The sequence below is a fragment of the Ptychodera flava genome, chromosome 18 (genome assembly GCF_041260155.1).
Source record: "Ptychodera flava strain L36383 chromosome 18, AS_Pfla_20210202, whole genome shotgun sequence".
In the NCBI taxonomy this organism is placed as follows: Eukaryota; Metazoa; Hemichordata; class Enteropneusta; family Ptychoderidae; genus Ptychodera; species Ptychodera flava.
The window spans coordinates 26,374,571-26,487,284 of NC_091945.1; the positions used below are offsets into that span (position 1 = coordinate 26,374,571).

The window sequence follows — 112,714 nt, forward strand, 5'->3', positions numbered from 1 at the left end:
ACTGAGAAGGACTAAAAACATGGGGTTCATTCAACGACCAAGGCTGATGCCTTCAAAAGTAAATATATAATCCAAACACTGTAGGGTGTTTTCTTTTTTTTACGGAGTCAATATCTGATCTGCGAGATAACGTTCTTTTGGACTGTGGGTGAGCGACAAAAGCGTGAGCCGAACAAAGAAGTTACTTTAAGCTTGGGTGTTATAGATCACGTTAAGGCAAGGTCTTAAAATTTACTGATCTCGCCGAAAGAGATAAACAGTGTAACACTGCTCAGCACCGTGACAGCGAAGGCGTGTTTTTTGTCGTTTCTTTCAAGAGACGTCATAATCTAGAGCAGCACTATCAGTTAATATCTGTTGATGGTCTTCACAGTTCCATGTTCATGATCATGAAGATGTGTTTTGTTTTTTTCGAATCACAGAATCAGTCCGAGGTACACTTGCAAGGAAAACAGAGAGTTATCACTGTTCTGAACATTACATTTAATTTGTCAAAACTGATTATTCTACTTTTTCCTGTTTTCCTTTTTGTTAAACGACTTAGTATTAGACTCTAACCGTAAATTTTTTTCGGTATCTTTTTTATTTCTCTCAAGGATAAATGGACTGTCCTTTTTGTCTAGCTTTGACATTAAATTGAAAACGAAAGGAAGACAGATCCTCACATCCTGTCTATTGGATATTAGGGATAAGAGATATCGTTAGTTTTATTTCACATATTGTGTCTTGTTTAGGAATTTACTGGTGTCACGATTTTGTTAAATCCGCCCTGGGAAGAACAAACAATTACTTGGCGAAGAGGACTGGAATTGATGTAGACTTTGGCTAGAAACAAACCCATTCTTTTGCAATATCTACTGTGAGTTTTTTATCGCTGTCAAATTTAATACAAGAAAGGTATAGAATGGTTATCGAAACCTATTACGTCTGTAATCATGGAGGCGCATGCGCACGCGCAGACTTCATCAAGTAATTGAAATTCCGCCGGCGCGTTATTCAGTTTCCTTGTAGCTCATACCGGGACTCAGAGTAAACTTATCATTATATTTTATATCAGCCAATGCGTTGTTCTGACTGGACGAGAGGTTAAGCCAGTCTTGGATTAGAAATTGTTTTACCAGTGCTAAAATGGGTCCCTCAACTAGCATAGAATTTCATGCAGAGGCAGAGAGCATTTAAATAGCCGGATTTATCGGTATATAGAGAAGTCGTGTAAATGATTAAAATACATGGTGGTTTTTGGATGGGTATTGTAAACGGCCAGAGTCTTCCTTCAAGAGCATTCGGCTTTAATGAGCTGCATCACTCCAATACGTAATAACTAACCCAATGTGTAGCACTAAACCATTATGTAATAACACTTAACCCAATATGTAATACCAACCCAATATGTAATAACACTTAACCCAATATTTAAAAACTCTAAATCTAGGATATAATACTGAGCAAAATAAGACAAAATATGCCTAGCAACCATGAAATCACCCCTTTGAACCCAACAACACCTCAAAACTTTTGATGAAAATGAAAAAGGTGATAATTATTTAGGTCAGTGAACTTGCAAAAATACTATATGCCCAGTCAACATAAAAGCACGCCCTCAGCAGCAAGTAAATTTCAATTTTAATAGTGCCTTGATCCATACATCGGAAAATACTCGATTGAAAACAAACATTTCTTTTCATCATTCGGCTATGATTTCAATACTGTAATTCTGTAACAAGTGTAAACGGTAAGGTTATGATTGAGGGCTAAATGTCTCCGTATATTAAGATGATTTATGTCGTCGGGCAATGGACAGAGAGGGCGCTCTAGAAACTTATCTGAATATTGGGTTGTTGTTTAAGCCAGCAGGTGAAAAGTGTGATTACTTTCTGGATCCAAAATACACTAAATAATATTCACTTACCTGCACCTTGTATTACCCCTATTTGTAACAATCAACCCTATTTGTAACAAAATTTAATTTTCAAAAAAACTTTGCCATATATGTTGAAATATTAATGAAATATGCATATTTGTATGTTTGAGGGCAATTTTCTTTTTTTTTCCTTGTCAAAACTCATTTTTCCGAAACTGCTTTTGTTACAAATTGGGTTGATTGTTACAAATAGGGGTGACATCTGTCAACCCTATTTGTAACAATCAACCCTATTTGTAACAAAACCTAAATTTCAAAGAAACTTGGCCGTATTTGATGAAATCTTGATGAAATATACATATTAGTATGTTCGGGGGCAATTTTCTTTGTTTTCCTTGTTGAAACTCATTTGTCCGAAAATGCTCGTGAGATTAAATTTCGTTGTGCAGGTTCCTAGGGATAAGAGCCCTACTTGTAAGATATAATCAAGTCGTGCAGATACATGCCAAAGGTTTGTTTCGGGGCAATTTTCACCATTTTCAGTCAAAAATGTTAAAAGTCTTGTTTTCTGACCGAAATCATACTAAACCTATATGGGGTTAACTTTTGTTACAAATAGGGTTGATTGTTACAAATAGGGTTGACGTGTCAACCCTATTTGTAACAATCAACCCTATTTGTAACAAAATTTAACCAACTTGAAACAAAACCTAATTTTCTACAAAACTTGGCCGTATTTGATGAAATCTTGATGAAATGTACATATAAGTACGGTTTAGGGCAATTTTTATTTTTTCCTTGTCGAAACTCTTTTTTTCCGAAAATGCTCGTTCGATCAACTTTCGTTGTGCAGGTTGCCTTGTATAAGAGGCCTACTCGTAAGATATAATCGAGTTGAGCAGATAGGTTTGTTTCGGGGCAATTTTCACCAATTTCGGTCAAAACTGTTAAAATCTTGTTTTCTGACCGAAATCATACTAAACCTATATTGGGTTAACTTTTGTTACAAATTGGGTTGATTGTTACAAATAGGGTTGACGTGTCAACCCTATTTGTAACAATCAACCCTATTTGTAACAAAATTAAACCAACTTGAAACAAAACCTAATTTTCTACAAAACTTGGCCGTATTTGATGAAATCTTGATGAAATGTACATATTAGTACGGTTTAGGGCAATTTTTATTTTTTCCTTGTCGAAACTCTTTTTTTCCGAAAATGCTCGTTCGATCAACTTTCGTTGTGCAGGTTGCCTTGTATAAGAGGCCTACTCGTAAGATATAATCGAGTTGAGCAGATAGGTTTGTTTCGGGGCAATTTTCATCAATTTCGGTCAAAAATGTTAAAATCTTGTTTTCTGACCGAAATCATACTAAACCTATATTGGGTTAACTTTTGTTACAAATTGGGTTGATTGTTACAAATAGGGTTGACGTGTCAACCCTATTTGTAACAATTAATCCTATTTGTAACAATCAACCATATTTGTAACAAAATTTAACCAACTTGAAACAAAACCTAATTTTCTAAAAAACTTGGCCGTATTTGATGAAATCTTGATGAAATATACATATAAGTATGGTTTGGGGCAATTTTTATTTTTTCCTTGTCGAAACTCATTTTTTCCGAAAATGCTCGTTAGATTAACTTTCGTTGTGCAGGTTGCCTAGTATAAGAGGCCTACTCGTAACATATAATCGAGGTGTGCAGATACATGCCAAAGGTTTTTTCGGGGCAATTTTCCCCAATTTCGGTCGAAAATGTTAAAAATCTTGTTTTCTGACCGAAATCATACTAAACCTATATTGGGTTAACTTTTGTTACAAATTGGGTTGATTGTTACAAATAGGGTTGACGTGCAACCCTATATGTAACAATCAACCCTATTTGTAAGAAACAACCCTATTTGTAACAAAATTTAATAATTTTGTAACAAAACCTAATTTTCAAAAAACGGCCGTATTTGATGAAATCTTGATGAAATATGCGTATTTAGGTCTATATTTTTGGGAAATATGTCGTTTTTGAAAAATATATGTTTTCTAAAATTGCGAGGTGGTTTGTTTTGAAATTTGGTATACAGGTTTCTGGAGATAATTCTTTCAAGACGTATTGAATTGTGCTGATCTATGCACGACTCTTTTTCGGCAATTTCGCCATTTTTGCTAAAAAAGCAGGTCAAAAATCTTCTTAGAATCTACTCGTCCAATTGCTTTGACATTTTGTATGAAAGTTCCTTGTGGTGACGTTTTACCTAATTTTCAGATAATTCATCACAGATACGGCCTTGGCATTTGTTTGGATTCATTTGAACCCTCAATGCTGCTGCTTTAATTTATACACTTGTTTTTATTGTAGGCTCTTGTTGGTTGTTTCGGCAAAAGGGTTTTTATTGCTTCCCACTTATCAAGTTCTTCAAATATTTTGACGGGCTTTCTTTTTATCCTTTGTTTTGATATGTGTTGAGCCTAAATGTTGTTGTGAAGATCAAGTCATTTTATGTTGTGAATGTTTGATTGTTTGTTTTTCTATTTACTTTTTGAGTATGGTTTCTGTTTGGTTTATGCTGCCGTGCATATTGTGTCTATCAATTTGCTTGTGAAGAATTCTACTTTTTTCTTGAAATCGATTGGGTATTGCATGTAGGCGAGTATCTAAGAATTTCGCCTTTGATGGGTCCCTTAAAGGTTGTTTTTGGGTGATCCTCTGAGCAGGCATTGGAACGTTCCGGTTGGTTTTGCTTTTGTTTTAATATCAAGAATGATTTCTTAGTTTTGCTTTGAGCCCTGAAATATTTCAACGTCGGAATATGTTATTTTTTTAGGTATTTCTCAACTGTAAATTTAAATGTTGAATGCATTTCCAGTGTCAGTAGTGTCATGAAGTCTACCACCATTTTAATATCCAAATTGAATATTCGTCAGTTTGTATAACCTGCTGTAGGGAGATTTTCAGTGACAATTAACTGGGAGACAGAGACACAAGGGTAATTTCCCACTCGATGTTGCTGCCGAGCGCTGATGGATAAGTAACCCTATGACCTTTGATGAAGGGATGAGTCAAGTGCATGGCATATTTCGTATCATAAACCTCAAGAGGTAGACTATCATAAACGATGTTATTATCTGCATCGGCCGCACCACTTTTTAGATTCGGAGATTTTCGTTCTGAATACTCTTCAGAATCACGTTTCATCTCTACTTTTTATGTTCATAATGATCACGATAACATTCAATAAAATTATGATTACTCACTTCCAGAAGTATCTGTCCCTCAAATTCTAAAACAATGCACTTGATTATATTTTTTGTGATATTCTAAACTACTCGGTTATTCAGGTGACCGATACTATAAGGTCAAATACCAGATCGAAGGTATCTGGAACATAAACGACTCCACTATCTAGCTTTGGACACCATATGTGTAGTGTCTCACCTATCTGTGCCTGGCTTGGATTATGAGTAACTACATGATGGGTCCTTTCTGCCTTAATTCCATGTGGTTTTCGGCTGCTGAAGCTTGATAAAATTATCGATTTTACGGCATTGCCATTGCTGTACGGCATTATTATTGAGGTAATATTGAGAAAAATACGACTGAAGGAGGAAAATATCGAACTCAAGGCCGACGTGATTGAAAGTTTTTTTAAAATTTAAAGTTGATGATGATTTAAGTTACTATGAAGCATCCTTTACAGAGGCCGACCAAAGTCTCGGTGGCCTGCAGATGGATAGGATAGGCAAAAGAAAAAAGTTGTCGTGTTCCGATAACCCGACCTACCCTATTTTTTTGCCTGCGACCCAAAACTTTTTAGCGCAACGTAAACACGGAAGTAACAAAAAGACAGAACCCCCCCCCCCGTAAAATCACGTGTTCGTCACCTGATATTTGATTTTTGCTTGGGACGTCGACGTCTTTTATGTATTTACTCCTTTAATATGTATGATACGCTTTTTCCGGAAATGTTGTGGTAAGTATTAGATCGCCCTGGACCCCTGAAAAGTGCATATTTAAAAGTAAATATAGGGGAAAAAAACCAGCCGACCTACCTGCCCTGTTTTGAAACCGTGTTATTGGAAGAGCAAATTTTTTTTTTTGGTTTTACGAATTACAAATAGCGTTAACTTTTGATACAAATAGGGTTAGTATGACTTCTGTCAGTAAAGAAGATTTGTTTTGCATTTTTGACCAAAATTAGTGACTGATGCCGCCCACCAAATTTTGGCATGTATCTGAAAAACATGATTACCTGTTAGATGGAGGCCTTTATCCCTAAAAACCTGCGAGCCGAAAATTTTATCTAATGAGTAGTTAAATGAGTTTCGACATGTAAAAACAAAGAAAATTGCCCCCGAAAATACTAATATGTATATTTCATCAAGATTTTATCAAATACGGCCAAGTTTTTTTGAAAATAAGCTTTTGTCACAAATTGGTTACGTTTTGTTACAAATAGGGTTGATTGTTACAAATAGGGTTGATTGTTACAAATAGGGTTGACACGTCAACCCTATTTGTAACAATCAACCCAATTTGTAACAAACTTTAACCCCATATAGGTTTAGTAAGATTTCGGTCAGAAAACAAGATTTTAAACATTTTTGACCGAAATTGTTGAAAATTGGCCCGAAACAAACTTCTGGCATATATCTGCACGACTTGATTATATCTTACGAGTAGGTCTCTTATCCCTAGGAACCTGCACAACAGCATTTAATCTAACGAGCATTTTCGGAAAAAATGAGTTGGAAAAAAATAAAAATTGCCCCAAACATATAAATATGTATATTTCATCAAGATTTCATCAAATACGGCCAAGTTTCTTTGAAAATATGGTTTTGTTACAAATTGGTTAAACTTTGTTACATATAGGGTTGATTGTTACAAATATGGTTGACAAGTCAACCCTATTTGTAACAATCAACCCAATTTGTAACAAAAGTTAACCCAATATAGGTTTAGTATGATTTCTGTCAGAAAACAAGATTTTTAACATTTTTGACCGAAATTGGGGAAAATTGCCCTGAAACAAACCTATCTGCACAACTCGATTATATCTTACGAGTACGCCTCTTATACTAGGCAACCTGCACAACGAAAGTTAATCTTACGAGCATTTTCGGAAAAAATGAGTTTCGACAAGGAAAAAATAAAAATTGCCCCAAACATACTAATATGTATATTTCATCAAGATTTCATCAAATACGGCCAAGTTTTGTAGAAAATTAGGTTTTGTTTCAAGTTGGTTAAATTTTGTTACAAATAGGGTTGATGTTACAAATAGGGTTGACAAGTCAACCCTATTTGTAACAATCAACCCAATTTGTAACAAAAGTTAACCCCATATAGGTTTAGTATGATTTCGGTCAGAAAACAAGATTTTTAACATTTTCGACCGAAATTGGGGAAAATTGCCCCGAAAAAACCTTTGGCATGTATCTGCACAACTCGATTATATTGTCACGTAGCGTGGCTTGTGATGTGGCTATTAACGGTGCGTACACTGGCCGGGAAGAGTATAAGAGACGGCAACGATACACAGGAATACTCTAAGTCGTCGTACTTTATTCAGCTGAGTAACTCTAGTTACACGGTAAACTTCTATGACCTACACTAGTCGTCAGGGTCACGGTTGAACGTCGTCTCGGGGCATCGTCGGTAAAGTGCCCGTAGACACGGTCCATCCACGGAGGGACGGTGTCCCCAAAGTTCTCCCAAAACGGTGTCTGATGTTCTCTCCCTAACACACTGAGATGCATAGTTTATATTGGCTTTCAGAAACTGCAAAGTCATGGGTCTATAATTAACTAAGAACAATCGGGTCTCAGGATCTGCAAAGTCATGCTCTTGGTTAAGTACAATGTCAAACAGGGGTAAAGGTCGTCCAGGCATTGATGATAACTTCAGGAGTTGAAACAATAAAAGGTCACGAAAACGAACACGGGAGATAACGTGCAGGGTTACTGTCGGTCATTACAGTCAAATTCAAAGGTTAAATTCTAAGCATATGTATGGCTACGTCACACCTCCCAACCAAGATCGAAAAGCGTCCTCGCTCGATCTAAAAATCAAAAATTAACAAAACATAAAAGAAACAAAACAAAAATCAAGAAAATACAAAACAAAAATCAACAAAGTCCAAAATCATAAAAATACAACAGAAAGTAATCAATGAATACACGTGTTACAAAACACTGAACTAGAGTTCACTGAAGTTGCAATCATCTCTCAGAGTTCGTAAGAGTTCGATGTATGTTCGCTTTTAAATTCAATGTTGTCAATACTCTCAAATGATGATACAAATTCAATATCACAGAGTCTGTTTGTAAACAATAACTACAGAGTCATTGATGATGTTTTCAGTGTAATTATCTCTCACACATACACGGATTATATTCACTTCTATCAGTCCACTGGCAAGCAGGTACTTACATAATAAGGGCAGTGCGTTAAGTCCGAAAATACTCGTATTGTCACTACAATATTACACTTGTCCGTTTTCTTTTATCTTCGTCAATGTCCGTATAAACGTCGTAATCTACACAAAGCTCATCCAGCTGTCCTGTCTGCTCGGCAGACACATCTGTCGTCTCGCACAGATTCACGCGGCTCCTCGAATTACCTATCGGGCAACACCTCATCCGGGCCGGTTGCCAGTAATTCGCCTGGGTCGCAATTTCATCGGTTCTCGTCAAGGCACGTCTGCCGAGAACCGGCATTCACTGGGTGATCATCATTATTACACACGTCGTCATTTCCAGCACCCAAATTTGATACACATACAATAACATCGTCGTCGTCAGAAAATTCAAAATACATCTCCTCGGCATTACAAATTACCTTCGGGTCAACGCCTCCTGTGGCCAGTTGACAGTAATAAGCCTCTGCCGGAACGTCGGTCTTCGTCCACTACAGACCAGAACGTGGGCTGATGATCGTCTCCGCGCACTGGAATCATCACCCGGTTACTACTGCTACTGTCGTCTACTGCTACACGCGCCATAGTCGTCGTTGTCGTCGTTGACAATGTGAATTACATCAACAGTTCATTTACAGGTTCTCATTCATATGTCTCTTCGTAATAATCACAAATTCTAAGATTGTGCAATGTCCTTATTTCTGCTGCAATGAAACCATATCAGTTGTCAATTCCATCTAGTCAATGTTCTTCATCAAAAGATTCCATCCATTACAAAAGTTCAATCTGATCTCTGTCTTCGGGAATAGCACACAACAAACGGTAGAACAGCGAACAGCATACATACCGATGAAGCAATAACGACGAAGGCTTCTGGCTTGAGTCGATCCCTTCCGCTGCTAACCAAATATGTCACGTCGAGCAGAAGGCGCTTGCTTGAGTCGATCCCACCGCTGCCACCAAATATGTCACGTAGCGTGGCTTGTGATGTGGCTATTATCGGTGCGTACACTGGCCGGGAAGAGTATAAGAGACGGCAACGATACACAGGAATACTCTAAGTCGTAGTACTTTATTCAGCTGAGTAACTCTAGTTACACGGTAAACTTCTATGACCTACACTAGTCGTCAGGGTCACGGTTGAAAGTCGTCTCGGGGCGTCGTCGGTAAAGTGCCCGTAGACACAGTCCATCCACGGAGGGACGGTGTCCCCAAAGTTCTCCCAAAACGGTGTCTGATGTTCTCTCCCTAACACACTGAGATGCATAGTTTATATTGGCTTTCAGAAACTGCAAAGTCATGGGTCTATAATTAACTAAGAACAATCGGGTCTCAGGATCTGCAAAGTCATGCTCTTGGTTAAGTACAATGTCAAACAGGGGTAAAGGTCGTCCAGGCATTGATGATAACTTCAGGAGTTGAAACAATAAAAGGTCACGAAAACGAACACGGGAGATAACGTGCAGGGTTACTGTCGGTCATTACAGTCAAATTCAAAGGTTAAATTCTAAGCATATGTATGGCTACGTCACAATATGTTACGAGTAGGCCTCTTATACTAGGCAACCTGCACAACGAAAGTTAATCTAACGAGCATTTTCGGAAAAAATAAGTTTCGACAAGGAAAAAATAAAAATTGCCCCAAAACATACTAATATGTATATTTCATCAAGATTTCATCAAATACGGCCAAGTTTTTTAGAAAATTAAGTTGGTATAAATTTTGTTACAAATAGGGTTGATTGTTACAAATAGGGTTGACACGTCAACCCTATTTGTAACAATCAACCCAATTTGTAACAAAAGTTAACCCAATATAGGTTTAGTATGATTTCTGTCAGAAAACAAGATTTTTAACATTTTTGACCGAAATTGGGGAAAATTGCCCCGAAAAAACCTATCTGCACAACTTGACTATATCTTACGAATAGGCCTCTTATACTAGGCAACCTGCACAACGAAAGTTAATCTAACGAGCATTTTCGGAAAAAATGAGTTTCGACAAGGAAAAAATAAAAATTGCCCCAAAACATACTAATGTACATTCCATCAAGATTTCATCAAATACGGCCAAGTTTTGTAGAAAATTAGGTTTTGTTTCAAGTTGGTTAAATTTTGTTACAAATAGGGTTGATTGTTACAAATAGGGTTGACACGTCAACCCTATTTGTAACAATCAACCCAATTTGTAACAAAAGTTAACCCAATATAGATTTAGTATGATTTCGGTCAGAAAACAAGATTTTTAACATTTTTGACCGAAATTGATGAAAATTGCCCCGAAACAAACCTTTGGCATGTATCTGCACGACTTGATTATATCTTACGAGTAGGGCTCTTATCCCTAGGAACCTGCACAACGAAATTTAATCTCACGAGCATTTTCGGACAAATGAGTTTCAACAAGGAAAACAAAGAAAATTGCCCCCGAACATACTAATATGTATATTTCATCAAGATTTCATCAAATACGGCCAAATTTCTTTGAAATTTAGGTTTTGTTACAAATAGGGTTGATTGTTACAAATAGGGTTGACAGATGTCACACCTATTTGTAACAATCAACCCAATTTGTAACAAAAGCAGTTTCGGAAAAATGAGTTTTGACAAGGAAAAAAAAAGAAAATTGCCCTCAAACATACAAATATGCATATTTTATTAATATTTCAACATATATGGCAAAGTTTTTTTGAAAATTAAATTTTGTTACAAATAGGGTTGATTGTTACAAATAGGGGTGATACGTGTTACCCCTATTTGTAACAATCAACCCAATTTGTAACAAAAACAGTTTCGGAAAAATGAGTTTTGACAAGGAAAAAAAAGAAAATTGCCCTCAAACATACAAATATGCATATTTTATTAATATTTCAACATATATGGCAAAGTTTTTTTGAAAATTAAATTTTGTTACAAATAGGGTTGATTGTTACAAATAGGGGTAATACACACCTCCGCATTCCAACCTTTGGCGTCGGACTGCACGGAGAGTTGATCAGTCTGAAAATCACAGGTTATATCTTCACTTATCATACTTACGTTGGCATGCACTTTTAAGGTAGAATGCATCCATGGGACAGATATTCGGGCTCTCGAATTTTCCCAAGCCTTTTCTGAGTTGCAGTTTTGAAATTCAAAAATTTAATCTTTTTCTCATTGAATAAATTGAAGGATGGTGATCGTTTGAATTTTTAATACCGGTATATTCAAGGTATTCTGTTTCTCTGGTATCAAAATTTACGGTTCTAGGACAGTTACCACCCTGACAAATACCCTCTGGACAATCACCACCAGACATTTACCCAGCAGGCCAATTACCACCAACTATTTACCAACGACACATTTACCCCAAAAGACATTTTCCTTCTGGATATTTACCCCAATACTATTTATAACGACAATATTGCTTTGTCGAAAATGTTGTCAAATGGGAAATGACAAAAAAGAAGGTTCCCGAACAACGGCGAAGACTGCGTTTGCATCTTTTCTAGCTCTGTCTCCTGCTACGTTTTGCTATGTCTGGCAAATGTTACCATACATTCTAATTTTAACCCTTTCTAACTTTTACCGTATGCCTATCAGGGAAGCGAACCCGGACGCCCGATACTAAAAACCCTCGAACCGCTATGCCACGAGTTGTCTGCGACTGTCAGTTGAAATGTTAATCTTCAACTTGACACTGTATGTCTGACCATGCATTATATAATAAATGAATACTCTAAATGAATAATAATAATAACAATAATAATAATGATTATTATTATTATTATTATTATTATTTATTTTAAAAACACACCACACATAAGTCTCAGTGCGCTTTACATCGATAAAAATCCTAGCAAAGCAAGAAAATAAACGTAAAGTGTAAAAACAATCAAATTCGGTACCAATGTACATGGTTAAAAATGAGGAAAATTTCTGCAGGGTAAAAACAGTAAAAGTAAAATGATTAAAATTCTACCGAGTAAGCATCAGTAAACGTTAAAAATAAATCACGCATCAACGGTTACTGAAAAATAGTGACCCTTCCAATACATTAGGAACTAGTGCTTTAAAAAAGGCGAGTCTTTAAATCGCATTTATGAATGACATTAAAATGATAACTATATGGCGTTAACGGACTAAACTAGTGTCTCTATATTAACCATTTTATTGCCTTACCCTAAACCTAACTTTGACCCTAACATTAGGCAACTAATAATATTGTCTCTTTTGCCATTTTTGACTTTTTTTAGTCAAAACCGGGTTGCATCGAAAGTTACACACATCTTCAGTTTCATGTTTGACAGGTAGAATGTGTGTTAGATGTTTCATAAAATATTTACCAATGCCTTCATCACCAACATGTAAAATAAGCTCCATAAGGCTGTTTGAATCATAGACAGTGTCTATGCTATGTCAAAACAAAGTTGAAACTGTTTGAATATAAAGATAACGAATCAGACGTTCTTTTAAAATTAATTTTTAAGAGAGGGGGTAATTGTCCGGGGGGTAAATGATAGGTGGCAAATGTCCGGGGACTAAATGTCCGGAGGGGGGGGGGTAACTGCCCTGTTACCAAATTTACATGGTGACCCCTGATTTTTATACTTGATTTTGCAGAGAACGCTTGAACGTTTCCTTGAAGAAAGTTTTGGGCAAAAGTTTAAGTCTCTCAGTTTCGAGGCACATACTACCTTGAACCAATTGTTCTCCGTCTCGATGTAGTGCGTCATTCATAATCAACATATCTGACGATAGAAAGACTGAACAACGTGCTGTACAGCGCCACCTGTGGCCATTACGTCTTTCGCCTTTCAGATTACAGGTTCAAATATCAATTTCAAATATTTACACCGCTACAATTTGTATCGGGTCAAGTGAAAGATCAAGATACGAGTTACAGAGAAAAAAATGTTTCATCGGTATGTGTAATTGTCATTTACAGTTATCTTTCGGTAGCAACATGTGAATGCGGTTTTAGTTCAATCGACATAAGGAACCTATCCACAGTAGAAGTGATTGCCTGCCCTCGGATCACTTGTGAACTTTGTTCACATTGTAGCTTCAAAGAGTCGTTCGCGTAAGAGCATACACACACAGAGCGACTGTTATCTTACTTATAACAGAAATAAATGTATTTATAATACGAATAATATGAGTAAGGAAATAATGGGAACCGCTGACCAACATATATATATATATATATATATATATATATATATATATATATATATATATATATATATATATATATATATATATATATATATATATATATATATATTTAAAAACTATCTACTGTTGATTGACCAATCAGAGTGCTCAATTCAGGGTGTTTTATTTACTCATAAAGCCTTGGTCACCAAATTCCAGAAACGAATGACAGCGCCGTAGTAAAGTACTGTCCAATCAAAAGTGAACATGTCATATTCTGTAGACATCTGGTACATTTTAATATTCAAATTTGGTAACACAGCGGAAACCAGCTGCAACACAAAATCTGCTCTGCCCTAGGGCATTTATATAATGTGCCCTAGGGCATTTATAGGATGTTCCATTACATTGGAAGGCTATTTCACAAATAAAAGTTTTAATTCATATCCTAAACATGTTACATTGACAAAGGGGACGGTTGACGTAAACACATTAAAAACGAAAATATATCAGTTAGGGGCGATAGTTTTTAAGTCGGATAAAACCCTCGTACTCGGGCTCTTCTGGTATATGAAGTCCAACCTACGATAAAATGTCTCGGCCTGCGGCCTCGACATTTTATCGTTGGGTTGGATTTATATACTTTATATACCAGAAGACCTTGTACTCGGGCTTTATCCTATACATATATATATATTATATATATAGATATATATATATATATATATATATATATATATATATATATATATATATATATATATATATATATATATATATATATATATATATATATGAAAAGTGTCTCCTTCACACAACAAAACAAGAACAACTTTCCCAGTTGAAAAAGCAGCAATATGTTTAATATATCACGTTTCACCAGCGTCATTCTGTATTGATGAGGAAAGGATAGCCAACGTTGACGTATCTTCCCCGATGTGAGGCGGTATTTTCCGCACGCTACGTTTAAGTAACTCGCTATTGTGGCGTGACCTCCGCACTTGCTCCAAGTCTTTGGGCTTAACCATGTCAGAAAAAAACTGAATTGCCTGAAAATTTGTTACGATTAATCGTAGCGCCAGAGAAGTGTACGCATTCAGATTGTTATGATGCAGAAGCGAGCCCTAACTTTAGCCCGGAGAAAGCAAACATCCGAAACGGAGCAAAACATAATTTTAAAGATATTTTCATTTAACCGAAGTAGAATATCGTTTATGTCGAATTGTAAACCTTTTTTGGATTTAATCCCCCCCAAACAAAGAAACTCAAAGAAACATTTTCACCCGACATTGATCTTTGACGTGGTCCCTAAAGAACCGTCCCCGAATGCAGATGAAGTTCAAAGCGCGAGTTGGGAGCTTCAATCTCAATTCGATTTGTGATCATGGTATGCAAAAGCTGCAAGAGTACTTCAAGACAGCCCAATGGCTTCACATGTCACTACTAAACATGTCTTTCAGATTTTGAACCTTGATTTCGTGGCGAAGTTCGATGAAGAAGAAAAGACGAAAGGTTCATGATAATTTCAATGAGACGTGCTTGCCAAAACCCCTTTCCATGGCCCTGCAGAACCAGCAGTATGCTTACCTGCACTTTACTTTGCAAATTGCCAGGACAATAGTATCCATCATTGACGTCAGAGCGTTGGAGGAGGCGGAGTGAAAAGCAGAAGATAATATGTGACATGTTTTTAACAGACTTAGTTCCTAAAGGCGTGTTGTTGTGAGTCATCCGTGTCATTATACGGTGATGTTCAAACTGTTGCAAAGGCTAAGTTGCAAATCCATTTTCAACAGAGCCTAAATATGTAGAAAACAAACATTATAAATGGCAGAGGGGAGTCGGTCAGGAAGAAAAAATGGGCGGGCGCCACGAAAAACAAAAGCAAGGGTAGTCAGGGGGCCTTGACAGTTCCAGGACAGATTTCTGAAGTTATGAAACGAAACAACTGTGTTCAATGACTGTTGATCATCACAGCTTGGGCTTTTTAACACTTCAATGCTGACTGTTAAAGAGTGGTGATGAGAAATGATAGCAACAGTTGACTGCTATCGGGTTACTAAAAAGGTAGACCATAATCTGGGAGGGGGAAGACGTTCAGGCAAATAAATCAATTTTAACGTACATAGCTAATTTTATATTGATAATATTATAGTTTGCCTACAACATGTTGATGTCTCTTAATGACATTTCAATATAATCTTTGTAGAACACTCATGCCGGAGGATTAGATTGAAGTCAATTGTCAAACATATACACATGAACTTAACTAAGGGAAACACATTGTTAACAGTCTGTGCCATAAACGACTGTGTAAAGTGAAATGACAGACCGTCGCGTCAGCCTTTTTTTTCTGCTGATGAGGAAATAAAATAAAAATAAAAATAAACGCAAAAATACGCGACGATGGTGCATGACACATTGCCGTATAAAACAGAACCGTAAACAAAATAATTGACACTAACATTTCATTCAGAACTGTACACATATGTCACTGTTATATTACGCTGTCAAAACTGTGCATTGCTGCACTAAAAGTCAAACCGCAAAACTGTTGCTATACAAAAATAATAAAGCAATTCTGCTGTGAATTTATGTATGCCTGCGTTGCTATGTTGTTATCATGTTTTTTTCCGTGTTCTAGTTGATTGAAGGAAAAATAAATTGAGAGTAAAAAAACCGCGTCATCACATCATTGTTGAAATATATCTCCGCGTCATCACATCATTTTTGAAATATATCTAGGATGAGAAACAATCTTTTTTTTTGGCCTAATCACTATATTTTTAAAGCACAATGTATACCTGTTGCAATTTAACACCAAACTCAAGGCTATTGCATATCAATTTAACACCAAACTCAAGGCTATTGCATATCAAGAACACACTGAAAAAATGTTGAATTACAAATTGACCATATTGTTATGTTGCCATGGTGTTAAATGAATTTGAGAGCTGAGTCTGTATGGCTTCCGAGATGTCCACTCCCAGCAGCTACAACACCCCTAATTAACGTTATCGAACGTGTAGTTCGCCCTTGTAAAGTAATACATGTTAATTTGACACATACTGCCTAAAACCTCCGCCACGACAATGGTGCACAGAGCATCTTACCGATAAATACAAGTCTACCTTTCTCAAAGTGAATTAAAATGTTCAGAACCTGTGTAAAAAGTTGTCAACAAAACTGAGAATAATGGGTTCCTCTATTAAATTGAACATTTAAAATTGCTTCTTTTGTATAGCAACGAAGAATCTATCTATCTATCTATCTATTTATCTATCTATTTATCTATCTATATATACATCTATCTATTTATCTATCTATAAGCCTATCTATCTAACAAACTATCTATCTATCTATCTATCTATCTATCTATCTATCTATCTATCTATCTATCTATCTATCTATCTATTTATTTTATTCTTTACCGGTTAGTGGGAAGTATGGACATTCTGGGAAATTAAGCATTTTCGTACAAGATAAGCTTTTTTGTAAACATCACTCGTCATGCTTGTAGCATTTAAATGTGAATTATTTGCATATTGAATATCTAATTTACATCCAACTAAAATAATGAGGACGGATACAGGTTACTTTATTACAGTCGTGTACAATTTGGGGGTTTTTTCATGATAGGGACCTATCTATTCCACAAAGAGCATTGTATGTCTGCTCTAAGCCGTATAAAATTTAAATTTTATTTTGATCGTCTTAAGTAGCATTATATATTGCCCTGCACGGAATTATAGTAAGAAACAGCTCATAATTTCTCTGCGTGTAAATTTCACAATTTATTTCCGCAGTGACAGTCATTACTTGTGCATTCAGTTGATGGTGTTCTTTCCTTTGCCCTTCCGCAGATTAAACCTATGGCAATGATCGAAGTCCAAATTGAGTTTACACGCACCCCCTTTCGCAAGAAATCTACTACTGCAATTTCATAAGGTAATTTTGAATGTTGTTCACAACGTTTGATGATATTCTTTATTGAGAACCATCAAGGCCATCCTATGATGAATGATACAGGCCACACAATGCAGTCAACACGGTCTTGTCGCTATATCGATGCGCGAACGTGACTGCTCTACGTTGTCTGACAGCGAATTCTACACAGCGCAACTGCCTTAAGACGCCAAACAGGGAGATCACAGTTATTGCTGAAACCCTGATCAAGATGTCTGGGCATTATATATCGCAGGAGACATTTTATTAATTTACCCGTGTCAGAAAAAGAACTGTCCTAATGGCATCTTGTTCCTATAATGTTCACATACTTGAAGAATGTTTACATACATCCGTTTGTCGAAATCGTTATGCATGGTCAGGTTAATTTTATCATAATGTCACCTGGATATCCTAGTTGATATATTGTCAATGCACAGAGGTTTAGCTAGTAGATGAGACTTGCAATAACAGTTTTGTTACATTCATTGTATATGGAACCTCGCGCACTCTATAGGATTTCATAATAGTGATTCTATGATGACGTCGCGGGCCGCATAGCCTTCACTTGTATGTTAGAGAACCGGAACTATTTTCAGCATGACAACTTTGGGAACGTTAATTTTTTTAGGTTTTACACATGAAACCCGGTTTCTAGAAAATAATGCTTCAAAAATGGATAACACCGCATAACAGTAATTTAAATATATCAATGCGCCAATCGATGATGAAAATCAAGCTATTTTAGCGGATTTTCGTCTAACATGGAAATAAAGCACACGATTGTCATAAGCAAATAAACCCAAACATATATTGATTGAAAACTATGTAAGAGAGGCATATAATAAACATATTATAGCCCAAACAAGGGATTAAGTACCCTCTGGGCAGGAGTCCATTTGCCCTCCTGACGTAGGGCGAATTGTCACCTACCCTCGGGCACATAGTCCCTTGTTTGGGCTATAATATACAGGACTTGCAAGTTGACGCTGAAAGTTTTGATCTTCTTCATCGGGTCGTGCCATCAGATCTCTTGTTACAACCTGTCACAGTTTCTCAAAATTGATGATTTTTTGCCGTTTTATGAGCGATGTTCAGCCTTCCTATTTCATTGTCCTCCATTCCATAAGACAATCACAAAAAAATAAGCATTGGTTTCAAATCTCTCTAAAAGGCTGTTATACTAGCATTCTCGTTTTTCTTCAGGAGGAAACGAAGAATCAGTAGAACCAGACACTCATGAGTTCAAAGGTTAAACTCTTTTTGCGCCCCATATTATCGCTGTTATGGCACGACACATACAGCGTCGCCATCTGTTGAGAACTTCACGAAATGCTATGACGCAAGCGATGGTCTGTATTCTTGATGAACGAGATGGCACCAAAGCGAAAATTTCTATCTTCAGAAGTCTCTGTTTAAAAGCCATTTATCAACTTCATTATTTGATCAGTCTCATAATTTTGTAAACGTCCCAGCATTAAGCATTTAAAATTCCGAAATCGGCCAAATTACGCAAGTATTAAAAATAGCTGAAAAAGTTGAGGAACAGGAGGAGGGGCGTATGGGAAAATATTGAGAAGAACTAGGCCTACCGAAAGGCAAACTTGATGAATCAAATATATATCCTCAAAAAAATTCCCGATGAGTTTATGCATCAAGGGAAATGACCCCCCCCCCCCCCCCACCCGCCAAAAAACCAAAAAAAACTGTGGATGAAAGGTTAAGAATCCTAAATGTAACATACCTATCGATCACTTTATTCTGTCCAGGTTCTACCCATAGTCAACAGTCAATAGCAAATTTCGAAACTAAAAGAAATATATAAATTCAAACCTAGATGGAGTGCAAAAGTTTTAGTCTTTCATGTTTTAACGCCCATTCTACCTTAGGTAGACAGCGCCTCGATAAGAAAAGAGTATATGCTCAAACCTTCTTAAAGGAAACGTTCAACCATTTTTTTCCAGTTCAAGAATAAATATCAGGGAGTCATCGTACATAACTCCTTTCAAATTATTTTCTCAGTATCTTCAGCATACGTAACAACTTCATCAGTTTTAGTTAATTCCTATAATGACACATGCCTGAGTGTGAAAGTTTGTTAGAGTGCATTAAACCATTAAATGACCATGAAACTTTCACTTTACGCACATGTTTTATAAGTCTTATCTCTACGAAGTTTCATACCTAATTTGGTGCTTTCGTCGTTGATATGTAGTTTCGATTCAAAGTATCATTGGATATTCAAATTTTAGTAATAGGTTGACACTGAATCATTATATGTTTATACTATCCATATAGGTATCGCAAATACATAAAATCTAATGCAGCTATCTCTGAGAATATCCGGTTTCTTGATGATTGCTTGTGTTCAAATTAACATCAATTATAATATAGCCTACACCAACTAGAAACTTATAATTGCTCGCTTGCAAACGAATCTATGTACCAGATTTGAATCTGATCACTGGCCTACCATAGCATTTCACTTTAACAAGCAATGTACGTCCAATACAAAGATAGCAAATGTCCGCTTTACTCGGTAGGACTACGTATTTAGCTTTCTAATGGCAGAATGCGCCTCTGGGACAGATATTCGGGCTTTCTGGTACACCCCTAGTGAGGACTCATTTAAAGGTCTAAGTTTAAGACAACGATTACGAAAATCGATTTTCTAAGGTTTCCCTATAGAAGTAACACAGAAATGGGCGTCATTTTGAGTTTAAGATATGTTCGGTAATTTTGTTCCCTTAGTTCCAAATTTTTCACGGTGACCACCTGATCAATATTCTTGATTTGGTAAGATAATGCTCCCTAGTCAATATTCTTGATTTTGTAAGACAATGGTTGAAAGTTTCATTGAGGAAAGTTTGAGTAAAAGTTTAAGTCATTCACTTTGGAGGCGCATACTACCATGAAACAAATCTCCGAAATTCCATTGAGAGGGAGAGAGGGTCAGCCATGCTTTCCCGTGTTCTGAATACGTTGAGTAGCCCGAAAACACGAGGCGCGTGTCCTAAATACATGAACAACGCACTACTCTGTCTGCCGCGTGATTTGTAAAACTCTAATACTGAAAGCACAAAATGAAGTGCAGGCTACGTGCGTTACAGATAAATTTGGAAATCTCCGTTCGATAGTATGGACCTGAGGTAAATGGTTCCGTGTTTCATTTCTAGATTATATTGACTCTTGACCAACGTCGCTAGTTGGATCAATAGGTTCTCTATCTATATCTTAATTGGCATCTGTCATTCAATTTTTCATTGCATAGAATTGATGTTGTAATACATGTACTCTGATACTGTTGGCATGGCGTTGGCTATCTTTGTACACAGCGTGAGATTAAAGATGAGACATTCTTACTATTTGAAACATCTTTCTTTGAAATGTATTTGAGCTTCCTTGCCCGACAGAACTTCATATCTTGAATACTGCATAGATTCTCGCGTCACGACAACAAAGGTAGAGAACCCGTTTCAAATTTAAGTATGTGAGAAATTGGAATGGAAATCTTAACCGAGCAAAATTCATAGCCGTAGGTCTTCTTCGTTTTGACGTTGCAAGTTTCACATATTTAACAAGATCTTTGATAACTTTTATTTGATTTCATATTTGAAAGACGGGTTCATATTGACATTTTTCATTGTCAAGTACCCCAAATTTGTCACTTATAATTCATGAAAATGGGCAAATTCAAACCTGTTTTTATTGGTAATCTAATATTTTATTTTGGATTTGAATATCAGGTCTTCTCAATCTGTCCGCTTCTAAAAATCAGCTCCGAAACCGTACACTTTGATATTATCGTTGACCAACAGAAAACGGGAACATAATCAGACCAGGCAGTGGTTTGGCTGAAGACTTCGGGGGGAAAAGTGGACGGCCAGGTAAAGCGTGTCGTAAATGTATTGTGGATGTAGAATGGGTATTTGAGAGAGGACTCTGTCCAACGTTTGCCGATTGTTGGTTCAAGGATTCTGTGCCCGTTTCAGCCGAATCGAATAGCTCGGATTATGAATAAGAGAAGACCATGGAGTTAATACTTGTTCATAATTAAAATCTTTCATTAGTTAACTGACCCGGCAGGACTTGAATCCCTCGATTACCGTAAAAAATTAGACAGCAAGTCGGTAAAATACAGACAGTACTGACACAAACAACATATCCATACACTTATCTGCTCCATGTGATTCCATATATACAAGAATAATGTGTAAAACGGCGTTTGTTACGAAGGCGAAGTTCCTAAACTCTGTTCGTTGGACACTTCAATCGCAATGCTGCGGGACAAAGCACCCTTACAGATTTATGCAGGGGTTTTTTCCGTACAACGCCCCGGTCCGATTGGCCACTGTCAAATTCAGTCTGATTATAGTGTGCATGTGACGATGTGCGTAGGACTTAAGCTTATAGCTTTAAAATTGAAGAATCCAACAAAAACAGCAACATTTCTTAGGACAATTTTACTCGGGAGAATAAATACACAAGGGGTTGTGGTTTCAACCGTGCGGCGCTCCGTGCATCCAACGACATACTAATATTGAGTCTCGCAATCCACACGTCCACAATTAGCAACCAAATGTAAGGTATATAATAAAACATCTTTTGAAGGCAAAGTAGAATTTATTTACAAATAATGACTTTGATGGTAGCTATGTTTACCATCAACACTGAGCGTCATGTCTACATAACTGTAAATAAGTAAAGCAAACGAAAAATGTACAAAGACAATGAGTTTAAGGAAGCTTCCTTCACCACCAAGTCTCACCGACCCGAAAATATACTGTAAATTTAGTTGCATCATGATGTTGATCTCCTTTAATCGTTACACACCTTTGCTGTGGATTCTTATCTGTTACGTAGGTGTATTAGTTTTTGAACTCAAGGTAGTATGCGCCTCGAAAGTGAAAGACTTAAACTTTTATACAAACTTTCCTCAAGAAATAATTCAATCATTCTCTTTCAAAACCAAGAATAAAAATGGGGGTCACCGTGTAAAATTTGGTACTACAGAAACAAATTACCCAAGATTTATCGATCTTTGAAATTTCAAAATGCCGCCATCCCTGTGTTATCTCTATGGAGACAAAAATAGATTTTCGAAAAAAAAGCCAGTGAAAAGTTTTCTTTCACCAAGAGCTTTAAAATGAACCCAAACAAGAGGTAGATCAGAAAAGAATTGAAAAAGTTTGAGAGTCCGAATAACTGTACCCAAGGCGCGTTCTACCTCAAAGAATCTGTTGCAACTTGTTCGTTCACTGTGTCATCCGCCTTTGTCGAATAACAATCAATTTCAATCCGATTGAAACCACCATATTTTCTCCCCTTGGTTGATAGCTCTGCTGGTGGACAGAAGTGTCTCCGAGGCTACCTTTTGCCCAGTTTAAGCTATGTATTCATTGCTTCGCTTCGATAACTTGTATTCGAAGTGTGATAGTGAGCGTACAAGCGTGAGTGCTTCACCAACTCTGCAGCGGATGTAGGGGTCGCACTCAGAAAAAAATTGTAACAACTTAGCTCGGTTATTAAACCAATCTTTTTTGAGATAAGGGATTTGGCCGAACGGTTTTGTATGTGGCTTCTACGCTAGGTGAATGGGTACCGTACGTTGTGAGTTCGAATCCGTTTGAAACCACGGTATTTTCGGACAGTACTTGATGTGAGTTGAATGTTGGTATTTCTCCGAAGTTTCCGTTTCTCATCATGTCTTTGACAAATCTTCTTTTTGATGTGGTGGTTTGAGTGGCGTCATTTCTGTTTGTGTTCATGTAGTCTGAGATAAAATTTCTTCTGTTGTCTCTGCCAACATTTTATCAGGGTCGACATTATCAAAGGTTATACTAGGATCAATGATTGGGACAACATTATCAGTAGTCTTTGTTGACTCCTCTGCGTTCTTCACATTTTTTCTTTTAGCATTGGGGAGATCATTTGCTGATAAGCCACTTTTTACCTCTTTCTTGTCGTTTCCTTTTATAGACTTCACCTTTCAATCGGAGTTTCCTTTGGCGACTACAGTTTCCTGTTTATTGAAACCGTTGTTTCCCTTGTAATTGCGTGGTTTTGTCGGCTTTTGCAGCGTAATTCATGGTTCTTGCTCGTTGTGGGTGTGTCACCATGATTCTTTGTCGAATTTTGGTAGATGTCTTTTTTACCGCAAGTTAAGCATGTTTTTGCCTTCGGACAGTTTTGTCCACTATGGCCTGGAATATGGCAGATATAACAGATGATTGGCGTGTTCATCTTTGCCGCCGGTTGATCCTGGTAACTAATGCTCACGGTTGAACCTTGAAGCTGATCGAATCTAACATGCTTAGGAATATCTCTCCTTATCTTCATCCTTACTACCAATTTACCACTTACGTCTATTTTATATTGCTTGGTTGCATCTACGTCCACTTCTCCGAAGATGGTGAGAAATTCAATGATTGGTTGAATATCCATTTCTTAATTCAAGTTACCTGGGACGACTTTCTCGGTATCGAAGTTTAATGATTAGAACCACGCCCTTTCTCAGAGTAGTATACAATCCCACGCACGTGTTTTCTGTCGTCCTCTTAAAAAGTTACCCTGTTTTGAGTTTGATTGTTTTGAAAAAGAGCCTTCAAAGTATGGATTTTTTTCTCCATGATCATTTACATTTTGCGATCGATATCTCTGGCAATGCATTCCTGTATGTACACCTCTACTCAACAGGTCTCCCAACTTCACTCACGTTTTCAGGAACTTATAGTCCTTCTACCCGGCAATTATATTTTCGCTTCGAGCAAACTTATGCTATGATGAAAGAAAAAGAACCACATATTGATTAGAACTTCAATTCATCCGGCGGTTCACATTTCAAAAAAACAATATGTTGATTCAAACTTACCCTTAATTGACGCCTTGGCCAATCTTAAAGTGACATTCAAGAGAAAAGGTCGGAAATTAGTTCTTCCTGAGTCCTTGCGTCGGTTCTTTCTCATATTGCTTCTTTTATAACGAATGATGACCCCAAGGATGGTGGAGTTGATCAATAGAGTCTATTTTAATGTTTCTCTCGTCGTATCCATATCCTGACATATCATTTCGACGAAGGTAAGACTAAAAGAAACGGGAGCCTGTGGCTATACGACTCGTTTCGCGATCTTGAACAAAGGTTGCGAACATTAAAAAAAAATACACTTTAGCTACACTTAAAATTTCTTGCCGTTGGTGTGCTGTTAAATTCATTTTGGTAACGTATGTTTGAAGAAAGTCTGTTTTCACCATTTCAAAACACTTACACCTTTTCGCTCACAATTACGACGACAGCGGAAATCCTTAACCACTAACTTCCATTAATTAATATCAAGAAAAAAGTCCAATCTAACAGGACAAATTATTGAACTAGGAAAGGAAATTATACTATATTTACCGATACTCGAATTAATAAATGAGCACTGTATGCGCCTATTAACCCCTGAGAAAGAATTACACTTTTGAATTCACGAAAAAAAGCAATTAAGCGAAAACGTTGCTTTCTTCGTACCGTGTATGTTATTGAAATGATTAAACACAAGCAACAGACCAGAAACTTCACAGAGACTCATTCCATCCCAAGTAAGTACTCCTGTATGAAGAAAGGAAAGTTGACCTATCATATAAACTTATCATTTTAAATATCTCTGGCCAACGAAATTAATTCAAGGATCAGTTAGATGTTTTGATATCTAGATTTTTGATAAGTTACGAGAAGTTGTAGTTTTGACGTGTCCAACCTCTGTTGAAGGCATTTAACTACGACGTCCTGTTTGATCCGTGGAGGTTTAACGATCATGTCATTAAATTGATATCTTTCAAATTAAATTTCAAGATATCACCGTGTACTAAAGTCATGTAGACATTTAACAATTGAATTCTTACATTTTATCTGTTTTCCTTTTATAATGTACAGACCCGCCAGAAAGTACTTACGCACCTCAAAAATAAACATTTGGCAAAAACTATAACTCAAAAAATCGCACCAATGTGACTTATTTCCAAAAATAATTGATCTGCAGAAGGTTTAACCCATTTTAATCAATGCAGACCTGTTGTTGGACGTTAAATGCAAACGTACGGCGAGTGTTTTCAAGATAGCGAAATTTCCTACGGAAATTTCAATGGCGACGTACTCATTTGCATATCATTTGCATATAATTAACTTTGGCGCCAAAGTCCATGCGGTTAAATTTCTTCCATTCAAATATCGACCAATCAGGGTTTTTTAAATATAAGTCTGATTAAATATTGGGGCGGGAAAATCTGCCAGACTTGCTTATGAATATTCTGATAGAGGTCGTCGGAGGTTACTGTATAATTTCTGTTTGTAAACATTGCGTGACTGAAGCATGCCAAAATGTATTTTCCATGGTAATCTTCAAAGCTGTTTACGGCGTGCCTTGTTTGCCTGTGTATCATTGAAGCGATTGCCGGACAAATAAACATACCGAGATTACACCGTAACCACAACTTTGAATTTGATCTTGTCGGCCGAGTTATTCATCTTTGGATTTTTGGGAAGATCTCGGTTGTACTGACGAAAGTGAAGTTGCTTTAGTTTTGCACTGACAGGTAACAAGACTTTTAGAGCATATTCCTATGTGCTATCGCTGCATTGCTTATGTTGTATACCCACCGCAAGTGTTTTGTCGGAATATTGATACGTAACAAAGTTTAATTTAATGTAATCATAATGGCGCACTTGCTATTACCATAGTAGCTTTTACTGAAATTAGAAATCGGACTTATCAAGCAAATAATTTCACAATTTTCAATATTTATAATCTCGATATAATGACGTGTCAATACAGAATCAAGTTTGATCCTTGCTTCTCTTTAAATTCTCTGTAACCGGCACAATCAGCCAATGCTCGCAATTCGGTCGCACTTAGCCAGATGTCAGACGACTTGTCAACACTGAACATGTGACAATAGCGAAAACGCCAACCGTGAATGTGTACACATGGCATGCGGCAATGGAGTCAAATTTTACGTCATGAGAGGGGCAAAAAATTACTTATGGGTTAAAGGTGTGCCTGTTCCAATTTTGCCACAGTTACCATGGAAAGAGAAAATCTTACCAATGACAGATTTTAAGCAGTGGCTGCTCTTTAAAAACAGCGTGCTCACATGGGCATTTTGAATACCAAGGAACGCCCCTTTGAACATGTATGGGCATATTTAGATTACAGGTGACTGTATACCTTTAAGAGTTGAAAGTATAAGGACTTCAAATTAAACGCAGGGACTAGTTAAAGCCGATCCATCGTCTGTCACTGTCCACAGTACTCTGGCATCAAACAGGCAAAACTGTCCACAACCTCTCTCTGGTATGAATATAATCACTTTCTATATCCTTTGCTGTTTAAGCTGCAAAGCAAGGTTTTTACTGTGATGTCGTATTGCACTAACGGATTGTTCGCTCAATTACCTTTTGTTATTGCTCATTCCGAACCACTGTTTTACAAACTTAATATTTTAGATATTTACAAACTGAGTAAATATTGTACTTGTATGTTTGTCTATGACTTAAAATCTAAAAATCTTCCTCATACAGCTGAATACTATTTTGAGATTTCAAAGCACTCATATCTAACACGTTTAACACAAGTTGAAAATTTTCGTATCCCAAGTTCAAATTTGACAATTACACAACATAATATTAGGTATGCAGCTGTGAAACACTGGAATTCTCTGCCTGGCTATCTCAAACGATTGCCAAGTAGACAAGTTTTCAAGTCCGCATTGAAACATCATTTACTGAATCTGCATTAAAACTGTGTGTGTTTCCATCACACTTAGGCCTAAGCTTGTACTGAATAATTATTAGTGTACTCAGAGGCCATGAACTTATTGTTAGGGACATTTAATGTATTTACGTCATTGACACCTAATTATCAAGGATAAAGATAGACACTTTTACCCGGATTCTCCACCAAGTGTTATAGTCGTATCTCGCCGGTCTGGGGAGCGTACTCACTGCTGAGAGGTACTTCGAGATCTTTGACAGAGTAGAGACTCACAGAGTTGTTGGATATCAATAATGGTGGTTTATTACTGAAGTGCAAAGTTTACACATCAGATGCCCAGCTATCTCCGACTGAAAATAGTGGGTGATCATCCCTTTTTAAAAAGAAACCCTAACATCCTAATAAGATTAAATTAGTTAATCCTCCAATCACTAATCAACTAATATTTCCTGATTGGCTACAATAATTAATATATTCTTCCCTTCAAGAAATACATTACTAAACCTTCTCTGATAGGATATTGATCATATAAAATCTTACATGATCTGCATAGGTGAAATCATCGTTATACAACATTTCCCTTATGTAATCGTCCCAGGGTCCTGCCTGGAATTTAAATATTGACTATAAGAATTCACTTTACTGCCTTGACACTAGATGTCACTAATAAAAGTGTTTATCTTTATCCTTGATACCTAGGTGCCAATGACGTAAATACATTAAATATCCCTAACAACGGAGTTTGAACCAAGATGTGTGAAAATTCATAACGATCATTAACCCTTACACAGACTTGAAAAGTTCAGCCCTCTCGTTCACTGACCTTTGTACAGATTCCGAAATTACAAAAACAAAATCAGTAAGCCAAAGAAAATTTAGTCTGTAACACTACCTTAAGCAAACTGGTATTGCAGTTTACGCGAATTTACTTTAAGGCCAGACGAAATACCTGCTCGCAAGAAAATGTGTAGAACATCATTCAACTAAGGTTCTGCAAGTAGTTTGTGAAATGGTAAACTAGCCTGCCTATAGAGATTTAGGATTTGCCAAACTTTACTTTAGCAAATTGACGTATCGAAGAAACATCTATCTATCTATCTATCCATCTATCTATCTATCTATCTATCTATCTATCTATCTATCTATCTATCTATCTATCTATCTATCTATCTCTCTCTCTCTATCTATCTATCTATCTATCTATCTATCTATCTATCTATCTATCTATCTATCTATCTATTATCTGTCTGTCTGTGTGTCTGTCTGTCTGTCTGTCTGTCTGGCTATCTGTCTCTCTATCTTTCTATCTATCTATCTGTCTATTTATCTCTCTATCTTTCTATATATCTATCTGTCTATTTATCTCTCTGTCTCTCTGTCTATCTATCTATCTATCTATCTATCTATCTATCTATCTATCTGTTGTCTGTCTGTCTGTCTGTCTATCTGTCTCTCTATCTTTCTATCTATCTATCTGTCTATATATCTCTCTGTCTCTCTGTCTATCTATCTATCTATCTGTCTGTCTGTCTGTCTGTCTGTCTATCTATCTATCTATCTATCTATCTATCTATCTATCTATCTATCTATCTCTATCTATCTATCGATCGATCTATCTATCTATCTATCTATCTATCGATCTATCTATCGATCTATCTATCGATCTATCTATGTTATTCTTTACCGGATGGTGGGAAGTATGGACATTCTTGGAAATTAAGCATAAGCGTACATGATAGGCATTTTTGTAAACATCACTTGTCATGCTTGAATTATTTGCGTATTGACTATCTAATTTGCATCCAGTCTGAACTCACTTACAGCCCAAATTGTTACAAATTAGGATTGATACCGGTTACTTTATTACAGTCGTGTACAATTTGGGGTAATGTTATTTTCAAGATAGAGAGCTAGCTATTCCACAAAGAGCATTGTATGTCTGCTATGAGCCTTATAAAATTTGAAAATTATTTTGATCGTCTTTTGTAGGATTATATATTACCCTGCACGGATGACAACTCATAATTTCTCTGCGTATGAATTTCACGATTTATTTCCGCAGTGACAGTCATTACTTGTATATTAAGTTGATAATGTTCTTTCCTTTGCCTTTCCGCAGATTAAACGAATGGTAAAAAGATGATCGAAGATCAGATGAGTTTACACGCACACACCCTTCGCAAGAAATGTGCTACTTAACTGTAAATCCATAAGGTAATTTTGAATGTTATTTACAACGTTTGATGATTGTCTACCGTTCTTTATTGAGAACCATCAGGGACATCCTATGATGATTGATACAGGCAACAAAATGCAGTCAACACGGTCGTGTCGCTATATCGATAGGCGAACGTAATTGCTCTACGTTGTCTGACAGCAAATTCTACACATCGGATCGTCGCGGCTGCGTTCAATGATAGGCCGTGACTACTCTAAATGGTCTGACAGCGATGTCTACACAGTGCAGCTGTGTTTAGACGCCGAACAGGGAGATCACAGTTACTGCTGAAACCCTCATCAATATGTACTTAACTTAAGCATGCAATTTTCCGTCGTTTGCCAAGAAACCAGCAATACAGCCTCCAATTTATTCAGGTTGCCATAAACCATATCTGTATCACGTTTCATCAAATTTGGTGTGGCTATCATAAGTACATAACTTCGTTTCAAATTATTATTTTAAAAAATTACAATAACAAGTATACATATAACTGCTACATGTCTTCCACTCTAACTTTTCTGAGTATATTCAACACACGTGACAATTTCATCAGTTTTAGTCAAAGTCTTATAATAACGTACCTGAGTGTGAACGTTTGTTAGAGTTCATACCATTAAATGACCATAAAACTATTATTTTTCTTTGAGTTTACTCAAATGTTTTATGTCTTATCTCTACAAGTGTCACAGAATTTGGTGCTTTCGTCATTGATATGTAATTTCGATTCAAAGTATTTGTGAATATTCAAATTAGTGATAAGTTGACGTTGAATCGTCATAAGTTTGTACGATCAATATAGGAGTAGCACATACATTGAACCTAATGCAGCTATCTCTGAGAACATCCGATTTTTGGATGATTGCTTGCGTTCAAATTGGCATAAATTATAATGCTTATACCAACTAGAAACTTATGAGTAATGCCTCACTTGAAAATTAATCTATGTAATAGATTTGAATCTGGTCAGAGCAGCCGTTCTTCCGCGTCACACACACCAACATACGCACTCATACACACATACATGCACACGCTGGTATGACACTAGTGGCTCCCATGTCTGAACGTCAAAACTAAAATCACTACTTGATGTTTACATTTTCCTGTCGGTAGCATGCAGACATTCTGATCACGTGACGTGAAAAGGGCATTAGCGAGTAACAACTCATCCTAATAAATCAATTTTTGACGAATTACACAACTCGTTCCATCAGCTCTCTTTAAAACAGGATAAGTAACGTGACACATCAGAGTAAGTGTACATAAGCTTCTTTTAAAAATGATAATAATCCCCAGTTGGCACAGGCCCACCATAGCATTTCGTTTTAACAATCAAAGTACATCCGATGCAAAGATAGCGAGTACGTGTTTTACTTGGTATAGCTTTCTGACGATAGATGCGCCTCTGGAAGACACAGTGTTTAAGTACTTTTCTTGTATACTCCTTGTGAAAACTCTTCGTAGTTTTTCGAAAATCTATTTTTTTATTTATACCCATAGATTTAACACAGGAATGACCGCCATTTTGAATTTCAAATATCGGTAAATGTTCGATAATGTATCCCTCGGTCCAAATTTTTCACTGTGACGCCTTGATCATTGTTCATGATTTGTTAGGGAAATGGTTGAAAGTTTCATTGAGGAAAGTTTGAGCAAAAGTTTAAGTCACTCACTTTCGAGGCGCATACTACCTTAAACAATATTTCCGAAATTCCAATGAGCGGGAGAGGGGGCGTAAGCCATGGCTGCCAATGCTCAATTCTTTTCAGCAGCGCCTGTCCTCAATTACAAGAGCAACACATTACTCCGTCAGTGACTTGCAGGGGGCGTTCGGTGTTTGTAAAACTCTAATACTTGAAACACAAATTAAAGTACAGGCTACGTTACAGATAAACTTGGAAATCTCCATTCGGTTGTGTTGGACCGGAGGTGAAGTTGTTTCCGCGTTTCATTTCTAGGTTACATTGATTCTTGACCGACCTGTTGACATGTCGCTAGTTGAGTCAATAGGTTGGCTGGCTGGTTTCTTTATTACTACAAGTAATTTTATCAATTTTGACTGTGATATTTCAAATAAGACTTCGACTCCAAACCGTCTGACTGCTTCCTTTATTACCTATACGTCTTTATCTCCTCTCCAGCCAGTGCGCATACTGCTTTAATTGTTCCACAAATATTGCCAAGGGATCCGTCATTATTTACGGCCTGGGGGTCGAAGGAATTTCGTCGGAATCAGAAATTTCGAGTAACCCCCCCCCCCACCGCCAACCATGATGAATTTGAGTAACCCCCTCTCTAAATCTGAAATTTTCACTGACCCCCTTCCCTTGTGAGTAATTGATGTGTGTAATGATGCTATCTGAGGTGTTTCAATTTATTTTTGCACTCAGTAAAACTGTTTGGAAATTACATTGAGCACAGACATTTTATTACATTTTTGCATGACCAGTGTTTGAGTCACAATATTCAACAACCAAACAATGACCACACATGTTGTGAAAAACAATTTTCAGTTTGCCAGAGATTGAAGACAAATGAATATGCAGGAATGGAAAATCTGTGACCTTCTTGTGTCATTTCTCCAGCTTCCAGCTTCTAATGAAAAGCCTGAATATGGTATGTTTAAATGTCAAATGGTTATTTAACTGAGGTCAATTACAATGTTTTTGTGATAATAAACGATGAATTCACAACAGTTCAGTTTTGTCCTAGACCCCGTGAAATTTTTGAGAAATTGATGTGTGCAATATGGTGCAATCTGAGATGTATTTTCAATTTTCCTTTTACCAGTAAAACTGTCAGAACACCCCAAGCGGGGAGAGCGCGAGACGGGGTGTCCCCACCTCTCGCATCGAAAATTTTGAGAAATTGATGAGTGCAATGGTGCAGTCTGAGAGGTGTTTCAAATCATTCCGCACAAAAAATTGAGTACCCCCGCCCCCGTTCTTCCTCTCCACATTTTGAGCAAGCCCATTGAAGTTTTCAATTTTTTGAGTGACCTCTCACATTCCTCCGACCCCACAGGCCGTAAATAATGATGGCTCCCTTTACTTGCTAATCAGCTGTCAGTATCAGAGGATTAACTGATTAACTAAACAGCACAGCCGTCCTACACGTTGTAAAATAAGACAAGGGATAAAGATCACAGACATGGGGTCATGATGTCGTCCGTAAAACTAGTGGACGCTTAAAGTATTCATGAATTCGTAATAAAAAAAGACGGTACAAAACTTATTATTCATAAATAAACGGGAAATTGGCTCGCTAGTGTGACCGGTCATTGTAAGAAAATACTGAAGAAAAGACGAAAACCCGAAAGCCACGACCTCACGACCGGTCACGTAGGAAAATGTCGGGAAAAATTCAACACTTTACAGCCAAGACCGGTTGTGGAGACAAAATACTGAAAAAAGTGAATACCTGAAAGCCACGGTCGTTGTCGGTGAAAATTCAGCGCTTTACAGCCATGATTTGGCTATCAGTTGCGGAGAGAAAGTACTGAAAAAAGCCTCTAATTAACTAATCGGCTGTCCGTATCAGGGGATTAATTAAGTTAACACCACAGGCGTCCCACACTTATATTAGACTTAATTTACTACATGTTACTTACTAATTAATCCGCTGATAGGGACAGCCGATTAGCAAGTTGGCAACGTTTGTGGAGCAATTAAAGTGGTATGTACACAAGTTGGAGAGGATTTAAAAGACGTATAGGTTATAAAGAAAGCAGACGATTTTGGGTCGAGATCTTTATTTGAAATATCATAATCAAAATTAATAAAATAAAATAAACCAATGCACAAAGAACCCCATCCCTCCCCACAAAGAGGACTTACTGCTTTTCCCTCTGGTAAAACATGTGCTCTGATACTGGTGCCATGGCGTTTGCTACCTTTGTAAACATTGTCTGAATAATGCTTACTATCTGCACAGAGAAACCACAAAGGAACATAGACAGAGTGGCAACGTGTATTGTTTAAGGCGTGAAGCGGTTACGTAACCCATCCATGTTCGCCTCGCCTCAGGTTGCTCTCGCCTCTCTTTTCCGAAGATTGCCGACCATGCATCCTTCGGTCATGTTCGGATTTTCGCCAATTGTTAAGCGAAAGTATGTTCGGCAAAGTTTGTATTGTTGTTGTCGTGTGGTGCTGCGCGGAATTGACGTGCTAGCGAAAACGGGAGTGTTTTGAGCTTCAGGAAAGTGAGTTTTACCGTTTTAAAAATTCCTCTCATATTTTTATATAATGAGTGTGTTTGAACCAAATTTGAAAGTCTTTTATCCATACTGTCTGGTTTTACTCAATGGTTTACGGTCAGTCATACCGTCTTTTACACGTGCGTCAAGGAAGGATGTTTATGAAGCTGCTAGCGTGTTATGTTTTGATTGGCGTGAAGCAGTGTTTCTGGCCTGAGAGCTCACAAAGTAACTATGGTTGCTACGCGACTGGCGGTGCGATGCCATCTCGTCGTATTTTTCGCATAATCTCGTGTAATTATCAACCACAAACAAAGCCTCCAAAAAATTTAACACCTTTGAAGCTCATTTTTAGCTCACGTGTGTAAACACGTAGGCTATTGTCATAGCGATGTCTGTCTGTCTGTCCGTGTGTGTGTGTGTGTGTGTGTTAGTGTGTGTGTGTGTGCACGTGTGTGTCTGTCTGTCTGTTTACACGATAACTCAAAAACGCCTGAACGGATTCAAGTAAGATTTGGTACACAGGTACCATGTGCTACTTGCAAGAACTGATTAGATTTTGGTTAGTGTGGCTTGCATATTAATGAAGTTATGCAATATCGTTTTTTTCCATACAATGGTTTCCCTATGGAGACGGTAATGACAGTGTAGACATATATCAAGAAATACTGCACAAAATTTCATGAAACTTTTCACAGATGACAGTCTCAGAACATTATGATGATACTGTGAGTGTCATGTCAATTATCTACTCATTTGCATATTTAATGAACTTTTGTTATTAGTGAGATAACTCTGAAATTCCTGCACCAAACTTGATGATACTTGCAACAAATATTGATCTGATATATATCTAATTATACTTCGAAGCATTAGGCAGTGTCAAGTTAACAAATAGCTCATTTGCATATTTTATGAAGGTTTGTAATTAGTCATATAACTCCGATATAACTTCACCAAATGTGATGAAATCTGCTGCAGATACTGATCCGACTGATATCTAACTGTAGTGTAAAGCATTTAGTAGTGTTAAATTAATTAAGGGTTCATTTACATATTTAATGAACTTTGTAATTAGGTATATAAATCTGAAATTACGGTCAGTGAAATTGGGTACAGATATTGTTTTGATAAATATCTTATAGTACTGAGAAGCATTTGGCAGTGTCAAGTTAACAAATAGGTCATTTGCATATTTTATGAAGTTTAGTAATTAGTGATATAACTCCAAAATAACTGCACCAAATGTGATGAAATCTGCTGCAGATACTGATCCAACAGATATCTAATTATGGTGTAGAGCATTTAGTTGTGTGAAGTTAATTAAGGGTTAATTTGCATATTTAATGAACTTTGTAATTAATGATATTACTCCAAAATTAAAGCATTAAATTTGATGAAACTTGCTACAGATGTTGATCTGATAAATATCCAATTGTGCTGAGAAGCATTGAGCAGTGTCAAGTTAATAATTAGCTAATTTGCATATTCCATGAAGTCTTATAATTAGTCATATAACTCCGAAATAACTGCATCAAATGTGATGAAACTGCTGCACATACTGATACGACAGATATCTAACTGTGTTGTAAAGCATTTAGTAGTATAAAGTTAATTAAGGGTTCATTTGCATATTTATTAAACTTTGTAATTAGGTTTATATCTCTGAAATTTCGGCACTAAAATTTTGTGAAACGTGCTACAGATGTTGATTTGATAAATATTTAATTGTGCTATGAATCATTGAACAGTGTCAAGTTAATTTAGGGTTTATTTGCATATTTTATGAACTTTGTAATAAGTGACATTACTCTAAAATTACAGCATTTGAATTGAATAAAACGTGCTACAAATGTTGATCTGATGGATATCTAATTGTCCCATAAAGCATTGAGCAGTGTCAAGTTAATTGACAGCTCATTCGCATATTAAATAAAGTTTTGTAATTAGTGATTAAACTCTGAGAGTACTGTGCGAAGTTTTAAAAACACCTGCTACATATAGTGATAACATATATATCATTGTTCTGTGAAGCGCACTACTATTAATGAACCTGTTGTAAAACACGTGAGCATATTCAGTTCATATCTGGTAATATGAAAAGCCAATACTCTACCAAGACGACCGTGGAACAAAAGGCATGCAAGCGTTGCCACTCTGCCTTTGTTTCTCTGTGGAGAAACATAGACAGTCGCAACGCTTGTGTCACGCGGGAAGGTTTTGAGCCTACAGATTGATATCATAACACTTGCATGCCTTTTGTTCCATGGCCGAGCCAAACTCCAGCTAAACTAGAAAGTTTAGAACGCTTTTTGGATCGGGCTAAATATCGTAATTATCGGATATATCGCTGGCATAACGAAATTTAACTCTTCAGGGCCGAGCTAAACTCCAGCTAAATAAGAAAGTTTAGAACGCTTTTTAGATCGGGCTAAATATCGTAATTATCGGATATATCGCTGGAAAAAAATTCGGACTCTTCAGGGCTAATCTAAACTCCAGCTAAATTAGAAAGTTAAGAACGCTTTCTAGATCGGGCTAAATATCGTAATTATCGGATATATTGCTGGAATAAAACTTTGGACTCTTCAGGGCCGAGCTAAACTCCAGCTAAATGAGAAAGTTTAGAGCGCTTTGTAGATCGGGCTAAATATCGTTATTATCGGATATATCGCTGGAAAAAAACTTTGGACTCTTCAGGGCCGAGCTAAACTCCAGCTAAATTAAAAAGTTTAGAACATTTTCTAGATCGGGCTAAATATCGTTATTATCGGATATATCGCAGGAAAAAAAATTGGACTCAAGGCCGAGCCAAACTCCAGCTAAATTAGAAAGTTTAGAACGCTTTTTGGATCGGGCTAAATATCGTAATTATCGGATATATCGCTGGCATAACGAAATTTAACTCTTCAGGGCCGAGCTAAACTCCAGCTAAATTAGAAAGTTTAGAATGCTTTTTAGATCGGGCTAAATATCGTAATAATCGGATATATCGCTGGAAAAAAACTTTGGACTCTTCAGGGCTAATCTAAACTCCAGCTAAATTAGAAAGTTTAGAACGCTTTTTAGATCGGGCTAAATATCGTATATTATCGGATATATCGCTGGAAAAACGAAATTGGACTCTTCAGGGCTAAGCTAAACTCCAGCTAAATTAGAAAGTTTAGAACGCCATTTAGATCGGGCTAAATATCGTAATTATCGGATATATCGCTGGAAAAACGAAATTTGACTCTTCAGGGCCGAGCTAAACTCCAGCTAAATTAGAAAGTTTAGAACGCTTTTTAGATCGGGCTAAATATCGTTATTATCGGATATATCGCTGGCATAACGAAATTTGACTCTTCAGGGCCGAGCTAAACTCCAGCTAAATTAGAAAGTTTAGAACGCTTTTTAGATCGGGCTAAATATCGTTATTATCGGATATATCGCTGGCATAACGAAATTTGACTCTTCAGGGCCGAGCTAAACTCCAGCTAAATTAGAAAGTTTAGAACGCTTTCTAGATCGGGCTAAATATAGTAATTATCGGATATATCGCTGGAAAAAACTTTGGACTCTTCAGGGCCGAGCTAAACTCCAGCTAAATTAGAAAGTTTAGAACGCTTTCTAGATCGGGCTAAATATCGTAATTATCGGATATATCGCTGGAAAAAAACTTTGGACTCTTCAGGGCCGAGCTAAACTGCAGCTAAATTAGAAAATTTAGAACGCATTTTTGATCGGGCTAAATATCGTAATTATCGGATATATCGCTGAAAAAAAAACTTTGGACTCTTCAGGGCTGAGCTAAAGTGCAGCTATGAGTAAATTAGAAAGTTTAGAACGCTTTATCGGGCAAAATATCGGAACTTAGCTTTGTTAGCTGTGTTTTATCGTGTTTAGCTTATTTAGCTCCCATTGACAATAACAGAGTTTAGAACAGGAACACGGCGAGAGACACAATTCCGCACCTAACTCGGTTTCTGGAGGTCCATTTTAATTACCTGGCAACCAATGTCTTTTTGTCCGCTGTTTTTTTCCGGTACCGTAATTTCATCTCTTTCACACCTGCACTGGATGGGTATTTACACCCTTTGAAAGGTTTTCACGGTTTTGATAAGAGATCCTGTCCTACGTTTGCCGATTGTTGGTTCAAGGATTTGGTGCCGGCGTTTCAGCCGAATCGAATAACTGTGATTCATGAATAGGAGAACACCATGGTTATATTTTTCATGATCTCACGGAAGGTCAGGCAATTTCGCCTAGAGATAAAGCAAAAAATAGAACGAACAAATTAAGTTAATTAACTTATTTATATTCGTGGTTAATGTCCTTCGCCCTCGATTACTGTATAAACTTAGACAGCAATATCCATCCTTATATTTTGGTAGTCCAAAGTAGTACCCAGTACAGGTGACAAAATGTTGATTTTCTATGAGTTTGGTTTTGGAGATATGTTTTGATTGTTGGTTTTGGAGATATGTTTGAATTGTTAATTTTCAAAATTGAATATTCTGATCTCACGGTCAGGTGAATATAGTACCACTTAACCTAAGATAGATACACGGATAAAAGTACCTTTTTGATCAGCGCATGCGTTGTTTAACCCTTTGAGCGCCAACGTCAATTTTTGTCACCTTTGTAAAATGAAACTCAAAAATATTCTTTCACAATTCCTCAGAAATTATGATAAAAAAACTGAGGCAAGTATTCAGTCCAAAATCTACTACAAAAATTACAGAAAAATATACAAAAATTTACAAAATGTTGCACTAAAATGTTGGACTCACTAATGATACACCAGACGATCTGTCATTTTCTATTTTTGCATTTCAACAGGATGTAATGTGGATGAAAATACGCACAGGCCAGCAGGAAGTGGTATTCCGTGTCGTTCTCTTTTTAGTCCCCGCGGACGAAGTCCGGCGGAGACTTATAGATTGGGTCCCGTCCGTCCGTCCGTCCGTCCGTCCGTCCGTCCGTCATCAACAGTTTCTCAGACACTGCTAAACTGATTTTGTTCAAACTTGGCACAAAGGCATAGGACTATGACCTACAGATGCACGTCGATTTATTTTGTGATACGATCCAATATGGGCGCGAGGCGGCCATTTTATTGCGATTTGTCATGTCTTTGGACCATAACTCAGACATCCTTGAGCACATTCTGCTCAAACTTGGCACAAAGGCATAACATCATGGCTTTCATATCCATGTCAAATAATTTTGCGATATGTTTCAATATGGGCGCGTGGCGGCCATTTTGTTGCGATTTTTCATGTCTGTGGACCATAACTCAGACATCCTTGAGCACATTCTGCTCAAACTTGGCACAAAAGCATAACACTATGGCTTACATATCCATGTCAAATTATTTTGCAATATGTTCCAATATGGGCGCGTGGCGGCCATTTTGTTGCGATTTTTCATGTCTTTGGATCATAACTCAGACATCCTTGAACCGATTCTGTTCAAACTTGACGCAAAGGCATAACACTATGTCCTACATATGCATGTCAAATTATTTTGCGATACGATCCAATATGGGCGTGAGGCCGCCATTTTGTTGCGATTTTTCATGTCTTTGAACCATAACTCAGACATCCTTGAACCGATTCTGTTCAATTTTGGCACAAAAGCAAAACATTATGCCCTTCATATGAACACCAATTTATTTCGTGATATGATCCAATATGGCTGACAGGCGGCCATTTTTTTGCGATTTTTTCATGTCTTTGAACCATAACTCAAACATCCTTGAACCGATTTGGTTCAAACTTGGCACAAAGGCTAAGCACTATGGCATACATATGCATGTATCAATTAAGCTTGCGATAGGATCCAATATGGCTGCAGAACTGCCATTTTGTTGGAATTTTGCATGTCTTTGAATCGTAATTCAAAGGTCATTACTCCCATTTTGTCCAAACTTGGCACAAAGATCAAGCACTATGGCATCATATACATGTCAATTTACTTTGTGACATGTTCCAATATGGCTGCCAGATTGTCATTTTTTTCCAATATTGCTGTCAGATGGTCATTTTTGGATTTTTTCATGTCTTTGAGGCTTAATCATATGCAAATATTCTTTAACCAATGTTGTTGAGACTTGGTACAAAGATAAAGCACTATGGCATACATACGCATGTCTACTAATTTTGTACTATGATCCATATGGTCAATAGACAGCCATTTGATATAAATTTTGGTGTGATTTTTTTATGTCTTTGAAACATAAACATAGGTCACTATCCCTCGATGGACTGATTTTGTTCAAACGTGATACGAAGATAAAATACTATGGCTGCACTCTTGTGCACATTAATTTGTTTCATTATATGATCCGAAATGGCTGATTACAACAACATACCCGATCCCATACCATTTCGAAAATTCCACCAAACCATGTGTATAGTATGTGCCATCATGACACTGGAGGCAGTAAGGGCATCGTTATGTGTGATGTAATCAAAAGTTCCTTGAGTGGTCATTACCGGCAGAGATGAGTCATTTATTGAACGTTCTTCAGATTACTTTATTATGCAAGTCACAGGCCTGATGCGCCCGTTGCATCAATGTCATTCCACAGCTACCTAGACCACAGCTACCTAGACACCAAAGATTATAACAAAATGGACAAGCGGGGACTGTGTCATCAACGATGACTTGTTAAACAGAGTTTACAGTGCGATAATTGGCCGCAGTGCGTGCTGGTATCACCCGCATTGCCTGGCGCGGACGTTCGCATGACGAGAAGCTCCGACATGCGGACACTGTTGGCTGAAAGACGTCAAACTCGATCCTTTCAGCTACTTGTTGTGCCTCTGCGTAAAAATTTGCTAAAATTACATTAAATAAAGGTGCGAAAATACCTTTAAAATGTCAAAAAATAGGACAGCAGATGTTATATAGTAATTACTTTTATTTAGGCTAGTATTGAATTTACATATGAATAATTGTAGATATTTTATATCTAATTCATGACTTTGGCATTTCTAAACTTACATTACGTTACGTTCAATGAGTGTATCAAATCATGTCACATTTTGGGACAGCAGTTGTAAATGTATAGTAAGGAAAATGCTTCGACAGAACAGGTACTGTATGTCTAAGTATGATTAGTTATTCCGGATTACATGGGCTACAATGATATGTTTTTAAGGTTGCGTTTCACCATTGTATCTTGCAACAAATCTTTGCATTTGACGTCATCAGTAAAAAAAATGCTTGGCAGCAATTCTACTAATATCATGCGCTGAGGTAAAGCAAAACTGCTCGTATGGTCCGTGTGGTCGACGACATAAATATACCGGGAAAACCTTGTGGCCTGCTGATTCAAGTTCGAAAGCCCAAAATTTGCAAAAAAAATTCCGCTTTTGAAAATCTAGGTAACATTGTGCGTGCCTCGAAACTGACAGATTTAAACTTTTCATGCCAAAATATCCCTGCACAAATAGTGTATTTTCAATGTAGCAAGATAATTGATTTGGGCGTTATAAATAATTTCAAGACAGATTACTCCCCATATTCATCAAACAGGTTCAGCAATCGCATGGGAGACCTTTCTTTGCTTATGTAAACCTGCATATCGTCAGCCAATTGCGTAAATTTTATTGTTTTATCTTTTACTTTGAAACCTATTTCACCATCATTCCTAATCGCTTGCGCAAGAATTTCTGCTACTATTAAGAATAGTAATGCTGAAAGAGGACATCCCTGTCTGATGCTCTTTGGAGCTTAAAAGGTGGTGATATCCAGCCATTATTTATGATGGAGCTGTTGCAGTTAAAGTAAATCGTCTTAATAAAATGAATGAAGGATTGTCCCAAGCCGAATTTTTCTAGTGCTAGAAACATAAAATTGTGTTCCACGGTGTCGAATGCTTTGCAGAAGTTTAGAAACAATATAGCTCCTCCCTTTTATTGCTTGTAAGAGAAGTCAATGACGTCTTGAATAAGCCTGAAGTTTTGACCACTAAAACGTCCTTTAGTATAACCAACTTGGTCAGGATTAATCAACTTAGGAAACACCTTTTTTAATCTATTAGCTAAAGCGCATGGTAAAAGTTTGTAACCATGTTTAAGTAAAGAAAAGGGGCCTCCAATTTTTTAGATTAAGCCTAGAGTCTTTTTTTTGTGTATTAATGTTATGATACCATTACCCTGAGAACTAGCTAACACACCTTTATTATAACCTTCATTGAATCCATCTACAACTGTCGTACTTAGAATATTCCAAAAGACCTTATAGAATTCTATTGGAATTCCGTCTGATCCTGGTGTTTTATTGTTTTTCATATTAGATATGGCTGTTAGGCATTCCCCTTCACACAATAATGCTTCACTTTTCTTGATGTTAGACTCTTAGAGGTTATTACCCAATATCGCCTGTTCCTGTGTCGTATCAGCATGAGTGTAATTTGTGCTGCGTCAGACACGAGACGTGACAAATGACACGAATGCTGATACGACACAAGGAACAGGCGATATTGGGTAATAACCGATTTATCATATACCCATGCCCATAATTTTTAGGGAATTTTTACTAATAGAACGAAAAATCTTTAATTTTGAGGCTTTACTTTATTACGCCTTGCGCATAAATATCAGAATGTTTATGTGAACAGGCTTCATTCATAAAGTATACGACGAAGATGTCAACATCACACGCGACATCGCTGCAAAGTCGTCCATATCTCAATGAAACCCAAGAAGAAAGACACCGGGATACAAAAATCGTCATACAGAAGGATTATTTTGAGGTGCAATACGCTATTACAACTGTAACCGATCAAAAACTGCTCAGCTTTAAAGTTGCAATATGGATCAGAATTGACCTTCATATTTCGAAGATTTGACTTTATAGAAAAATCCATAACAATTTCATTTGCAGATTCGACCATTAACAGGAACACGGGGGTGGCTCTAATTCGAGTAAATTGATTTAATTACCGAATAAATTGCTGTTTTAGTACGTACCGTTTGCGAGAGTAAAGCACAAAATTTGAAACGTCATTTTTAGTATTTGAATATGTACGCATGCGTATTTGGTGCATGGTAACGGTTTGCGAAATTGCAACTTCGTGTCAACATGCGTAGCTAGCCTTCCCGCAGACAAGCGGTCAGGTCTCTGCCCGCGCCCTGCCTGGGTCTCTGCTGACTGATTCAGCCCAGTAAAAATGGGAGAAATTAGCCAACAATGTCGGCAAAATAAACAATGTTTGGTCAGATCGAAAGATGGAACTAGAAAAAAGAGTGACACGCGACTACTGCACCACGTCGAGGAGGCAGACTGTGTCTACAGTTTCTCGCGAAAGCACCAACTTCGCTAGCCAGCGGTGTTTCCTCGGGCAATTAACAGCGACCTACCAACACCGTGCGGACCCCACGATTTGTAATGTGAACCGGGCCGTAGTCCCTCCGCAAGGAGTCCCTCTGCAAGGAAATAACTTCGATCTGTTAGCATTCATTGATAATCTATATCCTTCAGGTCAAATATGCATTTTTCGGAAACAAAGAAAAACTGCAGTTTCTATCATGGCATGGTCTCATTTACAACGCGACGCGTCGATCGACGCGCTGACATGGCCATGCAAGACCTGACTGAGGGGCAAGACCGTTGCCAAACTTCTGCATTGGTGGATAAATATTATATAAATATATAAATATAGCGTGCAGATACCTCGCCTTTTAACATGAAAAATGTAACGACATGCAACGTGTAGAGGATTGCGGAAACGCTGTCAGGCACGCGGTGAACACAACCAGATCGGTGTACGTGGTCTGGACGCTGGATCGATCGAACGTACACAGTTGGTGCACACTGCGTGTCACTGACGTACATGTATATGGGTGAGAAAACGATCTTTTGTAGAGCTGTACTTTATCATATCGATATACTTATATTTCTGAAACATTGTGATGCTACCAAAGTTCGGCAAACGCAAATTTACAATGAATTATCATTATATATGTCAAGTTCTGTCATCGTGTCAACATCGCCCCTCCAACGTGCACTCTATTGAGACGTCATCACTCTTGGTGGTACTTGTCACGTGCACAGCAGAAAACGCCAATGTTTTTGTTTTGAAAGTTTGTTTACAAAACAGCTTTTCTAGGCGGCCGAAACGCATCAAAATGAACGTATTTGTATGCCAGGATTGGTAAGAGGCTTAGCTAAGAAGAGTACTTCAACGCAGTATGGTCCATTTGCTTTAGTTTTACGAAAAAAAATCGACAATTTTGATCCATATTGCAACTTTAAATCTATCCTGATTTCGATCGTCGTACGGCACGGAGCTCGCGCGGAGAGGGGACGCCATTTTGTTAGTTTACCTTTCGAGTTGCCAGGTCAACAGTCGTCGCGCGCGCGACATCGCTTTCACGCCACGCGCTCACTACCTGTTCAGTGGAGACCGTGCACAGTGCCGGCGCTGTGCGAACGGCAGAATGTTTGCTAGAACTTGACCAATAAAATACCATGGGAAAACATTTCAAGACACAACGTGATATTTCCGTATTTTGCAACCAGAAATACCCGTGTTCCTCGAAGCCCTTCAAGTTTTTACGTCGACGACATTGCTTCGCAGGCGGGGAGCGGCAGCCATTTTGTTGTTTACGTTGTTTACCAACAAACTGCTAATGTAGTTCGGGAAAACTCTAAAACTGATGACGTTCATCGTGCATATCTCGACGTTTACCGTGAAATATCACGGCTGATATTTTACGTTGAACGTCACTAGGATGTAGCAATATGGGCATGGGTATATGATAATATTTAAATGTCATTGATATCATGTCTTACTGTGATATTGTCAGCACCTTGCGATTTATAAAGTTCCCCATAAAATGACTTTTCTGCCGCCAATATAACTTTGTCATTTGTCATCAACTTACTTATATGTTTTCCTCTAGATCTTTTCTTTTCCGAACTCAAAAGTGCGACTGTTTCTTTCCTCATACCACTTCACTCCAGATCTAATTTGAATCCTTCGCAGTTGACTTACATATATCACAGGCGGCCCAATCACTATTAATAAGCTTATTATTGAGTTTTCCTCAGTTTTCTCTGTCACTGTCAGTCCCTCTCCTTTTCTTCATGCTCTGACTGATCGTAGTAAATAAAATAAATGACTAGGGAGGGGGGGGTTACACGTGTGAGTTAAGTCCGGAGTTGACACCGGAATAAATTTAAACCTGTGTCAGTTGGACGTGTGAACAGACAACACGGAACTAACAAAGAGCTAAATTAATTCGGTGTCGGAGGGCTGGTTCAGGTTCGGTGCTCCGTACTAAACAACGGCCTCTTTACACATGTGACCAGAACACCGAACTGAACGCCGAACTATATCCTGTCTTCAGGCTTGCAGTCATTACCACAATGGACGGTGTTCAAGTAAGAAGCTCTTGCGATCGCGGCAACAATTGGTCACAGGAAGAGATCAGGCTGTATGTCAATCTGGAGAGACGAAAACGTCATCCGTATGATTGACAGCACGTCGAGGGATCGGCAAGTGTATGAAGTCGTCGCTAGCAAGGCCAGGGAGAAGGACAGCGGAACAATGCCACTACAAAATTAAACAGTTGCGAGCTCAGTTCAAGTCCGCATGAAGGCGCGACATAGGCTTTTTTCTTTATTATCGGATAATATCGTCTAAAATGTATAAGTTAGAGAGTTCCAGGAATATGAGACCCAAGTGATCTAATAGGGATAATATTATCGACATTATCCGATAAGACAGTGTTTATAGAATTTTCCACCCATCTACTTCTAATATTAGACTCTAACTTAGATTTTAGACGATATTATCGATTTTATGGGATATTATCCGATAAAACAGTATGTCAGGCATCTACGTCTTCCCCACTCATCTAATATTAGACTCTAACTTAGCTTTTAGACGATATTATCGATTTTATCGGATATTATCCGATAAAACAGCATGTCAGCCATCTGCCCCTTCTCCACTTGTCTAATATTAGACTCTAACTTAGATTTTAGACGATATTATCGATTTTATCGGATATTATCCGATAAAAAAGCATGTCGGGCATCTGCCTCTTCCCACTCGTCTAATATTAGACTCTAACTTAAATTTTAGACGATATTATCGATTTTTATCAGATATTATCCGATAAAACAGCATGTCAGCCATCTGCACCTTCTCTACTTGTCTAATATTAGACTCTAACTTAAATTTTAGACGATATTATCGATTTTATTGGATATTATCCGATAAAACAGCATGTCGGGCATCTGCCCCTTCCCCACTCGTCTAATATTAGACTCTAACTTAGATTTTAGACGATATTATCGATTTTATCGGATATTATCCGATAAAACAGCAAGTCAGGCATCTGCCCCTTCCTCACTCGTCTAATATTAGACTCTAACTTAGAGTTTAGACGATATTATCGATTTTATCTGATATTATCCGATAAAACAGCATGTCAGCCATCTGCCTCTTCTCCACTTGTCTAATATTAGACTCTAACTTAAATTTTAGACGATATTATCGATTTTATCTCATGTTATCCGATAAAAAAGCATGTCGGGCATCTGCCTCTTCCCACTCGTCTAATATTAGACTCTAACTTAGATTTTAGACGATATTGTCGATTTTATCGGATATTATCCGATAAAACAGTATGTCGGGCATCTGCCTCTTCCCCAATCGTCTAATATTAGACTCTAACTTAGATTTTAGACGATATTATCGATTTTATCGGATATTATCCGATAAAACAGCATGTCAGCCATCTGCCCCTTCTCCACTTGTCTAATATTATACTCTAACTTAAATTTTAGATGATATTATCGATTTTATCGGATATTATCCGATAAAAAAGCATGTCGGGCATCTGCCTCTTCCCACTCGTCTAATATTAGACTCTAACTTAGATTTTAGACGATATTGTCGATTTTATCGGATATTATCCGATAAAACAGCAAGTCAGCCATCTGCCCCTTTCCCACTCGTCTAATATTAGACTCTTACTTAGATAACTTAGATAATATTATCCGATAATGCCTTTAGTGCCAATGTCGCGGTATCCTCCAAGTCCGTGTCCGACAACAACCTTGGTTGTGGGAGAGCTAGAAAAACGATGCCATTTTACGATGAGTTGTAGGTAGTATTGAAAGGGAAAGCAACTCCACACATCGTTTATATTTGGGTTGTTTACGTTTTATTCATGATATTATGTATAATATAAGTGTATATCATGTTTGGCTGTTTTATGTAAAATGTTGCTTAGCCATGGCGAGACGTATCCGTAATCTACGTGTCTTGTGTTAATCCGCACTGGAGCAGAGAGACTACTGTGACACTGCGATCCTTTGGCGCTACTTTTCGAAAACAGAGTTTTCTTCATCAGTCACTTAAAATTCATTTTTGATTGGTGAGACGTGTTGAATGGTTGATTGTTTTTATTTGGCAATATGTTGTTCCACTTTCGTTTTGTAGGGAAGATAGAATTAACTGTTTGATCTTGTTGTGTTTGTGTAGGTTCGTGTGAACCTGAGTTTGAGCTATCGTAGTTTTTGTGAGGTCTGGCGGTTAGAAGTGTGTCGCCTATATGTCTGTTCCCTCTATATGCGATTATTGGTTGGTTTTGGAACAGTTTTTTAGTGTTTCGTCTTTCCAAAGTTCAGTCCAGTTTTCTGTCAGGGCTGGCTTGATTTTTGTCGTTTCGATGTACGGGCTATACGTTGTTATGAAGACTACTGCATTGTTGGTTGCGTTATTTCTTTGGCTTGAACCGAACTAAATTTATACCTTGTGTATAACGTGTAAACGTGAGATCGCTTAGATCGCTGATAAGGAATATTTACAGAGCGACTAATCAGATTCCCTCAGGTTTAAAAAAATACACGTGTAAACCCACCTACTGACTAACCCATAAAATCCCTGATAAGTCCACGGATTAGCATAATTAGTCATGTTGACTATTAATTACAAGATGTGTGTATATGAGAGAAAAACGTCTTTGTAATGGGGTGTGAAATAAATAAGGGTCGAGAGGCTAGGTTAGGCTATAAAGTCATTTATTAGCTCACGTGTGTAAACACGTGGGCTATTGTCATAGCGATGTCTGTCTGTCTGTCCGTGTGTGTGTGTCTGTCTGTCTGTCTGTCTGTCTGTTTACACGATAACTCAAAAACGCCTGAACGGATTTAAGTCAGATTTGGTACACAGGTATCATATGCTACTTGCAAGAACTGATTAGATTTTGGTTAGTGTGGCTTGCATATTAATGAAGTAATGCAATAACGTTTTTTTCTGTACAATGGTTTCCCTATGGAGACTGTAATGACAGTGTAGACATATATCAAGAAATACTGCACAAAATTTCATGAAACTTTTCACAGATGACAATCTCAGAACATTATGATGATACTGTGAGTGTCATGTCAATTACCTTCTCATTTGCATATTTAATGAACTTTTGTTACTAGTGAGATAACTCTGAAATTCCTGCACCAAACTTGATGATACTTGCAACAAATATTGATCTGATATATATCTCATTATACTTAGAAGCATTGGACAGTGTCTAGTTAATAAATAGGTCATTTGCATATTTTATGAAGTTTTGTAATTAGTCATACAACTTCGATATAACTTCACCAAATGTGATGAAATCTGCTGCAGATACTGATCCGACTGATATCTAACTGTAGTGTAAAGCATTCAGAAGTGTGAAATTAATTAGGGTTCATTTGCATATTTAATGAATTTTGTAATTAGGTATATAACTCTGAAATTACGGAACCCAAGTCAGTGAAATTGGGTACAGATATTGTTTTCATAAATATCTAATTGTACTGAGAAGCATTTGGCAGTGTCAAGTTAACGAATAGGTCATTTGCATATTTTATGAAGTTTTGTAATTAGTGGTATAACTCCAAAATAACAGCACCAAATGTTATGAAATCTGCTGCAGATACTGATCCGACAGATATCTAATTGTGGTGTAAAGCATTTACTTGTGTGAAGTTAATTAAGGGTTTATTTGCATATTTAATGAACTTTGTAATTAGTGATATTACTCCAAAATTACAGCGTTTAATTTGATGAAACTTGCTACAGATGTTGATCTGATAAATATCTAATTGTACTGAGAAGCATTGAACAGTGTCAAGTTAATAATTAGCTCATTTGCATATTTCATGCAGTTTTATAAGTAGTCATATTACTCCGAAATAACTGCATCAAATGTGATGAAAACTGCTGCATATAATGATCTGACAGATATCTGACTGTGTTGTAAAGCATTTAGTAGTGTAAAGTTAATTGAGGGTTCATTTGCATATTTAATAAACTTTGTAATTAGGTATATAGCTCTGAAATTGCGGCACCAAATTTTGTGAAACGTGCTACAGATATTGATTTGATAAATATTTAATTGTGCTTTGAATCATTGAACAGTGTCAAGGGATTAGTGCATATTTAATGAACTTTGTAATTATTGACATTACTCTAAAATTACTGCACTAAATTAAATAAAACGTGCTACAAATGTTGATCTGATGGATATCTAATTGTCCCATGAAGCATTGAGCAGTGTCAAGTTAATTAACAGCTCATTTGCATATTAAATAAAGTTTTGTAATTAATGAGTAAAATCTGAGAGTACTGTGCGATGTTGTAAAAAACCTGCTTCATTTAGTGATAACATATATATATCTTATTGTTCTGTGAAGCGTACTACTATTAATGAACCTGTTGTAAAACACGTGAGCATATTCAGTTCATATCTGGTTTTTATTTAGTCACGTGTTCACACACGTGAAGCATATGTCGCAGCGATGTCTGTCTGTCTGTGTGTCTGTCTGTCTGTCTGTTGGTCCATTTTCTCAAAAACGGCTGAACGTATTTCAGTCAAATTTGGTAGACATCTTCAGAATTCAAATGGCTAGAACTGAAAAGGTTTTGGTGGGCGTGGCTTGCATATTAATGAAGTTATCACAGTTTTAATTTTTCTGATACATGGTAGTCTATGGGAAGCTTGTATCTGTGGTTTGAGGGCGCTATCCCCACGTTACACTCTGGCTAGACGATGCTGAAATAAGACTCGGTTTCGGATTCGGTTTCGGATTCGGTTTCGGATTCTAGAGACTGAAAGAAATTTTATATTTTCAGCCAATTGTTACACTGTGGAATACTGGATTTTCCTTACTTTCCCTGGACCCTTTTTTCAGCTAAAATAATATCTAATCACACTAAACAAAGTGAAAATAAGTATATAGGGATAACTTAGCAAGACAAATTTTTTGACAAAATGTCATGTGATCTCGATGACCTTTGACCTTAAATATGAGTATATGTCCGTAACTCAGTAACCACAAGTGCTACACCCTTCATATTTGGTATGATGGGAGACCTTATGACATCACATCCTGTACCTTATTAATTATGTGCATATCTAATTCTGAGCCAGCAAATAGAGCTAGAGGTCTGATTTTTGGTATATAGGTATAACTTAGCAATACAATTTTTTTGACAAAATGTCATGTGACCCCAATGACCTTTGACCTCAAATATACATATATGGCCATAACTAAGTAACCCCAAGTGCTACACCCTTCATATTTGGTATGATGGGAGACCTTATGACATCACATCCTGTACCTTATTAATTATGTGCATATCTAATTCTGAGCCAGCAAATAGAGCTAGAGGTCTGATTTTTGGTATATAGGTATAACTTAGCAATACAATTTTTTTGACAAAATGTCATGTGACCCCAATGACCTTTGACCTCAAATATACATATATGGCCATAACTAAGTAACCCCAAGTGCTACACCCTTCATATTTGGTATGATGGGAGACCTTATGACACCACATCCTGTACCTCATTAATTATGCGCATATCTAATTCTGAGCCAGCCAATAGAGCTAGAGGTCTGATATTTGGTATATAGGGATAACTTAGCAATACAATTTTTTTGACAAAATGTCACGTGATCTCGGTGACCTTTGACCTCAAATATACATATTTGTCCATAACTCAGTAACCACAAGTGCTACAGCCTTCATGTATGGTATGATGGGACAGCTTATGACGCCACATATTGTACCTCATTAATTATGCGCATATCTCATTCTGAGCGAGCCAATAGAGCTAGAGGTCTGATTTTTGGTATATAGGGATAACTTAGCAATACAATTTTTTTTGACAAAATGTCACGTGACCTCGGTGACCTTTGACCTCAAATATACATATTTTTCCGTAACTCGGTAACCACAAGTGCTACACCCTTCATGTTTGGTATGATGGGACACGTTATGACGCCACATACTGTACGTCAATAATTATGCGCATATCTCATTCTGAGCGAGCCAATAGAGCTGGATGTCTGATTTTTGGTATATAGGGATAACTATAGGAGAGAAATTTTTTGACCAAATGTCATGTGACCTCGATGACCTTTTACCTAAAATCTATGTTTATGTCAATAAATAAGTAACCACAAGTGCTATGTCCTTTGTATTTAGTAGGATGGGAGACCTTATGACAACACACGCTTTACCTTATTAATTATGTACACATCTAATTCTGGGCAAGCGAATAGAGCTAGAGATCTGATTTTTTGGCATATAGGGATTAATTAGGAATATAATTTTTTTTTTGAAAATGTCATGTGATCTTGATGACCTTTGACCTTGATTATACATATATATGCATATTTCAGTAACCACAAGTTCTATACCCTCAAATTTTGATAGGATATTAGACCTTAAGATGTCACATCTTGTACCTCATTTATAATGCGCATATGTATTTCTTGGCTGGCCAATACTGCTAGAGGTCTGATCTTTTTTTCCCGATTTAGAACCGTAACTTAGACATGCCTCATGTGTTTCAAATTGGGAACAACGACATAGACCTATGTGCCCATAGATCTCAACATATACACTCCAATGATACTTCTTAATGACCACATTTTCCTGCCCCATCAAGACTAGTACTCCTATTACAAGTGGGGACTATGTCATTGTAAATGACTTTTGAGTTAATGGTTGTATCACAGTATTCGATATATCTAATTCTGTATTTTTTCCATTTTATATTCTGAATAATTACATTAAACATATTTCACTGTCTCCAGTACATTTCATTTAAGTATTTTCACTTCATGCACTTTATCCCTTTCACACATGTTCAAATATCTGACCAGAGAACAAACACTAAATAGTCCAGGATGGGAGCTACAGTGTCATTGACGCTATTTTTACTTCAGCCAATTCCTAATTTGCATATTAAATGAATTTTCATACTTAGGGATATTCATCTGAATTGACTTGATCAAAATTGATGTAACTTGCTATGTACATTTCAGACACTGTAATACAATATTATTGAAAGTCATTAATCATTTTCTCTTCAGCAAATTCCTAATTTGCATGTTTAATGAACTTTCCAATTAGAGATATATATCTGAATTGACTTGACCAAAGTTGACAAAACTTGCTACATATATTGCAGATACCATGATACAACATTATTGACAATCATTAAGCATTTTTACTTAAGTCAATTCCTAATTTACATATTTAATGAACTTTGCTTATTAGGGATATATACTGGGATTTACTTGATCAAAGTTGGCAAAACATGACAACATTGATGATTATACCTGGTTAAAACAATATCGAAAGTCATTTCACATTTTCATGTCAGCTAATTTACAATTTGCATATCTAATGAGCTTTCACAGCTCGGCATATATGGCTTGAAGGACTTGGCCAACGGTAATTACACTTGCTATATAAATGACAGCAGTCAAAGAACTTTAATATTTTTATTTCAGCTAATTACATATTTGTATACTTCATGACCTTTGAGAATTAATCAGCGGTGATTATTGTTCATTATGTTGATCATAATACTTTCAATGAAGTTGCAAACATGTGGCAAAGGTTCAAATTTACACATAACTGTATGAAACACGTGAGCATTTTCAGTTCATATCTGGTTTACTACGGTCAGTCAGAGCATCGAGAGGAACTGATAGAGAAAACTGAGAAAAACTCAATAATAAGCTTATTAATAGTGATTGGGTCGCCTGTGCATATATCTGAGTTAACTCCGTCTTTTTGTCTTGATATGTTTTTAGCTCACGTGTGTAAACACGTGGGCTATTGTCATAGCGATGTCTGTCTGTCTGTCCGTGTGTGTGTGTCTGTCTGTTTGTCTGTTTACACGATAACTTAAAAACGCCTGAACGGATTCAAGTCAGATTTGGTACACAGGTACCATATGCTACTTGCAAGAACTGATTAGATTTTGGTTAGTGTGGCTTGCATATTAATGAAGTTACGCAATATCGTTTTTTTTCCGTACGATGGTTTCCCTATGGAGACGGTAATGACCGAGTAGACATATATCAAGAAATACTGCACAAAATTTCATGAAACTTTTCACAGATGACAATCTCAGAACATTTTGATGGTACTGTGAGTGTCATGTCAATTACCCTCTCATTTGCATATTTAATGAACTTTTGTTATTAGTGAGATAACTCTGAAATTCCTGTACCAAACTTGATGATACTTGCAACAAATATTGATCTGATATATACCTAATTATACTTTGAAGCATTGGGCAGTGTCAAGTTAACAAATAGGTCATTTGCATATTTTATGAAGTTTAGTAATTAGTGATATAACTCCAAAATAACTGCACCAAATGTGATGAAATCTGCTGCACATACTGATCCGAGAGATATCTAATTGTGGTGTAGAGCGTTTAGTTGTGTAAAGTTAATTAAGGGTTTATTTGCATATTTAATGAACTTTGTAATTAGTGATATTACTATAAAATTACAGCGTTAAATTTGATGAAACTTGCTACAGATGTTGATCTGATAAATATCCAATTGTACTGAGAAGCATTGAGCAGTGTCAAGTTAATAATTAGCTCATTTGCATATTCCAAAAAGTCTTATAATTAGTCATATAACTCCGAAATAACTGCATCAAATGTGATGAAAACTGCTGCATATACTGATCTGACAGATATCTAACTGTGTTGTAAAGCATTTAGTAGTATAAAGTTAATTAAGGGTTCATTTGCATATTTAATAAACTTTGTAATTAGGTATATAACTCTGAAATTTTGGCACTAAAATTTTGTGAAACGTGCTACAGATATTGATTTGATAAATATTTAATTGTGCTATGAATCATTGAACAGTGTCAAGTTAATTTAGGGTTTATTTGCATATTTAATGAACTTTATAATAAGTGACATTACTCTAAAATTACAGCATTAAATTAAATAAAACATGCTACAAATGTTGATCTGATGGATATCTAATTGTCCCATAAGGCATTGAGCAGTGTCAGGTTAATTGACAGCTCATTCGCATATTAAATAAAGTTTTTGTAATTAGTGATTAAACTCTGAGAGTACTGTGCGAAGTTTTAAAAAAGCCTGCTACATATAGTGAAAACATATATCTCATTGTTCTGTGAAGCGTACTACTATTAATGAACCTGTTGTAAAACACGTGAGCATATTCAGTTCATATCTGGTTTCTATTTGTATCTCTTTCCCTTCCATATCTAATACTTGCTTATCTAACTTTTACCTTCATTAGGTCTAATGGATTTCTCTCGTCACATCATTTATTATCATTTGTGTTATTTTTTGTAATTTCCTTCTTTGTGTAATATACTCGTATTGAGTTTCCAATACCCTGGACCATTAATACTTTTTCGCAAACTAATTTCTTACGAAATGGCATTATGGCCTGTTCTAATGGCCGGACGAATATCCACTGAAATAACATCGGAAATTAATTCTTGGGCAAGTAACCAATAATCAAGTCGACTGGCAAGACCGTATTTCACTTGTCTCCACGTAAACTGAGATTTTTCAGGATTTAACTCTTGCCAGACATCACATAAATTGAATGATTTCAACACTTTACAGTTTCTTTGATTTAACTGAGTGACATTTTGTACCAACTGAATCAGACTGAGGATCTAACACAGTATTAAAGTCGCCTCCAATAAGAACATAATCATCGTTGTTTCCATTTTTTTGGATCCAACTAATGAATGAAGTGAAAAAGCACTCCCTCTCTCTAGATTGGTGTGGTGCGTAAATATTTACTATGGTAAATACCTCACCATGGATTTCAAGAGATACAAGCACTTCTCTACCATATTGGTCTCTTTTTGTACACTTTATCTCACATCTAACTTATCATCCACAATTATAGACACCTCTTTACTGTGCTTTGTACCAAATGAGTGAAACATTTCTCCTTTCAATTCTTTTTCGATTTGATCCTGAATCTGTTTGTCCTAGTAAGTTTCTTGTAAAAGTAACACCCGGGGCTGTTGTTCTCTACATCATCGAAATATTTGTTGCCTTTTCTCTGCTCCCCTTAGACCCCTGCAGTTCAACGACAAGAAGTGTATGCTATTTAAGCCTATAAATATTTTTTTACTACTTATCGCCTACGTTTAGTTTTCTTCCGCTTCTCTGTTTCTCTTCGTGTTCTTTGAGAGCCACCACGACTGTCTTTGGCGCGTATTGTTGATGCTGAACTTTCATTGTCAGAATCTAACACATCTTCATCAAACAGATGGGTAGAAGTCGATAGTTCTGTTAATGTACTGATGTGTTTTGACGGTTGACTGGGTCGGACATTGCGCTCTTATATGCCCACTTTCTCTACATACAATGGAGCTACGACATTCTGATTTTCGATGCCCACTTTTCAAGCAGTTGTAGCAGTAAGGTTCTGCGGTTGTGTACGTTTCACCCAGGGGCTTAGGCTCTTGCCTTTCTCTGTACAACATATTTACCAGAAAGGAACCCATTCAGATTTGCCAGTCTGATGATATAGGCTGTTTGAGCTTCTCGACAAACACAAAGCGATCTCCATTATCAATGCTTGTAAGCCTCCCATCTATTGTCCTTTTAGCTCTTATTACTGCTTTGACTTTCATTCCAAGTTCATCAAATTTCTATTGTATGACGGAATCACCGACTGACAGTGGTGAGTTTCTCACTATGATTGGATCTGATGTTTCCCTCTTCGATGTTAGAAAGGGATTTTCATCGTGCAGCCAGATCGTCTATGTAGCCGACACGAACACGAACCGTCTGATACCGACGATCAAATACTATGAAAAATGGTACAGAATGAGCTACAAAATCACTATCAGTTTTAAGTTGCAGGTAGAGTAAGTTTTTGACTTTGTATAAAATACTATAAATATAGTAGAAAGTGAGCAACCAGCTGAAAGTTAGTCGAGGAGACCTTAAACTTATACACTACGCATATCATTAGCATCTCATTGTCGGCTACCTGGACTATGTGCCCTTTTCTGCCGCGCATATTTATACCACCTGTCAAAAGTATTATTCTGTCCGCATTGACATTAGACTGGCAAGCACCCATAGGACACTGATTTTGATTTTTTGTCAAATGCAAATGTTCACGAGTTGTATGAAGGAGTCTTGAATGACGGACAGCACTACCGAATTCGTAGGGTTCGCTAACATTTCACTAGGGCACATGAAAAAAACTGATCCAGAAGTAAATATATGACGTGTAGGCGAAGCAGAAGTACAAAATTGCCTTTTTTAAGGACCGGGAAAATTGATTTCGTGGAATCAGTGGGTCTTCAGAACTGGAGTGCATCGAATCTTGAATGATTGCGAGCAGTCACTGTCGACTGTGCTCGCCACGATCACAGCATTTAAAAGGGTTGCTGGTAGAACGACAGAGGGGACTGTAAGCGTTGGACAGCAAGTGCACAGAGCAGTGATTCCCATTAAGCGAGTACTGCTGTGGAAGCCTCTTGTAACGATTTCCAATTGTACTGAGGCAAATTTACTTTCAGCATCCTGCAAATGGATAGTATATTAACAAAAATTGATGTTATTTCTAGCCAAAAGTGCTGTAACTCAAACCGAACGCGCAATAGACATTTCCAACGAATTTCGTGTCGCGAAGGCTTTAGCTATTCCAAATAAGCATACCAGGGTTCGACAGACCCAAAGCCGATGGCCTGCAAGCAGTGATCCTGTTTCGGCTCCATTGGTGAAAAATGCAAAGGAGATACATTTGTCATGTTCAATGTAAACGTTTAAATTCAAAAAGAGAGAAAACAATATATCTGTCAGACTCGGGTTCGACGTCATCCCATTATGTGTAGATTATCTCTCCCTTCAAGTGAGTGAAGGTTTGGTTTCGTTTCTGGAGCCGCGTTACACTTTCTCTTGCGGTGTTTACAGGCATTCAAAGATCGGGCGATGAAAATTGTTAGAGCCCACTCGCAGGAAGGTAAAATGTAAATGCATTGTTATTCTTTTAGGGCATTGTTACTGTGCATATGTTTTGTATTGTTTTGTTTTCTTGTGTAGCATTTAGAAATGCTCAAAATTTGTTCTGTCAACACTGCCTGTATACATAATGCCTCCAATATTGTTGACAGTTGGTAAAATTGATACTCCTGGTCATCAGTAACGTTATGTAACTAGTGAGAGATTTGGCTAGTAGTAGTACGTAAAAAATGTATAATATATTCGTCGCCTCCGAACGTTTGCCACAAAATCCAAGAAACGATCATTTTTCCTCAAGACAGAAGTCTGATGATTGCAGGATGCATGAAACTAAAGTAACAGATATTATTACTTTGTACTTGAAGTAATTTGTGTTATTATGTAAATTATATATATATATATATATATATATATATATATATATATATATATATATATATATATATATATATATATATATATATATATATATGCTTTCTGTAGTCACATATTCGAATTCCTATATTAGTTTGACTTCAGTAACATCGAATCACATCAATAAATTTACTGATTGGGACTATGTCATTTACAATGAGTTATTGTATTTATGTTTTGTGTACAACTTGGACGTTCTAGGTGATGCGTGATTACGTATTGTGTTATAAAGAACCATTACAAAAACAAGTAAATTGTATTGCCCTGAAAAATTTAAGTGTACTCAGGCAAACCCCTCCAGCATGAGTTGCCTGGGACTAATTTGCGAGTAATATCTATGCCTGGCGTTTTGAGAGATTTATGACTGGAAATGGGATTACTTAAAAAGTTGAAGAGTCCCTTTAAGGTAGTACGTGTCTCGAAAGTGAAAGACTGAAACTTTTGCTCAAACTTCCTCGGTGGAACTTTCAACCATTCTCTTACTAAATCTAAATTAAAATTCAGGGTCAAATTTTGATACTAGAGAAACAAATTACCTAAAATTTGCCGATATTTCTTTAAACTGGCCGCCATCCCCGTGGGAAAAAATGAAATTTTCATTTTCGAAAAAAACTAGTTTGGTTAAATTATTTCATACTCCAAGACCCCAAACAAGTGGTAGATCAGAAAAAATTTGTAAAATTGAGTCCTAATATCTGTCCCCAAGGTGCATTCTTCCTTGACTGTCTAGACGCTCCTTGTCTAGGTTCAAGTTGGCTTCTCGGGTGTCTGTGATTGGGTAGAGTGAAAGTGTTTCAATCAAAGAAAATTTCTCATTTATGATCAGATGCACCTGAATTTCAAAACTGTTCTTTTCATGACATGTAAAACGGATCCCCTAATCACTGGGCCCCGCAACGCTGCTAATTGTTGAGCAAAGTTTCAGCGAGAAAGGAAATAACGCCACAGGGATCAAGTTAGACTCTCCACAGTCGCTGTGCTTTGTTTTGTGCGCGCCGCGATGGGCCTGCATTCGAAGGCTGTGCAGCTGTGAGCACGCACTGCCAGATACAGCGACTGTCGGTTCTTGCAAGGATATGAATATTCATAAGGGTTGTGACTTCAAAGGAAAAACCTATCTAACTGGGCGGAGAGAATATATACCAGTAGCTGGTACACTTATATACGCAGTATGTTTTTATTTTTCATTTTTAATTTTATTTGGCTATGGTACTTGTCATTTGTTTTTTGATTAACGGATGTGTGGAGTTCTATAAAGTACCCGGATCAGGCAGAAATCCGACCGGTCGCTTGCAAGAACGTCCAGACCCTGGGATTCGCGTCGCGTCTCTGAAGGGCGCGCGCGTGTTCCAACAGGGAAGAACGCGAATCGCAGGGTCTCTGCCAGACTAGGATCAAGTAGGCCACACCCGCCATCTCAAACAAGGACGCACTATGATTGGTCGCTTTTATTTCTTTACGCATTAATTGGCAGACGACACTAGGGATGAAATGCAAGATATCTTACTCATCACCGTCATTCTTCGATGAGCATGCGAGGATTGAAGAGGTCGGACCTCGTTGTCAAACGTAGCCACCAATACAGCCCGTGTGTAAGTAGTAAATATATGTGTTCGGTTTGTGAGAATTTTAATTTAATTTAGTTAAATATTTAAAATGTAAATATGTACTATATAGATGAAATTGCATGAATATCTCTCTCTCTCTCTCTCTCTCTCTCTCTCTCTCTCTCTCTCAAAATTTGCAATTTTATCTCTCAGTTCTCCCTGGCCCGAAGGTCTCTTCAGGCATGACTGCGACTGAAGATGTTCCCGTTGCTGTGTTGGCACTACTGTCCATCATTGCCATCTCAGGCGCCACCAGCAACATTTTGGTTTGTTTGGTGTTAACGTGCACAAAGAAGATGCGAAACGCGACAACGCTGTTCATACTGAACTTGGCCGTCAGCGACATTTTGTACTCGTCAATAAGCATACCGTTGAAGCTTGTCAGTATAGCCAATAAACACTACTGGACGCTGGGTGAGTAACGTCTCTTTCATCTTTAAGCACCGAGCACCCGTACATGTTAGGCCAACATGAATTGTGCGATGACTAAGAGTGGTACTTATCAAACAACCTACAATTTGTTGAAATTCGCTTCACATTCAGTTTTAAACCCCCCCCCCCCAAAAAAAAAAAAACGTTTATCTTACATGTGCCGGGCTTTGCCTGTTTTTATTGTTTATTTGCTTCCTCGAACATTTGGTAATTGCATTTAAAGCGCCATTAGCCACAACTTTTGACATATTCCAAGAATTTTAACTATGTTGTAAAATACCGTACTTTACTCTTCCAGTAATGTTACATTGCTTACTGTTCCAACTAGCAATAAGCTTACAGTATGTAGCGCCTGCTGTTAAGTGCTGTTGACAACTGAATTTTCGTCCGGACTAGAATTCATTCAATTAGTAAAACTAACTTTGCATGTTGTACACGCTGTACGTATTGTGTTGATTAGGATAATACTGTTTACTTAAAATATTTTGAGAGAAGAAGAAGATTTTGATTTTTCAAATAAACGTTTATTACTAAAATTAGTCTCCTGTACAGACAAGTACATATCAAAACAATTCAAATTTTGAGACAAAAAGCAAAATGAAATCTGACAAATGCTTTATAGCAAATGATGGTCAATTACTGAAAATACTAAACAAAATTGGACTGTAAAAAATCAGCAAAAACTGCGAAATGACTATGAAACTGATGCTGGAGCGAGACGGAGAGAACTGGTGAAAGGGCAAACAGGTCACTTGCAACATGGGGAAGGAAACCAATTAAATCTGAAAAAAAGCACAATTTTGTTAATGACAAAAGGCAAGATGCGAGGTGCATGAAAAATCTCCACTGATATATATATATATATATATATATATATATATATATATATATATATATATATATATATATATATATATATATATATATATAAACATCCGAAACAAGAAAAAGTGACAGAAATTTGCGAGGAAATAGGACAGGAACACCTTACATCTTGCAGAAAAAAGCCACCTAACCGCCAATGAGAAGGGGTATATTGAGAAAACTTTTCGTTGGCATGTACATGCTTACGAAGAATCCTCCCAACTGACCACCCCCTTCCATTCCGTGAGGAGTACGGTGCCCAGGACGAGAAAGGATTTGGCAAAAGGGAAAGTGTGCTTAGAGGTGAAAGCATTTTCTTTACAACAAAATTGAATCAATAGTAAAAGTTCCATCAATGTCTACAGAAGCAATGACGTCATTAATACACCAAATGTTTTTGAAAGCACTTATGTTTGAATTGAGCGTGAAGTAATTATATTCTTCTAAAATGCGAGCACAAACTCGCCTTTTAAAAACAGAAACAAGCGTATTACTGATTGAGGGATCATGACCATTAATTGCATTTCGTCTTGTTACATGAATTGCAATTTTAGCTGTCGTAAAAAGGAAATTTAAAAGCGCAAAAGTATTCTTGTCCATGTATGATTTATCAAAGGGTGGGCCTAAAACAAACCACCAGAATAAAATCTTGCATTCCTGACCAAGAAAAAGGTGACAGAGTTTACGAAGGAGAATGAACAAGGGAGAAAGACGAGGGCATTCTAAAAATATGTGTAAAAGGTCATCTCTGGCACTACAGAAAATACAATCAGAGGATGAGCTATACCCAGAATGGAACATAAACGAGCCAGTTGCGTACGCACCGTGGAGAAGACGCCATTGAAGATCTCCTTCTTTTTTGGGAATTGGACTGAGATAACAAGAAGTGAATAAAGGTTTGATATTTTCCGTAAGTGAAAGCAGATCTCTCCAAACTGTATCTTGACGTTTATTGTTCCTATGAAAATTTGACATAATCAAGAATTTATAAATGCTACCCTTTTTAAAATTTATACAAGGGACAATTCAAAATAATATGGTCATCAGTGCCTTTACAAATAAGTTCGAAAGAGTACGAAGGACGATGACAAGAATGAACGTCATCCAAATCAACTTCCTCTTCAAAATAACTTTGGATTTTGTTTTTCCAATCACAGGCATGCCGGAAAATGCCGAGAGAGTTTGACTGGTTAAGAAGGGCTTGACTACGCAGTTTCTGCGTAGTGAAGCTTCATTACGTATTCATGGTGACCCCTGGCCAGCTGTCAATAACTTTGGGGGCTTTTTTCTTTTGGCCTGCTTTGCATATGCGTCGTTGGACACGACCTGCCAATCACCCAGGTAGTCAAGTAAACTATTAATTGACTGTTTACCGACCCAATTAACACTATCCAGCAGTATCAGTCATATTTTAATCGCCTGGCCCGGGTGGGCACAACGTAGGAACGCGTGTATTTCTGTGTGTACGTTTCACTTGTGGTGTTGTTTGTACCATCGTGTGTCCTTGTTTCACCTACAGCATTACCTTCAAGGTGACAGGCTTACTATTAATGTTCAGTATCATTGCACCGAGTTCTGCCCACGGTGAAAACCACCTGTTTTGCCTACTAATTACTGCCCGTCGCTGCCCGTCCTGAATGTAGCCTATCTATAGCTACAGTAATCACATAAATCATTTATCAGTTTTGATATATACTCCTAAATTGTAAGTTTGATCAAAATCGAGACCACATTCAAGGGCTATGCAGACTGTCCATGTTAGCACACATAGTGACAAGAAGGCGGCAAACACCTACTCACCAAGCACATCGAATCGGCGAAAAGAAGCATAAAAAGCTAGGCTTATCGCCAAAACAAACGCGCCAAGTGCTAACAAAAACCCATACCAAGCGGCCCTTTTCAGGGCCACCAAATACTCCAAAAAGCGAACTACCAAAAAATACGATAAGATGACATAGAACACACAAACACTTAAAGAAATAACAAAAATCGTACACATAACAAACAACTGAAACACAACATTAAATACAAAATAAACAATCACAGTAACGTAACAGAAAACATGGCCGTGGAAATAAATCAGCTATTTCCAAAGAAAAGCCGACAACAACATGATATTCAACAACAACCTATCATCGCTCAAACTATGAAACTCCGAAAAATAGTAATAGGCAAAAGCCTTAAAATTCATTCGGACACCAACAAAACCAAACAGAATAAAAGCACCTCAGGATTTCAACAAATAAAGTCGTATAATGTGACTACGCTACATCGTGAGACACAAACAATCGCAACAACACCAATTCAAAGAAAAGTCAAATTGGACTCCACGAACAACAAAAAAACAAAAACTTGAAAGCTATCTGAAGCTGCTAAACTCGCACTTCTAGAGATACCCTTTCAAACAAGGAAACAAAACATGTCGCGTGCCAAAAGAATCGCGATAAACCAGCTTGCAAACATTGGACAAATTTTGGGAAAATAACCCTTCGACAAGGGTCGGTTTTTCGTTATTGTCAACAAAAACGATTACGTACTCGAATGCGAAAGGCAATTACGTAACACTCAGTATTATACACAACGAGCCAGAACAAACAGTAAACGAAGTTAATGAACTATTATTAAAATGTACGAGAACAAGCACATCAACCAGGATACTTGTAAGTATCTTGATCCAATAAACATAAAATCCGTACCCCGCAGTGGTACTTATTGCCTGAAAATTCACAAACCTCCGCAAAAATCTAAAAGACACACCAGTCAAAACAAAATTTACCGAAGTAAAGAAATATAGATAAAACAAACCGAACCGCCAAACGGACTCACAACGTGACCAAAATTAATATACTTGCCTCGCTAATCGGAAAGCAAGACCACTAAAATGCATTAAAATAAATTTTCACAAACACAAACTAAGGAAAGAATCTACACTGCGACTGATGAGAAACCACACTCGGGTTTCGAAACGCAAGCGTCAAAGGGCGACTCTATCAACTTTTGTAACAACATAGGTCCGGCTGCGTCTCGCCATAAGCTTTCCCCACACAAACAAAACATTACCGTACACACTAATCCAAACTTCTCTACAAATATCCAAAGCGAAACAAACATTTCATTAACACAAACAATCGGATAAGAATATAGGAACACATTTTCGAAACGAATCAAACACAAACTCGACACAAAAACATTTAGGATAGTTAGGTGGGGAGCCTGTTTCACATTTTTTTATACTGTCTATGATCTAAAAATAAAGTCATCTGCCACTTTTTCTGTATACGCGGTTTGGCAAAACTCATCTCTTCAATCGAAAGTCGGGCGATTTCATGGTTCTTTGGGGCACTTAAGTGTACGTCGAGCTTAAGGAATGTAGTTACATTCGCGATGTTTTATTCGAAAATTATTTATTCCTTCAAAGGCAAATGCACATAATTTATGCTGTTGGAAATACTGGCCGCTCATAAACAAGACAATAAACTCAATATATGTGCATTTTTACTTATATTGTCAAAGTACCACCGACACCCACAAAAAAACCAAATGGTTCAGTCCATGTATTTGCAACTCTGCCATCCGACTGGTCAAAAGGAAATCAACCATAGGTGTCTTTTGGCACGCGTATACGCCAGTCACCTAGGCGACGGTAATCTGCACCACTTATCACCATCGGGAAGGTACTCCTCCCCATATACCACTGGTGATCCCACCCTCAAGGCACTGCGTCATTCGACCAAGCATTGTTATTGTAATTTCCTGCATAAAATTAACAGCGAGGTCAACCGGTCAAACTCTCTCGGCATTTTCTCTCATGGGGAATAGAGTCGACCAACGTCTTGACAGTATTTGTTAAAATTCTATCCGAATGAATAGAAACAATGTTTTTAAAGTGGCTTGGGGAGCGCCAAGATTTTTGGAAAGGGTCAAAAAGATCTCCAACTTTTGTAATGCCAGCACTGATAAAGTGATTAACAAGAGTACTATCAAGAGGGTCTGTAAAACTAACACAATCGTTGAAAAAAGGGCTTCATGGAAGATATCTTTGATTGAAAGGGGTCCACCTTTTCTCAGGAAAATACATGACTTCCAGACTCTCAAAAGTTCAAGATAAAAATTAGGAAGATAATCTGGAACAGACTGATAATTCACTGTAAAAAATTGAGAGGTGTACTTGAGATTACCAACATTCCGAACATAAAAATCAGCAAACAAAAATGAAGGATGATCAAGACCTGAATACAAGTATCTTTGAAGATAATTTAATCTGAAAGCTTTCACACGTGAAGAGAGATCGATGAGATTTTGCCCTCCTAACTTCAATGGAGCAAAAATTGTACGACTTGGCAACCAATGTTTTCCTTGCCAGAAGAAATCAAGAAATTTGTGCTGAATTTCATCAATGATAAAAGCAGGAGGACAGAGGCAAATTAAACGGTGAAAGAGTTTAGTTGCAGCAAGTTGATTAATAACGATAACACGGCCTTGGAATGACATAGCAGGAGCATATCTATTCCACCAAGATAACTTATTGTCAATCTTTGTAACACACTCACTCCATTTTTTTGAAAAATACTCGTTACTGTTACCCAAATAAGTACCAAGGACTTTGAGCACAATACTATTCCAAAGAATTTCAAGCGGATGATCAGCACGCCCACGCCATGAGCCGACCCAAAGACCTTGGGACTTACGATAGTTAATTTTTGCATTACTGGCATGCTCATAGACAGAAAACCAATATTTAAACCTCAAAAAATCAGTATCACAAGTTACAAGAGTATTAACGTCATCAGCATAAGCTGAAAGTTTACATTTACGATCACTTGAATTTGGAATCATAACACCTTGAATACTGTCATCTTGTCTTATTCTGTGTAAAAGAGGTTCAATAACAATTGCATACAGCTGCCCCGATAATGAGCAACCTTGCCTTATACCACGTGAAAACTGAACTGGAGCAGTAAGGGAACTGTTAACACGAACAAGACTATCAGTTTGAGTATACAGAAGTTTAATAAAATTGATGAAATTTTCACCAAACCCGAACGCATGCAGAGTTTGAAAAAGATAATGATGACTGACACGATCAAAAGCTTTTTCCTGATCTAAAGAAAGAATACCAAGAGGAAGATTCATATCATTATGAAAATGAATGCAATCCCTAATTAAATGAATATTGTCAAAAATCTATCTGCCTGGAAGAGTATAACTTTGATCTACATGAATGATATCTTGCAAAACCTGCTTTAAGCGAAGCGATAAAGCTTTAGTGAAAATTTTATAATCAGAGCAAAGCAAACTGATAGGTCTCCAGTTCTTAAGAAGGGAGTTATCACCTTGTTTCGGAAGGAGTGTGATAACAGCTCTACGACAGGACGTTGGAAGAAGGCCATCGGAAATTGACTTTTGAAAAACCTGGTGAAAATCGTTCCCCAATAGAGACCAGAATTTTTTATAAAATTCACAAGGAATGCCATCAACACCAGGTGTTTTACCATTCGCAATGTTCTTGAGTGCAAAGGTGTACTCATCAAGACTAATGGGTTCATTTTAATATGCCAATGAAGTAGACGACCCTGGACGACACTTTTTACAGAAACCACATCAACATTTTTGTTACGTGGAAACAGCACTGCAACCCCAGCAGAATTACTAGTACCATGAGAGAAATAAATAGGCGCGCGCCAAACTACTTGCCACTGCGCCTGATTAGCTACTGTAGAATGGGTTTCTTGTAAAAAATAAAAATCAGCATAATGATTGGACTTCAACGAAGACAAAATGTTATACCGTTTCAAAGAATCATGGCAACCATTAACGTTCCAAGAAATGAAACTTGCCATCACTAGACAAGCAAAAACAAGAACGATTTTACTTCCCATGTTTAGTAATAGCCAAGCTTTTACATTGTCTAACATGTTGTTGTAACTTTGCCACAAGTTTCTGGATACAAACTTTTTGTTGACTAGTGACAATATCTGACCTGCGTAAGTTAGAAAATGACTTTATGAGAACTTTAAAATCTGAGCAGTAATCTTTACATTTTTCTATCATATTTTTAGAGCCTTTAATGTCTTCTAAAAACTCAAGCAAATTAGACGGCTTGATTTGTAGCTTTTCTTGAAATTCTGATAAGTCAGAAATTTCAGACGCAACAGACTCATTGTCATGATCAGACATTTCGCTGAGAACATCAAAGGAGTTTGATGTTTTCACTCCTGACCAAATAAGCTGATTTTGAGAAGCTTTTCTTGGAGACTGTGACTGAGAAATAAACAAATCCTGAGACTCATTTACATTGATATCTGAAAAAGGAGTCTCAGGAAACTCAAGTGATTGAGACTGAATAAGTGAAGATGATGACGAAGAAGGGGGGTCGAATGATAAAACGGGAGTAGAGGGGAGCGGAGAATACGAAGGCGAAGCAGGGGTTCGTACCCTGTCTTCATCGGCATGGACGTTAACGTTTGCAGCAGAGTTAACACCTTTTTCTAAGTTCTCTTGAGCGTCAGTGGGTTGACTGTTTTTACTGGTGAGAGGTCTTTGATCAACAGAATTTTCATCAACAGATGTGACTTTGTGAGCTGACTCTGATTGTGCCTCATTGTTTTCGACAAAGCGAGTTGACGTTGAGGCGTTACTTGAAGTTGAGGTGTTAATTTCTGTGGTATTGATATGCTGATTAACACCTTCATTTGCATTTGCTTCACTTTCGAGAACATCCATTAAACCTGAGTTTTCATCCACACAATTATTGTCTTTTTGAACATTTTCAGTGTCATTATCGTTGTTTTCTGACGATCTATGATCATGATAGTTAGGACAACGTTTACGGATATGACCTATTAGTCCACAATGAAAACAACGCAGTTCATCTACAGAAACGTAAACGGAATAAAAACGGTCATCATACACCACTGATGTTCTCATTGTGTAACAAAACATGAACTTGTCGTCTAAACGACTTCACATGTTTCAGCGAAACATTTTTACAACCAAGAGGGATTGCTCTTAAATGTCCAACAACTCTACCAAGTTTCCATAAATGTTCCTCCAAAACTTCAACAGGAATGAAAGGCGGAACATTTGACAGAATTAATTTTGAGGCCGGTTTCACCATGTGTTCCACATCGACTAATTCATCAAACAAAGCAAACTTGGATTCAACAATACTTTCAACATTACCGAGTGTTGCTAAGAACACAACAACGGACTTATTCATTCTAGATGCAGCAATAACATTTTCACTTCCGACTTTCTTTGCAATCTCTTCAACATAGCTTTCAACGGGAACACCTTCAATATTAGTACACCTGACAGCATGCTTGCGTGTCAGATTCCAAAATGGCTTGTCCTCCCGGGCGGCCATATTGCCGACCACGGGTTAACAAATGACAAAAAATAAAATCGAAGGAAATCCGCCTAGTCGAAGATGAAACCGGACCGGAAACAAGACCCCAAAGAACTTAACACTACTCACAACATAAACTGATGACAATTGACGAAGGATGGCACTTCTCACAGGTAGAAAATCAAAACAAGTAGGAGCCCTTCTTCTGTACGTCTATCCAATATGGCGGAAGAAGAAGAAGAAAAGATTATTCTCTTAAACAAAAAATGTGAAAATATAAGCAAACGCCATAGTTGTTTTTCCAGTGTCAACAATGAATTGCTTTGTCCGGGATGTCACGCACCGTCTCCCTTCGAGGGAATATAGCTACCGTACCGTAGGGACGTCGGGATACAGAAACAGTGTAGCGGCTCATAGTCTTTAAAGAGAACACCTTTTATTTCTTACACATGGATGTTAAACACTGCCAGGCGTTGTTCCTTCTGCGCTTGTGTTCGTAAAGACACCTCCTACATACAATCTGTACAGAGGCTATTTACATGCAACTGAAATGTAAACTCGTCATATCGTCCTCTGTGCATGTGGATATCAAGTGTGATCAGACCCTCTCACACTGCTACGCCAGTATCATTTATGGCCTTTTTTGGCGAGCTCTTGACTCAACAATACAGCAAAGCTATATCTTCTATCATTAACAAAGAAGGACTTGTATGAGTAATGCCTTCATGACCGCTTTATCAACTGTTCTAGTTTCTGAAATCATATAGATGTGATAGACACTACTGACATATTATTAACCCCTTGAGTGCTGTAATTTTTCCCACCAAAATGTTAGTGCAACGTACATTTTTACGATTTTTATGAATTTTTCTGTAATTTTTTTATTATTTTGGATCAAACGGACACCACATTTCATTGGCTACTGGTTTTCATCAAAATCTTGGCAAAAATCTAAATTAAATTTGACTGGGTACATTTTATAAAGGCGACAAAAGTTTACTCTGGCGCTAAAAGGTTAACACGCTATATTGGCATTCTTGCTTTCACGTATCTTCAGCTAGCAGATTCTGAGTAGCTTTAGAAAAGCTATACAACTACATGTAGGTCAGTGCTGATTTGATCAGGCACTCATGTATGGTGGGATCGTCAAATTTACTTCGATATTGGAGGCAATGGTAATCTGCGAAATGGCGAAATGGCGAAATCACGATTTTTTCCAAATAACAAAATGAGGAAATAAAGAAACTACACACACAGAAATTACCTGCCACCTAGAGTATGCTTTATAATCGTCTTCTTCTCTTACTAGTACAACATTACATGTAAAACGCCATGTTGAACATTGCTGAAATTGGCCTCGCAATCAGATTCAGTTTCGAGTAACTGAACAAACAGCTGGCATATGTTTTTTTCCAAACTGACCTAAGTCTTTATCTGTCACATGAAAAATATTTCGACCACAAGTTTATTACTGGCATGTGTTTTGCAGTATAAAGATAATGGCTGTATTTCAGCATTAAAGTGACTTTTTTAATATAAACATTTTCTGGTAAAAGAGATCTAAGGGACGAACCTTTACATACTGGGAGGGCGTTGTCAGAAACGGAAAAAAAAATAACATTCGCCGTAGACTGAACATGGGTCATGGTGCACAGTACAATAAATTACCCACAATTCTCTTCGATTTGTATCCTTGGAGGTTTCTTTTCTTATAACTTTTTCAGTTTTGTATGCAAGCAATAATGTGCAGCATCAGAATAATTGATAAATAATATCAAGTAAAAGTACGGTTAGAAATTTCAGTGAAAGTTTCCAAATAACCATTAAACAACCATGGAAATCACGTTCTGTAGGTCCTACAAATGCCATACTTTTTAGGTAGCAAGTTACGACGAACTGAAGGGTCATTGTCTGAGAAAACTTTGAATGCAAATTTCTTTTGTCATTTCCATTGGAAATAATCAATATCCTTTTGTTTCAAAAAACAGGTGCGACTAGTCTCCCTAATTTCCATTACATTATTCTGTATGGCTGAAGACACAATCAGTGGAAAATTTTATTAAAAAATGCTATCTCCTCTCTCGATCTTGCGTTATTTTCCAAACCATTTAAAATGAGAATTGAGAAGAATGGTTTCCTTAAAAGTACGGTTTCAGAATTTTTGCAACTAGTCTATGAATTTGTCTACACATGGGAGACCTGGTAGACTTCTCTGGGGAATCTCTGAGGATACAAATCCCAATGAATTATCGGAAATCTACTGTACTGTGTGGTGTCATTTGTATATTTTGGCACAGATTGTGAACTACATAAGCTTAAGGGTTTCTAGAGGGTTGTTTACATAAGCAGATTACAATGTGTAAAATATGATTTTATTAAACATAATCATAATTTATAAGTGATCATAATTATAACAACAATGGGGTTTCCAGAAGGTATTTACACAAAGTAGACGTCATTGTTTGTAAAAAAGCAATATTTTATTATTCTGTAACGTTCATATTAATAATTTATCAATATTCATAATTAATTTTTGATCATAGCTGGAAATATCAACACAAATAATGTCTAATTAGCCTGTGACTAATCCGCTTTCACTGTGCACATTCTAACGCGTCCGAGTCGTTGCACGGACAAATGCTACCTTTTGAGTAATAATTCTCGATTGAGTGTTGTGAAAGCCCTTTGATAGCAATCACGGAGCCTGGTATCAAAACCGAAATTTTTATGTTTTTTTTTCACTATGCATCAGAGCGTTTGGTTACGGTTCGAACTGCCAATACGTGATTTTCACGCACAAAATGTGCAGCTACATAGGTAGGCGTTCCCTAGCACATCACCTCCGTCGAAGCAGACACAAATTGTCCTTGGCTGTGTTTAAGCTGACGCAAAAGGATGATTCTGAGTGGGCTCAAGCATAGAGTGGCTTCTTCAAGAGTCATGTCACATTCATGGAAACCAGATGTCTACTACGAGCACGAATTAACAATTCGCATTTCCAAGGGCAGCGGCGACAGCAAAATTTTCCTTTAGAAGGCTTATAATAATAATAATAATAATAAACTTTATTTCGAGAACCAGCTCATATTACACACTAAAAAGACTAAAAAAAAGAAAGACTAAAACAAACCAACAGAGCAACAATTTAAAAGCAATCTCTGTACAATATTTTCCAAAAAGCACTATTAAGACGCACATACATAGACAACGCAGCAGCAATTAATGGGTTTTCGCTTTTTTCCAATCTTAAATAAAACCTGGAACGCAAGGTGCGTTGCTTGCTTTCAAAGGTCATGATATTATTATATACAAAAGTACCCGTTATACTCAATTTTCGGTCAACCCGTAACAGGATTCTGAAAACGTTGTTGTATGCAACTCGGACATCATTTATGCACTTTTTCGTGAAAAGACGCCATAAATGCGAACAATACATAGTACAATATGCTTGAAACAAAGTTATTTTGACTGAATAGGAACAGTTCGAAAATTGACGAACAAGAGAATTGGCATTAATATAAGACGACCTCATCTGACGCTTCATGTCGTCAATATCGTTACCCATACAATTCAAAATTACTCCAAGGTATGAATGCTTATCAACAAAAGACAAAATGGTATCATTAAGGTAGACACTGGGGATATGGACAATTTTTAGCCGATCTGGAATAACGGCAAGGCATTTCGATTTTTCGGATTAAAGATAATATCGTGAATAACAGCATAACTAGAACACGTTTTCAAAAGGCTATTGAGACCTTTAACAGTTGGACAAATCAAAACAATATTGTCAGCATATAACAGATGGTTAATGCACATACCACCAACGTGGCAACCAACTTTTGTATTGGTGAGCAAATTACTCAGGTTATCAATGTATACAGAAAAGAGACGGGGAGATAGAGTACCACCCTGGCTACCACCATTGCGGTTCTGATAAAACAGACCCCCATTTAACACGAAATTCTTGATGTCTGTACCGAGGAATTTTCCTTCAAATGCTGTGATATCTACAAGGCTCTTAATTATTACGCAGCGCTATACCAAGTTCAAATGTTCATAGAATAGAATCGATCGTAGGCTATTTTGTAATTTTGTAATTTTGATGTTCTTAAAATAAAGAGAGACAGCGTCACACACGGACGTGTATGTAAGTAAACCTTTCCAAGTGCGCCCTCATATCTTTTCTAACGACGATTCTTTGTTCTGTTCGTAAAATAAGGTTTCTAGCTTGACACGCTTACATATATGATTGGGACGAACCATTCTATTTGTAGGTGGTGTTAAAATTTGATAAATAATATTTGTTCTGGTGGCGACATTTTGAAACCAACTCAGAGCATTTGTTTAACAGTGTAGATTTGTCAGCATTGATAATGTGCAGCTTTTCTGATATACAAAGATTAGATCGCTTGCTTATGCTATAGTAGCTCGATGCTTCGTCAATGATTGACCACGAAATGTCAAAGACTTTGTCCTTACTTCTTAAGTTCCATACAAAATTTGACAACTCGGTATTGTTTTTGTATCTGTCGTTACGGAACGATTGCATGTGGTTAGTGTAGCGCGTCTTGAAGGTGTTATCAGTGAGGCCGATGTAAACCCTCTCTGCGTTGTCCTCCATTGATACTTTGGCCTTGTAAACCACGCCTTTGACTTGACAGTTACCCTTCAAGGGGCATGCCGACTTGAGCCGGCAATTACAATCAGCTGGTTGATCCTTACGTTGTTCTCCGGTGATTTCCCTCTTATTATGCGATTTGATTATACTTGTGAAGTTTAGACTCCTTTGGAAAATGTTTGTCAACTAGTTGAAGAAATTTGCTGATATTAGTTTCCACGTTCTTGCTGAAAAGGGGGGGGGGTTTGAACCACGTGATATGACGTTTCCTGTTATTGTTTCTCCTCGCTGATTGGTTGATCTCGACATACTCAATTTGTTCGGTGTATCCGCTTGTCTTAAGCGCCGAACTGTATTGACCTTTATATTTATCAAAGATGCCCTTATCACTGGATATTGATGAGATGCGTTTGCTTATGGCGTCTGGTATGTGTTTAATAATAGAGGGTTTACATCGGCCTCACTGATAACACCTTCAAGACGCGCTACACTAACCACATGCAATCGTTCCGTAACGAGAGATACACAAACTATACCGAGTTGTCAAAGTTTGTATGGAACTTAAGAAGTAAGGACCAAGTCGTTGACATTTCGTGGTCAATCATTGACAAAGCATCGAGCTACTCTAGCATAAGCAAGCGATCTAATCTTTGTATATCAGAAAAGCTGCACATTATCAATGCTGACAAATCTACACTGTTAAACAAACGCGCTGAGTCGGTTTCAAAATGTCGTCACCAGAACAAATATTATTTATCAAACTTTAACACCACCTGCAAATAGAATGGTTCGTCCCAATCATATATGTAAGAGTGTCAAGCTAGTAATCCTTTCACTTCTATCTGAGGATTGCAGGATGCATGAAACTTAAGTAATAGATTTCATTACTTTGTACTTGAAGTAATTTGTTTATATATATATATTATATATATATATATATATATATATATATATATAATATATAATATATATATATATATACAATGTATACAATATGTATATGTATATTAACAGTTATTTGTGAAGGTTTATGACGTGTACGCGATCGGTTATCAACGTGATGGAAACTCTAATGCTCAAAATTAGGCTTGATTTTTTATGGAAATAGACTTTTGGGTAGCGATGGGGAGCGGCACCTCTCACCAGTCTTTCGAATTATTCTTAATACTTATTATACGCAAAGTTGTAGCACGTAATCACATAAGAGAATTTAATTGGTTTATAGACAGCGCAGGAGCACGCACTGTCCCTCTGGAGAAAATGTAATGAGCTTTATTATCTCAGTCTGTAGATCAGGAGCATCATCGAACATGTCATATCCTGGAGACCAAAATTCATGCAATGTAGAAGGCAGTGGACATTAAAGGCTGTTTGCGAAACCACTTCTGTGACCTTGCGTATTACTGGCACCATCATATGATCGTCCGCGGCAATCTCTATGGGTCGTCCACATCTCACTAAAACATGCCTTACAGAATTTTACTTGATCTCGATGGCCCGTCGGCAAGTCCGAGTATTTGTTCAAACTCTTCATAATCATCATTTACAATCGTATAGATATGTTAAATTGTATTTATTCGTAAATAGTACTATACACAAAATCCGCTTAATGTCATTCGCTAATGATCTTGATTCCCGATCAAAATAATAGTTCATTTATTATGGATCGTGAATCTGTTCTGTTTTCACTTTACCACTCTCAAACTCTAGAACCACAGCCTTGTGATGCGTAAGTAGCTGAAATTATGGATCGTGCATCTGTTCTGTTTTTCACTTCACCAATCTCGAACTCTAAACCACAGCCTTGCGATGCGTAAGTAGCTGAAATCATGGGTTGTGCATCTGTTCTGTTTTTCACTTTACCAATCTCGAACTCTAAACCACAGCCTTGCGATGCGTAAGTAGCTGAAATTATGGATCGTGCATCTGCATCGTGTTCTGCTTTTAGCTCACATTTGGTTATACCAATGTGAGTTTATCGTATAAGCTTTAGTTTCAGATTTCCTCTAAAATTTCAATCAAAAAGTTTTATCAATTTGGTGAAAAATTATCAAAATAATTGCAGAAAATTCATAAAAATTGGTAAACCGTTGCACAAAAATTTTGGCGGGCTATAGCACCAAAGAGTTAATTGTAGGGTCACGGCGTGGTTATTCACCTTCCGGCCTTCGAAGTACAGATATCAATAATGCCCAACCTAATAATCCCCTGAGATATCCACACTAAACAACTGCAGAATTGTTTTCTTTCACCAAAGATGTCCCTTTCGATCTTTGACAGTGTCGCACTGAAAACGTTGAAAACGAAAGTAAGTTTATAAAATTAGGAAATCGATATTACGCCGCTCGTAAAACTTTCCTAAAGTAAATTTTAAACTATTCCCTTTCCAAATTAGTAATAAGAATCAGGGGTCATTCTTCCAAAATTTGACACTAAAGAAACTAATTGTCCAATTATTACAAACACTTCAACTTCAAAACGGCCGCCATATTCCTATGTTAACTATGTCCCCGAGCCACACATGGTAAACATAAGGTAGTTTGTGCATCTAAAGAGAACGACTTTAACTTTTGCTCAAACTTTCCGGAATGAAACGTCAAACCATTCACTTTCAAAATCAGGAATAACAATCAGGGGTCACCGAGCGAATTTCGGTAACAAATAAATCAAGATTTACCGATATTTAAAATTCAAAATGACCGCTATCCCTGTGTTACCTCAATGAAGAAAACGTAAAATTTTCAAATTTCGAAAAACTAAGCCGATAAAATGTTTTCTTACACTAAGAGCTTCAAAATGAACCCCCACAAGGGGTATATCAGAAAAGAATTGTAAAAGTTTGAGAGTCTGAATATCTGTCCCCGAGGCGCGTTCTACCTTAACCGAATCTCTGTCTCCAAAGCGCATTCAACATACCCCTACTCGAATGAATTTCTGAGAAGAGATGAAAATCTGTGGTATGTGTAAGATATTTGCATAGTTTCAAAAACTCCAGGATGAACTTAGAAACATTTGGAATCATACAGCAAGACACCGACGAATGGTATCAGTGACTTTGAAATGACAATTTGCTCTTTGCTACAGTGCATTGTAGACCCTTGTAAAAGTACTGTAAAATTACTGTAAAATTACTTTAAAAAATTAATGTTTGAGTCAAATTGGCGACAACGGCTCATCTATCAAGCAAAAGGAAAAGCTGTCATTAATTTAGTTTTGCTGAATAACTGCCACAATATAAAACCTATTCGAATATCATTTTGAAAGACTGGTCGCTCGCGAAGATTTATCGTCGTATTGAATTTCCTCAGAAATCTAACTATCGGTGACTAACTTCATTCAGCCGAGGAGGTGTCATTATCAATTGCCTACAGATTCTAGCTTGGTCCAAATTAAAGGGGGGGCCGTCGAAATCCTACCGCCGGCCATCAGTGTAAGGTTCCGGTAATAAGCCGAACAAGTGTTATCGGGTGTGGATGATTTGATTCAATCAACACATTAAACACGGGCCGCCTCCGCAACAGATCGTCATTATAATCGCCGGAAACCTAGAGATGGGCAAGTACGCTCAACTAGGTTTGTAGGGGATACTGGATCGCCAATACTCCTATGGAGCGTCAGGTGCGCTCACTGTCTTCAAAATATCAGGTGTCACTTTTGAATGCTAAACCTCCAGGTCCCTTGACCTCTTCTCGCCTCAGCGATTTGCATGTTAGATTTGGTGCCACGAAAATTCAGCACAAAATCAACCTGGTTCTCAACCAATCGGGAACAAAACAAAGTCGGCATACAACCGACGAATCCAATATTTCATTAGGTTTAGATCAGCTCCTATTCCCCAATCAACTCGATCAAAATACCAACGCACTAGTCAATAAAAGGAAGCCCCAGCTTTTGGTAGCTTTGATAACGGGCGCGAGCGTTGGGGCACGGGTCAGTAAACGGATATAGTCCGAAGGAGCGAGCGAAGGCGAGTAACTTATTAGAACTGATCATGTCCTCCAGCTACCCCAGATACACTATGGACATAAAACTGAGTAAATGAAAAGTGACCCAGGTTGGACTCGAACCCTCATGGCCGAAAATATCTCGGATGCTCTATCAGCCTAGCTAATGCGCGTATCAGTCAGAATTAATGTCGACAGTCTGTGCGAATGGTGACTACGGTGGCTAAACTCGTCGCCTAACCTTTCTGCCAAAAGATCCTCCAGGAATCGACAGGGCTCATCCAAGTCACCAACTTAAGAATATACTTGAAGCAATTTTTGTTATATACAGATATAAAAATATTATAATATTATAATATATAAATGTATTAATATATATATATTTATATGTATGTTATATATATATATATATATATATATATATTATATATATATATATATATATATATATATATATATATATATATATATATATATATATATATATATATATATATATATATATATATATATATATGCACACCATGGCGGCGCTGCAAAAGAGCGTTTTACATAGCATTGAGTCGCAGAAACTCGATCAGCTACATGCAGCTCTTCTTACGATCCAGAAATTGAAATTCCTCGTTAAGTGTAGATGAGTTGACATCTATAGGAAACATTGACGCATCACAATGCATTCTTTGGTGAGCATTACCGTCAAATTGAGTCGAATTCAAAAGTATCGATGATTGAGTGGTCGACATGTTCCCAAAAAGAACATGACACTCTGCTCATTGAATTAAAAACGCCATTTGGCATCCCCATTCATGTTTCTATGACGATCTGTACCTCATCACAAATATTGGCCGTCACGTGAGGGGGGGAGGGGCTGAGGAAAGAAGGAAATTGAAGATGCTTTTGAATAAAGGCAATGGTGCTTCCTTTTAATCGAAATCGAGAATATCTATGCAGAACCACGTGACAGTCCTGTAATTGCTGTCTCGTATTGCGTAAAGCGTACGTATTGACAAAGGGTATTCTTTTGTGGTCTGGTGTCAAAAACATCGTCCAAATTATGTAATCACCGAATGCTATTCTCATTTTTCAAAGTCTTGTTATTTGTCTTCGGAGGCAATTAAAGTTCTTCTTGTCCCTAACGTATTAGCCTTGACAACAGGCGACTCGTGTAGTGTGCAGTTTTGGATGTGTTGTTGTGAACACACGAATATAAGTCGTCCTATGAGTACAGCTGCAAACAAGAACATTTAGTATTACGCACATCCGGGTATACTTTACAAGCAGCACACGTCTTATTTCCACATGAAGAACAACTTGAAGAAAATGCATTTCACAGAAGAAATGGTGATAAGACAAGAAAAATTGTTACAGGAGCTTTAAGATTAGGTTTAAGAGATGATACGGTAATTTTCCTGTACAGATTAATATCAAACGATAACCGTAAAATTGTACTTTTGCAAAAAAAACATACCCGAGTTGAATTTACGTCAAGTGCAACTAACGGCTAATCTTAAACATAATCATGAAGATTTAATTTTAAAAATTAACTTCAGGTATAGTGGGGTAAAGGTACTCCTGTTTGATTAATTAGTAAAAAGTTGTTATTTAATATCGAGACAAGAATTGCATATTTCTATATGTGAGTATTGTGTTCAGTTACTACAAGTAATTGCAGGAGAAGCCCATACAAAGGTAGGCCTTTGCAGTGCTGCATCCTGTTTACTTAAGATAGACTGACAATTGAGATCGCATTCAACACATATTCTACGAAAGTTTCATTATTTTAGTTTTATTAAGCTCAAACAAATCCATAGAAGCAAAGTGCTGTACCAGGGGAAATCAAAAGGACAAGTTCATATTCTCGCGAGTTAATCTTAATTATCGCAACCACGCCCATCGCGAAGTAATCAAGGTTTATATTCCCACGTGAATAGGTCCCAGTTTCATTTCTGTTGTGAATACACTGTCCCGTTTGGATTTTCAAGAGGTTTGTGCACGCCGATACACGAAGTTCTACGCTATATAAAGCTTCAAGGTAATGAAAGACCTCTCTCTCTCTCTCTCTCTCTCTCTCTCTCTCTCTCTCTCTCTCTCTCTCTCTCTCATAATTTACTTCAGTCTTTGTCAGATGTCGTTTTCCTTTACCGCTGCAATCTGTCAATCTCAGTACACGTATGTCAGCATACGCTTCCTTCGTTTTTTTAACATCTCTCTTTTAACATTTCGCTTCCATTGTATGTCGAAATGTAGAAATTGAACAGGACCATCTGGTACACTTTACACATGCCGATAAGTATTTTCAGTTAGTTAGTCAATATTTGGTGACAAATACACCCACCAAACAGACAAAGACGGTTCACCACTACACAATAATCCACTATAGGCCTGCACAGTAACCTGGCCTTAACCTGAGAAGTTCATTATCACGGCCTATATTTTTATTTGTCCTACAAACTCGTTCGAGCACGCTGCATTATATTTTAAAGGATTGAAAAATAGATAAATCCGCAAGATTCGGTTCACCTATTCGCGATAATGAATTTGGCCGCGCAAACGCAAAAAGGATGAAAAGCGCGTTAAATTGTCACGATTCAATAAAATAGCCTTTATGGGCGTTGTAATTAGCCTGAATCCTCCGTTTGACAAAAGGTTTATACAACGACATGAAAATTCACACAATTCCTCTTTATCAGCTTTGTATTCGGTTTCGGATCAGAAACCAAACGCAACAATAAAAAATACTGCTCACTGCGAATGGTTGAAATGCTGGATGTTGGCATTTATAAAGGATTGGAGTTAATTCTTTTCCTTGTGCAAATATCAATATTCAGAACAACGGAAATTGAAAAATGCCATATGGCATGGAAACATCGCGTATTTTAACTACTAAATTTTATGTTGCCTTTCCATTAAACAGATGTTGACTTACAAATAACTTTGGGAAGATAGACACTGTTTTGAGCACCACATTAATAAATCGACATGTACAAGACGATTGAAGTCCATCTACCTTCTGAGCTCAGAATACAGCGATAAGTGGAGTTAGATGTCTTTGTAGATAGGGATAGATTTGGCTTGTAGTCTTGTCCAAGCATTCCTAGCGACGACAGGGCAGGTTGCATCCGTCACTAATTGGATAGCATTGAAAATACCATCTGGATTCGAAACGCGTTGTGTTTTCTGCCGCTAAACGTTTCCTTAATTTCCATTTGACCTGTTGAGTTTATAGGGAAACAAACGCTGGGCCGAGACACGCCCTCCAGTGAACGCTATCAAGGGAAAGATAGACGAGTTGATTGCACTTCCTCAACAATAGGGAATGGAGCAATCGTGATATCTACATGTTTTCATAGACAGAAAGAAAATAAATGTACTTTTAAAATTCGATCTCCAGCACACATCTCTACGGATCAATGTAATCGTCTCAGACGTAAAAAAGTAGAACTAAAGTAGAACGTAAACCAGCACTCTGAACTTTTGTTCGTCTTTTGCCAAATGAATTAGTAAGCTTTTTTCCGTCTATGATTAGTTGGAAACAGTATATTCAGGACGCAAACTCCGGATTGGAAAGGAAATTAACTCACGTTTATCGATGTGTGAAATTCAAAATGGCTGCCAATCCTCCCACGGTGACAGTTTAATGAGTAATTCGTCCCTGCATTGACTTCATTTCCTTTATGTATGCTTGGTTGTCGTTTGTTTTATTTTCAATGAGCTCCTGCCAAGATCAAAAAACGGAGATGTTAAGATCTGAAGAACTTGCATATCTCTATATTACCTTCTACGTAGCTTACTAAAGTTCGACAACGGGTAGTTCGCGAACATGTGATGTTAATCTCCACGTCAAGGTCAATAAAAAACAGGAGAGCCCGTTGCAGAGATGCCTTCTCTACGCGTCAAAAAATCATTGCAAACACTTCATATAATACCATATTTTCAAAACTTTGAGCTATTTTCTTAGTATTCAAAGTGTTATAAAAGTTATACCGTGAACATGGTATGACGCTTATTTCTCTTGGTAAACTTGAAAATGTTATTATTGAGAACAAAAGTGTTCTTTGCTGCATGTTATCACCTGCTCAGACAGAACAAAGCCATTTCGTATTTTGTTGTATATTCATTTTTGTCAATTCTGTTGGTTTTTTGCCATAAAACCATACCAATCCTCCTAAAATTTGACCACACTGACCACACTAATTGATTGTAAAATTTGACCCCTAAAAGACGGTTTTGTAAAAGCCAACCCCTGATTTCCACCGAAACTCCCCCCCCCCCACTCCCCCCGTTCTCCCCATAAAAAAAGAATGCTCCCTTATTGAGAATAGCAATGTCACCGGGCTGGAATAGTTTGTCTGCTTCACAGCATAAAATCTCTGGGATCGAATGGTCTGTCAGCTTCATAGCACGCAGCGTCACAAGTTTATTCTTTTACAGAAACGGCGTTTTTGTCCTCATGCCGACCTAAATGGTGTTCATCATCACCTATCATGACACACCTCATCTGCAGTCTGCGTTCTAATTTGTCAATTGATAGTCACGTGGGGTATGTTCTGTTTACGCTGATCTGTGTTAATGAAGTCATCAGGCATCATTTGTCGGAACTGTTGCCTGCCAGGCATCAGTTGCGAAAACTGATGCCCGCTGATGTCACAACGACAATTGCGCATAGGTGAACTGGAACGTAAACAAAGATGTCTGCGGCCGAGAAAAACGATAGTTGAGAAATTTCTCGTAGGATATACTTTCTGAAGAAAAACTGCTCTGGTTTCCAACAAGGACTCGAAACGGGCGAAAACGATAATCACACCTCGCCTACGGCTCGGGCATCATCAGTATTTCGATTATGACCACCATCCCTTGGGCAGGCAATAAATCGTGATATCGCCCTCGCTCTCATGTGTTATTATTTAACTGTAACTCTGTCACCCTGGAATGAATAAGGTTGATCTACTAGTGGCTTTCTTGAATTGGTCACACTTTACTTTCTGCAGCTGGCTCTTTTGCTTTAGTTCTTGCAGATTTGAAGAAAGTTGTTATGGTTCTTTGAACTCGATTTTGGTCATTCTTAAAGTTTCCTTTCTTTTCTGTTTTAAGGTTGTACAAGCAATGCAACCAGAATCATGAGCGACAGCTTTACAGACATTTTATACTTTCCTCTTTTTCTGGTCTGTCATGACAATCTGTCGCTGTCTTTTCTCTTGCCAGTGATTCGATAATCATCTTTGTTATGGCATTAATTGGTGGAATACAGGATAATCAAATTGTCATCTCATTTTTCTCTTAGGAAACCTCGGTTGCAAGGTCGTTATGTTCGGTCCCCTATTTTGTATAACCAGTTCGATCTATACAATGGTGGCTATATCTCACGAACGACGAGTGGACGTCATGAATGGATTACATAAAAAAATCACGTTGCGTCAGGCTAAAATAGCAATAGTAATGATTTGGATTTTGGCTGTAGTTTCGTCCGCTCCCCAGATCTATGAATACTCAACTTACAAGAAAGTGGTGCTCAATTCTGGATCCTCCCAAGAATCTGAATCTCATTCGGATGAAATTCCAAACAGTACAGCAGCCGACGGTGTTGAGTCTGCGAATCTGGCCGATCTCTTCGCCGGTGGTGACGAGGAAGCTGATGGCAGGCCTCGTATCGTTGGCGGCGGTCTTCAGAAGAAATAATGCTACCGGAAAATTTCACCGATTTCCATCACGTGATAGCCTGTGGCTCGCACGGCATAGCACACTCCTTTGAAGAAACTTACTCCATCTGCATTTTCATCATCGGATACATCGTACCACTTTTCATCATCTTGATCAACTATCTGCTTCTTCGAAGATTCATACTGAAGCATTCCCAGTCGATCTCTGCACATGGAGCTGGCTCCGCTCTCTCGAAAAGGAAGGTTAAGATCATCAAGATGCTGATCACAGTCGTAATTGTCTTTGCTGTCTGTTGGGCGCCATTCTTTGCGTTGTTCGTAAGAGAGGTGTGTACAGCTTTTTTGTATAATTGACATTTTATTACGTTTCAAAGCATTTGATCGATATATACAATGGTGGGGGAAGGTATTGTAAAAAAAGACTTACTGGTAAAATCATCAATGTAAAAACACAAAGAAGCCTTATAATAACAATTACGAGACAATACAACAACAAAGATGTATCTTTAAATGAACAGCTCGATACTTCTAACAAACTTCAGAGGTCTCCATCACTGATTTTCCGAGTATGAACGCGTAATAAAGTTGCATACCTGAAAAATTCTGTAACGAATTCTTAATATTGATTACTTTTTGCGTACACTTACAAAACCTTGAAAGGGAGAGTCTCTATTGACTTGTTCAAGCATAAGTTTATCAACCATAGACAATCCAGGAGAAGGTGATATTCGTCCTCTACACGTTCATTGAAGTACGCTATGTACTGTTGAATATTACTTTTTCATTTACGAGATATACTTTCAGGTTCGTAGGCATTGATTTGAGCTGTATTTAAGCAGTTTTAATCGAAAGCAGCATACCTTATTTGTTTTTGGATGTCCGGAACTTATTTTGTAAGAAAAAGAGAAACTACGCTGCCCCATAGCATAAAATGTATCCCGAATGTGTGAGACAGCCATGTGACGTCATATCATCGATCACTGATGATGCAACGCTTGATCGATGGTGTCATTTTCCACATCGACTGTGACCATGACACCGACGAGAATTGACTGTTACGGCTTGTAAGGACGAAGAACACAACGACGAATGGCCATCATCAACACTCTGAACCAAGACACATTATTTTACTTAAATAGCAATGATGGATTTGTCTAGTCGGAAAGTTTATCGTGTCAATCATGTATTGACGTATTTCTCCTTCGCCTTACCTTTTGCACAAACAGGAAGTCCTCGGTCTTGACGACAGCGTGGAGTTTGCCTCTGCCTTGCACACTCTCAAGTTGACCCTATCTACTTTGAGTACACTGTCCAACCCGATCATATACATGGTATTCAACGGCCAATTCCGCCAAGATTTCAAATGGTTATGCATTTGCAACCAGTGCATCAACTCTAAAGTCGGGGTGGTGCAGACATCGTCGGCAGAGAGAAAGTCTGTGAATCGTGAGGCCCCTGTCTGTGTGCCTGCAGAAGTGGTCGAATTGTAGCGAGACCTTCTGGGAGGGTCATTTCTATACGCGAGGAAACCGTAATGTTTAATGTTGCATGGAAACATTTGATAGGGATAGGTCACACAAATATATTCTCTGAAAAAACATTGTCTTTGAAGTAGAAGATTGCACATAGCAGTATATTACACAACTCTATGATTCTATCGGCATTGACTTCGGCCGCAAGGTCACATCAAAATTGATTAAGTGTTCAGAAATGTTTTTGCATTGGAAAGTCTGCAATATTTTATTTTAAACTGAAGTTTTATGTAATTGTGTTCTTCTTACAATTTATTTCCCCAGAAAAGTGAATGTGATCCATGTGCAAACTTTGTGTAGTTCAGTTAGTACGTGACCATGATGGCTGCTTCAAATTTAGCTGGTCTTTTTTTCTGGCGAGCATTTTATCTCAGGAATCCGTAGGGCAGATGTGCGCAACATTAACACATTGGAATATGTGATACAACGACTTACAAAAGGAGTAGATTTATGGAGATTATCATTCGAATAAAATTAAAATATTGTTACACAGTGCACGTGCTTTGAAATCCAAGGAGGTCATTTTCCATTCTGCCAGGATCGTTTGGTGTATACCCTATATGTCACAATAAATGCATTGGCATTCTTCCTTCTTTTATGCATGTTTAACTATAGGACAGTTCCTATGTATTTGCAGTTTGAGTGTTATTGTTAACAGTCGCTTTGTGTATAGATATATATTCAATCCTCAACGATAACAACCTTTTCGTACCCAGCGACAAAAAGCAGGTGCTATATACCGGGTATTGAATAAGCTTGAAGGTATAGCGTACGTAATGTAAGCAGGCATTGATACGCAATTTAATTAATGAAAATGTATAAAAAGCAGTATTCCTTTATTAATTTTGATGCTTTGTTGTAGCATTCACTGAATACTTCTGAGCTTCTTTAAACCGTTTCAATTATTCAAAAGTAATGCATTGTAATAATTTCATATTCGAAGTAATTCAAAAGTGTCACTCACCTGGCAAAATACCTAAGATGGATAGCCTCCCTGCCGCGAGTCCATATCATAACAGGTGTTTAAATAATTGCATAAAGATCAAAAGTTCAGCTATATTCCGCCATGTTTATTAGCTGTACTCCATGTTCAATGCAGTGTTTTGTGATTTTGCTCATACCTACTGCACAGTCAAGCTAAGTAAATGTTTGTATTACCCACATGAAATCATTTCTTAGATGCATTTCCATTTTGTTGCTTGCATCTTCTCTCTCTCTCTACAGTTTCATATTTTAATCGATGTTATTCTCCCTTCACCAGACGTCTGTACCTTTTGTCCAGTAAATAGTAATTTCAGTAAATAAAGAGAACTCAGCCAGTCAATCGTTAAACTGTTTCTGAATTATCAATTCTGGAAAATGGCGGCAACAGGGAAGAAAATGATCAAGTGAAAATTATTAACAATACTTAATACATTTTTAATGTCAACAAGACTGAGTTGACATGTTGATGCGTCCTTCGAAAAAGTCATGTGACATAAGGAAATGTTTGTGTAACACGAGGAATTCGCCAAATTACATTCTTTGTTATGACTTTGTTAGGATTTTGTTAGGATGTGAAAGGTGTTTTCTATTTTCTTCATCCGTAAATTGTACAAATACATATTGATATTAAACTATTCTAGTCAGTCAAAATTTCTGTGTTAGTAGAGGGTTACTCAAATTTCGCATGACGGTGCATTACCGACACTGACGTCACGAAGATGAACTTGATAAGCAATGTATGGTGAATCAGTAACACACCGAGAAAACAACCACCCGATGACAAACATCAGTAGCCTCGCCATGTTCACGTTCACTATAGTGTAGACTTCCGAAGCATGAAAGAAAGCCTGATAAGGTTGCTTTCACCCCAAAAAAAACGGTGGGCGAGGGGAGGGGGCGGCAGGAGGAATTCAGGGAGAATTCGAAAACTTTGGGGGTTGTAGAGGGAGGATCTGTAAGTTTTGCTCTGTGTTTAGGGAACCTGAAAATTGGTTTGTTCATGGTTCACTGAAAGATAAATAACATTTTAATGTCATCCAGTTTTTCTAATGTTAGTAATAATTAAACAAAATCTAAAACTATTTTGTCGCATTTCATGACTTTATCTCAAAGAGAAAGTACAAATGTATGATTTTACTTTAAAAAAACAAAATGGGGAGCAGCCGCAACCGTTGATATTTTTTCAATATTTCCACGAAATATATCAAATGTAGTTTCTTGCTGTCTCCCTACGGTATGCTGAAACACACAACATTCAGTTTGTCGACAAAGTCTGTATATATATAAATGTCAGGCTAGGATTGAATTAGAGTCCAGACTGAAAGTTATTTGTCAATGATACAAATGCGAGGTAATACACAGGCTTTGTTGCCAGGCAAGCTGAATACTGGACGGTTCAACATGGTGTAGGGAGTAGAACAAGAACGCAGTTGTATTAACTGAACAATAATATTGTCAAAATTATGAAAGTTCATACAGCTGCTGCCCTGCTACTGCGTACAGGTAGTGTCATTGTCACTGTAAGCCTTATACAAGCAGTGGCAGTGATGTAGCTCTGACTCTGATGTGGTTGAAGAAGAGTTTGGGTCATATGACGCTCATGAATTATCGACAGTGAAACATACTTGTACGCAAGATCAGGCCACAGAGCAACAGTTGAAAGACCAGGAGACTTGACAATTATCAAGGATTCTTGAATTCTGGCATATAATTACATATTTAAAGCAAAAAGTTGGGGTCACCATGCTTGATTTTCTACATTCTCATCGTAAAATGACACAAAAGTAATTCTTTGAACAGAAAAGACTAATTCAAATTAAAAATGTGAGACTAAATACAATTATTTATTTTTAAAAAAATTGCGATAATGACACCCAAAATTTCAGAGATTAAAATGTTTGATGGAATATTTTAACCTTCCAGTATTTTCAATTTTGTAAAACTTTTATAAGTAGCATCTATGTCATATATGTCTTGTACTTTTGAAAAAATGTGTTAGAAGGTCACCATGCTCAGTTTTTCACAATTTGGTAAAAATGTAGCCAGGAATTCAAAATATGTATACTCTTATGATAGTCATTTTGTGTGATCTTCAGCAAGTACCATTGACCTGCCCAGAGTTGGATTAACTCAAGTAGGCTTTGAATGATAAATCCAAAAAGTCAACAGATAATTTAAAAATGAATGAATTTAAAAACTTACCTTAGAAATATGGCTCTATAAGCTGCTAATGAAAAGTAGTGTTGAACATCTGCGAGCAGAACTGCATAAAACAAGTTTATTTTTTCTTTGCTTGCATCCCTAATAAAATGCGGCTGTATGATATTGTGGGAGGGGACTAGACAAATTTTGGTCATTTAGATGGAGGGCACTTGAAATTTTTGAGGTATTAAAGGAGGATCTGAAAAAAAAGATTTCAATCGCGATTCCTTCAGCTCCCCCCCCCCTCCCCTTTACCGTTGTTTCTGAACGCAGCCCAAAAGGCACGTTTCTTTGTCACATTAGGGCGGAAAACAATCTGATTAAATTAAGATGCGTGTGTTTTCGGTATTTGTGTATATATATATATTTCACCAAAGACACAAGCAACGTGACGATTGTTTGTGATTTCACTTTCCTAGCCGGTGGCGAGGACAAATCTAGGCGGAACAACAAGGACACAGGGAAACACGTGCCGATCTCTACATCTGATAAATCGATCACATTTGCGTTCAAAAGAAATTGAAAATATTTGTGTCTAATTGAGTGAAACTCTTATTTTCTGACAAGATAACATACCGGGCAATGCGGACTTTGTACGGAGGGGTGTGCAAAACATAGGAGTGGGTAATTTTCATAACAAGTCACACATACTATTACAATATTTTAACTTAGGCTGCGGATTACACAACGAGCATGATTTTGTTCTACGGACATTGGGGTTTCGTGGCGATCACCAGTGTAAAGTAGTCGATTATTGTAACTTCTTGCGAGAAGTGTGCAGCACCAAACTCATCAGTGGCATAATTCTGATATGAATCTGGTTGTACCACTACACTTTCAGCATATTAAACAATCTAGCTTTTTGCAGTTTGTGGTCCAAAATTATTGAACTCATTCCCAGTTGAATTAAATTGTACAACAGAAATTTGACTTTTCAAATCCAAATTAAACACATTTATTTTTCTAGACAATGTAGTCAACAGCAATGATTAGCTTTTCACATTATAAATTGTTTTCTGAGATTATTGTTTTTATCTTATTTTTAATTGTTTTCCTATTGTATTCTTATTCATTGTATACACATTTTTTTATTATTCGCATCAGCAACGTTTTCACATCGGGGACATTTTTACATCCTCCAAAAAGAGATGTGCCGTTCAAAATCAAAATACTGCATAATTTTCACGTTTTCCCTTTGCACACGAACGCCGAAGACATGTACAAATCCCTCACACACTTCGGCCCTTCCCATAAAGTAATGGTACAATCCTCGAGTCAGCTCCATGGCACAAAACGAGGTCCAAAATGTTGTAGTATCTCCCTTTTGTAAATGTTTGACGTCCAAGATATGGGAACGAGATGTTGATAATTATCTCGGTGAAAGGTGATTAAAACGAAATTATGCAGAAAGCACATTTGCTTTACACCTCTCAGGAAGCATTGGGGAATAATTAAATTGCTCTAAAGGATGTCGAATGGTCCAAAATTTCATGGTGAATCCATTTCAATCAAATGAAAATTGAAAAAGTAAATGTGGAACCCAGACGATCGTCAACGAAAGGTTGGTAAACCAAAGTAAAACTCGTGTCCTTATTTATTCTATGTCACGAACTAAATCTAGCGATTTGACGACCAAAAATATGTCTGTTTAGCATGCATTTGCTTAGTAATTTCCCGGAAGGCTTATGTCGAGCCACGTAACTGTGGAAGAAAAGACGGTCAATTACTTAGCTTTACCTCTTGCACGAAAAACATCTTTAATTTCGTTGAAATGATTGTATTTCATACTAGTAGAAGAGAAAAAATGCCTCGTAACTTTCTTGTTTCACATGATTATCAAAACGCTTCTTTCTTGGCTCTATAACAGTAACGTTAGAGTTCTGAGGTATGCAGGGTAATCATTACCGCCGATCCTGAAATGTTTTGTTTGAAATTTTATCAAGACCATGGCGCACGGACTTAAGGGACTGGTCAGTTTCTTCGGCCGGGGGGTGGATTCATGGGGGGTCACCCTGGTTTTGACTTTGGTGATAGGGGGTCACCATGTTTTTGAAATGCCCAATAGGAGGGGGGGGGGTCAGTGTGTTTTTGAATTTCGACACAGGCTCATCATTGTCTAAAATGCATCGTGTCAGCCACAAATTTCATCATTCAGTTTCATATTTCGGCGCGCCCTTTGGGCGCGTAACTTTAATAATCAGACATATTTTCAGAACGCCCAACTTTAACATATCAGGCATACATATATCAGAGATATCTGTATGTTCAATATTTTTCAGCATGCTCTTCGAGCACATTACTTTAATATATCAGACATTTTTCAGCACACCCTTCCTGTACATGACTTAAATACACAAGACATATATATCAGAGATATCAGGATGTTTCATATTTTGTTCCGCGCCCTTCGGGCGACTTACCTTAATAAATCAAAGATATATGGGAGAGATATCTTGATGTTTGCTAAGTAAAAGTGTACCGTTATGAAATCTGCATTTCATATGAAAAGCATGACAAATTCCTGATACTTTTCTGTTCTCTATATGAGAATTCAGTATGAGAAAGCAACATGCACAAATATTTCACAATATATATTTGATACAGTGACTTATTTTAGAGATAGAAATATGACAAGATATCTTTCGTTGTCATTGATGCAACTGTTTTCCTTTGTGTCTCAGGTTTTCTGTTGAATGATGCTTTTTATGACCAAAATAAAAGTTAAAAAAAGGCAGATTTTGTCATTATTAGCTGTGCTTTTATGGTTTCAATGTTACAAGAAAAGGTCATCTCAGACACTGCACACATCAGATTTGGCTAAAATGCCTCTCTATGGCTCCTCAGGAAATTTAATTGGATGGCTGGCAAGTCTTAACACCCATCAAAATTTTTGATTTACTGCTTTTTCCTCTTTGATATTAATGATTGACATCCATTTCTGTTCAGGACATCTGGTTAAGCATAGAAAATGTGAAATACATTCACAGCTCATTCAAAATGTACTGTATTCAAACTTCAAGATTGACACTTTGAAATTCCTATCTTACAACTGACATGTCAACAATTTCATTAAAACACAGAATGACTGTTAAAATATAAATGTATGAAATGTATGTAAAATATAATATATATATATATATATATATATATATATATATATATATATATATATATATATATATATATATATTATGTCCACCTTTTGTTTTACAGTTGTCGCGTGCGGGGGTCACCCTGTTTTTGGAAATTTTGGAATGGGGGGTCACCCTGTTTTCAAATTTGGAATAGGGGGGGTCAGCCACTTTTTGACGTCGGCAAAAAATAATCCCCCCCCGGCCAAAGAAACTGACCAGTCCCTAACAGGAAACCACAACCTGAACCCACAGCTTCTTACTATACTGCGTAACGTGTTGTCTGATTAAAGGAATGCATACAACGTGTAATTGAAATTCAAGTCAAAGGTCGCATTTGACCATTACATTAGGCACTCCCACGCGTGAGGCACTCCTACCATTCATTTCTTGCTCAGTATTCCGTCAGACTGAAACAGTCAGTCGTGTGCGGGCGCTCCGGTGCACTACGACTAAAGGGTCGTAGGTCGCAATGCGCCGGAGCGCCCGCACACTACTGAGTCTTTCAGTCTGAGTATTCCGTGATCTTAATCCCATTTCATTTTCAGCAAAACGATTTCACATGATCAGCATAAAAAAAAAAACCTGATAAGATTAAGTATTGAATCATTCAAACTTGTGGATTTTCTCTCGTTCCAAAACATGGATTATCAAATGGATTATAACATAAAGTAGAACAATAGGTTGTGAGGGTTGTCCCGTTGGTACGCTGGAAGTGTGAGAACACCAGTGATGGATAAGAATTGATTTGTTCTAACACGCTGTACCGTGATGCATACTCATTGGTCATTCGACGTCTCCGTGCTGTGCGTATTGTTAGACTAATGAGAGATGACACAACCAAATCTGGAACTAAGCTTGTAGCTCGGGAAAATGACACACTTCAAAGTGAACGGTTTTTACTAGTTTGTACTAAAACCATGGACCGTGTAGAGTAAGGGCCGCTGACTGAACGCTGGTAACGAATGTATGAAAATAGACTTAAGCTCGATTTTGTGTGATTATTTTGACTACCACGCCGCAAAATATTCATAACAAAATGCTGTCGGATGTAGAGCAATCAGAGGAAAACATTCACCAATCTCAACATTTTTCGCATAGCATTTGATGAGGATGAACGTGGACTACTAGTATATTTTGCTAAAAGGAACGATACAAATCAGTGATGGCAATATTGCTTTCTACAAGAAGATACGAACATCGCATTTATTTCAGAGAAGTTAAGGGGCGTGAGCAAAATAATCCCGTATCCCCAATGGGCTAGGGCGGAATGCCTTAAAGTTTCAATTTCACATGAGACGGAGACGGAAATTCCCGATTCGTTTGAAGACACTTGATCTCAGCCCACTTGACGTGTGCGATTCTCTTTTCAAGCCACGAGAGTGTGCGTTTGTGGAAGTATAATTATAACAGATGTTTTGCTTGCAGGTTAGAACATCATATTTATATTCGACGGATAACACGATACGTTATAGCACATTTAAGGCCGATTGCAATGAAATAAAAGCAATTTAAGTACTGAGGGAATATTTGCGTTCCATATTTCTTACATTTCTTCAAGGAAAAGACATTATTTCAAAAACCCATATGTGTCAGATACTTTAAAACTCCTCGTCTGTCTTCATGTTTATATTTCGAATCTGGGTTTCCAAACCGATGGTAGGCTGATATTTACGGAGTTACGATGCATAAAAAATGTCTTAAACGTAAGTATCGTATTTTTTGGAAAAAAAACTTCAGTTATGTTCACACATATCCATTCATCTGTTAAACATAAATGCCATGTGGTAATGATGGAGTGTGTGGAGGCCTACTCTATGATATTCGCTACATTTGCATGGCATTATCTGATCTCCAAAATCTTGTATGCCGTGACATCCAAACGTTTATTACTGTACATTTCAGCCTCATGTACACAAGGACAGTTGCATTTAATATATAGATCAATCGCAAACCTTTTAGGCGGAATATGTCAATGATGAAGGCGAAGATTTTTTTCTTACAGTAATAGGAAATATGTATTGGACAAGTGCCAAATGGAAGATGGCGTAATATCTATTGACTTTTCTCGATTTCTCTTTGAACAATGCCGTTGTCATGTCAATGGTATATAGAAATATTTTCTTGTATTCTAACTTTCCCAAGCGAACTGTTCAACAATGCCCTCTGCCGTTTTTGCGTGGCTGTGTATCTCTATGATGTCAGTGTTTGGGGACGAAATAACAATAGGAAACGACGGCATGTTGCCAGGTAAGCCATATTTCTGCTTTCGCCATAATTTGCAACCTTTTTCTTTTCCTTTGTTACAATGGCAGCTCTTAATGGAATGCGCCTCGGGAACACATTTTTTGACTTTCAAACTTTTATAATTATTTTCTGATCTACCACGTTTGGAGCTTCAATTTAAGGCTCTTGGTGTAAGAAAAAATTTTACCGTCTTTGTTTTTCGAAAATTGCAAATTTTATTTTTCTCCAGAGAGTTCACGCAGGTATGGCGGCCATTTTGAATTTTAAATATGGATAATCTTGGATAATTGGTTTCTCCAGTATCAAAATTTGCAGTCTTTGTCCCAGAAGTCACTGACACTTGAATTTCACCAAGAAGATGCCAAATTCATTGCAGTAACCTTCAACAAATACAATAATCCATTAAGACACTGTCCTTCGTAACATCCGTCATTACTATTTTTGTCCCAACGGTCTACATATTCGAACGTGCCCAGGGTTCGAAATTAACTTTTTTCCCTGGTAGTCCCATTGGGCTACCATTTTCTGAAGTTGATAGCCCAGTGACAATGGCTGGTAACCCATGCGTATTTTAGTTGAGGGATATCTTTTTGCGTTATCCAGACAAGAATAGCTTTTTTTTTCAGATTCTGCTCATAAAGTTAATTTTCTAGTCATTTGATGTGAATACTTGCACACCTTTAATATCCAAGGAAACAGGTATGATGGACGTTAGTGATACTCAAAAGTTTGGTGCCCAATTGATACCAGGTTTCACTGTCAGAGTTTTATGCAAATTTTGATAGTCGTTATGACAATGATACGACCTTCTCAGGCCAAAAAACATTGATTGTGCTGTTCCGATAACATGGTTTTCAAAAATAGGGTAGGTAGGTAGGTAGGCAAACAGATTTTTTTTCCGAATAATTTTACTTTTAAATGTGCATTTTAGGGGTTCAGGGCGATCAAACACTGGCCAAATTTTTCCAGAAAAACGTATCATAGCATATAAAGAATAAAAACAGAAAATACATAATTGTTTAAGCAAAATAAAATCAAAAGCGAGGTAACGAACGCGTGGTTTTATGGGGAGTTTTCTTTTTTTTTACTTCCGCGTTTAGGTAGATCTAAAAAGTCGGTAGAGTCGGTAAGTAAAAATTTGGTAGGTCGGGTTATCGGAACAGCACAATATTTTTTTTGCCTCAGCACTGAGGCATACTGTAGCATGGCTAAAAATAGACTATGGACTTTCTGTAGGGAGGAGGCATATAATTTCTGAGTAATTATGATTGATATATTATGATCAAAATGCAACAAAAATGTATTTGCATTGGCTATCATTTCCTTTGCCTGTTATTCAAGTACGGTAGTCTAGATATAGAGACCCTGTTGCAAAGTTCAGTCGCACAGTCGTCATCGTAATTTACATAAAAACATAGTCTAGCCTTTCTGTGTCCAGCTTGATTTGATTGCATTTAGCTGGTCCCAAAGTGACAGACCGGACATGGCATGCCAAGTACTGACTGAATTTCAGGTCCCAGGCTCTGGCAGTCCGAGTGGGCTACCATTTCATGAATTTTGTTAGCCCCAGAGAAAAGTTGGTAGTCAGTGGACGCGGGACTACCGCTAATTTCGAGCCCTGTTGCCTGTTCGGATCATTTTGAAATAGAGCAGCTGCGTCGAGTAATAGCTGTCGTTACAGATTTGATTATGTTAATGATGATAAAGTCACTGATCAGACCTTCTTCTCTTTCTCCTCACAACGATATATGTAAACAGGATGACCAATGATTTACTTATCGCATATCATTACAGGTGACAGTGACAGTGGGGATTCTACCTGTCGCGAAGTGAGTAAACATAAAAAACTTTTCAAATAAAGACGGAGAATATTCGTCCCTTCATTCTTTTATCCGTCTATAATCCTTCTATCTACCTATCGATCAGTCAGTCAATCCATCTATCTACCTGTACATACATAGATACATAGATGCAAAAATAGATAGATAGATAGATAGATAGATAGATAGATAGATAGATACATAGATACATACATACATACATAGATACATATATACATACATACATACATACATACATACATACATACATACATACATACATACATACATACATACATACATACATACATACATACATACATACATACATACATACATACATACATACATACATACATACATACATGCAAGTAGTAAAGAAAGCGTGGACAACTGGGATGAAGTAAGAATTTTACACCCCATTTTATTCATTTATCTACATGAAGCGAAGGAAAAATTAACCATCCATGTAACTAAAGTGTGACCCTGACCTATATACGAACTCACGCATGCGCAGCAGTGCATTGTCCTGAACTAAGCGGGGAAATTCCCTGCTGAGCATGTTTATACACGTTCCGAAGGTGTACGGGAAATTCCGTGTGAGTCATCACCATCAAACTAGCCTATATAAAGGACCCCCGTTGTCAGTCCGGCCGGTCGCGGAGTCTAGCTGATGTTGAACACGAAGTTCCTATCGGTGCGAACTAAATTTCATATCCATTCAATCCATAATGTCTTAAATATCTTTCCAGAGGTGGACTAAATCCTTCTTGTTTTTGAATTTCTAGCGCCTGATGAAATATGTCCTGAATAAGTTCTGACCCCGGAGCCTCCTCGTTCCGAAGGGTTGCGCCTTTTTCTTGTATTTGTGTAAGCAGCTGTTTATATTGAACATAATAATGTTTATATTTCTCTCGTCTCTTTGCTACACCAGTTTTCCCTTGTATCACATCAATAACAACACCTGGTATAGGAGTTAAGGCTAACAGTACCGGAACTGTTGGAATTGCCGCTATTACAGCAGAGCTTACAAGAATTCCTTTAGTAATATTAAGAGCCATATCAATTCGACCCATTAATTTGTAACTTCGTCGATATGCAGCACTTGTTCTTTCTATGTAATCAGCCAATTGTTCAACGCTTTCAACAACTGAGATGTGCATTTTTTACTGTATATGTAAGGGGGGATAAAAAATAATTGTAGTAATATAGAAATACAATATGGCAGAAGGAGGAGAAGATATACCATTCCAGGATTTCAATGATCAAATTTGAATGATGATGATGACGCTACTGCTGAAACATTCTTTATAGAAGATGATAATACCCTTGCAGAAGTCGATCCTTACCGGGATAGCCCGAAGGTGGATCGTGTGACTGGACAGAGAGTAGAACTTGAAATAGATATGGCTGAAGAATTCTTAGATGAGAATAATATTACTGATGAATCAGCACGAAACGAATTAATTTTGAATGCAAAGATTAGGGATGGAAAGCTGTATTATAAAAACCTCAAGCTATCAAAAACTATAGGACGTGGATTTAGATCACTCGAGACAGTAAAAAGAGAAGCGGGAGGATATGAATTTGTAATAAAGTATACAGTTTGAGGGGGAGCAGCGCAGAGCCCGAAAATGTGAGTCGTGAATTGCATTCTGAAGATGTGAAAAACGATAAAATACCGGCTGAGAAGATGTCACCAAAAGACATGGGTATATACAAAGATAAACTGACAGAGTTACGACAAGATGCTTCTGGTAATTCAGATAAAATACAAGCTTTTGAAAATAAAATCGAACAATGGAACAATCTAAACCCAGAATATAGAGCTTTTGTTGATGAATTAAAGATAGCAAATATGCGTCTTGATGAGCTTTACAGTGAAAGAGAAAATCTGTTAGAGCAGACAGAACTTACACCCGAACTCAGAACAAGACTAGCTAAAATTGATGATCGAATTGAAGTACAACATGATATGATCAGTGGGGCACGTGAAAGACTGGCGTCGACTAGGTCTCTTCGTGATGTAATTTCCGATCCAGAATTGTCACTGAGACTGAAGCTGACAGAGTTATTTAAACGAAATGGTATAACAATCGCTGCAATACTGACTGCCCTTGGAATGACAATATCAACAATTGCCCTGGCTGTACTAGAGGAGGAGGAGGAGGAGCAGGAGCAGGAACTGGCGGGTCTGGTTCAGGTCCACCCAAAGTATATACAAAAGCGAAAGAAATTGTAAAGCAATTTGGCGAATGGTTAAAAACATTGGCCGCAAAAAAGTGCTGCTGCAATACCAGGTTTAATCGGTTCCCTTGTCAGTTTTCTATTAAAAACAGCAGGATCGGTGGTCGGATTTGTTGGAGAACAGCTATGGATATTTTTAACTGGATTAACATTAGTCATTATAAATAAAATTATGTATTAATATATGACACTCCCTACGGCATCAACATGTTTGGTGAAAAGAATATTGCAAAGTTTCTTTCTAAAAATAAAGACCTGTTTGGTTTCTCTGTCGAATTGGAATGGTGCAAACTCCGGCGGGTAAATCGACATATCCTTCGAGCAAATCCAGGTGTCCGACTAAAGGATGATAATCTGTATCATAACATATTAGCTTTCGTGAAGGAATGTCAAAAGACTAACTTCTTTAAGCGACTAGAATTCATAAACGTCTTTCAGGAGATTGACAATGATGATATGGAAGTCCAACATTTACAAGAATATTGGGTCCTTCGATTGATTCGCGACACAGGCAATCGATTTATCTTTCAGGCAGACGGAAATATTTATGTAAAGATGTGATTTTTTCTTCTAAGTTATTATATACACGAAGTGAAATGTAAGATGTGATTTATTTTCTTTTTTTCTTCTACTATATACATTACACGAAAATGGGGTACGATAGAACATTATCACCGACTTTCACCAACCGAATACCGAATGGAACGAAGTCAGAAAGAACTCATCATGTGATTGCTCATAATCCAAGTGAGGCAGATCCAGGCCAGACACTTATCATACGATGTCCGAAGTTAGAAAGCGGAGTACTCTTAGTTCCAGATACTTTCGACCTGGTTTTTGATCTCGAAGTAATGGGAGGTGGAACTACCGTGTAGTACAAAATGTTGCAAAAAATTTGGTGGAGAGTATGAAACTCACATTTGAGGGCCAGGCACTTTCCGATTTGAGTAAATATAACCTCATTGAATGCTATCGTGATCTCTTCAAACATAAAAAGGAGAGATCGAACATGACACTGTACGGAATTCAGAACGAAAATCTAAGAAAATTGAGAAGTGGCGCGGCCGATGCAGATGCCGCCGTCGTGGGCGATAATTTACTTTTTGACACATATAAAACAAAATATGCTATTCGTCTCACTCACCCCCTAATAACAGGTCATGGAGTTGCATATCCAAAAGCGTTAGGGAGTCATATTGAATGGGAAATTACGTTGGCACCCGCCCCCCAATTACTTGTCAGTAATAAACTGATTACAACCAATTATAAATTAAAAAACATTCAAATGGAATACGAGACGATTTCTGACCTCGATCTCGCGAGGTCAACTGCTGGTTATTACAACGGTGGAAAAAGTTACCTTTACGAGCATATACATTATTTTAGAACAATCCCATTCAAAGAATCGGACACGGTTATCAATGAAATATAAATGTACCACGACGTAGCATTAGAGGTATCGCTATACTCTTCACTAAAAATCAGAATCAGTCAGAACTGAACAGTGAACTTTTCTTTAACCCATCCATTGAATCTGTGTCTGTAATGATGAAGGCATTGCAAATAAAGTGTACGCTCAGAAGATGATACCAAGACAATTTTGGCGAGAGGTGCGACGGTATTTTGCTGAAGATAAAGATTGGTGTGAAATTGATATAGATGAGGCCGATTATTTGAAGAATAAATTCTGTCTGTTTATCGATCTGCGTAGTTTTAAAGATATTGAGTTTCATGGAAATGGTTTAAAAGTAATGAACACAAAGGACGGAATTCAACTTGAGATCCTGAAGAAAGATACCGCGTGGGGGTGGCGATGACGCTCACAATGATAATATATTTGCCCACATTTATGTTATCAGTGATGCCCTGGTCTCTATTGAAAATAGTAGATTAAAGTCTTTACAATTTTAAACCCGTCGTCCGTCCTATCGGCCATGTTTCTGCAGCCATTCGCCTGTGTCTGGATTGTATAGCTGCACACGTTTGATATCATTTGGCGCCATCATGATTTTACTACGCTTTTCACTACGGATTTCTCCAGCCTTTTTCCGTACAAACTGTACAAACTGTGCCGGCTCCGGCTTCTTCCCAGTTTCAAATAGATCTTTATAATCTTCAAAGTTCTAAATGTTTTCTAACACAAACATCTTTCACCCCTTTATTTTTTTTCGTCTCCGAAGTTGGAGTTCGAAAAGCATACACTTTCGAGCGTATGCCGACAAAATCAAGAATAGGTTCACCATTCAACTCATCTTTAAATTTACCTATCACTTTTTATTAATCTTCGGAAAGTTGGGTCCGCGCTCATCCCACTAGTATCATATATAGACTTCTCACCATTCTTTTCAACATCTTCTCGGACTATATCATTGAAAGTTACGTCCGGATCCGGGGAGGGTATCGGTACACTGTAAACAAAACTGTCAGTATCCATGTAGGCTAATCGTATTCCAGGGAACTTGACCCGAAAGTAATTGTAATGCGTCTCATACATAAGCAGCTTAGAAAGTTCCAGTACTGCGGCGCCGATGAAAACTGGTTTTACATATCTATGCTCATCCGTTTTCAGTTCCAGTAGGGCACTGTCGCAGGAATCACCATCCTCTTCGGAAGTTATGAAAGTTATATGTTTCATCTTTGGATTATACTTCTGAATCTTTTTACGTCCACTATCCGTGCCGTTCCAGTCCGAAACAAATTTAAAGTCTCTGTACTTTCGAACATCTTCTATTGTCTTACCGAACATTGCATTATTCATCAGCTTATAGAAATTCTTTTCAAAATCTGTCCTCCCCTTTGCCCTCATTTTAGTGTTAAAGTCGATATATTTCGCGAGACATGGAGCTTCATCGAAAGCAAGCACCCGATAAATCTTTTTCAATCTCATTCCCATCCGAAGATAGAATTCCAGCAACTTGTAGTGTAAGACATAGGACTCTCTATCCATCACACTTGTAATCAGTCGACCGCCCTGCCTCGGAAATTCATAGTGATGCGGTGTAATGGCAAATCGCTGTGTTCTTCATGTAATTCGGCTGGGTATTCTAAGTCTACTTCTAGAAAACTTGGTGGAAAGGTGGAACCAGGTCCCCACGCTCCGCTCCACCTCGGGCCCCGCCGGAGGCCCATTCCTCCCACTCTTCCATCGTCATCCAATGAAGTCCGCCCGTAGGCATTGCCTGACTCATTGCCCAGCCGTAGAGATTGTTTGCATCGAGATATTTATTTCGGTCACCGGCTTCTCTGGATCGTAATTCCCGCCGGCGGGGCCAGCGTAAGCAGGATGATTTGTCTGTAAATAATGAATATTACACTGGCTGATACCGCCTCGAATTCCCCGTTGTACGAAAGTCATCTGCTCAGCATCTTGAATGAGCCCAAACTTATTACCCGTGTAAAGTAACATAGCATCCCATGTCAAGCCAGGCGCTGACATATAGTGGGCTGGATCTAACTTATATGCTTCTAAACATGTGTCACGAAAATTTTCAAATATATTTGCAAGAAGTAGAACGTCAGTCTCACAATAGAATTCCATATAATCACGAATCGTCTTACATCCAACTTCGTCCCATACTCTTAATGCATGTTCGTAATCAGACTCAGAAATCCCCTCTTCCGTCAATTCGCTATAAAATTCCCCCTCTCCGGAGCTCCTCCTCTCCCAGTCTGTCAACCGAGTCTAAATATTCGTAGGGGAAGAAACCTTTCGCCCTTTGAATGTCGGGTACGTAAGTGGTACTGCCGTCCATCCGTGGTCCGGCACAGTTTTTGCCAACTTCGCCAATGACCCCATCATCAGCTGAGCACTGTCCATAAACTTTATAGAAAAGAAACGTCTCTTTATCTCCCTCTTCCCTCCGGCAACAACAATTGAGGCGTGAAAAATAAATGTTTTCGAGAGACCCATAATTCCTCCATTGCTCGTCTTAGCTATGATTTTAGGCTCTGGTCCCCCTCCGGCGTCGATTTCATGTAATTCTTTCAAAATAAAAGAACCATCGTATCCCTTGAGGTTGTGAAAGTAGATAGGAATGGTTTCGACGGCCGGCATCCTTCGCAATAGAAGGTCGCCTCCTCCTTCACTACTCGGTATCCTGCCGGCTCTCCACATGCAATACAGACTGGATCACATCCGTCGCGCGGTAATTAGAAGGATCCCTCATCGGTATTATTTCCAATAATACGATTTAGAATAATACTCGGCCCGTTCTTTCATATCCTTTAGAAAGTCTGTAACACAGGAGAGACCTGTGAATGTTCTTTTACCATAAACAGTGGGTCGGCCCGGGCCCCGTTCCACCATAACATACGAAAGACAAATTGGAATGTGTCGGCCGGTCCCCTTCTCAATAATTGCCTCAGTATCTGCATAGACGACGTAGGGAGAAGGAACCTTCTTCCGATGTCCTTCAAATTGACACACTTCCTTAGGAAAATCTGGCTGGGCAGTGTCTGTTCCACAGTATACCTGATGTTTTTCTAATTCTTCTGTTGACTTAAAACCTCTTTTACAAACCATACAAATACACTTCCGTCTGCGCTCATTCTTTCGATTAGTACGAGAATTACGAAGGCGATTTTCCGCAGTAATTGGTACGAAGTGAGAACGGCCGCCGTCTTCGCCAACTATCAGTAAGATATTTGCTATTTGATTCCTATCGGCTTCACCTTCGGCTCCGCCAGGGGCACTATATAACACAGTTATGTCGGACGGGGGAGCGGGATCATTTTCGTAGATCTGAAATACTTGAAGTTTGATGCCTGGATTTTGCTGCTCGAAGCGCCTGAATACAGTCAGATCGGCGGGCGTGGGCGTGGGAATACCTTCCCAACAGTAGTCAGCCATAAATGGGGCGTACGTATTCCATTTTCTCCTTACCTGACCACATTTCTTTTCACGAAACTCGGGGTCGGCCAACTTTAAACTTGCTACGATGGCGTATTGAAAACAGTTCTCGCTGCCCGAAGGTAGCACCAGATCGCTAACACAATGCTTATTTTTTAACCATCCGGGAAGTTGGACTGCGCCAGCCCCAGCCCCGAGTAAAACTTCTACTAGAATTACTTCAAAATTAAGTATCTCCTCGAGAACGAGACCAGAACCCTCAACATTTTCAATTGTATCAAGCATAAGGTCGTAGCGATCTATTAATTGTTGCCCCACATCCGATCCCGATCCTCTTACATCTTTTGTGTATGTATCTTTTAATTTAACATACAATGTACGCGGTTGTGTATTACCAGTTTTCGGATCCGATAATTTGACTTCCATTTCGGTATAAACAGAGTACATCTTTCGTTCCGTTTCTTTGACCATACCTTCAATATCCACCAGCTCCCCGATATCCTCGACTCGCTTGACTTCAGGAAATTCTTTCGTAAAACTGCTCCCTTGAATGCTTCATGTAATCGATGGGCCATAATAATCTTTATGATATATACTATCCTAAAATTTTTAAAAATGAAAAATAATTATTTTATGATAGGTCATCAAAATCCACTATAATATTTTTGTCAGCATTTATTTGTTTATATATCTCACCTAATCTTTCTAAGTCGACTATTTCTTCCGCATCTTGAATTTCTGGTTTATTAGGTGCAGCACAAAATATTAATCTCTCAACAGTGAAAGAAAGGGCACGTTTATTTAAGCGCGGTTTAAATGCTAAGAATTCTATCTTACTACCTTTCCGGATATTACGAGGTACAATAGCAGGATTTTCTCGGACTGGCAATGGGCTCACTGTTTTAAAACCGCAGTCAATTTCTTGAACCATATCAATACATGTAGCGAAATCGTGATTTCTCCCTCCCCCTCTTTTAAATCGAAATTTAAAATACGCCACGCCCTGTGTCTCGCTCCCTCGCTTCTGATACACTTTAGATGGATTGTAAAATCCAGTAGTATTCTTGGAGTGAGCGGCCAGGCTTGCAGCATAACTTTTAGCAGTGCTTGCATCGAAACTTTCACCTAGGGTACGGAATACTATTAAATCGGTAAACTTTTGAAGACTCGGTTGCCAACGGACACACATTTCATCGCATGTAGCAGGATCTTTAGAACCGTACTTAGGTCCGATGGGGAAAACCACTTCTAGCTCACTGTCTACATATATAATAGGATCTACATATTCACCAAATACTAATTTGCCTCCATCATCAATTTTGATGTTTTCTCCGGTTTCAAGTATTTTTATTGCATCTGAAATAGAAAGGATTGTCATTGTCTTATCGTATATATCTTAATAAAAAAAAATTTTTTAAAAAATTTCTATGATATAGTATCCCCAAAATGTCATACATATTCATAAATGGACCAACTGGAAGTGGTAAGAGTTACGATGCAGTAAATTTGTCTGCGTCTCACGTACCAGAATTTGACACTAGTTTTTCCAGCAACATTGCCGACTTTTATAATGGGCGCTCCCCCGTTTCGATTGCCGATTTTCAGAACCAGTTTATAGAACATACGCTTAGTTTACAATGTCAGGCTGGGAGGAGGAGGGAGGAGGAGGAAACCTCCTCCCCCCTCCCTTCAGAACAATACATTATTTGTGACTCTTCCATAATTCAACATCTGACTTTTTCTAGAATCCGGGGCGTTTCCACGGAGTGGGAAGAAAAAAAGATTGTTTCTAGAGCATTTGACCATTTACCCAGTTTCATTATCATATTCAAAGATATGCCTTGGGATTATTGCAGGCGGAATGTGTTGACTCGAGCCAGGTCGTACGAAATCACCGCCTTAGAAGAACTAGAAGAGATTCACAATAAGTTCAAACAGACTTTCTTAGAAATTTGCCACGACTACAGACTTCCATGTTGGTAATTCGGAACGCTCTTACCCCCCTCGTTCTCAAGAATATACTTAATCCAACAATTGATACCAGAGACAGTCGGACCAGTAGAATATCCACGAGCTTTTGACTTTGGAATTGCATGGAGCGGCGGCAGCCAGGGATTTTTAATAGACGGTTTCGAGGAGGAGGAACTTGAAAAAGCGTACTTCCCACCTGGTCAAGAACAACTAGAACAACCTCGAGTCTCACTAAAGAACCTACACAAACTTCTTAACGCTTGTGAATCTGTGTGTGCTTATAATGCTTCGTTTGACCTACGAGCACTTGACATTATGAAACCCTACGGTTCTGTAACACCGGACTTTGAAGTTACTTGTCTATGGCTTATGTCAGTTGTGTACATTATACTTCAACCAGAACTTATCGATAAAGCTGAAAAAGGGGGACTCGAGAGAACGGACTGTGGTAACATGAGAAGTCGTTTTGAAGATCTTGCAAACTTAATATGTTCAGGAACTGAGGGGGTACCACCTCATCCACATACTGCCGAAAAAGATGCAGTAAGTGAACATTACTTACGACAGTACATGATAAATACTTGGCCAGGTGGGGGGTGGAAGTGGGGTGGTAAACTGACACTTTCGGCTTTCAAGAAATTAAGACTTTTTCCATGGTACTTATTGAATAACTTTCGTAAATACTTACGTTAGTACTTACGTAGTACTTGACAAGTACCATGGACAGGAACTTACGTAGTACTTGACAAGTACCATGGACAGGAACTTACGAAGTTCTAATAACATTTTCCTCTGGCTCCCAACTATTGAAACTTTCTGGATAACCTTTCCATTTTATCAGATATATTTCTTTCCTCTAATTTTTTTCGTCTTCAAAATTCGTTCTACTCTGTACAGCTCGTCGCGTTCTGAAGGTGCGCTCTGAAGTTCATCGGAGTAGAAAGTGCCAAGTATTTCCTCTCCATTCAGATCTTTTATTTTGTAAACTGGTGGCGTTCCTAGTCCAGCTGCGTACACAACTTTTGAAACCACGAAAATCTCCTCTGTCCAATTTGGTAAATACCCTTTCTTAAAAGTGGTCTTGTATTTTGTAATTCGAACCCGTTCTCCCGGCTTGAATTCAGGGTTAACTCCCCCAGCTGCCAACTCAGGACCGAATAGTGTATAAAATGCCTGCCAATCGTTCTCCTCTGTTACGTCCCTGGGTTTCATTTTGATACTTCCGTGAACGGTGTTATTGTAATTCTCAAGAAGTTCTGGTAGAATAGAAAGCCATTCACGTGTCTGTTTATATGTGAAGTATTTCCACATCATCGTCTTAAGAGTCCGATTAAAACGTTCAACGACGCTAGCTTTTTTGTCACTGTAGGTGTGAAACCAGTGAATTCCCGCCTCCTCCAACCACCCCTGCATTTTTCGGTTTGTAAATTCCCGCCCCTCATCTGTCTGAAGTTTGTCGGGCCTTCTCCCGGATTTCTTAATCACGTCTTGTAGCGCCTCTAACGTATCATCAGCCGTTTTTGACTGTATCGGCCTGGCCCATGCGTATTTACTGAGCACATCGATTACTGTTAGCATGTATCGAATGTTACGGTTCTCTTTTGCGAATGATGAAGGGAATTCCACGAGATCCGCTTCCCACTGGGCGTCTATCGATGTTACGAAAACGCGCCGGCCCCTTCGGAACGCGCCACGAGTACGAGGGACCGGTTTATGAAGATTATAAGTTAGCTGAGTTTTTAACCAGTCTGTACCTCTTTCTTAGTAACGTGGAGTCCACTGGCGCGTGCTGCGTCATACAATTTTTGTACACCTCCAAAACCAGTTTTCGGGTTGTAATATAATTCTCTAAGAGTGCCTTCAGCGGAGCCTTCGGCTTCAGCTTCCATAATTGCTATATTATACGAAAAATTTTATGTCGTACGGATGCCGTAAATGAAATACTAGTTTACTGAATGGCCTACTTTTCAATTGTCTGACCAGGTCCGTGGCCTCCCGTTCTGACACCTCCATTCCATATTCTTTAATAATAGTTTTGTTGTCTGTCTTGCTCGGTGTGTAAAAACTTGCTCGTGTGTAAAAAAGTACTAACATCTGTATGTTTTCCCTAAATGGTTTACTAATACTAGTATATTGTTGAGTCAGAACCCAGACAGATAATCCGTCGTGTCTTGCGCTGAAACCAAGTTTGACTAAAACGTCACTGCGCTTCTTCATATCTTTGGACGCGGCGCAGTCATCGAGGATTATTAAAGTGTTTGTACCGGCCCATTCTTTATGTACGTAGGTTAATGTATCATCCACTGTATCGAGTCCGACTGGAAACACAAACACATTGTCATCGGTGAAAATGAATCTTTTATTATACGTTTTATTGTTCATGAATGTCGGACAAATGAAAACTATATATTCGAATTTTCCTAGGTACGGACCGGTGAGGAGATCCATTACATATTCCGTTTTGCCAGAATTTGTCGGTCCAGTTACAATCATGTTGAATGGTACAGTTGCATACATCGGATCTATATACTGTACATTAATGTAATGAATATTGCTAAAGATAACAAACCAATTTTACCATATTCATGAATAGGGTCTGCGCCGGTCACTGCTGCTGCCCGTTCCGAAGCGTTCCGAAGGGCCTTCGGGGACCGAGTCGTGTCATTGTGAGGTGGTGGTGACTCTCCGGGCTCGTCTTGCCACTTCACAGGATCTCCCCCCTCCATCTCATGTATAGCACTTTCTCGAACTTCCGTGTTTATATCACCATTCACCCCAAAGACCATAGATTCTGTAGCGTATTGCAATTCATTATTATAACCTGAGATTGCCGGGCCTGAAAGAATGACCATCTCAGACGGTAGGAGAAGTAAATTGGGCGAAACTGCCATATCAAGTTTGACACCAGTATTCATTATTGTGTCTTGATATCGCCGATAACTGATTACTTTGTCGGTATTGCGAATTTCATCTTCGAGGAGAACACCGAATTCTTTTCTTACTTGCTGTGCACTGCCAGTATCGCCCACTATGGTACTACGAATATTTGCTTGTGCGCCGAGTATGCAATATACGTAGGCTTCAAGGCTTTCATTGAGGCGGGCGAGACCGGCCTTTGTTAGTCCCGAGTCTCCCTTCAGAGGAATGAAACTATTGTATTGTCCCTCCGATCCATCATTTCGGAAGAAATAATAGTGTGGTCTGTCTTTGTCGGGCAGTACATGTTTTTTCTTTCCAAAAATGGTATGTGTATAGAAAACGCCTCCGTCGGAGGAGAGGAAAAAGTCCCGACCGTTGTATATCGCTTTTGGCTGTCGAACAGGGCCACGATTAGTGTAATATTCATATCCATAACCAAGACCTTATTTTGACCTTTTCGATAACGAAAGTCGGACTTCGTTGGGCTTATATTTCCAAATTCTGTACATAGAAGTTCATATTGAACGAGATTGTATGGATTGTCGCCAGCTTTGAAGGTGTGGGTATCGTCTGGAAGTGCAACGCCCATTTCGTGAAGGATCCGACGTATTGTAAAATATACATGGAAACGGCAGAATGATCGTATTTGGGGCGGAAATTTCTTATCAAAGAGATGGGCGAATGATATACCGCAACCAGTAGTGCTGCACCATACGGCGAAATTTAATTGCTGGTCCCAGTATTTCATGTTTGGACTGCCCAACCAGACATTACTTTCTTTAGCTGTTCGATGAGTGATTACGTTATCTTTAAATATATCCCGAGGATGAAAAGTAAATTTATCTGTCGGTGTTACATATATTTCTAAGTCCATGAGAATAGGTTTTATTCCCCCGTCCGGTTTGGAAGGGGGGGTATCAGCATGCTGTACTGTCGGTACGCTCGTCTTATTCAATTGAAAAGCAACTGGGAATAGGTCTGTACTCATTATTCGTGTTTCTATATACAGATAGATTTAAATGGAGGAGAATTTTCTCGGAATCCCTGTCGGAATCCCTGTCGGTACGGTTCTGTTAGGGGTACTAACATTCCAGACTATGTTAATACTTTATTTCGGATTCAGGTTTAAACGAATTTTTTATTTTTTACTAAGAATAGATAACATACTGCAAACAATGGAGAATTTAATAAAGTCATCGGCAGCGGCAAATACGCGTTCCGAAGGGTCTTCGGAACTACCTTCAGACGCTCGATCCATAATAGAAACAAAGCGTGAAAAAATACTCTGTGTCATCGCAAGTGGACAAAGTAAGTTATTTTTTGGTAAGGAGATTTCAATTGCTGACGTAGAAAAATGGGGAGATGAAACGGTGAATAAAGCATTTAAAGTCTATGAAGCGAAATACAGTTCTCTTATAAGTGATAATATCACTCAAAGTTTCATAGATCTAGGAGCCCGCGCAATTAGTCAGGTAGTTCCAATCGATGATCGAGATAACTATGCCACTGATCTTAAAAAGGATTTTATTCTAAACAGTGAAATAAAACGATTATCAGGACGGATAGCGTACACGTGGGGCCCCATACTTGCTCTAGTTTCCACCGGTTTAATTACGGGTAAACATTTAAATTTTAAAAAAATCGGGTTTAATATAGTACCTGAAATAAATGGATTCAACTTCGCCGACTCAGCAAACGGAAACGACCTCCACACCGCAAACGACGACCTTCCCGACTCCGTCACAGCGCAACATAGAGAAAGTTACAATGCCGCCGAAGCATCCAGGGAGAGTTGCTGCGGGCAAGCGACTAGCGGAATGGAACAGGCAAAACAAGGAGAAGAAACGCCAAGCAATGGTGGGGGGGGGAGGGGGGGAGGGGGGGAGCGATGCGGTAGCAGACCTACCGCCTACAATGAAAGAACAGTGTGATAATAATTCACGCTGGTATAATAAATGTTATCTTGTTTTAGGAATTGTGGGAGTTTCATTGACTGCATTAGGACTATATTGGGGGCGTGCTCGACATACCCCCTGTCCCATTCGGCCTCCCCAGAAAGCGAAAAAAACAGAGCACGTAGAAGCTCCATCCGGAACAGTTCCGACAGGGGAGGGGGAGGGGGAGGGGGGTGTTCCCAGCTCCTCTACATTGTATGAGATGGATTAACTCCCCTATTTTTTATTTTTATTTTATTTTATATACTAGTCAGCAATCATGGATATTAAAACAGTTGTAAACACAATGTACGATGGTATTGTAATCGCAGGACTTGCGATGGGATATCTTATGATCTCCAGCAAATTTTTGAAAATAGAGGTTGGCGATCCAAGTCGACCAAATTTAACTCGCTTGGCAAAATTAGGCGGTGCGACTGCTGCCGCTGTAGCAACCAAAGATCTCCTTGAACAGAAAAATATTATTCCTGCAGAACCTTATACTTCGTAATAATAATATTCATCGAACATTTATACTTAGTAATATATACAACGTACAACGATGATCATTTGGATTGAAAGTCAAACAGGTGAACCAGTCACTGTTAATTTTACCCTTGTATCGACACGACACAGTTTACGAAGATAAGACTGCTAGAGTGCGGACTATATAATTCATGGCATAACATAACATCGACGAATAATGTAATAAAATATCAAGAAGGTGACCAACCAAAGAAGACTAAATCAATACGTCCAGGTAACTACAATATCGATACGTTAAACAAAGCAATCGGGTTGAAGCAAAAAATTAATTTTGAAAAACATCTGCCGACAAACCATGTTTATCTAACTTTGGCTAAAGATATTAAAGTCTATTTCAATGCTACAGGTAGCTTTGCCAACGTAGTTGGTTTTTCAGATAAACCTGAGGACAACCCAGTTATAAAAAGTACTATTAGTCCGAAGAAAGTGGATTTCTTAACAGTCACTAAATATATAGTTCATTCAGATGTAGTCGATGTTACTGGAAATTATGTTTCATTTGGTTCGGGTGCCTCCGGAGGATACATACAGGGGAAAGTATCGAACTGTTTACAAATACTTCCATCCGGGATACGAGAGAAATAAGTGAAAAGGTTACTTACGATTTTAAAAACGGAGCAATTTCTATGCCATTGAGAAAAGGGGGAGATTACATGAATTCAATGCGTATCTGGATAACAGATCAGGATGGGAACATGATCGATTTCAATAACTGGCCAATTAGCTTTTGTATTGAATTGCTGTAGTCGTTCTGAAGCGGGGCCGGTGTAACCCTATCGGAAGATAAACCATCCCACGACCAATCCTCCAGCAATATAGATCATCTCATATTTCTTTGCTCAGGACTGGGTTGATAATAATCTGAGAATTGAACTGCCCCTTCGGAACGGCTTGCCTTCGTGAACGGCTTTGCACCGCTTCTGCTTCTTCCAGGATTTCTGCATCTGTATCTCTTAATTCTGCCGCAGCATGCGCGTCCTTTGCTGATTTTCTCTTTCCCAGTCAGCCTGTAGTAATCTTTTTCTGACCAACGTTGCGATCATGTTCAAATTTTCTAATGCTTTATCATGTCGGCTTTCTCTTCAATAAGAGCCTCACCATTCCAGAAAGCTTTTGTCCGATAATATTTCCTCCTGTGAATGCCGTTGCATTTAATACAGCACCGAGAACTGTCATTCCTATGCTGAAGCCATGACTGTGTAGTGTATATTACAAGGTATTATTTTAATTTTCACTGTATATAGGTCCCTACGGAGTATGTCTGATCCAAGTGGCTTCGGTCTAGGTACAATTCGTATGCAAAATCTTGAGCTTGAAGATCTGAGTGATGTTAAAGTTAACAATAATACTAAGATGGCTGCTAATCATAATAAGGATTACGTCCTTCGTTATAAAGACCGCGAAAAATATTTCGTTTTAGCCAATGCCGCGGCGCCACCCCACGAGCATGCTGTAGAATTTCCGAACTTAAAGACATTGATGAAACTGTAATTGACGCCACAAAGGCTTCGAATGATCCTACTCCTTTTGCTCTGACATGGGATTGGGCTAGTCAGAAATTCATGCCTTATAATGTGCCGCGTAACATCTTAGATATATTGGTAGTGAAATTGCAGGAGGTGTTGCTGAACCACCAGGAACTCCGAATGTGATTTATTTTGATAGCAATGTAAACAAATATAAATTGTTAGATTTTCGTAGTTGGCTTACTCCTACAAATCATACATTGCACTTCTTGGTATACCAATTCATCTTAAAATTAGTCCTCTTAATACAATAATGAAGGCAGATAATACACTAAGAAGGTGGATAAACGAGGGGGAGAATTATTGCTCGTATACAGCTAGCGGAGTTCCAGTTAGATTATTTTGGGACACAACTTTAAAGAAACTGGGTCTTAAAAGTGTCGGTGATGAGGCAGCTGAATTAACTTTACAGACAGTAAATCAACAGATGACTGATAATATGAAAATACTTCAACATGGTACAGTTCTCATTAGATGTGTAAAGTTAGCTACTGGAGATGAATTTGACGATTTGGTTGGATATTATGCTATGAAAACAGATAACAGAACAACTTGTGATATTATCATAAGTATTGATAAAGATCGGGGAGGGGAAATGAGTATTGAATGTTTTGTTGGTGGGAATAGAATAGAGAACGACTTAGGAACTACATTTGTACGTAGAGATAAAAGAGTGAACACTTTAGATATCAGTACCATTCATCTGAAACGTCTCATATTATTTGAAGTAATGGTCTTCCGTCATATTTTAAGTTCAAGGAAATTACTAAAATTTTATCTATCGGGTGAACAAGTTCGCCCCGATAGGAACTTCGTGTTCAACATCAGCTAGACTCCGCGACCGGCCGGCCGGACTGACAACGGGGGTCCTTTATATAGGCTAGTTTGATGGTGATGACTCACACGGAATTTCCCGTACACCTTCGGAACGTGTATAAACATGCTCAGCAGGGAATTTCCCCGCTTAGTTCAGGACAATGCACTGCTGCGCATGCGTGAGTTCGTATATAGGTCAGGGTCATACTTTAGTTACATGGATGGTTAATTTTTCCTTCGCTTCATGTAGATAAATGAATAAAATGGGTGTAAAAATTCTTACTTCATCCCAGTTGTCCACGCTTTCTTTACTACTCATACTACTACATACATACATACATACTTACATACGTACATACGTACATACATACATACATACATACATACATACATACATACATACATACATACATACATACATACATACATACATACATACATACATACATACATACATACATACATACATACATACATACATTCATACATACATACATACATACATACATACATACATACATACATACATACATACATACATACATACGAAAATTTGCATACATAAAAGTAGGTGTAGTTTTGTTGCGCATATCTGTGTCCTTGGCTGCAATGGTTTGTTTCATATGAATGCTTTTTGAACAAACTACCTTATACTCACACAAACCTTTCGGTATAAGAGACACAACCTAATCAAATGATCAAAGGTCTTAATCTAAAGAAAATATATAATTATAAGAACCTGTAATAGCAATATATATATAACTCATAACTGCAAGAAGTTAAATCTCGGACGTGTACTTAGATTTTGTATTTAAGAAAATATCACAATACACTTCGAAAGCCAAACAAATTTCCGTAAGCGATATATCTCCAGAATTAATTACAATTTAGCTTAAGACAGCTGGATTGAGTGCAAAAAAAGACATAAACTTGGGGACGGGTTAGAATTCGTAGATGGATTTTCGATGTGACAATTAACCGGGAACACGATATTTTATAAAACACAGCATATGACGTCGCGTCCAAATCAAGCAAAGTTAATTCTGTCGCATTGTTGTTGACACAGAGTGGTATATAAGTAAATAACGATATCAACCACTTGGTGAAGAGTTATCAATGTTTACATAAAGTCATATTTGTAATAGTCAGTGATATGAGGTTATTCCCAAAATACCGGGATTTATGTCCGAGTACATCGTGCAGCGGAGGTATTGTCCGAAACGCGTACACCGAAGCGTACGATGTACGAGGACATTAATCCTGGTATCTTGGGAATAACCTTATTATTATACGCCTTTTTAGTCCAACTTTACAAGGAAAAAGTCGAAATTAAGGCGTCTTTTGGATGCTCGTCGCGCACTGCATTGAGCGATCGCGAGCCGACTGGGAACGAGTTGAGCGCATCCGCTAAGCGCGCAGAACGAAATTTCAACCCGCGCTGCGCAGTGCACACGGTATAAATTGTACGTCAGCAGCATAATTTCACTAGAATTCACAGGTTTTGGACTGACCACGATTTGATTTTAGGAGTACTGAGTGCTAAAAAGTATATATTTTTGTTAAAATATGTGAAATTGTCTCTTCTTTTTCTCCGTGTTGACGTAAAGGTGTTTTGAGGTCAAAGGTCAAATAGCCGTCCAATAACACCAAAAGTTATTGTACTCCGCGTCGACGCGTCACTGCGTCAAAGTTATTGGACTCCGCGTCCTCTGATACCGAAACTTACTGTACGATGAAACTTTGTAGGTTACAGACGCAGGTGTATAATAATAGATCTTATTTCACATTGTTTTTGCTGTACAATTTAGGAATATCGACTCCTGTTTGTCATGGACAACCATAAACTTTACAGAGGCATTGGACAACGTGGAGATACGTTCTTAACCATGTCACTTGAAGATAGCGAAGAACTAACAGACGTTGATATTCTAAGTGATAACAACCTCCTTGCTTTGGATACTTATGGGAGAATAAAGGTCAGAAGGAATGGTACTTGGTTGAATGCAGTAAAAAAATCGTGTTGCATGATTGCTGTAGCAGTCGCTGAGAACGATGGTATGCTGGCAGTTGGGATGGACTACTATGTGTACTTCTGGTCGAACAAAGTCGATACTTGGCAGGGGCCAATACGTAACAGTGGCGGAGTTCTACAAATTGCATTCAAAACTGATAAGAGTCTGTTATATGGCATCACGGTACATGGGAACGATTTCCTTTATGCTACTTCGACTGAGCAATTCTGGTTGTCTCTAGGATTTGACTTTAATGACCATCAGTTA

The 112,714-nt window shown here is 37.9% G+C and overlaps 1 protein-coding gene and 1 long non-coding RNA gene across 3 annotated transcripts; one reads left to right on the forward strand and one right to left on the reverse strand.

Moving 5' to 3' along the window:
• Positions 1-13,581: 13,581 nt before the first annotated feature.
• LOC139117843 (uncharacterized) lies at positions 13,582-14,107 on the reverse strand. The gene is made up of 2 exons (XR_011548600.1): positions 14,075-14,107; positions 13,582-13,960 (listed from the first exon to the last, which is right to left on the reverse strand). It is a non-coding gene; the product is annotated as an uncharacterized lncRNA (long non-coding RNA).
• A 3,219-nt stretch (positions 14,108-17,326) lies between these two features.
• LOC139117261 (neuropeptide Y receptor type 1-like) lies at positions 17,327-85,077 on the forward strand. 2 transcript variants are annotated; one of them, XM_070680207.1, is made up of 6 exons: positions 17,327-17,362; positions 29,231-29,325; positions 58,713-58,830; positions 58,999-59,259; positions 81,336-82,038; positions 82,938-85,077. In XM_070680207.1, exons 4-5 carry the CDS (start codon positions 59,028-59,030, stop codon positions 81,728-81,730), a joined length of 627 nt encoding a protein of 208 aa, XP_070536308.1. In that variant the 5' UTR covers positions 17,327-17,362; positions 29,231-29,325; positions 58,713-58,830; positions 58,999-59,027; the 3' UTR covers positions 81,731-82,038; positions 82,938-85,077. The 2 variants fall into 2 exon arrangements, with proteins under 2 accessions (XP_070536308.1, XP_070536309.1); XM_070680208.1 differs by lacking the exon at positions 29,231-29,325.
• The last annotated feature ends 27,637 nt before the right edge of the window (positions 85,078-112,714 follow it).

Excerpts from the sequence above, each read along its gene's own strand:
- LOC139117261 (XM_070680207.1), top strand. The coding sequence starts at position 59,028 with ATGACTGCGACTGAAGATGTTCCCGTTGCTGTGTTGGCACTACTGTCC. Across the intron at positions 59,260-81,335 it reads TAAACACTACTGGACGCTGG|GAAACCTCGGTTGCAAGGTC; the intron begins GTGAGTAACGTC and ends TTTTTCTCTTAG.